This window comes from Microcebus murinus, chromosome 6, assembly GCF_040939455.1.
Source record: "Microcebus murinus isolate Inina chromosome 6, M.murinus_Inina_mat1.0, whole genome shotgun sequence".
Classification (NCBI taxonomy): Eukaryota; Metazoa; Chordata; class Mammalia; order Primates; family Cheirogaleidae; genus Microcebus; species Microcebus murinus.
In genome coordinates this window covers 9,519,418-9,663,453 of record NC_134109.1, presented here as the reverse complement: position 1 = coordinate 9,663,453, position 144,036 = coordinate 9,519,418, and the positions used below count along the sequence as shown (strand labels likewise).

General features: G+C 49.8%; 1 protein-coding gene and 1 long non-coding RNA gene across 2 annotated transcripts; one reads left to right on the top strand and one right to left on the bottom strand.

The window, feature by feature from the left end:
• Positions 1–78,386: 78,386 nt before the first annotated feature.
• Positions 78,387–87,289, bottom strand: LOC105885799 (uncharacterized). The gene is made up of 3 exons (XR_001160820.2): positions 87,072–87,289; positions 81,379–81,552; positions 78,387–78,631 (listed from the first exon to the last, which is right to left on the bottom strand). It is a non-coding gene; the product is annotated as an uncharacterized LOC105885799 (long non-coding RNA).
• A 120-nt stretch (positions 87,290–87,409) lies between these two features.
• On the top strand, positions 87,410–126,331 carry C6H14orf132 (chromosome 6 C14orf132 homolog). Its single transcript, XM_012791040.2, has 2 exons — positions 87,410–87,640; positions 124,284–126,331. The coding sequence occupies exons 1-2, from the start codon at positions 87,614–87,616 to the stop codon at positions 124,506–124,508; spliced, it is 252 nt and encodes an 83-aa protein (XP_012646494.1). The 5' UTR covers positions 87,410–87,613; the 3' UTR covers positions 124,509–126,331.
• Positions 126,332–144,036: the final 17,705 nt, after the last annotated feature.

Here is a 144,036-nt window from a genome sequence, read left to right as displayed (position 1 = left end):
AGGCTGCTGCCACGGTGCGGTGGCCTTCTGTGGTTGTCACAGCCCACTCCCTTCTCGCCATCCGAGCCCCTGTGCTCCCAGACTCTGGGCTCATTACCTGACCAGGGTTGGCCACATTCTTTCTTTGATAACTTTGATTTCACTTCTAAAGACTCTACTGTGGACCTTTGGGTTCTCAAGTTCTGAGACAGCCCCAGTATTGAAGAGTCGTGTGAACTCAGCTGCGAGGGGCTGTTCTGGTTTGATGTTGGCTTGGCCACCCACGCCGGCCACTAGTTTTTGCCTATCACATTTTCCTCCAGAAAAGTTGGAGGATAATTCCATTGCCTATGATATTTGAACACCAAATGCATGCAGAAATCCCACCCTCACTCCTTACCAAGAACCACTCCTCTCTTTTCTGAGGGCCAGGAAGTTATCCAGAAATGGAGACGAAATTCAGAGCCAAAAAACCTATGTGCAAGTCCCAGCACTGCCACTTATTGGTGATTGATCTTGGATCAGACCCTCAGTGTTTCTGAGACTTAATTTTCTTGTCATGAGTTTAACAATTCTGTTTGTCAGTGTTGTGTGGATTACATTTTTATATAATGTATGCTTCTATTAGCAAGAAATGTATGCTTCTATTAGCAATTAATTACAGCAACTATAAAGTACGTAGATATAGATATATAGACAGACTGAAAGTGTGCGTGTATATGTCATGTATGAAATTATGTTAGACACAGATATGTATAGATATATATAGATATGTGCATTTAATTTTTTTCCACTAAAGAATGATAAAGATACAAGATTCAGATCGCACGATGTTTCAAAATCCTTTTACTGTCAAAGTGTAGCTTCACCTGGGAGGGTGGCATAGGTCTATTTAATTGAAAAACGAAATATTGGGAACTTGGAAGTAGCCATATATTGAAATGTGAGCACAATGGGCTCTTCATCAGTGATTTGAGATTTGGGCTCTGTCTTCTACCCACAAAGAAAATGAGCAGAGAAATATTTACCAGGAAGGCAAAGGTGTGTGTGTTGTGCATAATATGGTAAGACAGGAAATTTTAAAAGTCCTCTGTGCAGACAGACCTGCCATGTGCTTTAACCCCTTTGTTCCAGGTGGTCCTCAGGAGAATCTCTGTGGAGTGGATGGAGCAGACCAGTCAGGAACTAGCCACAGTGTCCATGTAGCTTCTTCTGCTGCCCCATTTTTGCAGGAGAAGACAGAGGTACAGTCATGGCCACTGGGAGAACTGACCACAGGACTCTGGGTCTCTGCACAAGTAGATGGCATTTATGTTTCTGCAGTATAGCATTTCTCTGGGCCTCCGCTTGCTTGTCTATAAAATGGGATGCTACCTGGCACAGGCTTGGCCAGGATTTACAGATCATGAATGCCCAGTGCTCCGCATAGAGCTTGACACATGGAAGGTGCTTACTGAATGGAAGTTATTGTCGTTATTTCCCAAAGACCTAGGAGTAAAAGGCTTCAGTCATCTCCTTCAAGGTCAACCTTAGTAACCACCTTGTCCAACATGATGTTCTAGATTCCTCTTGTGAAGTGAGCCCTTGTTGGAAAGTGTATGGTGTTGAGTGATCTACTGCTTATTAGATGTATGAGTCTGAGACATGTGAATTATCTGAGCACTCTTTGCTTAGAGCAGGCAATGATAATCAGACAGAATCTCTAGGGATAGATAAACAGACACCAAATTAATTGTTCCTTCTTGAAGTAAAATTACTCCACATAATTCTAATTATGCCTCCAATAATTTGAATGAAAATTGACTTGAAAGCCTCATCCTCACCTGTAGTCCTAGCACTTTGGGAGGCTGAGGCAGGAGGATTGCTTGAGGCCAGGAGTTTGAGACCAGTGTGAGCAAGAGCAAGAGCCTGTCTTTACAAAAAATAAAAATATTAGCCGGGTGGGGTGGTGTATGCCTTTAGTTCCAGTTACTGGGGAGGCTGAAGCAGAAGGATTGCTCGAGCCCAGGAGTTTGAGGCTGTAGTGAGCTATGATGAGGCCACTGCACTCCAGCCTGGGTGTCAGAATGAGAGTCTCTCTCAAAAAAAAAAAAAAAAAAAAATTCCCATCCTAGATCCCCCCTCCTGTTTCCTCTCCTCCTTCCAGAGCTTGTCTTCAACTGGTAGGAGCCAATGTAAATACATTAGGTCATTAAATATGAAATGTCCACTTTTTAATCAGAAGTATAGTTTATTATATCTCAAACAAGAAGCAGTACAATTAATCAAAGTATGCACCTAAATTATTGACACAGTTTTGCCATCTTAATGGTAGCTTGTTTATGTCAGCAGTGAAGAAGCCCGGAGAGCGAGTGGTGATGAAATTGCAAAAGGCATTTTCCACAGCTTGTTAAGAATTGAATATATTTCCTTGCAAGAAGTGGTCCAAAGCCTGGAAGAAGTGGTAGTCAGTTGGTGCAAGGTCTGGTGAATATGGTGGATGACAGAGAGTTTCCAAGTCCTTCTGTAGTTTGAGCAGTGTTGCTTTTATGACACGTGGTCTTGCAAGAGGATTGGCCTGTCTCTATTGATCAATCTCAGCTGCTGTGTCACAAGCACCCTCATCATTTTGTCCAGGTGGTCACAGTAGACATCCTCTGTCAGGGATTGACCAGGTTTCATGAGACTGTAGTGGATAATACTGGCACTGGGCCACCAAACAGAAACCATTAGCTTTTTTGATGAATATTCAGTTTTGGACTGTGTTTTGGCACTTCACCTTTATGCAACCATTGTGCTGAATGCTTGCAATTGTCAGAAAGACTCCATTTTTCATCACACATAACAATACAGTGTAGAAATGATTCACCTTTGTGTTGTGACAGCAAAGAAAGGCAAGCTTTGAGACACGATTACTTATGATGCTCGTTTAATTCATGCAGAACACATCTATCCAGCTTTTTTACCATGCCGGTTTGTTTCCAATGGTCCAATATTGTTGGAATAGTAACATCAAACCTTGCTGATAATTCACGCGTAAGTTGAGATGGATTCGCTTCCACTACAGCTTTCAGCTCAGTATTACCCACTTTGGTCTCAGGTCACACCCACTTGGCTCATTTTCAAGAGTAAAATCATCAGAACAGAACTTCTCAAACCATCAACGTACTGTGCGTTCATTAGCCTCATCTTTCCCAAACTCTTAATTGATATTTCGAGCTGTCTGCACTGCATTGGTTCCACAATGGAACTCATTATTTGAAAATAACACGAATTTTTGACTTATCCACGGTTGCATAAAAATGGCTCTTAAAAAAAAAATTTGAAAGATAGTCGTACTCCAAAACATGAGTTTGAAAGGCTGAGGATATACCTCCACAATAAGAATAAAACAAGAAGTGTCAAAGTGTCACAGATATCAACTGTCAAACTTAATACTTAAGGGAATCGGACATTTCATACTTAATATGCTAGTACTCTGTGTTGTGGGTGACACCTGTTCTGATTGGCTAGTAGCCCATTCTCATTAGCCGTGCCCATGCCATACAGGTGGGTAGAGAGTTTAAATGCCACTTTGCCCCCAACTGTCATCTTATCCCCAGGCTTCCCAGAAGTGGCCAGTACACCCCTTCTTTTGCTGTATCCTGCTCTGCCATTACCCTAACCTCTGCCAGCCCCCACTACTCTGAATGCCTCATGCCAGGTGGCAGAATCTTTGAGACAAACACTGCTGCAGAGGTGCAGTGATTTACCCAGTATTGCTCCCTATCCCGAGATATGCCATGCACGATGCCATCCTTGCCCAGCTCCCCCTTCTAGCTTAGGCTGCCTCCCCAGTGGCAAGTACTCTGCAGGATGTACCAGGCTGATCTTTGCTCAGAGATAGCCACAGTTTGGTCCAGGGATGGATGGTTGACCCAAGGGCAACCTTTCCATTAACAGTGCAAGGACCCTCGAGGTATGTAGCTTGCCTTAAAAAGATGGGCTGAGCCAATCCAATTTCTGAGAGATATAAATAGGAGTTTCCATCAAGGATCTAGGTCAGAAGGACGAATAGGTGGAGCTAATCCATGACATACAGAGGGATGAAGAATCTTAAGGACTAGGCACAGCCTGAAGGCTTGAGTACAGTGGCCCCAGGGGGTGAATGAAGCATATGGACAGTGTGGCAGATTGAATTCCTGGTTCTAAATCTTCACTTCCTTATAGTAGTATCATATATTCTCCCTTTCCTCACCTCCTGTGCCCTAAGAATAGGCAAAGTTTAATTTCCCAGCCTTTGACTTTGGGTTTGGCTGCATAACTTGTTTTGGCTAAAGGTGTGTTTGTGGACACGATGCAAGTAGGTCTTGGAGTGTGCTTTTGCAGCTGGATTTTCCCTCTTGAGTTTCTGACATCATCAGGAGAGAATATATTCTGGGTATCTGCTGCTGCAGCAGCCTAAGTCAGAAAATGAGACACTAGGATCAGAGTTTCTCCAGGCAACCTACACACCTGCAGCCTGAGCCACCCTTGTCAACCTGAAGACATGTGGATGAAAAATAAATAGCTATTGCTGTATACCACTGAGACTCGTTGGTTGTTTTTAGCAACAGCTGACTTGCACAGAGAGAGGTGGATACGTCATGATATGTAGAGGCTTCTATTTCTGACACTTCTGAGTTTGACTCGTCCTGAACCCAGCAGTGCCTCATTCCTCCTCTTGGGTTTCCATGGAGATTCTTCTTACGTTTGTGCAGTAAACTCTCAGTTTCATTCAAGAAAATGATCTTATAACAGATCGATTTGGTTTTGTGGAGTCTACAGTTTCTACAGTTTGGGGGCCCTCCTTAAGAAAAAGTTATAAATGCAAAAATAGGTATTACAGGGAACTTTTTTTAAATAGTGAAAAAGAATCACAACAAATTACCTATTTTAAAAATCTGAAGGGGCCTCTTCTTTGGGCCATGATGGAGTAACTGATACCAGACCAGCCTTCTTGCCATAACCAACAAAAAATTGACAAAATATGTAAGGCAACTTTTTCAACATCATTAGGCAATGGGCAACACAGGATTTTGATGCCTGAGAGAAGAGAAACACGTGAAATGAGCCCTGAGATCTCCCCGGTTTTCTTCCTGGAGGCAAGAGCTGGATCACGGTGCAGGGAGGAAGAGCCCACGCAGAGTGTAGCTGTTTCACCGAGCTGGTAGGGCAGAAACCAGAGCTTGGAACTGCTCAGGTACCTGGAATCTGCAGCGCAGGGTGTGGAGGAGGAATGATCCCAGGGAAAGATCTCCAGAAATCTGAATAGGGGTCCCCTCAAGTCTATTGCCATATCATATGCTGTGCATAAGAAGGGTGAGGCTCCCCGATGTTTGTGAGACAGTAGCCACCAGGAACCTGAGAGCTGAACAGAGACCCTGAATGCCCAACAGTGTGAGAACATACAGGAGCTCCAATAAACCAGAGTGCAGAGACTTTACTAAATGCACCAGGCACTCAGTTGAGACCCCCTACAATTCATGCCACAGAATTAGGGCTACTCTAACTCCCAAACAAGGCTTACAGCAGCTTACATAAACAAACCATGCTGGTCTGCCAGTAAAGCAGCTGCCAGGTAAAACAAAACACAATACTCTATAAATGAAGACAATAAAATCCATGCTCTCAACAATGTGACATTCACAGTTTTAAATATACAATAAAAGAAAATATGAACCAAATAAGAAGAAAAACAGACCCAGCGATATAAGAGATTTTGGAATTAGCAGGAAAAAATTTCAAAGCAGCTGTTATAAATACATTTAAGAATTTAAAGGAAAAGGTGGACATAATGAATAAACAGATGTGGACATTCTCATAGAGAAGCGGAAGTTATATAAAAGAACCAAGCAGAAATTTTAAAACTAAAAGAATACAATATCTTAAAAATGACCAATAATCATATGAAAACATCATTCTTCATGGAGAAATGCAAATATAAAATGCCAACTACACACTTAGCTCTTGAATAAAGTTTTGTGTCTTAGTTGTATCTTCCGAGTCCCCCCAAATCTTTGCTAGGGTCTTAAAAGATGTCTCCCATGGTGCAGGGTTTAAACAGCTGTATAATGTGCAGGTCTTCTCATGCTTAGTCTTTTTATAGAGAAACCCAAGTTGTTTTGTGTGTTTAAAATCATGTAATTCTGAGACTTCGGAAGCTTGAAAGAATCAGAAATGTTCCAGACAAGCTTCTTCCTTGTGTATTTGAAACCTTGTTTCTCCTCCATTGACCATGCACTTCTCCTGGTGTTGGGGGCCACAGATGATGTCCGTGTCGAGAATCCACCTCTGGCCTTGCACTTTTGGTCATGATGCCAGCTGCGACAGTTAACTGAGTGGCAATTTTCCTGGAGGCTCTTCCTGCTAGCAATAGCTTAACAATATATGGAAGTCACTATGAATGAAGCAGATCGATTTCACAAAACTCAAAATAAATGTGTTCCTAACTTGATATCCCTTTACCCAGACACCAAAAATGCTCCCAGGCACTCCAGTATCACCTGACACAAAGGAATGTGTGATGGAGGAGAAATCAGACTGGAAAGTGACAGCAACATTAACCAGCAGTGGTTAAAGTATTTTAGTTGTATAAAATGTGTAACCATGCAAACACATTGCCAGAGCCCTGCCTAGTGCCTTTTTTTTTTTTTTTTTTTTTTTTTAGATAGAGTCTCACTCTGTTCCCCAGGGTAGAGTGCCATGTCGTCAGCCTAGCTCACAGCAGCCTCAAACTCCTGGGCTCAAGCAATCCTTCTGCCTCAGCCTCTCGAGTAGCTGGGACTACAGGCATGTGCCACCATGCCCGGCTAATTTTATACATATATACTTAGTTGGCCAATTAATTTCTTTCTATTTTTATAGTAGAGACGGGGTCTCGCTCTTGCTCAGGCTGGTTTCGAACTCCTGACCTCAAGCGATCCACCCACCTCGGCCTCCCAGAGTGCTAGGATTACAGGCGTGAGCCACCTCGCCCGGCTCCCAGTGCCTTTCAAGACCTGTTCAGTGAGGGGTCCTGTCAGTCCTCAAGGTGAAGACTCATGCTACTGTATTGTTTAATGGACACGCACAATCTTGTTTGTGAAAACAGGACTCCCTTCTTCTGCATGGTGCTCTTCTCCTATTCAATGTGATTCTAGCAGGAGCTGCCATCTTCTTCCAGATCCCACCTCTCTGCTACCTTACTTTTGATTGGTTCATGGGTGAGTCAATCAGAGTAACCACTCACGTGGTCAGAGTTGAATGGCTCAGGGTTAGTCACCTGACCCCAGCTGGGACAATTAGAACTAAAGATTAGGAAGAGTACCAGTCCTTAGAATGGCAAAGCTGTGGGATGCAAGCAGACATCATCATCATCATGATCATCACCATCATCATCATCACCGTTAGAATTTACTGGATACTCAATGGTATTTGCAACACCTTATGAGATAGATTCTGATGCTATCCACATTTTACAGATGAGAATACTGAGGCTTAGAGAGTTTAACAGACCTGCTAATGGGACGGAGCTAGTAAGCAGGACTGCAATTTTCATCCAGGCAGATTGACATGCGGCACCTATGCCTACCCACTACCCTACACCGCATCATTTGATTGCTGGCTGTGAGCGGAAGCTCATCTGAGCGAGCAAAGCCTACATTCATTAAGATGCGCAGGAGTCCATGAAGCCCAGGTGCGTCACTTCCATCCTGGACTGTGGCCCTGGGAACTTGAGAAAAGAAGAATTTGCATTTTCTTTTAGTCAAAAGAACTCAACCTATGGCAACCACACAGAATCTCTCCTCACACTCTCTCGGGGTCTGTGTGCATGTAATAGGATAGGGGAAAAGAGAGATACGAACCTGTTCTGAGATCCTGAGAACCTGAACTCCACCTTCCTTCCCCAATCCTCCTTTATTTAACACATCTGATTACAAAATGCTGATTTCCATTTTACTTGGTGATCTGTGGACCGACCTCTGCATCTGAGTCCCTCATTGTCCCACACGCGTGGATCCGTGAATTAGCAAAGTGTTATAGCTGGGCGTCCACGGCTTGCATTTTAAATCCAAGCAAACAGCTCAGGCAGAGAGAGCGGCTGGCCCAAAGGCACAGCCAGACGAGAACCGCCTGCCTCGCTAACGACCCCGGGCCGAAGGCACAGGCCCCTGCGCAGCCCCTGATGCCCAGGCTGCTTTGGGCTGCAGTCTGGCTACCTCCGTAGAGAACGTGGTGGCAGCTGGTAGGAAGAAGACAGCCCCTTTTTCTGATGTCACGTGGGAGGATATATTTGTTTTTCTTTGTTAACAGCTGGCCTCTGGGTTTTTATTCCTGTCCAAGTGGAGAGTTTATATTGGCTTCGAAAGTCTGGCACACAGACTGTCAGGTATATAAAGAACCGGATTTGTGTCCCAATCTAGATCTGTACAAGCTCCTCCAAATATCCATCCGTGGGCTATAACTCCAGATTTTTGGCACAGTCTGCTGTGTGAGTTGTCGAGCGGCAGTGAGAAGGGAGCCGGGTGTGGACTCCGTGGCAGGGAGGACGGGGCTAAAGCCAGCTGAGGTGAATTCCAGGGGCGGGCGGAAGGATCCGTACTCACGTGGACACTATAGGGCAGCACAGTGATCACCAGCAAAGCCCCGGAGCTCAGCTCTGCAGGTTCAAATCCTACCTTTACTCCTTACTAACCGGAAGACCGCAGCCAGTTATCCAGCCTCTTTGTGATTTAATCGTCTTCCTTGTAAAATAGAGGTGGTAACAATAGACCCTGCTACCCAGGCTCGTTGTGAGAATTGAGTGAGTTTTCACGCACGCGAATAAGCAAGATCTTATCATCCAGGGCCCGCTATGGCGCTGTGCGATGCACCGCCTCACCGGACCCTCGCCGCTCCCCAGCAAGTGTTTTCGAAGTCGTATTGATCAGAACACAGAGACTCGGGGAAGAGGTGCCCTTGCCCTCAATCCCACGAGCAGACGCCCAAACCTCCGTCAATCTCTCTGGTCCCTTCTAAGCCACAGGCCCCCACTGCCAGCTTTCTCCTGTGGCTGCACAGAAAGTCTGGGATGGGGTGTTTAAAAGCTCTGAGGAGGCTCTGAGACACGGTAGACGCTGGGCATCAAAGCGGGTGCTGAGACGCCCCTCGCTCCCACGGAGGGTGCGTGGGGTCCAGCGTGGAGCCGGGGAGAGCGTTCACGGGGAGTGTCTCCTCAGAAAGACCCGGGTGTGTGTGGGATAAGTCCTTCCCCTCCTGGAGGGCAGGGAATGGCTCCCCCTTCACCTCTAAAGACGGTTTTCCAGGAGGTGACTCAGAGTGCAGTGATTTCCTGCAGGTTGGAAGAGCTAACCCAGAGGACTGGTGTCCCAGGGACAGGGTTGAGCTGACCGACAGTTGGCACAAGCCAAGGGAGGGGGCCGCACTCAGGGCGCGTCAGGACACAGGCGCCGTGTTTCCCAGGAGCTGCATGAGTGACCCCGGAGTGGGGGAGCCAGGGCGAGCCCGTGTCCAAGCCTGCCCAGGAGGACCCCCTGGAGAGGCAACGGGACCCCTACAAACACGACCTTGTGGAAGTCAGTGACTGCCGACTACAGAGGCTGGGACAGCCAGAGGAAAGATGCAAGTGCTCTGGTCTGGAGGATTGGCGGTAAGGGGCCCTCCACACTGGGCTGGGGTGGGTCTCTCAAGAACCCACAAAAGAGGACTCCGGGAGGAAGAAGCAGCTTTAGGCTCAGGGAGCACAAAGCCAGCGACCGCAGTGCTGGGAGGGAACAGAAGGAGCTATTTCAAAGGTCTGGCTGGGGAAGGGAAAGGGAGACAGAGCAGACGGTGCAGCACCCCAGGGCTGGTAACAGTGGGAGCTGTCACCCACCAGCCTGACAGGGCAGCGGGAGGAGAGGGCTGCTCCAGGGACACTAAGGGGATGCAGCCAAGCCACAGCATAGGGCGGGGAGGGAGCGAGGGATGTAGACAAAGCTGCATCCTCACTCCCCCCCCCCCACTGCCTGAACTCCCTCTGGAAACTCCCACTGGGAGGACCGGCTGGAAGCCCGAGGGTGAGGGCCCCTGTTGGTGGTCCTTGCAGGTCATCGAGGGAGATGGGTGGAGAGTGGGTCTTGGGGCCAGTGGGAGATCCTGGCACCCACAGCATCTTGGGTCTAGAGCTCCCTGGCCTGTCAAGCTGCCACCTCTAGCCCCTTCCGGTTTTCGAAGTCCCTGGGGGGGCTGGGACGTGGAGCGTCTCCTCCCACTGGCACCCAGCACCAGGGGAGTGTCTGGCGGGGAAGGCAGCAGTGGCCATTAGCTGAGTGAGTGAATGAATGTCCTCGCAGATGCATACATCTGTCACTTTATTGGAACCTCGAAACACCCCAACAGCCAGGTGGCTGTTCTCCCCATTTTATGATGGAAAATCCAAAGGTTCTGAGCGGCAGAGAGACTTGTCCAGGGTACATAGCCAGGGAGCCCAGGACGCAAACCTGGGCCTGCCCGGCCTCCTGCCCCAGGGCTCCCCAGCTGCCATTAGAATTTCCCTGGGAGCCACAAGGGTCAGCTGGTTCTTTTTGCCCACCCAGTATCCATTCCTTTTCCTTCTGGAAACAGAACTCAGCTCCCAATCCATGAGGTTAGTGGGGAACTATCCCCCTGCCCTGGCCCCAAGGTGCTGGGCACATGAACCAAACCTGGCCCATCAGGGTACTGCATTCTCCTCCTTCCCCTACTTACCTGCCGTGGTGTTTGACTCAGGACCTCTTAAATCTAACGCAGCAGGGGCTCCGTGTGGAGGAAGCCTGCCAGAGCTTGACTTCATGGGAGCCCCTTGATCCAGCCACTCCTGATGTCAGTATGCTTCTGATTTTCAGCTGCAAGAACCAACAAATTCCTTTCTCTGAGTAAACCAATTTTCAATATATTTCCGTGTTTGCTTTTAAAAAATAATCTAGATTCACAGATGCATTCCTAGAAATAATGCTATCTCCAACTCTGAGGTTGGACCTAGGAACTTTCCAAAATTCTCCAGGTTCCATTGCTGGGGGCAGGAATGAAGGGATGCAGAGAAATAAAGCAAGGCCCCCAGCAGGACATCTTCAGGGTCAGGACCACCCTGAACCAGGTCATTTACAAACATCAGTGTGAAGCTTCACTGTGAAGTACCTGAAATGGGATCCCAGGTTTCCTTGCATCTGACGCAATGCAGCAAGCTTTTATTTAGCACTGACTGTATGCAGGCCATTGTGCAGCACACTACAGGGTGTAGTGGAAGTCATAATAAGGAATAAATATAGCCTCTTACCCCCCAGTGGCTCTCTCTAGCATCGGGGACAGTTCTATGCAGATGTGGGCCACAGGAAGGAAAGGAAGTGAAGACCACAGGGCAGGTAACAGAGGGAAAAAAGACATTTGCAGGGTCGAGGGTGGGAGAAGTGATATGGATCCCACTCAGGGAGGAGGGCTGCCTGTGCTGGGCCTGACCCGCTCGCAGGTGCTGCTAGGCGCCATAGGCAGCCAGAACCTCTCATTCCCAGTCTTTATGGGGATGCCGAGAGTCACACTTCCTTGCTTCAATCTCAGCAGGATTTATTGCTGAGAAAGGTCAACAATGCTCATTCCGTCTGCAAAAGGCAAAGCACCTGGAAGGCTCAGCTCTGTGCATAACCTCTAACCACAAGGGGAGGCACCAGCCCTGGGCACAGGAGAGTCTGTCTGTAGATCCGCACCTCTGTGGGGCCAGGTCCTCCCCATCCTGGGGACCTTTGCACGTGCCCCTCCTTCAGTGACACACAATCATACCTCTCCTCCTTTCCCTGCACCCCTGCCCGCTAATCTCTATGTCTAGGATGCATTATTTTGCATGTCCCTAAGAAAGAAAAAATCCTGCCCATTACATATCTAGTAGCAGGCCATCGTATGTAGGATGCACCCCAAATTTCAGAGATGTTATAATGTAGGGAAATGAGCCGCTTAGAATGGATAAAATTTGTGCAAGTTAACATCCACTTAGCCCTCTGGCCCCAGCTTAGACAACATGTCCTCTGAGAAGCTTCCCTTGACCCCCAACTGTTTATGGGGGGCCTCTATGTACTATCAGTGCCCCCTGTGCTGATGTAGTATTTGGGCTCTGGAGCTGGAACAGCCCGGGCTTAAATCTGCTCCCACTTCTTACTAACCATATGACCTTGATCAAGTTGTTTAAGCCCTCTGTGCCTCAGTTTCCTCGTCTCTGACATGCAGATAAGTGGCAGTGCTGAGCTAAAGCATGCCAGGTGTTCCCAATAGTAAGTGATGAACCACCGGTGGGTGCTAGCCGGGCCAGGCTGTCTGTCCCAGGAGAGAGGCCAGTGACCAACTTTGTCTCTTCACGCTTTTATCCCGGTGCTCAGAACAGTGCCCGTCACATGAAAGACACCTAATGGGCGGTCATACCGAGAGCTACAGGTTGCCAGGTGAGCAGCTGTGCCAGGTGTCTTCAGGATCACGGCTCCATTTGGTCCTCACGACAACCTTATGAGAAGGGCGCCACTGCTGTCCCCACCTTATGGAGAGAGGCACTGGCGCACAGAGTGGTTAAGGAATTGCTGGAGGTTCCAGTGCTAATTCTTGGTGGAGCCCGGCTTTAACCTGGGCCATGTGATGCTGGAGCCCGCGCTCAAAAGCCACCTGCTTTCCGGCCGCAGGCTGACCTCTCTGCTTCCCGACCCCGCCCCCTCGCTACCCCGGCCTCGCCCAGGCTGTTCTCCTTCACGGCCAGCTCTGATCATGTGGTTTTTCTGCCTCAAAACCACCCGTGAGTCTAAAACCTTTGGCTTGGCATTCAAGGTCCTCTGTGATGTGATCTGGCCCGTCTTTCTGATTCTCTTCCGCCTCCCTAGAACGCCTTGGCGCTCTCTCCCTGCCTCCTGGGGACTGGAGGACTCACTCTGGGCCCCGTTGGCCTGTGAGGTCCCTGTGGGCACAACCACCCTTGACCCCCCTTCCCCTCTGATGCCCCCAATGCCCAGTGCAGAGCCTGTCACATAGTAGGTGCTCAGTAAATGTTTATTGGATGGAATTGATTTGACATGGTGCCTGAGGGAAATCCACTGCAATCACCAGGCTCCAATCGATTTATTTTCCCTGTTCATAAATTAGCCTTTCACAAAAGGAGAGCTCTTTCTGGGAGGCAGGAGCAGAAGCACCCGGCTCTGTTTGTGTCCAAGGCCATCTGAGATTCTCTGCTGAGGGCTCATGCAAAGATGCCACAATAGGATTGCATTAAGCAATTTCTTCCCTGTTGAATTTTCTTTCATTTAGGGAGCGTAGGCTCTTGCTCAAAGCACCTGAGACACAGTAATCAAGTCTGCAGCATGTTAAATCTGGGCACTTGCAAAGCTTCAGTAGGAAATATCAATAACTTGAGGACCCCCTTTTCCTCTGGAGGGAAGCTAGGGCTGTCTTCTCCACTGTCAGGGGTAACAGAATTTTACTATATCAGTCATGAAAAATAACACTGGGATGGGGGCTTGTGGCAGAAATTATAACCAGGGATTTGGGAAATACCTGGAACATGCCCCAAACTGAAGCCTCCCCACTCCATGAGGTTCCTAGAGGAGATATAACGCAAGCTACATTGCCAGATGGGAAGCAAAGTATCAACTTTTAGATCCCAAGCCCTATACAGAGGATAACACTAATCATCACTCACGATCATGCACTTCCTCTGCGCCAGGCACTGTGCTGAGTGCTTTACGTTTATTATCTCATTTGAAACTACAAGCGCCCTAGGAGGCGAATGCTTTCATTATCCCCATTTCAGAGAGGGGAAAAAAGAGAACTAGGTTATGCAACCTGGCCAAGGTCATATAACTTGCAAATAGCAGAGCTAGAATTCAAACTAAGCTCTCTTACCCAAACTCTGGTAGACTGCTGTGTTAGTCTGTTTTGCATTGCTGCGAAGGAATACCCGAGGCTGGGTAATCTATCTATCTATCTATATATATATATATATAAAGTTTTATTTGGCTCACAGTTCTGCAGGCTGCACAATCATGGCGCCAGCATCTGCTTCTGGGAAGTACTTCAGGGAGCTGCCAGTCAAGCTGGAAGGTGAATGGGGAGCAGGAGTGTCACATGACAAGAGAAGGAGCAAGAGAGGCAGGAGGGGGTGCCAGGCTCCTCTAAACAGCCGGCCTCGTGTTAACTAATGGAGAACTCACTCGTTACTGTGGGGAGGGCACCAAGCCATCCACGAGGCATCTGCACCCATGATCCAAACACCCCCTACCGGGCCCCACCTCCAACACTGGGGGTGAAATTTCCACATGAGATTTGGAGGGGACAAACATCCAAACCATATCAACCAGTCAGGGTGAGTATCTGCAGGAGAGTCAGATAAAACCTGAATTCTTGTTGGCTGAACACAGTAAATTTTATTTCTCACATCATCATTCAAAGCGGTTGCTCCGGGATGAGAGGTCTTCCATACGGTCATTCCAGGTCCCAGGCTCCTCCCATCTCGTGGCTTTGTCCTCTTCTCAGTCCCAGTGGCTCCCTTCATTCAGTGGCAGGAAGGGAAAGTGCAAGGGCTGTGGCGGGGAGGACTTGACAAGCCGCCCTGGAGGAGGCAGACGTGCCATGGTGTGCCTGGAAGTGGTCAACATCCAGCTTTGCTGAGAAAAATCTGATCTGTAGCATTTGCCAATTCTCCTGGTGTAAATGCTCCACCATGTTCCATCTCAAGCTAACAACAATTTCACAACCGGCTCACAAAATTCCTGAAAAGGTGACAATCAGATCCTGGAGCCAGCATGAGCCAGCTCTGCAGAATCACTGCATCACACCCATCCACGTGTCATTGGCTAAATGCACTTACAAGGTCACACCTAGCTGCAAGAGAGGCTGGGAAGAGTCACTTGAGGTGTGGCCAGGATGAAAAAGACATGGGTTAAGGTGACGTCTGGAAGAGTGGACTGGCCCTAATGCCTAAACTTGTCAGCCTCAGCAACTGCAAGTCAAAAGCCAACACTGCAGACCCGTGGGAGCTGAGTGACTAACCAGAGAGAGGACAATACATGAGAAAGAGTTCATTCATCCAAGCTGGCCCAGACACCCAGCTGAGTGGCCCAGCTCACCTGCACAATAGGAAGAAGAGAGAGATGCCAGAGAGGAGCAAGGGGGCACACAATGGGCCAGCTGACCATCCGGGGCCCCGTGGAAGCGAGGCCTTCTCCCATGGCCATGTCAGCCCAGGGAAGGGAGACGTGAGGAAGTCATACTCATGTGCTGATTTACCCACTCAGTGGCCCCAGCTAAAAACAGCCCAGTCAGTGTTATGGAAACTGAGCGATCCAAGTGGTGGAGGAGCCAGGACAGGGCATAGAAGGGAGAGAATGGGAGTGCTTCACTCACCTGGGGGCTTCCAGCCACCAGGACTGCCAAACCAGAGAGCTGTGTGCAGAGGTAAGAGCTACAGGACTCTCCTCTAGAATGGATCCAAAGCCACTGGGGGGCTAGGCAGGCATACTCAAACTACAGCCCGGGTGCCACATGCAGGTGTTTTTTGCCCATTTGTTTATTTACTTCAAATTAAGATATGTGCAGTATGCATAGGAATTTGTTCATAGTTTTTTTTTTTAAACTATAGTCAAGCCCTGCAACAGTCTGAGGGACAGTGAACTGGCCCCCTGTTTAAAAAGTTTGAGGGCCCCTGGGCTAGAGGCTCCAGAGATGATTGTGACATGGTCTCTGAGCACAGAGAGAAGCTAGTTCGTAGTCCAGTTGGGGAGACAGATGCGTGACTGTCCTATTACACAAGGTGCTTCACTCTGCCTGGCATACTGGGCAAGTCACGGGAGCCTTACCAGAAGAGATGACACTTGAAGAATGAGTAGGATTTGGTCATGGGTTTTTAAGTTGGAAGATGTTCTGGGCAGAGGAAACATCAACTGTGAAGGTACCAAAGGGGGAGAAAGAACGAGGCTGTCCCCAGCCCCAGAACAGACCATTGCCACATATGCCAGGACACACACTCTCTTCCCTTTCTGTCACTGTTGGAAAACACTGGATTGTCCCAGACCTGATGTTTTTGGCTTTTAAATTCCGGGCTCACATGATTTGTCCCAGAGTTGATATTTTGTGATATAAGTGAGCTGCCTTCAATTGGTTAGATGCCATCAATGTTCATAAACGCACCATCGCCTTGACAGCCAGCCTCAACTTCTAAAGTATTTATGAAGCGTGACATGGGCCCCTGTCTGCCCTCTAAAATATTTAACTGCCAAAAGTGAACCAGACTTGCGAAGAGTGAGTGGCAGCCCCAGGCTCAAATTGGCTCTATTCTGCACCAAAGCATCCTTAAAACCGGCTCTTTTGTTAGAAATCAAATATTGATATAAAAAGTAAATAATCGATGAGTCTGAGTGCCCAAGAAACTCTGTAGAAATCCCCGAGAGGAGAGTTTGGTGCAGCAGCGACTCTATAGACCCAGCTCTTTCCACCAAGTTCAAAATGAGAGGTGTGGACTCAGAGCCTGGGCTCTGAAACGAGGCTGCCTGGGTTTGCTCCCAGCTCCCTCACTTACTCTTGTGCCAAATGTCTTCCATTTGCACCTTCTAGATCACTCTCCACCCTCCCCCCTCTGCTTTTGCTCCAACAGGCCGAACGTTGGGCTGCAGCAACAGGCGCTAGACCTCTGGCTTCCAACTGGGTACAGTCAATGGGGAGCCCCAGCAGAGATTCAGGAATGGGGAAGAAGTAGGTGGAGCAATGTGCTCTCCCAGCTCCCTCCCTCCCTGCCGGGTCACCATGGGCTCCCCCAAAGGCCACACCGCCTCACAGGCAGCCTCCCCATGCGGTTCCCTCTCCAGCTTCTGCTGCTAACCACTCCTTCCTCCACCGCCCCGCACCTAGCAGTGGTCTCTGCTTCCTGAGTTACTTGCCCCAGGGCACTGCGCCATCACCCGTTCCTGGCCCTAAACCCTCTGCCCGCACATTTGTATTAAGTTTAAACTTGTAAAATTGCCATTTCTGAAAATAAAAAATGATCGGATATTGGCAATCCCATGTGTTTCAACCTAATAATGTATTGTTCTTTTATCAAACTTCCCTCAATTGTTTGTGTTATCTATTTCCTATCATACCCTTGACTGATACAGAAGATGTGTGACCTGGGGCTAACTATTTAACTGCTGTTTGCCTCAGTTTCCTCTTCTGTAAGATGGAGGTGACAATCATGGAACCTGCTTTAGAAAGTTGTTCTAAAGATCAAATACTCAAAGAGGGGATGTAAAAAAAGTAAATGGCAAGTAATATGTGCTCCGTAGATGTTGGGAGAGAGGATATTTGTTCATTTGAGATAGAAGAGTCAGGGGAATTAGTTCATGGCTTGAAGGTCAACTGTCTGGGTAGGAAGAAGGTAAGATTATCTGCAGTCCTCAATGAAGAGGAATGGAAACAATTCACATTTATGTGAATTTCTCTCCCACTTAGAAAGTTCATTCATACGTTCTATTTTAGTCACTTTATTGAAAATCTGTTAGGTGCCTACTGTATTGCTGCCAGTCGCCCTGGAAATACAGCAGGGTCCCCTGGGGACCCTCGTTCCCCTCATCCCCATCTCCTTCCGAGGACACAGACAAGGAGGCTGAAAACACATTGCAGAGTGAAAAGCAGTGCGGTGACGACAGAAGCCAAAGGTGATGCAGAGCCCCAGGGAGGACCCTCAGATCTGAGGAGCTACAGGATGAGTTCTCACAGAAGGAAACGTGTTCTCTCTGACTAGATAGAGGAGCTAGAACCATCCAGGCAAAGGGGCCAGGTGATCGAAGGAATAGTATTCCTGAGAGAGGGAAAAGCATGTCAGAAAGCCAAGAAGTGAGAGATATAGAATGTATGGGGGAGTGAAAAAAGTTGTGTGTGCCCTGGAGCATCTCCTTGGCACACAACAGGTGCTCAACAATTGACTGATGAAGGAACATGAGTTACAGCCACGTTTCTAATAGGCCCAGACAAGTGAGAGAATATTCTCCCGGTGGAGTGAGTACCTTGTCTCCCCACATATTTGTTGGACCTTGTTGCTTACCCCATGTAAAGGCAGCTTCCTGTACCCCCTGGGGTAGTGGCCCCTTTCCTACTCACCTACTCTTTCACCCTGCCTTTATCAGAATTCAGAAACAAAGATGCAGGATCTTTGGAGCTCAGGAGGCAATAGAAAAAGGATAGCAAAAAGTTGAAGGTCAAGTCTTTGAGGAAGATCCGTAGAAGGCAATTCACTCATTCATTCATTCACTCATTTGTTCATTCATTCATTCACCCATTCAACAGATACTCGTTGAGTGCCTGCTCTTTGTGCTCGTACCTGGCCAGTGCTACCCCAACAAACTGTATTGGCCCATTCTCACAGAGGGCTATGTCCATGATGATGAGCCCAGGTGAGTGGCAAGAATGCCCAGGTAGGGACAGCCAGAGGAAAACCAGTGCAGACTCCTGTCTTTGGCTCTGACAGCTAAGGGCAGGTTGCTGTGGGGTGGCTCTTGATAAGCGAGCCAGGGTAGAACCCACAACTGGCTTCCCAGGGAAATCTGAAGCATCATGATCTAGCGTAAGATGCAAGGAATTTGAAATCAAAAGACCTGATGTAACCCTAGCTTCCCTACTTACTAGCTGTGTGATTGAATATAGGTTGCCTCACCTTTAAGATTAAGTATTCTCATCTGTAAAATGAGATGGGGATAATCACACCCCCCTTGCTGGGGAGTTTTGAGAATTAAATAAGGTCAAGTATGCAAACTGTATGGCACATAGAAGAAATCAACACATAAATGGTAGTTTTTACCCTTTCACTCCCATTAACTACAACTCCTGTTCCATTTTGGTGGCTGGAGGGAGCTCTCCGTGGTGCTGATATGTGTTGTGCGAACTTGGGGCCTCTGTCCTTTTGTTAAGGAAAAAAGCCTTTGTCAAGAAGAAAAGCAGCATCTACAACTGGATGGAACACACATGTGTCCCCAAGAAGATACTCCATCAAGGGTAGGATTTTCCCCATTATTCACTGCTCACATGGTGGTAGTATACCCAAACTGCAGGAAGGAAACTGTGGGAAGACATCAGTTATAAGAATAGTATTCTTAAAAACCCGTCACTGTGATTAGAAACATCACACTGAGAATAATAATACAAAAGAATAATAGCAACAACATCACAACAGTAGGAGTAATATTAAACAGCAAGAGGCAAAATACTATGGTGGTTAAGAATGCAGTTTCCAGATGCAGGACACTTGACATTGAATCCTACCCATGTAGACTGTGGGCAAGTTACTCAAATTCTCTGGGCTTCCTGATCCATAAACAGAGTCAAAATAGTACCTGCTTCATAGAGTTGTTGCAATTATTAGGTCAATTAATACAGGGTAGATTTTCAGAGTGGTGTCTGGCATATGAAAAACACTCAATAAACCTTAGCTCTTAGGACAGTAGTAAGAACATTTGAGCACAATTTTTAAGCAGCACTTAGTGAGGCATTTTACATATGTTATTCATAAGCAACCTAACAACATGCAGTGACCATGTTGCACTTACTATGTGTCAGCTACTGTCATACTTTGTACATATATGATCCCAATTAATATTATGGAACATGTCCTTTTATATCCTCATTTCTGCCATATTTACATCACAAGATCCATAAATTTGAAGAAGAGGGCTTTATTTCTTCCAAAGGACTGCAGCCTGCAGCTGGCTTCCCCACAAGCTGGGGAGCATTGCATCTCACAGTGACCAGAAGAGGGAGGGTGAGACAGGAATTTATGCTGAATAGGTCGGCTAGGTATACATATTCAACAGGTTATGGGAGGAGCTATGAATATTCAGAAAGAGGGCATGCACATGGTAATAAGCAAACATGCAGGTTATATACATCTTATGTTCACTTTGGAGTAGAGACCTAACATTTAAATGCATTAAAATTAGGGTCTCTATGTCAAAAGATGAAATGGAGGACGTGGGGCATCCTGTGTGCATCTTCTATAAACTGGCCAGAACCGGACCATGGTCTGTGGTCTCTTATCAGAAAGGAATGCTGGTCAATTGGCGACCTGTGACCAGCTCTGTGAACACATTTCAATGACCCCTATGTTGTTGTTTTTTTTTTTTAATCTTCTCTCTTAACCAACTACTAGACCTTTTCGGTTATTTCCTAGAAACAGTGGGTTTTCTGCAAGACAAAGAAGCTGAGATTCTGAAGGCCCCTGGCCAGACTTCCCAATGCCAAGATTCACCATCCCCCACCACCTGCCCCCTTGCTCATAATCCCTTGTTGGTTGTACCATGACTTGCTCCATGGCATGTGGCCCCTCCTTTAAAAGCTTATGATCTCCATTAGCTATTCAGAGAGACAGAGCTGAGACCAGTTGCAATCCTCCTGGTCTCGATGATTGGATCTTTGTGCTGTGTGATGAGCGAGTGGACCTAGGCAACTCGTCCGAGCCCAGGCATTTGAGGTCGCAGTGAGCTATGATAACACCACTGCACTCTACCTTGGCCAATAGAGTAAGACCCTGTCTTAAAAAAATACTAACAAATAAATAAAAATCCATTTGTAACTGCTGCTGATGGGAGTGTCAATTCAGGGAAACTTGAATCTATGCTCCTGGGTTGCCATCCTCTAGCTTGGCCCAAATAAACTCTTTATTTATATTGATTTTGCCTCAGCTTCTTCCTTTAGGTCGAAACAAAAATGGTCAGATGCTTCTTGGTCCCTTCCTATTCCAGGTTCTGTTTGCTACGAGTTTGGGAGCCCCAGCCTTCAGCTGGAGTGGACTTCTGACCTCCTGTCTTTGGAGACAGCCCCATGGGCCTGAAAGGAAGTAGAGGTGCAACACTAGGTGGCCCCATCTTACAAACTGCTGGGTGTCCAAAAGGGAAGTGTTGAGAATTGCCCATACCTCTTCTGTTTCCTAGAATCAATCACCCAGCTTCCACCGGGCACCTAACACTTCCCATTCAAACCTCCTTTGTATTCCTGGAAGCCACCTGTCTTCCTGGTCCTGCTGCTTGGGCTGGCTGTACACTGGCTCACTTTGTGCACGCACTAAATCATTTCCCATCTTGAGCCTCATTTCCTCTTCTACGGGTAGGTGACAATGACCATTGCCCTGGCTCCCTCCGAAGGTGATAGTAAGAGGCAGAGGGGACTTTGGATGTGTTTGTCAAATTGTTCCATCCTCTTCTAGGTAACATATCATTGTCATTCTCTATAATAGCACCAAGGAGAAAGGACTGTCACAAGGTCCATTTCAGCATATGTTGGGATCCCAAAACAAAGAAAGATATTTTTTCCCCATCTCAGATGCCACTTGTCGAAAACCTTGTGCTCCCCGTGGTCAGTCTGCTCTAATCACACTCTGTTGTGGTTCAGATCCCTCCAAATAAGAGGCTATGTCAAGGGTGTGGTCTGCATAATTTAGATACCCAAATCAATCCATGCAGAGGTTGAAAGAAAGTGTAAATTCCTATCTTTTAAGATTACATTTTATGCACATTTACTGTACACATAAGTGTTGCTGTGACAGTAAACATATACCGTGTGTAGGCAACTTTTGCATGTGGAACACACGGGGAGGCAGTACAGGCCTCCTGAGTTCTCATCCCACCTCTGCCACGTGTTTACTTGGCTAATTGGCTATCTCTGTGCCTGTTGCTGCTCTTGTTGTTTTCATTTGTAAAATGGCAATAATAAGTGCCTACCTCATAGGGTTGCTGTGAGAATTAACTAAGCTTATAAATGCAAACCCTAGGGCAGATTTTGAGGTACCTCTGTTTGGTCTTTTGACTATTATATAGTTATAAAGTGTATGAATGGGGTCGGGGCAGGGCACTAATCTAGGCTTTGGGGATTTTTCCCATATTGTTCCCTCGCCCTGAAATACCCTTCCTTTGCTTGACTTGGCTCACTTCTTTCAGCAACCCTTCCTTACCTGCCCCTGTGCCTCCCCAAGTAAGCTCAGGGCCCCCTGTGACACCCCCAGCCCCAGACCACACTGGATCAGCATTTTCTCCTTTTGGACAGTGGAGCCCTTGGGACAGGCAAGACCCTCCAGCCACCCTGGTTTCCCCAGCTCCTGGCACAAGGCCTGGCACACCGTGGATGCTTCCAGGACACGAGAGTTAAAATAAACAGAATTTATCTGAATTAGGAACAAAACTGCCTTCAAATCCAAAGCAATTTGCCAGTATTGCCCACGTGCTTAGGGGGAAAAGAGCCACATAGCAAGAAAATCAGCAAAATTCGCACCCCCAATCCCCACCCACCCCCTTTGGCAGAGGCAGCTGAGATTTTTCCCACTAAAGAGAAATTAATTCTGCCAAGAAATAAATCCCTGATAAGCCTCCCAAGGAGATCATTAGCAAGCCACGGTTACACACTGGCAGGAGTGTCTTCCTGCGAAAGTCTCATTGAGTCACCGTTGAGTTCTTCCTTCCTGCCCAGCAGTTTGCCTGAGCCTGAGGGATGGCCACAGTCACAGGAGAGTAAATATTTCAGCAGCACAGACTCGGGCTTCTCAACAGCAACAGGAAACCGTTTCTCTTTCCTCTAAACTGTTTATTAAAGTACAAGGTTAAACCCAGCTAGGGAATACGTTTTTCTCCCTCCTCCTCCAATTAACCAGCTATTTTAATGCTGAAGCTTCTCTGGCTTTAGCAAAACCTCTGCATAAACTGTAGGTGGAGTGCCCTCCCCAAAGGGGACCTTGGGGGTTCTACACTTGAAATCAATCAGGATCAAAGCCCAACTCTCCCATGAATTAGCTGCGTCGATGGAAAAGAACCCAAACTCTGTAAAATAATTTAGAGCTGAATTTAGAGCTTATTCTGAGCTGAATATGTGTGACCATGGCCCAGAGTAACACGATCAAGAAGCCTTGGGCAAGTGGTCTCATGGTTGGGTTACATTTCCGGGAGACAGGAATTACAAGTAAAGTCATAAATCAATAGATGGAAGGTGTACATTGGTTTGGTCTGAGAAGGCAGAACATCTCAAAGCAAGGGATTACAGGTTATACGGAGTTTAAAGATTCTTTGACTTGTAATTGGTTAAGAAATGAAGCTTTGTCTAGAGGCTTGGATGTCTTAAGTTGAGATAAGTCTGTTAATCAGAGACAAGTCACCGGACGACATAGACTCATGTGACCTATTAAGTAAATTGATGGTCGGCAGCTGTGGTTTAAGCTTTGCCTTGCAAAGCCTTAGGCCCATCGATATAAAGGGCATCTCTAAGAAGGGAGGTAGGGGCATGATGAGGCATGTCTGACCTCCCTTCTCATGGCAGCAACTCAGCCCTAGGGTATTTCTGGGTCCCCTTGGCCAAGAGGGGGTCTATTCAGTAGGCTGAGGGTTGTTTAAGATTTTATTTTAGTTCACAGCTGTGTGGCCTTAGGCAAATCGCTTTTCAACTTTCTGATCTCAAGTTCAAGAAAATGGGGACGGCAATCTCCACCTGCCTGTTACAGGGAGGCGAGATGAAGAACGTGGGAGTGGCCAGGACACCATCAGCACAATTCCACTGCTACACCAAAGCCACACCTCCTTCTCTGGAGCAAAGCCCCCCCTTAGGCTCTGGATGGTCAAGGATGAAAGGAGATACTGCCTTCCCAGCCGCAGGGCATGAATCCTTAATGACACGTGTCACCATGATAAACATATTCTTCTTCCAGAATGGGTTTAGGAGAGGATATAGGGCACAATTTATTGGCCAGTGACACATGAGGGAAAATGTTCTGGGGAGCTTCTGGAAAGGGTATTACCACATCCAAAAGGAGTCACCTCGAGAGGAATGATGTAAATGTAGTAGATGTTTTGTGTTACTAGAGGTTGATGATTACCTGTGATGGCTGGAAGTGCTGCAGCCATCTTGTGACTATGAGGGGACAAGCCTGAGAAATAAAGCAGCTACCACACATAGATGACGCAGCAGAAAAATGAAAAGGACCAGAGAACCTAATGGCACCATTGAGCCTCTAAGTTAAGCAATACTAGCTCCACCCTACTTTTGGATCCACTCTAATTTCTGGTTATGTGAAATGATTAGTGTCCTTTGTTGTTTAAGCAACTTTTAATGGAGTCATCTCCATGCAGCTGAAATCATCGTAATAGGAGCACCCAGTGGGAATGAAAGTCAGACATGTCACCATGGAAATTTCACCTATCCTTCTACGCAGCTAGCCCGCAGCCAGCAAATCATCAACGAACGCCTACTATACATGCAGGGTGCACTGTCTCAAGAGTCCACCGTGGCATATCAAGTAAAAAAAAGAAAAGAAAATACCAAGACGCTTTCCTTCTCAAGCCATTTTAAATCCAAGATACAAACTGCAACCATGACAATGTTGATGACATCTGTGCCCATCAGGATTTTTAGTTGCAGGCAACAGGCTCTACTCGACACAGTTTACGTGGCAGAGGAATGTATTAAAGATTAAACATTTATTAAAGACCGTTAGGAGCTCACAGCATCTCCAAGAAGGCCAGAAGTAGGGGTTTGGAGGTCACACACGCAGGAGCAACCTCCCAGTCACCCCGTGCCCGGCTTGCAGCTCTCTTGGCCCCCACGGCTGCTGGGTCAGGACGTAGCTGCTGGCTCCGCAGTGTGGACACCGCCTCCGGCCCGTTCTCTGCCACCCTCGCCAGGAAAGGATTCCGCACAGGCTCAGCTTCCTGACGCTTCTTTCTTCCAAACCACAGGCCTGCATGGATGCCTCCCATGGCCTGAGTCCGGGCAACTTTCACAGCTTCAGAAACAGCTGGGAGGTCGACTTCTGGCTTTTCCTTGGAGAGGAGAGACTCAAAATATTTGAAGGGATTTCCTCAAATATAGGAAAAGTGTTCAAAAATGTTGAGTGACATGACAAAAGTCCATTATACTATCTGTTCAGAACTGACTTAGCTGGAAAACTCCTTTTAGAGAAGCTGGCAGTTGACAGGTTGGGGGCGCTTCTGTGCCGCCTTTGGGGGTGCTAAGTAGTCAGGTCACAAAGCTAGAAATCTGAAGATGCAGGTTCATGTCTGAGTGTCACCATTAACCCACCGGGACCAGGGAACTTCCTGGACCATTAATGGTGAGCTGCTGCGCTCCCCTGAGACCAAAAGGAGTCAGCCTTCTGCATGTGGAACCACAAACACTCAGAGGCAGGGAAACTGAGTCTCAGTCCTGCTCAGGAGGCTGACTGGCTGGATGACCTTGAAAAAGTCATGGAGCCTTCCTGGGCCTCAGTCTATTGATTTTTAAAGAGTAGGTTGGACCGGATGGTGTCCAGGGGTCCTTCCTGCCGCATTCCTTGTCCTGCTCCATGTTATCACATGCGAGGACTCTCCAGAGTGCCTCTGGTTTCTATGACAATAATTAATTCCCCATGAAGCGTTGGTCCCTTTCGCAGGAATCACCAAAAAGCGGCTTCCCCAAGGGAACTGGAAGCTCAGGCATCGGTAAACTTGCACCAAATATTTCCCAAATTAAAAGTGACCGAGAAGTGTTTTGCAAACAAAGCACCACGTCAACACATTCCAATAATACAACAAGCTCTCCCCAAAGACGCGCCCCCCACCTGTGGCAGGCGGCTGCCCGCTGACTCATCTGCCCTCGGAAGACAGGCGGCTTGGCCTTGAGCTGCCAGCCTCTGCCAGCTCCTGCACGACATCCCGCTTGCTTCTTGCGTGCCCAACGATGCTGTCCACGCTGGCTCCAAGCAAGGAGGGGTAACTGCTTTATCTCTTACCCGGGGAAAACCACGTGCTATAGACATATCAGTCTGTGTCTCTAGAGAACCCAGTCTCTGGCCTTTGAAGGACATGTCATAAAGACTAACACTTCCATTCCTGTTGAGGAGCGAACACAGTCTGTACAACCCCACCCACCACGTGCCCGGAGCGTGGGTGTTGGCACCGACATACCTATTTGACCAAGAACGCTTCCATTCTAAGCCTCAGTTTTCCCATCCTGCAAAATAGGAATAAAAATACCCACCACAAAGAATTAGCAAGTGAATGCATGTAGAATCCCCTAGCTTGGTGCTGGGCACTTAGTAGATGCTCAGTAAACATAGCTTGCCTTTATTCTTTCAACCTAGTCTTATTACCTGAGTCCCCCTCTCTTTCCAGGGTGCTCCTAGGTGAGTCCCTGCCCTTCATCCCGTGCGGTTCTCTGGGGGACAACCACAAGCTCCACACCACCCAGGGAGAAACACTAGGTTAACCGGGAGTGCTCAACGTTGTTACGGAATAGACTAAGCCAGCACCAAAGATAACTACAAGGTACAAGAGATGTGCCTAAGCACTTTCTCACGGCAACCAGCTTAAACCAGCCCTGACTGCTTTAGAACTGCGTTAGCTGTGCTATAATGCCCTTTAGCTAACTGTCATGCTCAAATCCCCGCCACTGGAGAATCCGTAATAATATCATCAGCGCAACGTGCATTGTACGAGGGCACATGACGATCGCACTGTGCAAGCTTAACCTGCTTCAGCGTGAACGTGCACCGACACAGTGAGAGAACCCTGGTCGCTCGCTGGGAAGGGGTTTGAGGCAGCAGCACGGGTAGGTGGTGTGGACATTACCCTCCGGAGAACTCCTGTGCCGCCCAGGGGTGAGCGCTCTGTGTGAGTAACCAGCCTCTGATAAACTCCTCTCACTCACCAAGCTGGACTTGTCTGCGTCATTCTTTGGCCCTACCAGCTCCATCTGTTTGGAGGGCGGTTGTCCTGTACCGCCCTGGGGTTTTCCAGAAACATCTTCTCTTTTGACCTGTCTCCTGGAAGCTCCCGGGAGCTCCTTCCAGGACCAGCATTCCAGAACTTCTGCTCTCCCCTTGCACTTGTCTTTTGTGCTGACTCCCGAGGGCCCTCTCCTGCCTGTGATCAGACCCGAGGCCGGTTTCGATGGGCTGAGTGGACAGTCCAGGCCAGCAACTGAGTCAGGGCAGCAGGAACGGTGTGAACAGTGAATTACGGTAACGGCCAGTTATGAAGCATTAACTCAGGGGGGGCGGTGTTGGTCCCACGGAGCCCATGATTCCAATTAATCGCCTCTGCATACGCGTGCCTGGGAGCTCCCAGAGAGCTGGCATGGTGTCCTTGCGTCCTTGTGCTGTCTGTGACCCAAAGCTGGGCTCACTGAGGGCGAGGGTCTGGTCCAGCGCAGTGGAGTCGAGTGGCAGTGGCCGCCCTGCGCAGTGAACAGCACACACGCCCCGAGGGCCAGGAGGCTGAGTCCAGGTCACGGTCCTGCCTCAACTTGCTGTGAAATTTTGGGGAATCACCCCCCACCTCCTCAGCTTCTCTTTCTTCTCAGAAAAATGGCGAATGTCGGTGGAGTGTGTGCCACGTGTCAGACACGTCACTGGGTCCCACGTGCATGAGCACATTCAGTCATTGCAACGGCCCCGTGGAAAGGGGTCACACAACTGCTAAGAGGTGACTTCGGAGCCTGCGTATTAACCACTCCCTGCTCCAGCCTCTCCCGCCCGCCCCAGGCAATCAGAGAGAGAACATTCCGTTCACTCCAGTCAAGCCAAGCAAATGCCTTTATGCGGCACAGGCGTAGGGATCCCGCCCTTAACCCCGCAGTACTAGAGAGGAAAACTGAAGAGCAGTCGTCAGACCCACCCATGCCAAGTGTTGCCAGGGCTGCCGGGCAGAAGGTTTCAGTGCCGGGGCTTTGGAGCCAGACAGACCCAGGGGGTGATCACAGCTGTTGCTTGCAGCCCTGGGATGCAGGTACTTTCCCCACCTGAAGCTCAGTTTCCCCATCTGTGAAATGGGCCTGATCCTCTATCTCAACGGCAACCGTGGTAAGGGCTAAACCCACCTGGTGTGGAGCGGGCTGGGCAGGGGCCAACCGCACAGAAGCCACTGGGCAGCTACTGCAGTTTGGGGATCCTCTGCCATCTCCACGCACAAAGCAGGCTCAGCCAGTGAGCTGACAAAGGGACAGCTCTGCTCACAGGTTTAAAGGTGGGTTTTCTCCCCAAGTCTCCCTTCTGCTTGGCCTTTCTTTCCCCACTACCTCTCTCCCTTGCAGAAAGAAAGCCAGTTGTTCAGAAAGAGAAGGGAAAAAAATGCCACTCTTGGCATCCTCCAGGTCCCTTTCTTACCAGCAGTTGTTGCCATGGTAACCCAAAGCCATTTGCCTGCCTCTCCCAGCTGTGCCTTCCCCCTGCATGTTGGGTGCACGGCTGGCCTTTTCCCTGTACCCAGAAAGCCACCTTTAGGGTTCCCCGTTTATTTTTAGATTCCCCACCCAGCTCTGCATCCTTCCTGCTTCCTCTGTCTCCTGTACTTGAGAGGGGGAGGGGACCGTGACAAGCAGCTGCCCCACTGCATTCATTCATTCATTCACTCACTCAGCCCCCAGGTGTTTATGGCCGGTCTCCCGTGTGTGGGGACTGGGCCAAACAGAAGTTTGCCAGCGCCCGCATGGATGAAGAGGACCCGTCATCTTACAGATATGGAAACTGAGGCCAGGAAAGGGGAGAGAGCTGCCCAGGTCCTACAGAAGGCAGTAGAGCCTGTCTCAGAAACCCATGTCCTGGTGCCAGGTGAATAACGTGCTTTTATTGTCATTAGACTCTGCCAACGCCTGGCTACGCTATGTGCAGACCCGCGCTTTGCATCTGCAAATGTGAAGGAAGCGTGGAGCCCCTGGTAAAGGGGAGGGCGGGGCGGCTTTCCCAAGATTCCCCCTCGCGCTGGTGCAGCTGGAAGGGTCAGGGCCCAGACCTCCTTGGGAATGTCCTTTTGGAGCAGCTAAGGCAAGACTCCCCCCACGGCTGTCCCCTCCCCTGCAGCAGACGTCCAGGTGTGCGCGGAAGCGCCCGCTCCCACCCTGCCTGGCGCCTGTCAGGGCACAGCTGGAGCGGGTGCGGCTGCAGCCAGCTTGGCTCCACTCACCCGCCAGCTGCGTCCGCGGGCTGACGTCACCTGAGCCGCTGCGGTTCCCCCCAGAGTGTTCCGCTTATTAAAACGCACATGGCATCCTCGCCGCTCAGAGGTTTGCTCAGCAGCACGGGCTGAGCCTGCTGGGGGGAAGGAGGGACTCCAGCACTGCAGAAACGACTGTGGAATGAAACCTCAGCTCGAGCTCCCCACAGGCGCTGTGTGACAGGCAGATGGGTACCGAAAGGCTCTGCTCATTTAATAAGGAATCCTTTAAATGAGCACCCACTGCGTATGGCTCGCCCTTAAAGGAGGGACTGGGACAGAAACCAGGCGAAGACCAAGCCCGGGTCAGGCACTGGTGCCCGGCACACCGTGGCCAGCCCCATCATGAACACCAGTACTCGGCACTTACCAGGCACTGGACCAGACTTACTGAACCTAGTGTTTATTTATATTCATTATGTTAATACTTTCTGCCATCCCCACCCTCTGCTCCTTCTGTCCCTCTCCTGCTCCTCAGGGGCAATCACTTTCAATTCTTTCTGTCGCTTCTTTTCAGACTCACCTCTGTATCTACACGTAATATGTTTATTAAGATGCCCGACTTGGGCGGGCGTTATTTGTGACTTCCTGCTAGGAAGTTTAACCCTCTTTCCCCAGATCCTATACCCACCATGTAGACAACTCCTGCCTTCATCCTCCCCACAGGGTTGTGTGGTCCTTTTGTCTAGCCTGGCACAATTGTGACTGCGCAAATGCTACACCAAGACGAGCCACATGGTGTGTGCGTCACGTTCTCATTGCTGTGGTGGCCACAAAACCCCAACCACTCAGACGTCTTCCCGCGGGGACTGCAATGACTGACAGCCCCAGCTGCTCCCCTGGGGTCCATCTCCAGGTTCACACCAAGGCCACATCCCTGTGGCCCAGTGACTGAGCACAGGGCCGTTCCTGCAGGATGCAGAACTTCTTTCTCCAATGGGCACCTTGGCTAGAAGCTCCCCGTGGTCCCGCACCGTAAGCCAGGCTCTCCCACCGCGTGCTCCCTGCTTCCCTCGCTGCCCCACGGCGCTCAGCCCGCGCTGTGGTCCTGAGGCTCTGCTGCCTTGTGTCGGCCCCCTTAATCCGTGTTTCTCCTCGTCAGTCTCCTGAGCAACTAATCCCATTTTGTGTCCGTCCCATTAAACCTGAACTAGCACATCTGGAGTTAAACATTGTCTCTCCTCCATACACTGTTTAGTTTTTTTATTTGTTTCTTTGTTTGTACCAGTTTTATTTACAATAGCTAAACACTGGAAGTAACCCAAATGTTCATAAGCAGATGGATGAAAAAACTCATAATAGTATATCCAAAGATCAGAATATTACTCAGCAAAATAAAAGGATGGACTGCTCTTATAATATTTATTGATGAATCTCAAAATAATTATGCAAAATAAATGAAGCCAGAAAATGAAATGAGTAAACACTTTGTGATTCCAATCATATAAAATTGCAGAAATTGCAAACGTATCTATTGTAAAGTAAATATTAATAAACGGTTACCTGGAGAGCTGGAAATATCAGGAAGATGATTTACAAAAGGGCATGGTTTTATAGCTTCATCTGTATGTCAGAATTTATCTAATTGTACATGTTAAATATGTGCAGTTTATTACATGTAAACTATACCTTAATAAAGCCTTAAAAATTGGTTCAAAATAAAAAAAACCTCTGTGTCCCACTCTCAGACTTGTTTGTTTGCTTAGTTTTTTGTGTGCTTACTAGTAATTCAGCTCTGAACTGTCCTGACACGTAAATCCCCTCCAAGGTGTGCAAACACGCTAGGTGATCTCTCAATTGCATCTTAAAGAAACCTCTCCTTGCTGCTTCTGACCTGCTCCTACCTGGGCCAGCCTCTCTCTACATGATGTGCAGTTGACCTCCTGGGATCTTCCTCACCTTATTCTGGGGCTCTTCTATTATATCTCCCAGTTTTCCATTTTACGTGCCTTGATCTACCTCAACTCACACATCCTCTGGTACCTTCCCCAGGGAGGGTGCAAGGGATGTGTAAAGAGAAAACCACAGCCCCCTCGGGCGCCTGTGAAGAGCTGGCCCCACAGATCAGTCCTTAAGGAAATTTCTTGCTGCCCCCCAGCAGCAAGGACATGCAAACGGAACCTACGTCTAGCACCTAAAACTAAAGCCGTCCAATCCCACACTAAAAACGAATTATACGTTTATCTTGCAGGTAGCAAAACAGGAGACAGGACAGACTCAGGCATCCTTCCACCCACCCAGGGACATCTGCACAACTGATGCTGCCTCCGCGCCCTCATTTTACATAAAATGTAGATTTCTTGGGCTTCACAAGAAGTAGCCACTACCTCATCGTCCCCCACCCCTCTTTTCCTTCTTTCTGTATTTCCTTTAAAATGCTGAAAGTTCCAACCTCCCCTATGGAAAAAACAGCCACAGCTTGTCTATGGTTTGTGTTTTCCCGGGCATGTCCTTAAATTTTTGGCTTAATAAACCTCCATTGATTAAGATTTTTGCCTCAGTCATTTATTCGGGTTGACAGCTATAAATTCTAAACCTGTCTTTAGTCTATCCTCGCACTTTCACACTGTTCTGGCTGGACATGGAATTCCGGGCAGAAATCATTTTCCTGCGGAATTTGGAGGGCTTTGCTCCACTGTCTACTGTACGTCTTCTCCAGCGCCGTGTTGGTGCTCAGAGGCCCGAAGCATTTCCAATTTTCAACCCTTTGTTGCCACCCAACCGGGTTCATCTGCCCACTGCCCAAGAAGCAGCCATTATGCTGGGACAGCAGGTTTTACAGCAGAGAAAGAGATTATTCTGCATAGCGCTACACAGGGAGACGGGGGAAATTTCTCAAATCCGCCTCCCCGAGAATTTGGGAGACAGGGTTTTTAAAGACAGTTTGGCATAGGCAATTGAGTCTGCTAGTTGTCTGGATTCAGGGCGGAACCACAGGGTTGTAGAAATTGTCTTCTTTGCTGACCAGGTATCTTGGGTGGGGGTCACAAGACCAGTTGAGTCAGTTCCTGGGTGTGGGCCGCTGGTCTGGGTGGGTCGGCCATTCCACTGGAATGCAGGACCTGGAAGATAACGCAGGAACTATCTCTAGGTTTCAAAAAGGTGATGTTATCCACGAAGAAAGCTAAGAATTGTATGACCACCAGCCGTGTGGCTCTGGATTGGCAATTACAGAGAAGCAAACTGAGGACAGTGACTAATTATTATTACTTTTAGCTAGGCCTGTGCCTTATTTTAGCTAGGCCCTTACGACAATTCTCACCTTGCACCCCTTTTTATTAATTTGTAAGGACGGTTTCACTTCCTGGAAAACTTTCCTCCACACCCTCCCCCACCAAAAGCATACGGGATTGCTCCCTGGCCCGCACTCTGAAGGCCATGGCCATGTGCCTTAGCGTGTGGGGTCTACTATCCCCCTGTGTGCTGTGCCTTGGTGGGCCTTTTCCAACCAGAAACTCAGCTCCTCCAGTTCTATGAACAGGATAGGAGCTTAAATTCTTCGCAGATAAATTCCCCCTCTCTATTCCTTCTCCTTTGTTGCAGCTGCTTTTATTTACACATTCCCCATCCTGAACCAGTCCTCGTGCCTTAGCACTGAGCTTCCATTTTCCCATCTCTTTGTTTCTCACTCTAATTTCCATGAGACTTTTTAACTATATCTTACTACTCTTCAATTGAATTTTTATGTCTGCTTTTATTTTTTTTTTTAATTTCCAACAATTCTCTTTTGGTCCCAGAGTGGTCCTTTCTATAGCATGTTCCTCTTTTTAAAGCATTCTCCTCTACAAGAGAAAATATTAACTAACACTAGCAAGAATAATTTATTTGAAGTTTACTCCTCTCTGCATAGCTTCTGTTTCTTTTGCAAACAAAAAGTAAATCATCACCCAAACCCCCACTGACTAAACAAACCCCCTCTTGGCCAAGGAGACCCCAGAAAAACCTTAAAATTGAGTTCCTGGCCATGATGAGAAGGGAGATTGGACCTGTTCCCCCACCTTTTTGGAGTTCAGACACAACAATTGACCAGCATTAATGATAAAATAGAGCTCATAATACTGACAAACTTTTTGTGGCAATAAGATACCAAATTATAAACAAGACCTAAGGCCATGCAGGGCAAAGGTTAAGTCACGCCTTACAATCCATAAAATCTAGTCTGTTTTTGCTGGCATGGTGTCACATGACAGATAACAGACACCTTCCCTTATCTTAAGCATTTACTTAGCTTTCTACTGACTCCAAGTTTTAGAGAGAGCCTTACTCCAACCCATTGTTAAAGAAGAATCTCTAAACCCATCTACGATTTGCAAGTCCCCACTTCCAGATATCCCACCTTTTCAGGCTGAACCAAGGTATCCCATCCATGTATTGATTTATGTCTTTACCTGTAACTCCTGCCTCCCTGAAATGTATAAAATGAAACTGTAATCTGACCTCCTCAGAACCACTTACTCAAGGCCTCTTGGGTTTGTGTTTTCCTAGGCTGTGGTCACTCATATTCAGCTCACAATAAACCTCTTTCGGTGTTTTTTTTTTTCCCACTCACACTTCCATGTGGCTTTTTGCTTACTTTGATATCAGCTTTCACGTTGAGTGCGTTCTCCACATTTCTTGGATGATTAATAGTATTTACAGGTAATAATTCAAAAGCTTACTGGAAATCTGGGCCAGGTGGCTTGGGGAAGCTTGTTGACTATGGTTATGTTGGGTGACCTGGCTGGGCAATTTCGTTGGGAAATTCCAGATTTTAACGTCTTTGGTTCTTTTCTCTTGAGCTAAAATTTCCAGAAAAGACTCCTAATCTCTTTCTTGTTGTCAATGGATTGTACAGAATTCATTGTTGATGATCAGTGTTTTCAACTTCTACCAGAGCCATACCCAGCCCACTGCCAGAGCAGATCATATTTAGATCCTATTTAGAACCCCATCCTCTATATGAAAAAATTATTTTCAGTAATAATCATATACGTATCTGCATTAATAACTCTTTAAATTTCTTCTTTAGTTTTAAAACAAACTATTAACTGTTAGAACAGATGAATGAATTTTCATTTTAAATAAATTATGCAAATCCAGTAAAATGGTTCACTTATCAAAATCGGCACTTGCCAAACAAGTACTGCACTCAGTTCACAAATCTGATTTTACTGTTTAAAATTTTAAGCATTCATAAATTCCAAGTGGTCCCATAGAATGACAAGCATGAAACAATTCAAATTCCCTACTTTATGTTTGGTCTCTCACGGTCGATTTGGAGTCTCCTGTACAAATGCAGGAATGTGCAGCACTACTGGGGTGGGGACGCAGGTCACGCTCAGAGAAGTTGGAACAGATCTAAATGTTAGCAACCTCCTCTCAAATGGATGCACCTTGCTGGGTTCACATGTGCTGGGGGTTCCTCCAATTAAATTTCTTGTAGAACAAAATGCTTATTAAAGGGTGAATGAGCTCTAGAAATTTCACCCCCAAATATGACTCCTTCCTATAAAAAAATTTTTTTTGAATTAAAGGCTCTTAGAGATTAACAGGCCCTTAGAAGAGGCTTTTCCTCTATCTACATAAACTGTCCCGATCAAAAGATCAAAGGGGACAATGGACTTCCCTTCCTCTCCCAGTTATCTTAATGTATTGCCTGAAGAAACATCAAGAATGCAAACGTACCTGGCCCACATTATTTTCAACACAGTACCTGTCTTTCCCATTAATTTAATTTGCAAAGAGAATCATTTGCAAGTCAATCTTTCCCCCTCAACCATTCATCCTCCCTAGCAACCATTTATAGCCCCTAAACAGAATTACCTATACTCCACATTTCCCCCTCCCCTCTAAAAGGCGTGTATAAAGACATCTGAACTTCATTGAGACGTTGGGTAATCATTATTTCACTTAAATGTTGCTATAATAGATGAAATTAAAGATGAGGCTCTGAGCTGTTGATGGACATGAAGGGGGCATGTGGAAGTCCAAGGAGAACCACCCAATGTAGCAAAGAGTGTCACTAAAAGCTCCTCAAGGAGGTGACTTGGGAACTGAGTTGTGCGGGAGAAGCAAGAGTGATTCATTTCACACCTGTTCTGCGCTGACAGCAGAGGCATAAAGCTTTAATTCATGTATTGTTCCTCCATCCAAATGGACACTTAGTAGCTGCCACCACATGCCAGATCCCCTGTAAGTCCTTGTGAGTCCCCAGCACATCAAACCAGCCCAGGGGTCTCCCCTTGAGCCTTGTCTGTCTGAAACTACCCCACTCAGAGGCCATCTGCCTTCTGCAGTCTGGTGTCACCCACCCTGCTTCCAATTGCTGGTGAATCTCCCAGACACCCCTGACTGTCCAAGTGGCCTGTGTGTAACAAAAGCATCGCAGCCTGACATCTGTAAAATTGCTGGAAAGTCCCTCCCTCCTCTCTCAAGTATGGAAGGTTACGTAAAGGCCACTCAGAAGATCTTTGACGAAATAGTGTGATCGTGCAGAATTCATTGCCAATGACAGCCAAACCCGGGACAGTTCATCCTGGAGGAGGCATCAGGACTGACTTGAATCTCCGCCCACAGAGAGGGGATCCAGAATGCAGGCTGTGACCTTGAGCAAGATTTCAGTCCACTCCCAGGCTGAGCACCAACAGCACATAATTAATTAGAGACGAGGTCCTTATGACTGACAGGTTGGCAGTGATTAATTATCTTCATATTTGCTCTGGGTTCTGAGGATATGAGAAGTGATTAAAGAGGGGTTTTGGAAACAGTGACTTGTTTGTTCTCTGTCCCCTAATTGTTTGCTAAATGATTCACCATAATTATGTGTAACATCTCCATGCTCCCCTAGGTAATACTTGCATAATATCGAAACAAAACTGAAATTCCTAAATTACAAACACAGCAGGGGTTGGGGGTGGGCTGAGAAATTCCAGAAGGCAGCACATATATCATGCGCCAATCCAAGGCTCTGATCTTGTGTGTTGCCCTGATGCGTAGACTAAGTGGAACAGGGGCTCACACGGAGCTTTGGAGCAGTGTTGTTTCGCAGTAGGATATCCACGGAGTGGTTAAGAGGCAGGCATGTGACAGCAGGTGACAGCAGGGTGAGAAAGGGAGTGACGCCAGGAGATCAGTGTTCCAAACCTGGCATTGCCACTTTGAGTGGAGGAAAAGAATTGGAGGCACAGAAACCCAGACAGAGCCACCAGCGGTCTTCCTAAGCCAAGGGCTCTGATCCACACCTGCCTCTCAGCTGCGGGACCCCAGGCTTCCTTGCACAAAAAGCACCAAGTCCTAAGCCCACCCTCCTCTTCTGATGTGCAAGAGGAGCCGCAGCCCCTCTCACCCTCCAGCCTCCACTGCTTGCCCACCCCAGACACTGCTGGGCTCAGAAGGGGTCAGTTGATTGGCGTGAGGAGTGATGGGAAGCATTGAGACAGATATTGGGGCTGTTAAGTTCCTACAGGAACCCCCATCCTGATTTCAGCACACCTTCACCTGTCAGTACCAAGGACAGCGACAGTTACGTCTGGTTCCTGAAAACAGAACTCGAATACTCAAAGACACTAGATCAGGGAGTGTCTAAGAGGTCATGAAGTCCAGACTGTCCCCTTACAGATGAGGACTCAGACCTAGGGATCAGTGGGCATCTGCCAGCTTCAAGCTGAGCCTCCCAGGCTCTTGGGAGAAGCGGGATGTAGCTGTTCATGGTGTGTGCTGCACCTGGGATGCTGCCATTCTGCCTGGCCTCTGGCTTCCTTGAAGGCAGTGGCTGGACCTACCTCACCTGTGTCTCCAGAACCCAGCGCAGGGCCAGGAACAGAGGAGATGCTCAGTGTGCACAGTTTTAACTTCTCCGTCCATCCAAATCCTCCCAGGAGCACCCCCGTAGTTCCCTCCCAAGGAACCCCTCCCCCCTGCGGAGACTGCCCCTTGCGGAGGAGAAGGTTTCTGCAGCTTAGAGCTGGCATCGCCATTTCACACTGGCAAACCTGTGTGCTATTGCTGCTTTTTATTCGACTATGTAAACTGTCTTCTCGATTGAGAACTGTCAATTCATATTCTCTGGATCTTTACAAATGCCTGGCACAGACATTTGTAAGGTATCCCTATGAAGTATTGTCTCAACAGGGAGAAAGAGAGAGAGAGAGAGAGGAGGAGGAAACAGAAGGACAGAGACTTAAAGAAGCAGAGACACTAAAAAGACAATGAGAAGAACACTATGCACCACTGAGTCACTACTATTGTCCAGTGGCCCACAAAGAAAAAAAAGGACCCCTTTGAGCAGGCAGGCAGGTAGGGATTGCTGGGCAGAATTAAGACTGTGCTTCATGTAGTCTGACCCAGAGGAGAAAGGAAACAGCATGACTCACTGCTCGTATAAAATCAGCTCCCCCACCCCCAGACCCAAAGCACAGGACAAGCATTGATTCTATTAATCTTCTCTCCAGTATTCACTCTGGGCAGCACCTTTGCATTGACACATTCGTCACTGACTGTCACTTCTGTCACTTCCCAGTGGTGCAGGAACACGCCACTCAGTAAAGCTTCACAACAGGGAGCTTCACATCAGATCTGCAGAAGCAGCTGGCCGCGTGAGTCGCAGATCAGACCTGGGCATCTCCTGCAGACGGGCTGCTTGGTGGACACACACAAGAGTTGGCAAACTGAAGGACAACCAAGTCAGGAGAAATGAGCCTCCTGCCACCCTTAGGAGACTCTGCCTAGATGGTCAAATAAGGATCTCCAGGCACCCGAGAGGAAGTGTGGGTTTGTACCTACACTGATCTGATCGTCTTTGCTTACTGCTGGAGGCCACGTGGCTCTGCTTTGCTCACCAGGTCAAGGCCAGGATGCTTAACCTGAATGGCAGAGCACAAAGTTCTGGGTCACCTGTGACTTTGGACTTGCCTTCCTCTACCTTCCACCCTCCTTTTGCTCCAGCCCAGGCGAACCACTCAGCTGGGCACCTCTAACATGGCCTCTGAAACCTCTGTGCCTTGCCGCTGCTCTCCTCTCCTGGGCACGCCTTCCTACCCTGCCTGCACCCTCCAGCTCCCCGATCAGCTGGGGACTCCGGGTGTCTTTGAGGACCCCAAGCTGAGTCGGCCATCACTCCTCCATGGCTCACAGGCAGGCCTCGTAGAGCTCCCTATCAGCTCCTGCACTAGAGTGACATTTTTTTAGCTCCCTTCATTAAGCTGTGGATCCTTGGGGACTGAGAGTCTGCGTGGTGGACACTGTCCAGCTGCCGACGACCCCCGCCAGCCCCAAGCCCCTCCCTGTATAGCAGAAGGAACTCTGAGGGTCGGACTCCAGGCCCAGGGCATGTGTTTGCTCAGGCTACCGTGGTAACCTCATCCCCTTGAGCGGTGACTGGTCACGAACCCAGGGCTAAGCCAATAGTGCAGGGCATTGCCCTGGAGGCGGCAGTTGGTCAGGAGCCCCTGTGGCATGAGAGCTGGTCCAGTAGGGAAGACAAGGGCTTTGCCAGTGGAGTCGGTGGGGAAGAACTCTCTTTTTCTCCACTGGCCATGGATGAGGAAGCATGCTGGCCCAACGGCTCCTGGGCTGCGAGGGGAGCCATCCTGGGTGTGCGAGCGGCACTGTGGGGGCCAGAAGACAAGGGTGGAGGACCGTGGGGCCTCTGGGCTTCCCAGCCACCTTCTGGTCTCTGATTCTGTCATTCTGTCAGCAGTGCATGGCCAGTGTGAGCCCGTAGGGACTGGGGATCTGTCACTCGACGCTGAAACTCCAGAATTGATATAGCTGGTCTCAGTCACCTCTGCATCCCAGTGCCCAAAAGCACGCGGGGACAGTAGACGCTCCAACAAGAGAGTGTCAGCACCGGGTGCTCAATTCCTGCTGCTGGTTGGGGAAGGAGTGAATGAAGAGGAGAGGAGGTGGCCAAGGGCGGTGAGACCATCACTCGGTCCTAGGATGGACTGAGAGCAGGTAATAACAACCATCTGAGCAGATTCCACAGGGGGAGCCGGCACCCACAGGGTCCCCCCGGGCCCTAGCACCTGACTTCTGTCTCCCATCCGTCCTGCCTGGTGGCCCAGACCCCAAGGATTATACTACTGGGTGCATTGTGTATTCCGTAGCCAAGGTATTTCATCAGGAAATGTTTTAAAGGTGTATTTTAATACTGTCTCAAGTAATACTATCTTATTTTCTTCTTTGTGCTTCAGCATCACATAAAAATACAATACAAAACTCCTTTAACCTAACACAACAACCAGTCATAGCCCTCCAAGTCCTCTGCCGCTCATTATCAACCCATCAACATTGTTTTTCTGTCTTTGTAATCAATATGTATTTCTTCTTCCTAAGTTTTTTCACTTAACTGTTTCATTGACAGGTAGCAAAGTAGGAAAGGACCTTGTCTGTATAATTGTCACATTTATCATTGGACCCCGTTCCACCAGGGTAATAGCTTGATCTGCAGCCTCTGATGGTTGGGCATGAGGGCTGTCCCTGGTTTTCATGGGAATGATCCATCTGCATGCATAGGCCAGCAACCCCCCTGGAGATGCTAACTGTCTGTGGGCAGAATGAGAAGTGGGATCCCAGGTCCCTGCACTCATCTGTGTCAATCAGGGTGCCTTTGTGTGCAAGGGACTGCAACTCACTCAAGCTGCCATGAGCAAAGAGGAGCTCAGTGTAGGGACAGAGCAGAATATTTGGGGACCAAGAGACAGCCAGGCCTCAGGGCACCTGCTAGGAACCATCTCTACGGTTTTTCTCTTCACCCCATCTCTGTCTCTCTGTCTCTGTGTCTCTCTCTAGATGCGTCTCCATGACAACCAGTCCCCAAATCCACACTGCCCTGCTGGCCCAGTGCCTGTCACCAATGAACCCTGGGCTGAAATTCCCAAAGGGCTGTGGTCATCTGTGGCCAATGGGGTGTCACATGCTATAAACCTACCGGCTGACTTCGTCTCCTCAACCAGGACTGGGCAGGGCAGTTCCCAGAGAAGGGAGCTCTAGGCAAGGAAAGCCACCTTCAGCCACTCTGCCACCTGCTGCTCTCTGATCTTGGGTACATGGTGCCTCAGGAGTGAGCCCCCTGTCACTAGATATATTCAAGCTAACAAACATCAACTGTGCTTAGCTGACATTAATTGAGCACTTACTGTATGTCAAGCACAGTATAAACACTTCAGATGGATTAACTCGGTGAATCTTCTGAGATGAGAAAAGAGAGGCACAAAAAGGCGAGGCAAGTAGTTCTGGATCAAACAGCTAGTTCAGCATGCAAAGATGCAAATCAAAATAAGACACCCTTTGCACTCACCAGGTTGGCCAAATGAGAACGCTGCAGGCATGGGTGTGAGCAAGGTGGAGCCCTCGTACGATGCTGATGCCCGTGGAACTCGGAACAGCGGTTTCCGGAGAGGCCTGGCCGCGTGTGCACTGGGTGTGTCTATACTCAGTGACCCAGCAGTTCCACTTTCATGCTCAAATCCCAGAGACACTCCCTGCGGCTACCCAAGGGCACATATTCAAAGATGTTCATTATGTGATTGTCTAGCAAAGGACCAAAGTCACCCAGGCTTCTGTCACTGTTCAAAATGGAAAATAAAATGTACCATACACATCTACGTAGCCCTCAGCTTGATTTCAAAACCAGAATGTGGCGTGAACACTGTGAAGAAAACAGAACTTAACTTAGTATCCGTATTGTAACCAATACGCATATATCCCCCGAACAATTGTATATATATATATATCAGATATACATGTGCACATACATTCCCCCAAATTATACCATTTTCTTGCGACATATGATTAAATGAATGTCTGGCAGGACACGGTACGTGAGGATGGATGTGTATGGGAGGAGATGACACTTGGATCATGACTAGAGGGTAAAGGAGAAGAAATAAAAATAAAATAAAGCCACATGGGGATTCACCCTGGGAACTCGGCTCCCGGGGCTTCAGAGCATCACCTGGCAGGGGCAGGGAGCTGCCGCAGACGCCAGATCCATCCTCCTGACCTGGGGGACGGGGAGTCTGTCCAAGGTCAGTGTCTCAGGGCCCATCCTCCTCATCCGTCCTCTGAAGGAGGCATTTCTCAGTCTGCTTTTCATGCTATTCTAAGTCCTTTTTGCCCATGTTTTGGAATATTTGACAATTTAACAAACACTTGCAAATCGACTTTCTATTTAGAAAAGAATGCAAGCTGCTCATTCTTCACATTGTATGTCTCCTCCAGGGGGTCTGGCTGGAATGGAGACCTAAGGGGAAAGTGAGACCACTTGAAAAAGACGCTCTGGGGGAGCTTTGTGCGGTTCCGGCCCCGGGGGGCCGTGTTGCCACGGGAGCACTCTTTTCAGAGTCTATCCTGTTCTAGGCAAAGCGTGGCCCTGCCCTCCAGCACTGCAGCATCGAGTCAATGGGGACAGCGCTGCTCCAGCCCCACGTCCCAGCTGGTGGAAGCAGAGCCTGGGGAGGGGGCGCGGTTGCAGAGGGTTGAACGTGCCCCTAAAGGGGAATGTCTACTTGGAAGCTGTGCATGCGGCTTCATTGGGAAAAAGAGTCTTTGAAGATTTAATGAAGTTAAGGATATTGAGATGAGATTACTCTGGACTAGGGTGGGGCCTCAATCCAGTGATAAGCATCCAGGGAAGGGAGGGAAGAGAAAGGAAGACAGGGACACCGAGGAGAAGGTCACGTGAAGGCAGAGATTGGAGTCCACGAGCCGAGGAGGGCCGAGGAGCCGGAGCCGGAGGAGACGGGGGCTTGTTTGCTCCCTCAGAACTGCCAGGAGGAACCCACCCTGCGACTCTTTGACTTTGCATTTCCAGCCCCCGAACTGTGAGAGAGCGCACTGCTGCTGTCTTAAGCCCTCTGGTGTGGGAACCAGGAGGCCAGTACAGGGGTCCACCCAGCAAACGGTCTGACCAGCTCTCGTCCTTCGAGCCGGGGGCTGGCGTTTCTCACTGATGGGCACGAAGGACTGACCACAAGGAGTGCTGGATACAGGGGATGAGTGAGACGCAGGAGGGACAGAGCGAGAGCCCCTGGGCTTGGCCCAACCCAGAGGGCTCAGGGGGCTTCTCAGAGGAGGCGATGCCTGGACAGGAAGAGAATTCAAGGCAGAGACCATGAGAGCCAGAGAAGGGCGTCTGAGAGAACTGCGGGCCATGTGGTACGGCTGGAAAATAAAGCCCATCACGTCAGGCAGCCATGGGAGGAATTATGAGGCGTGAAGCAGCCCCTTCCTCAGCACAGCTCACGGTGGTTCAGGACGAGACGCGGGCAGCCGTCCTGGGCAGACTCACCCAGAGCCCTGCAGGGCAGAGGTCCTTGCTGCCAGCTTCCTTTCTGCGACACAGGTGTTAGAAGGTGTGGCCGTCATGCCACCAGACCAACACCCCACCCACAAGCCATCGTCCCTTGCCCACGCCCCACCTGCTGCTGGAGGGCAGTGACCCCGGGCTCCCGGCAGTCATGCACTTCTTGCTCGTTCAGTGTTTGTCAAGTGGATGAAAAATCTCTGAGGATTACATGAGACATTGTTTCAAACACTTCTGAATGCCAGTGTGTCTCTGTGAATTGTTTATGCACTATTACTAATAACAAGCACCTGGTGAGAACTCTGCATGTAGCCTGACAGCACAGCACCGTCTGGAACGAGAGGCCTCTGCACGTCCTCCTAGACGCTGGCAGCGTTTCCCAAAGCCTGGTCCGTAGCCCCTCTGCACCAGAGCCCCCGGTGCTGGCTAAAGCGCACGTGCCCAGGCACCTCCCCTGGCCTTCTGCCTCCCGGAGGGTGGGTGTCTGGCATGCTGAACAGCCCCCAGGAGACCCCGTGCGTGCCGAAGTTTGAGGACCTGGCGGGAGAATCCCCCAGAGCTTAGGTGGGATGTGGCCACCGTAGCAGGGCAGGCAAGCCCCACACCAGGGAACGGGACCTTGACCATCGGCCAGAGTGACCGCCATTGAGAGAGGGCAGAAGAGAGGACCTGAAGAGCAGGCGGCCGCCCATCCCAGTCTGCCAGACACAAGAGTGTCAGTGCCCGAACCAGGAAGTCTCGGGCAAGCCCAGGAGGGGTCCCACCTGCACCTCATTTACCTGTAGCCCAGGCCCTGGGGAGACACCTGGAGCCTCCTACTTCTGCTAGAGCTTCGCGTCCCCTGCACCTCGGGAGGCTGACGGGGTTGAGATAGCAGCTCTAGGACAAGAGCTATGAGAAGTAAAGGAATTGTGATGATTTTTACCCTGGAAGCTTCTGAAGTACTCCCCTTACACACACCTTCCTCTGTTAAAGTGCGGGGCCCCCAGCACTCAAGGGGGCTTTAGAGCAGGGGAGAGCGTTTGGAAGCACAGTCAGTTGTCACAAAAATATTTTCCTTCCCCTACGGGCGCAGGGCACGCGTGTGCGCACACGTGTGCACACGCTCACACACTGATCAACTTCTGCACTGGAGCTCCTCATTCTGGCTGCTTGGATTGCAACATTTTCTTCCAAGAAATGACTTTCTGATGCTAATAATAATAATTACAGCCACTATTACAGCATTACGGAGTGCTCCCTGCGTTTCTCATGCATTGCTGCATTGCGTTCAACTCTCGAAGCCATCTCCATTTTTCAGGTGTGTAGCCCAAGGTTCAGAAAGGTTGAATACTCTCTCCAGCTAACACAGCTGGCAGACGACGGTGAGGCCAGGATTCAAAGCCTGCATCCTTAAGGACTGCATTAGGGGTTCTCTGCAGGGGGCCTCAGAATGCCCCTTAGGTCTGGCGGAAACATGTTAATAGATTGTTGGGTCCACACCCAGGACTTCTGACTCAGTAGTCTGGGTGGGGTCAGGGAATTTGCCTTTCTAACAAGTTTCCAGGTGACTGGGATGCTGCTGGTCCTGGGACCACACTTGGAGAACCAGAGCACGATACCGTATTGGCTCCATCGAGCCAGGAAGGCTGTTACATAACAACAATAATAAAAAGCAGATGGTTACCTAGCACTTACTATATTCCAGCCACTATTCTAAGCACTTTAAATATATTAGCTCATCTAATCCTCGCAACCACTGCATGATGCTTATATGGTCATTATCCTCATTTTTCATATGAGGACACTGAGACCAGAGAGGGTTAGGAACTTGCCCAAGGCCACACAGTCCAGAAATAGTAGACAGGATGCCATCTATCTGGTTCCATATTAAATTGATCAATGATTACCTGCTGTGGACTGAGACTTCCTCCTGACTAGACCTGACCGGCCTCCACTCTGTCTTCCAACCTGTTCTCTATCTTTTCACCTGGTCTTGTGGCCTGATGGACCCAACACATATCCGTGAATCAGAAAGGTCTGTTTAAACAGTGCAGGCTAGGGCATTAACCCATGAGTGTGGATTAATTCATCAGAAAGAAAAGTCACCTTAGAGGTGATCTGGAGGTACAGACTCTTCTGAGACCCTGGTGAAAACAGTAACCCTCTCCCCAGGAAAAGGCAAATGCTCATGTGCACCCCAAATGCTGCATATAATGTAAAAACAGTGGTGGGTCTTCTAAATTCCATTCAAGATCTGTATGCCCCAGTTAAGACTCTGCCTTGGAAATCAAAGAACCAAAGCTGAGGCAAATGGTTTTCCCAAGGTCGGTTCCTCCTTCCCTGAGTGCAGTTCCAACCACATGGATCATGTGGCCTTAAGGTCCCCCCTGCCTACAAAACAGTGTCCAACCCTCAGCCCGAGGGTACAAAGCCCTCCTGACCCGAGAATCACCCACCTCCCTGCAGCTTCACCCCAGAAGGACCTCAGGCTACCCTCTGACCCCAAAGACAAGTCTAATTTCCACTGGTCTTCGGAGCATCTTGTTAAAAATGCAAATGCCCCAGGAAGGGAGCGTTGAGCACAGCTGGCCCTCATACAGATACAGAGCGTTATGAAATTTTATGAGCTTTAGGAGCTTGAAGCTGATTTCCAGGAGAAAGGAGGCATCTGCTTAATTCCAGTCATCTCGGGCCTCTGTGAATGAAGCTGCAACGGATGTCTTTGCCCATACGAGCTTACACGCGCGTGGTTTCATATCTGTGGAACACATCCTCGAGGATGGGATTGCCAGGTCAAAGTTCACATGAATTTTTAATTTTAGCAGATGTTGTCAGATTATTTTCCTGAAAGGTTCTAACCACACATTTCCACCTACAATGTAGGAGAGAGCCTTTTGGCTTCCATGGCCTGTGGCAGTATTTATCATTCTTTTAGGTTTTTGCCAGGCTTTGAGGTAGAAATGATATGTCATTGCAACTTTAATGTCTATGTTGTACTTAAGCATTTTTCTTAACTGCTGGAGATTTTTCATATAATTCATGGCCACTTGGATTTGCTGCTGTACACATCGTGTATTCATATAGCTTGCCCTTGTGTTGCCCTTGTGTTGCTCTTGTGTTGTTTGTTCTTATCAAATTTTAAAGCACCAGATATATCTTGTGTGTGTATATACATAGACTGTTGCTCGTGCTGCAAATATTCCTTCCAAACCAGCCATTTGTCTATTTACTTTGTTCTCTATGTCTACTTTCCCGTTTTTAGCATCCAGGTTTCTGGTCTTGGTTCAGAAGTTTCCTTCCACCCATCGATGGATTATATTAATGCATACCGTTTGTCATGCACATTTTTAATTTTGTCTTTTTTAACATGAGTCTGTAATCCATCTACATTTTTTGGTTGATTTATTCAATTTGCTTTCCTTCCAAATGGCGAACCAGCTGTTCCAGCGCCATTTGTTCAAGTATCCATTTTTCTTGCCATGTTGAGCCACCATGTTTATTATATAATAAAGTCTCATATTACGTGGGACCAATACATGCTCTCTTCTCTTCCACTGATCTACTTATCTAGTCATAAACCAGCACCAGACTGATTTGGTTATCATGGCTTTTTAAGGAATTCTGATGCCAGGTAAGCTAAGCTATTCATTCTCCATTTGCACCTTTGACGTGGTCAGGGGCTGGCCCACGTACGGCCAGGCCCACACACACCTGGTATCTGTGTGGAGATAGTTATCAGGCATTTATTTTTCCATATAAATGTACACATTGTTTTATTCAATAACCTACTTCAGAATAAAAAAAAAACAGCCTTTGAAATTCTAATCAAAATTTTATTTCATTTATAAATTTATTTTAGATGAACCATAACATCATTTCATAATTCACCATGTCCTTTCATTTGATCAGATCTTGGTTTTATATCCCTTGGGAAGATTTTTTTAATGTTCTTTGTATATGTCCTGTACTTTTTTCCTATATTCATTTCTAAATATTTTAGAGTTCTTTACCATTGGTGAAAATTAAATATTTCTCCTCATTTCCATTCCTAGATGCTTATTACTGGAAGAGAGAAAGACTATTGGTTTTTATATTTTTATCTTATAACCATTCCACGTTACTAAACTCTCTTTTCCATCTCCTTTGCTTTAAACATTTATTACTGTCTTAAGCACTTTTTGAACACAGCATGCGGTTGGATTTTCATGGGCAAAATCAGCCGTTCGCATTTAGTGTGATTTGCCTTATTATGTGTAACTTGTTTTATGTCTAGTATGAATATTGCTTCGTTATTGTTTGTGTATTTTAGGTTGAATGATTAAGCAGTTCTTATTCACATTATTTCTTCCCACTGTTAATTTGGAAGCTGCCTGCCTGCTTCCATCCCAGTATTGCAGACTTTCTCTTTGTCTACTCTATTCACTGGGTATACATTTTTGGAAGTAAGATGTTAACTATTCTCCACCAAAGGTGCATCTCCACCAAGATGTTCTGTGTTACCTACAGTCGCTCCTCAGCCAGGAAAGAGGCTCCTTCAGCTTGACCCTCCTCTCTGCACCCTCCTCTCCATCTCCCCCCATCTTTAGGTCTCTCTTGGGGTTCATTGATCATGTTATGAACATTATTATCAAGTCCTTTTTCCAATGGATCATGTGAGCATAGACTTCTGCTGAAGGACACCTTCACTGAGTCTGGGCTTTGCTGTCTCCGTCCCTTTCACCTGCTGAGGCTCCTGGGGACAGAGTCCTCCCCGCTCTTGAGGCCTCCTGTGCCACCCAGCACCAAGGGCAGGCAGGACTTTGCCCACTGCCGCATCAACTTCTTCAGCACTCGATGCCCATGAGGACCAGGCCCATCATGTGAGTGAATGTCGGCCCTTCCGTTCATCCCTACCCCAGACCCCTGGAAGTTCTCAGATCTCTAAGGCTCACGTTCTTTCCGCTGGGTGTTTCCAAATGCCTACCTCTCATCCTGGAACTCCAAGAAGGTGATCCCTGGTGCCTTACTCAACTCCACAGGGGATAAGGCTTCGGACACACAGTCACACAATGCCCAGGGCCCCAGAGGTGTGCAGCTGCCTCTGGACCTCACAGGCATGCCACATAGAGTGGGGAAGGGAGACACAGCATGGGCACGCCCAGGTCACGTATGTCCAGGTTCTCCCTCTTTATCATTATTAGTATTAACTATTAGAAGGAGGAAGGTTGTTAAAGGGAGAAGAGCAGGACCAAGAAGCATTTTGCAATTCACGACGCTTGGGAATGTAGAACTAATATCTATTAAGCATCTACTATGTGCCAGCCTGGCATCAATGCGTTTGTACATTACCTCATTTCATCCTCCCATTAACCCTAGAATTAATACATTTATCCCCAGTTATAGATGGGATAATAGTTATAGAAGAGACTCAGGTAGATTAAATATCTTGCCCAAAGTCCAACAGCTAGAAGTGGCAGAGATGGGATTGAAACCCAGGCCTCCTGTATGATCTTTGTACTAAACCACGCTGAGCACAGGTACTTTTCAAATGTTTTTCTTAAAAACAAAACAAACCAAGCCACTCTGTCCAGGAGTGCCTGGTTATTTTATAATGCTGTATAGCACTCACCTCTCCCTGTGGTGATACTACTTGGAATGAACTTGCTGTTTCTGAGCAGGGACAGAGTTCATCCTCCTTTTTTAAGAATCTGCTAGAACTAAGAATAGGCCAGGGATGACGTGTGTGTTTAACAATGCTCCAGGTCTGGAATGCCAGCCTGGTGAAGCACCACCTTGGGCAATGGGAGGGAGGGGAGGACAGAGAAGGGCGGCAGAGAGAAGGCTGTGGTCTCCACGTTGAGGCAGGGCTGGGACCACCTGGACTTGCCTCTCAGGGGTGCTAATACATGCTCACAAATGCATGCACACACAAGCTGCTATAAGGTCAACAGCATGGGGCCCCCATGGCAGGTCTGATGACGTTATACGAAGAGGATGAGAGACCTGAACTGGCACCCATGCTCTGTCTGTCCATGTGATGCTTCTCGCCATGTCGTGATGCAGCAAGAAGGTCCTCATCATACGCTGGCACCATGCTCTTGGACTTCCAGCCTCCAGAACCATGAGCTAAATAAAACTCTATTCTTAGAAATGACTCCAGTCTATGGTATTCAGTTATAGCAACAGAAAATGAGTAAAGACACATGCATGTGCACACACCACACATACACACACCACACACACACCATACATGCATGCATATGCACAGTACACACATACACATGCAACATATATCACACATACACACAAACAAACACCATACACATACACCACACACACAAACAAAACACACACACCATACCCATCACACACATGTGCATACAACATACACATACCACACACATACACATACCATACACAGTCACACTGTACATATACATACACACATACCATTCACACACTGCACACACATACACATGCACCACATATACACACCACACATTCACACTGCACATATACATATACACACATACATGTGCACATATATACATCATGCAAACATATATACACACACACACACAAATATACATGATGTACAGTTTAATATTCTCTTCAATTTGAATGTACACTGAACTCTAGTGAAACAGCTTTGGCATGGGAGCAAAGAATAAGGACTTTCCCATTAAAAGGCTTGGTATTTAAAACAAAAACTAGTCTTTTTTTACTCCCAGTTTTTATATATTGCACAAGCAGCTTTGTGCTGGCAATAAAGAGAATGAGAAAGACGGGAAAACGTTCACCCAGAATCCCTCTAGTCCAGTCTGGGGCCTTAATTCTTCCACGTCCCTCTGCGTCCCTCGTCAGATGAAGACATATATTTGCAAAGCTCAGATCGTGTCTCATTTAGTCTTTTCCTGTGTTGCAGAATTACTTTTCGAATTATTGTTGTTATCGGCCAAAATTTATTCCATCAAGTGGAGATATCTTAGTTTGCTTTGTTGTGTAAACATGTCTACTGGTGTAGCTTCTTAGTTGTTTGCTAATTTTGTCACCACACATAACAGTACAAAGAATGTTTCCATGGAGAGGGCGTCTACATTTGGGCATATTTGGCAAGGCTGGCTGGCCGGATCTGTGGGTAGGGGCTGGAGAGGTTGGACGTAAGCTGTATTTTACCGACTTCATCATGGGGGGACCCTCAGAGAAACCCAGAGAGGGTGTGAGCCGCTCACAGAGTGGGGGGCTGAGCTGGGAAGGCGCGGCGCACCCCCTCCACTCCAGTCAGAGCCTTGCTTGTGTCTCTGAGATCTTAGACTTCTGCATACAATTTTGATTCAAAAAGACTGGCCTTGCTAAACACATTTGAGACTCAGAGGTTGGGATTATCCCTAAGAACATTCCCATCCAGCTCCCATTTGTTCATTAATGCGGATTTTCATTCATTAATGGGTATTTTCATTTAATTAATCATTCATCCAGCACTTTCTGAAGATCCATTCTGTGCCAATTTAGACGCCAAAGGTAAAAACATGAACAGGGAGTTCTTGCTTTACTGGGCTACCATTTAGTAGGGGAGAGAGAGAGAAAGACTCTAATAATGATCACTATGATAAAAGCTCACATTTGTTGAGCTTTTACTAGTCACTAGTACATTATCTTGCTTAATTTGCACAAGAGCCTTTACAGGTGTTATCTGTGATATGCCCATTTTACAGATAAGGAGATTAAGGCTTAGTAAGGAATCAAAGGTCCCATGGCTAAGAAGTGCCATGCTGAGAGCTCTCTAATGCCATACAGCCCTGCGTCTCCTACAGAGGAGACTTGTCAAGCCACATGACAGCTGCAGCACTATGCAGTATAAACCACGGGCCATGAGAGTCCCAGAAGGAAGGCAAGAGAGCTGGGGAGACGCAGAGGGAAGTGACTGCAGTAAAGTCTCCTTCCTAGGAGGGAGGAGCTGAAGCTGGGCTCCAGAGCTCCAGCTGCATCAGCAGAAGGAGAGGCCCAGGCTCCTGTGCCCTCAGGCAGAGTTGGGGCGGGTGCCCAGTGCACAGTGGGGGTCCCTGAGACACGGTGCTTTCCAGGGCAAAAACAGCAGAAGTGACCAGGAGGAGACATTTCCCTGACAAAGGACGATAGAAATGCAAGATTTTAAGCACAGCAAATCCTCCTGGGTTCTTTGGAAACTGGGTCAGCTCCCGGAACACCGGCTTTGCCTGGAGTTTTCTACCTGGAACCACATTCACACACCGCAGACGTCACTACTGCCCCCGGGGGACTGAGTGGCCTGCCCAAAGCTAATGGTCAAAATTATGTGAAATCCCAAGGAAATGAGCGTCAGGGAAATTGTCCCTCCCTCTTTGCCACCCTCCTCCCCTCTGGCGCTGAAGTTCTGAGACATGAAAACCAATCCACTTTAACACAAACCCCATGGAAGCTTCTGGAAAAGATGAAAAAGGCTGCACTTGAAAGGAGATGAAAGAGGGCAAGGCGGGCCGTCTTTGGCTCAGTGTTCTCCCTGCGACAGACTTCCGAAAAGGCACCATTTGGGGAACAGGAAAGAGCCCAGGATCCACTTACCGACTCGCAGTGTGACCTTGGGCATGTCACTTCCCCTCCCGTCACTCGGTCTCTCCTGAGAAGTGCCGGGTGCAGCAGTCATGGCTGCTCAGAGAAAGCCGGCCGGCAGGAGCGCATGTGTGCCTTACCTTTAGGTGTGTGTCTCTAAACCGTGTATGTGCACACACACACACACACACACACACCTCTTAGAGATATTTACCTCATGTCTATCTTTGTATGACTATAGTCCATCTGTAACCGCATCTATACAGAGACATAGATATCTTTATATATGTGTATGTTACACATTTTACATATGCATATGTAATATTTATTTTATTTAAATATACTCGTATGCATACATATTTGCATATATATTTTATATACTATGTATTCATAATTTTTTTATTTATGTGTATATGTGCACGTGTGTGTGTGTGCACACATACATAAAGGAATTTACTTGGAGGAATTGGCGTGCACGGTGGTCGTAGGGGCGCCGTCCTGAAACCTGCAGGCCAGGCCAACAGGCCGAACACTGAGGCAGGGTCTATGCGGCCGTCTTGAGGCCGAATCTCTTCTTCTCCAGGGAACTTCAGTGTTTACTCTCAGGCCCTCAGCACATTGGAGGAAGCCAACCCATATGACGGAGGGTAATCTCTTTTGCTCGAAGTCACCTGATTGTGGATGTGAACCATAACTACAAAATATCTTCACAGCCACCCGCGCTCGGATTGTGTTTGATTAAATGACGGAGTATGAGCGCCCAGCCACGCTGACACACAGGGCTGACACCAGGGCCGGCGGGGATCAGGTGACGGCTAAGGTCCCTTCCAGCTGAGAGATGTCAGGGCCTTGCTGGTGCCCTGGGCCCAGCAGTACACGGGGAAGCAAGGGGCCGCCGGGGGTGGCTGCATTTAAGCCTCTTCCTTTCTCATGTTTCCAGATACACCGAGCCCAGCGCAGGCTCCACGGCAGACAGCCCGGCCCCAGCCCGGCTCTGCCGCACTCCAGCCAGGACCTGCTCACCTGTCAACAGGGCCATAAAGGGTACCTGCCCCAGTGGCCCTCGAGGGTTAAAGGAAATGGCACTTAGCAGAGTGGCAGGCACACCGAAAGTGCTCGAGGAGTCTGAGTTCAATAACCCAATGCTCACGGCCTCCAATTCCTCTGCTCTTGCTCTCTCCCCATCCCCTGCGATCGGGCTCGCACCCCCGTCCCCTGAAGCTGCTGTGGTCAGGCCATCAGCAGCATCTCCCCCATCCCTCGCCGCTCCCGGAAACACTCCCTGCTTTGGTGTCCTGGGTCCCACAGGTGGACTCATCCTCCTGCTTCCCCTGCTGCTCCCTGCCCCTTTCCTTTGCCGGTTCTCCTTCATCGTCCCCACCCTGCACCCCCAACGCCACTCCCCTGCGTGGTTTTTTTCCACCGTTATATACAACTTGTTTATTTTGCCGGACTCTCCCAAACGTGAGTCCATGAAGGCAGGTTGTTGGACTGTTTGTTGGTTGCTTTATCCCGGTACCTAGAAGAGCACCTGCCACATAGAGACTCATCTGTGGATGAGCCGATAAGTGTGAGTGACGATGACAATGACGACGGCAGTCATGACACGACTAAGCGTGCACGTATCCATAGACGCAGCTCGAACTAGGCCCAATTCGGACAGGACCAAGATGTGCAGTGGGAAGGACATAAACACAATGTGATCGCATCTCAGTTCCCATCCCGGGCCCGTCACTCAATAGCAAGTAGCTTAACCCACCTGACCCTGATTCGTTCCAGAGACTTAGAAGATACCCAGCCCAAGGACCAAGAGAATAGTCACGCTCTGCCTTGGACTGGCTGCCGCACCCCATGAGGGAAATTTCAGCTCAGAAAAACTGGCAGGCAAAGGGGCTTTCGTGACAAGCTGAGACCCTGGCTTAAAACCTGCTGAAGAAGGTGATGCACCCACCATCCCCAGAGAATTCCTTCTGTGAGCTAAGCTGGCTGGACAGCCCTTGAGCCCAGGTGGCCTGCTCCGTGCCCACACCCCGCCAGCTGACAGCGAGTCACCTCTCTGTCTCCCTGCCATGCGGCCCGCCCCCTCCTCTGCTTCCCCAGCCCCTCGGCTTCCAGGGACATTGCTCCCAGCCCTTTCCTTCCCATCCCATTTCTCTCCCTGCTTTGTCTCACCTGCACGTCTGCTGTACTTATTTCAATTATGGAGCTTGAGATTTTGAATCCTGCTTTCACTCTTAACGTCATGGCCTCCACATTGTACTTAGTCGCAGCATGTCCTCATTTTCATGCCCCAGTAAGTGGCTGATTGGATTGTTCGTAACGTGCTAAGTGCTGCAGTTGGGCACGGGGCTAGGTCCATCTCAGCTTGCAGGGAGCTCGCAGCCTGGGCTTACGACTTTGCACCCACACTTACTCAAATATTCCTCGTTATTGGGTGTTCGGGGTTTGTTCGGATTTCCCCTTCTGTGAATGATTCTAGGATTAATATCTTTGGGCATAAGAGTCTTCCCAGTTTGGGGATCAGTCACTTCTTCAACCTTCTGTGGACACTGTCAGGTGCTCTGCTGTCAACTGGGCAGCCTCCCTGCTCCCTCCCCGGTACCCTCTCTCCTGCATCATACCCAAGTTTCCCAGAATCTTCCTCCAGTATGGTTTCTGTTTTGTCTCTACAGATGAGAGGCCCTTGCATGAGGCATGGAAGAGAAGGGAGAAGAAGCCACTAATATTCAAAGGAACCTGGGAGCAGATGGCTGGGATCCTGACACCAAATGCCCTTTGCTTCTGGGCGTCCCCTGGAGTCTTCCTGCTCCGGGGTGTGGACAGCTGGAACCGCTGGCGGTGCCCTTGCTGTGAATCACTCATACCGCTCACCGGGAACTGCCCTCCCGCAGGGTGTGGCCTGGCCACGGGGATGGCCGACAGCCAGTGATGGCCAATGCTGGGCACAGAGGCCCGGCCCTTTCCTCCAGCCAGCGCCGAAGGGCGATCCCAGCTCCGGAGCGCCCCACAATTGGCTGAGACATCACAGCAACCACACCCGAGTCAGCTTCTCCCTCTGCCCGATCCTTCCTTCCTCGTTTCTTTGTTGATCTGTCCCCAAGAGCACCCTCCAATAAACCTTCCGTACCCACCTGTCCTGCTCAGAGCTGTCTCCTGGGAAGCCATCTACATCACTGCTCTCTGCTGCCCGAGCCCGCGCAACGATTGCACGGCCGTGTGATTTTAGAGCGCATTTGCTGTGGCGACCCCGCTGATTATCTTGACTGAAACAGAAGCTGGGACCAGAAGTGGAGTTCTGCCATCGCAAGGAACCTAAAATACGTGACACTTGCTTCATTGGGGGGACGGGGGGAAGGGTGACGGGCAATGAGGAAAATTACAACGTAGGATGGATATATGTCGATTCGCGTTGTCATAGAATATGACACTGTGCACGGTGAAACCTGCCTACGGTTATTCGGGAGGCAGGCCACATGCTCACTGGATTGGCAGCTCTAGGGCAGGGCTTGGAAGACTATCTGTAGGGGTGTGTGCTGGTTGCTACTGGCTGCGTTTGATAAGGTATTGTAAGAAGAGATGAGCTCAGAGCACAAAAAGCAGGGAGATAGAGTCCAGAAATGTGGAGATTGCAGGGATGAAAACACAGCTGCTTCTAGATGCCAAACAGGAAGACACAGCATCAAAGAGACTTTAAGGTACAAAAGCCCATAAAGATTAAATTCACAGCAAAGCTCACAGTGAGGGTGTGGGTTTCCTGCCTGCTGCTCCAGGTCACCCCTGTGGAGCCTCCATTTAATTGCCTAGGGCATAGGGCAAGGGAGTGAAGAGATAATGCAGATTGGAAGCTTGTTTCAAAACAAATTTTGGATGCAGTTATTTGGCTGGCAGCGAATAAATCGGAAGTGACAGGCACACCTCACAGATATTGTGGGTTCGGTTCCAGAACATGCAATAAGGTGAATATCACAATAAAGTGGGTCACGTGAATTTTTTTGTTTCCCAGCGCATATAAAGCTTATGTTTACATATACTGTAGTCTATTAAATGTGCAACAGCATTTTGTCTAAAAAATATACATAGCATAATCTAAAAATAATTTATTACTAGAAATGCTAATGACCATCTGAGCTTTCAGTGAGTCATAATTGTTTTTCTGGTGACAGTCTTGCCTTGATGTTGACAGCTATCGACTGATCAAGGTGGTGGCTTGATCAGTTGGGGTGGCTGCGGCAATTTCATAAAATAAGACAAAAAATGACGTCTGCCACATTGATTAAACTCTTCCTTTCATGAAATATTTCTCTGTAGTAGTCAATGCTGTTTGATAGCATTTTACCTCCAGTAGAACTTGTTTCAGAATTGGAGTCGACTCTCTCAAACCTTGCCACTGCTTTAACAAGTTTACGGAATATTCTAAATCCTTTATTGTCATTTCGATAATGTTCATAGCATCTTCACCAGGAGTCGATCCCATCTCAAGAATTATAGCAATTCAGTCACACCTTCAGGCTCTTCACTTCTCTTGCTAGTTCCACCACCTCTGCAGTTACCTCCTCCACTGAAAGTCTTGGACCCCTCAAACTCATCCACGAGGGTTGGAATCAACTGCTTTCAAACTACTGTGAATGTTGATAGTTCAAGCTCCTCCCATGAATCGTGAATGTTCTTAATAACATCTAGAATGGTGAATTCTTTTCATAAGGTTCTCAGTTTACTTCATCCAGATCCATCAGAGGAATCATTATCCATGGCAACTATAACCTTACAAAATTTACTAAATAATAAGGCTGGATAGTCGATCCACAGGCTGCACAGTGGATGTTGTGTCAGCAGGCATGCAAACAACATTAATCTCTTTGTACATCTCCATCAGACCTCTTAGGTGACCAGGTGCATTGCCAATACTTTGAAAAAAATATTTTTTTTTTCTGAGCAGTAGGTCTCAATAGTAGGATTAAAATATTTAGTAAACCATGCTATAAACAGATACATTGCAATCCAGGCTTTGTCGTTTCATTTATGGAGCACAGGCAGAGTGATAGAGCATGATTTTTGAGGGCCCTAAGGATTTTCATAATGGTAAATGAACTTTGGCTTCATCTTAAAGTCACCAGCTGCATTAGCCCCTATCAATGGAGTCAGCCTGTCCTTTGAAACTTTGAAGCCATTGACTTCACCTCTCTAGCTATGAAAGTCCTAGATGGCATCTTCTTCAACAGAAGGCTGTTTCATCTACACTGAAAATGTACTGTTGCGTGTAGCCACCTTCATCGATGATCTTAGCTAGGTCTTCTGGATAACATGCTGCAGCTTCTCCATCAGCACTTGCTGCTCCACCTTGCACTTTGATGTTACGGAGACGGCTTCTTTCCTTTAACCTCATGAACCAACCTCTCCTGGCTCCAAACTTTTCTTCTGCAGCTTCTTCACCTCTCTCAGCCTTCACAGAAGCAAAGAGAATTGGGGCCTTGCTCTGAGTCGAGCTTTGGCTTAAGGGAATGCTGTGGCTGGCTCCATCCTCTACTCGAACCATGAAAACTCTCCCCATATCAGCAATGAGCCTGCTTTGCTTTCTTATGCTTCATGTGTTCACTGGAGTAGCGCTTTTTAAGGTTTCTTTCAAGAACTTCTCCTCTAGAGTCACAACTTGGCTCACTGTTTGGCCCAAGAGGCCTGATTTTGGCCAACCTTGGCTCCTGACATGCCTTCCTCACGAAGCTTAATCGTTTCTAAGCTTTAGATTTAGAGTGAGAGACATGTGACTCACCTGTTCCCTTAACACGCAGAGGCCATTCTAGGGCTGTCAACGGGCCTGATTGCAATAGTGCTGTGTCTCAGGGAATAGGGAGGCCTGAGGAGAGGCAGAGAGAGGAGGAGATGGCTGGTCAGCCGAGTAGTCAGAACACGTACATCTGTCAAGTTCTCCCTCTTATGTGGGTGCTGCTCATGGCACCCCCAAACAATTGCAACAGTAACATCAAAGATCATTGACCACAGATCACCACAACAGATACGATACGATGAAAAGTTTGAAAGATGGTGAGATTGCCAAAATGTGACACAGAGACACAGTGAGCACAGGCTGATAGAAAAATGACACTCACAGACTTACTCAATACAGGGGTTGCCACAAACCTTGAATCTATTAAAAAAATGCAGTGTCTGTGAAGTACGATAAAGTGAAGTGAAATAAAATGAGGCATGCCTGTGCTAAGTTTTCAGTGGTAATTTTACCAAAGAAACCACACAGCCAGACTGAATAACCCCTTCACAGTTCAAGTCTTTTCTTTATTTTTGATAAAGTTATTTCTTTTTTTTAAATTTCAGAATGTTACAAGGGTACAAATGTTTTGGTTACATGAATTACTTATGTACAGTTTGATTCAAAGTTATAAGTGTGTGTCCATCACCCAGATGGTGTGCATTGTACCCGTTAGGTGTGAATTTACCCATCCCCTCCTCCCTCCTCCCACCCGCTTGATTTCCCTTGAATTTAACTACCATATGTATACCATGGAGAATTACTCAGCCATAAAAAATGGTGAACTAATATCTTTGGTAACAACCTGGATGGAACTGGAGACCACCCTCCTAAGTGAAGTATCACAAGAATGAAAGAACAAATACCGCATGTACTCACTACTAACTTGGAACTAAATGGTCAACACCTTTCAAGTCTTAACACAGCCTTGCACCAAATTTCTAGAACAGTGTGTGGGCCAAAGAGCCAAGCGGTCCCCAAGAAAGGCCTATTTCTCAAGGCCCAGTTCACAAGGAGGCTCGTAAACAAGGAAGAACGTCCCAGTGGGTGGAACCAGGGCCCATGGAGAGCAATGAACAAAGAAGCATCTCTCAGAGAGCAGAGTCAGGACTTACCCATGGACACCTGTGATAGAGGCTTTCACTATGTCTGCCCATTGGGTATCAGAACCACCATGGACAGTGACTCTGTGTACCCCCCCCCACCTTTCCAAATGGGAGTGGCTACAGGATTCATATTATCTCATTTCCATCTTTATATATTAACGTGGGTTGGTAGGAGACTTTCTTTTTCAGCTCAAAGATCCTTGGACCAAGAGGAGCCACTTGTGGATTTGGTGGGAAGAGGCTAGACATCACTTAGAGATCTATGTGTGGCCTGGATGCAGAGACTGGGGGAGAGTTCAGAGGAGGGATTGAGTGAATTCTGTGTGGGGAGAAAGAAACGAGGGATAGTGATGAGAAGAGCACACTTGGCAGGGATGGTGCTCGCCGAGTATTTTGTGTGCTCCCCTCCTCTTCCCAGCCTCCCTTGCAGTTGGGTTGGGGCCATGTGACTCGTTATGGCCAAAGGCCTGTGAATGCAAGTGACCTGTGTCTTTCTCTCTCACAGAGACAGTCTGCACCAAGTGACATACTACAGGGTGGAAGAGGCTCCTATGAGCACATTGAACTTTATGTAACAAATAAAATAAACCTTTATTGTCTTAAATTGTAGAACCCCCTGGGTTGGTTTGTTTCTGCAGCAGACCCTAGCCTGTCCTGACTAATGTTCTGACTCTGTGCTAATTTTCCTCAAGTCACTGAGTAGAAACAGGTATTGAATAGCAAAGCAACACATTTAAGTAGTTATAAAGTTTTCAAAATTTGCAAAATTTTGATGATGCTGGTTCCTGAACTTCTAGAACCTCTTCTGAACCAGTCTTCAAGTTTGGACAGATTTATTTTTTCTGTTTTTATTTCCAAGTGTGAGGGAGGGGCTGGGGGAACCCACTGATATCCCCCTCCCCTTCCTGACTCCGGCCCTTCAGTAAACTGTGGGGGCCAGATTTTATTTTATTGCTTTGATTTATATTTTTTAATTTACTAAAACACTGTGTATAAAGTGTCCTGTCATTTTAGAGGACAAACTCACCTGAGTTTTCCCTGCACTCCTCACTCCCACACTGGGCCACATTCAGGCTCGAGGGTCCCCGAGGGACCAGGTTGTTTCAACCCTCCCTGCTGTGGCTACACTGCTTCTCTCCTTGGACACGCCCCTCCCCTTCCCCCTTGCCCCAAACTCACCTGCTGTTCATATGTCCATCTTTCCAAATTTTGGAAAGGCAAACAGGGACTAATCATTATCATTATGTTTAGCTAGGCCTTTACCATAGTTCTCGCCTTGTGCCCCGTTATTGAAGGGTGGTTTCAGAGGCAGCACCTGTAGACAGCACCCTGACCCAACCCCACCTTGGCCAACAAAGTGAAAAGCCATCCATACTTGGTGGAGTCTATTCTATCATCTCCTAAAGTAAAGCTTCAGGACCCTGTGAAAATCAGGGCCCGGCTCATGGTGTGCTCTGACTCAGAGACGAGGCTCCGACAGGGGAGCCTGCCAGCTGTCACCGCCCACGTCCGCACAGGCAGAGCTGGGATCGGAAGCCCCGCTCTTTCCCTGCACCACACGCCCATGGCCACAGCCACCAACCACTGTTGCAGAAAAGTCCTCACTCAGGACAGGCCAGCTGATGGAGCCTCTGCCGTTTTTCCTGCAGGGCTTTGTAACTGAATAAAACACTCTGGGAACCCTGAAATGAATCTGCAGGTACTGGGACCAGAGAGAGTTGGGGGCAGATAAATTCCTTCCCCCAAGGGAAGAATCAAAGCACAAAAGAGTCAGTCATTGCTGAGCAAATTTCAACAAAGAATGTCATTAAGTAGCTTGCATTTTTAAAAGGGTCTTTAAGTAAGATCTCATATATGGAGCCGCCCAGGAATGGCATTAATGGTCAGACCTTGGCTCCTCCCAAAGGCTGGGAGCCTCTGTCTGAGCCCTTCCAGCAACAGGAAGCTCACTGTTCCTGAAGATGCGAGATGCTCCAGAGGGGAATTCAAATTCCTTTTCCCCAAGCCCTTTCGACACAGTCTCTAGACCGTCCACAGCAGGAAAAGGCTTCTCCCACTGTGGACCTCAGTCGGGAGCTTGGGAGAGCCACTGTGTTCACAGAAAGCGACCAGATATTGGGGGGAAAACTGACAATTTGCTAATTGAGCCCATTTCTTGTGCACCAGAGCCCTCTGCTGGCTAAATATAATATCAATCTTGACAGTCCTGCAGAAGGACCTTCTAACATTGTTTTAATTTGCTAAAGCACTTTTTGCTCGTGTGTTTACTGATTCTTCCCCCAAATTTTGTGACTTGCCTAGTCGAATTCTTTGATCCTCTTCCTACTAACTTTGATTTCCCTTTAACCACTTTGGTACGAGCGTCGACTATAGTCGACAGCCACAGATGAATGCGCACAGCCCAGCGTTGACTTTAGCGTTAATAACAAAAATTCTACAACAGTACACCAAATGTAGGCAACACAACCCTTGTACTGCATCAGAAAATCTCATGCGTTTTACAGAAAGACATTTTCCAGCACCTTACAATAGTGATAAAACAAAAAGGAAAAATCCATTAAGATGTATTGTATGCTCAAAAAATAATAAAAGGCGTAGTACTAGATACTATTGTAAACAATGTAATGTTGGCCTATGTGTAGCCCCATGCTTTGAAATTTATCATACCAAAGAATAAAATTTATCGTAATATTTTAAAAAGTGCCTTATTTCTTTATGATATGATGAAATAAAACTATAATTTTGAATTGACTTTTCTAATTTTTCACTTATCAAAATAAAATTGTGAACATTTAAATATAACATAATGAAAACATGTATGTATATGTTACCTATTCTGGTTTACATGACAAGTAAAGCTGCCTGTAAAGTGAAACAAGCTTTCAGTGCTTCAAAGCTTTCCTCATCACACAAGAGCAAAACGGATTCGTCATCAATGCACAGCACACACTACCATGTGAACTGTGAGTGCCGGCTGTGGGCAAGGTTTCGCGGCCGGTGGGCGCCGTACCTAAGTGGTTAAAGTGGGAGTTTAGACGACAACCAATCTACAAAGGTTACTTGGGAGCAAGACATAAGTAGAAGGCTTGGTTTTCTTCCATAATCATCATTATAGACCTAAGTATATTCTTAAGAATTTTAAAAGTTTACATTCTAATTTATTATTACCGTCCATTCTAACTGGTTATATTTCATTTTTATTTCATTTTCTTCCTTTTTCTTGAAAGCCTGAAGGTAACATCTTTGATAAATGCTGGCTGTCAACTGCTGGAATGATGATAGTCAAGTCCTTTGGAGAGAAATTTATCTTTTAGCAAAAAACATTTAGTTCCACTTTTCAATGTTCCAAAATCTAGATATGATTTCTGAATATTTTGTATCCCTAAAAGTGTGCATGAGCAAGCCTCAAAAAAAAAAAGCCATATAGTTTTAAAGATTACTTCCTTGGGAAAAAATCATCATGTTATCAAGACGTGAGACTTTTCTTTATAATGAACATAAATTTCACATGCTGGTGTAGTGAAAGTGTTGGTGAAATACTGTTTCTGAAACAGTCTCAAATAGGCTGAAACTGTGAAAATCGCCTCCCTCTAAGTAAAAGACAATAGACGATTCGAGATACAAATAATGAAGTTCTCTATTTTCCACATCCATCTAATTCAAGTCACAGGTAACTGTTGAATGTCTACCCTCTGGAAGGCTGAGCTTGGGGGATTCGTGTCCATCTTTCTCAACACACATTCAAGGCCCTCATGTTCTCGCTCAATCTATGGTTCTAGATTCTTCTCCAGCCACATCCACCGTGCCCCTTACCTTGCAGCCACACAGGACCCTGGGATGGCCCCTGAATGTGTCCCCTGCCTCCCACACTCTGCGTTAGCAGATGCGAGTCCCTCCCTCCACCCTCCCCCTTCTCTACTCCGGAGCCGCTGCTGAGAGCCCAAGCTGCAGCTCAGACCTTCTTTTCTGGGTTGCCGTCCACTTGCCCTCTGTCCCCAGCAAAAGCTGCCCCGCCTTCTCTAGGTGTCTGCGGTACTTTGTCCGGCGCCAACCGTGGCCTTTCTGCAGCTTTTGACGAGTGTTCTCTCCCACACCTATGAGGCCACGCAAAAGGGAGTTGTGCCTTTCAATAGTGCAATGTGCAACCTGCAGACACTGCGATGAGCATGCGTGAAAGGACAAATGGATAGGTCTGGAAAGCACTTCGTAGTGTACAAAATGTTTTCACACTTGAGTCACTTTAATCATCACAACAGCTCTGCAGGCTTGATACTGTTGTATCTCATATACCCCATTTTATGTTGGAAATGAAAGAGAGAGAGAGAGAGAGACTATTAAATAGGTCCCAGCCCTTAGGAGGTTTATAAGCTAGTGAGGGAGACAGAGATATAGTAAGCACCGGACAGTAATAAAAACCTAAATAAGATACTGCACAATCAGATGTGAGGTCAAGAGGTAAAAGAGATGACTTCCAATTTAAGGGGCAAATAAATAAATAATATCCACTTTGGTTTTTTTCTGAGAAAAATCCCAGCAATAACTTGAACACACCACACGGGGGCAGAAGAAGCCCATTATGATCAGGATTTAATAGTCCTCACCGAGCATGTGCCTGCTCATAATTCTACACTGGGTGGAGACACAGAAGGAAATAAGGGTCCTCACGTTTATTGAGTGCCTTCTGTATACCAGGAAGTTCACACAGGGTGAGTCACTTGATCCTCTGGCACAATTAATCCTGTAAAGGATTTTTTTTTTTTTTTTGAGACAGTCTTACCCTGTTGCCTGGGCTAGAGGCATCAGCTTAGCTCACAGCAACCTCAAACTCCTGGGCTTAAGCAATCCTCCTGCCTCAGCCTCCTGAGTAGCTGGGACTACAGGCATGCACCACCATGCCCAACTAATTTTTTCTATATATTTTTAGTTGGCCGATTAATTTCTTTCTATTTTTTTTTTTAGTAGAGATGGGGTCTCCTCTTGTTCAGGCTGGTTTCAAACTCCTGACCTTGAGCAATCCACCTGCCACAGCCTCCCAGAGTGCTAGGATTACAGGCATGAGCCACCGTGCCTGGCCCCTATTCTTACCTGTCTTCTTCCATCTCCTCCTCCCAACTTCTCCCCACTTCCCCTCTCCCTGCTGTGATTTGACATGTCCAAGATCACACACATGGCCAGCAGTGGAGCTTATTACCTGTGGCAAATGTCACCAGACACTGGTAAGAAAAGGTCAGCTAAAATGTTTAACAAATTGCTAAAGGACAAATATGGGCAGGTGAAGGACGTGGAACGACTGAGGATCCCAGGCACACGGGGATGTGCACCTGCTAGCAAGCCGTTCTGCAAGGAACCCATTGTGTGAAGAGAGACGGAAGCAGAGCATGAACCCTGGGGGGCGTCGCTGCTGGTGCAGACCCAGGAGAAAGGCACGGCACCCACAGTGAGAAAGGCGTGAAACCCCACGCGGACTCTTCCCTTTATGTCTCCCATAGAACGAATGCGTTAGACCACTCAGGAAGGGCAATATACACTCTGTCACTCTTAGGACACTCGTGAAAACCCATCCCAGCCGGGAGAAGGGGACAGAAAAATACCCTTTACCTTTGCGGAAGGGGCAAGACCTCTGTCCACTGACCAGACCCACAGTCGGAGGTGGGCAGGATCGCTGAGAAGGGCCCATCTCCAAGACACATGGACGCAGCTCTTGCCTAAAACTGAGGCTTAGGTAGGACAGGAGAGAATGCCCCGCCCTGCCCCTCACCAGAGGCTGGATGACTTCACGGGCAATCACACAGAGCCCACGCCCAGAGGGACCTGCACTTGGTTTGATACTCTGCTGTTGCCATCTTAAATTTTTTTTTTTTTTGTGATTTTTGAGAAGGGGCCCTGTAGTCTCATTTTTCACCTGCAAATTGTGTAGTGCATCTTGCCGGTGGGCTACACCAGAGCTGAGTGGCAGGTAACAGCAGTCTACAGCGGGGAGAGAGGCGAGGGCATGGAGACTCTCTCTCTTCCCTGCCCCGCCCCCGGCGTGGCACAACAGAAAAACCTGAGGTCAAGGCCGGAGCAGATATTGATTACAAACTCCCTGCAAAAGCAGCCCCTACACTAAATATGACTTCACTGGTGAACTCTACCAAATGTTCAAAGAAGAAATAATATCAATTATACACAAACTCTTCCAGAATATAGAAGGGGTGGAAATATTTCTCAGCTCATTTTCTGAGGCCAGCATCACCCAGATATCAAAACTAAAGAAATAAATTGAAATAAAACAAAAAGAAAAAACCCAGAGATAAATATAATTCATGAATAGAGACACAAATAAAAAGGATTAAGGATTATAAGAGAATACCATGAACAATTATATGCCAGTGAATTCAATAACCTAGATAAAGTGAACATAGGTCTAAATCTTTCTGACCTTAGACTATGCAATGGTCTTTTAGATATGACACCAAAAGCACAAGCAACAAAAGAAAAAATAAATAAATTTCGATACACCAAAATTAAGAACATTTGTGCTGCAAATGTTCATCAAGAAAGTAAAATGACAACCCACAGAATGGGAGAATATATTTGCAAATCATAGATTCATAGATCTGATAGGGTACTTGTATCTAGAATACATAAAGAACTCTTATCATTCACCAATAAAATGACCAAAAGAGCTGTATATAAAAAATGGTCAATGGATTTGAATGGACATTTCTCCTACTAAGATATACAAATGGCCAATAAACGCCTGAAAAAATGCTTAACATCATTAGCCATTAATTAAGTTCAAATCATGAAACAACATTTCACATCCACTAGGATGGCTAGTGTGAAAGTTAATTATACTAACAATTGGGTCATTCTTGTCAAACCCAACTAAATCAGAGTCAAGGGGCCAAGGAGAAAAAGTATTTGGGGCACGTAGGCACCTGCTCCAAGTATAAAGGTTTCCACAAGCCCAGCTGCCGAAACAGCCTGCTGTAACTCTAAGATCAGTTTTACCTAGTAGCTGCTGAAATGACCAGCCATGACTCTAGGACTGCTTTTACCTACCGTCACTCACCAATCAGAGCTTGCCAGCTCCCAAAGCCTTCTCTATTGCCAGTGAACTTTCTTTCAAAACATTTTAAATATAGAGATTCATCCCTATATTTTGCTCTAATTCAACACTAGAATCAACAAAACAGATAACACAAGTGTTGCCTAGGATGTGAAGGAACTGAAACCCTCATATCTTGCTGGTTGGGAATATAGTTTGGTGCAGCCACATTGGAAAAATAAGTTCGACAGTTCCAAAAGGTTGAGTTGCCATAAGAGCTAGCAATTCTACTCAAAGAGAATTGAACCCATATTACTATACCCATACAAAAATTGTACATGAATGTTCACAGCAGAATTATTCACAAAAGCTGTAAGTGAAAACATCCCTAATATCCATGAACCGATGGATGAATAAACAAACTGTGGTGTGCCTGCACAGTGTAATATTTTCAGCCACAAAAAGAAATAGTGACACCCTCTACAACACGGATGAACCTTGAAAAGAAGCTAAGTGAAAGAAGTCAGACACGGTTGACATATTTCGAGTCCATTTATATGAAATATCCTAAATAGGAAAATCAATAGAGACAGAAAGTAGATTAGCAGTTGCCACCGGCTGGGGGGAGGAGGAAATCAGGTGTAAGTGCTAATGGATATGGGGCTTCTTACGGGTGTGACAAAATTGTCTGGGGATTAGATAGTGGTCATGGTTGCACAATTCTCTGGATAAAGTAAAAACCACTGAATTGTACAGTTTAAAATGATGCATGTTAATGTGAGTTATAGCTCGATTTTTTAAAAATCTGTGTATGAATGTTTATAGTGGTTTATTTGTAACTCAAAGACGGAAGAGGAGGGGGAAGGGGAGGGAGAGACAGAGAGAGAGAGAGAAGGGGGAGAGAACAACCTCAAGTTCCTCAAGTGGGAAATGGATAAACAAACCAGAAGCCAGGACATTCGTGCAATGGAATATTCCTCAGCAGTATAAAAAAAGAATGAACTATTGAAACACACAGTGACACGATTGTATCTCAGATTGATTGTATTAATACTAAGTGAAAGTAGCGAGACTCCAAAGGCTACATACTGTGTAATTCCGTTTCCATGACATTCCTGCGAAGACCAGATCATGGAGATAGACTACCCACCAGTGGCTGCTTGTGGCTGGGCTTGACCACAAAGGGACGCGGGGGAGGTGCTTCTGAGGGGGCGACGGATCTCTTTTATATCTTCATAGTGTGGTAGCAATTACACAACTGCCTGCATTTTTCAAAACTCACAGAATTGCACACTAAAAAGGGTAAATTTTGCTTTGTGTGCATTATACATTGAAAAAACATGGGTAATTTTTCTGTAACGTCTTAGATTTCTTCCACGGCAGTACATGGAGTACTACCTCCTTTCTAGAGTGCTGCTAGGTGCCACACTATAGGTATACCCTAGTTTATTTCTCTAGTTTTTAATTGATGGTCACCGACGTTATTTCTTTTGGTTCTTTTTCTTTCGTTTTCTCGCCGTTGTGGCATGGCTTCAGTAGATATCCCTGCACTTGCCTCCTTATGCCATATGTTTTCCTTACTCCAGGACACACATCTACAAATGGAGCTCCTAGGTCAAGTCTTACCCTTAGTGTCCCGCTGAACCCGGACAACCCTCAGGGACTCTTCTCCCCAGTGGCAGCCCGGGACCTTTCCGCTGCAGCCCGATGAGGGGCTGAACACTGGGTACCCCTGCTCCCCGTTTCATCTGCTAAGAGCTGGGTACTTTCTGACTCAGAGACTTGTCCCCAGCACCTTTGCCCTGTTTGGCGGATTGAATTGGCTGACATATGTCCCTTCTGTGGCTCATTTATCTCGTTTTCCAACAATCCTCCCTTTCAGAGGCGGCTGATAGATTTGATTCTAATGCTACACAGTATTTCTTTGGCAGAAATATTGATAATTTTTTGAAGCAATGCTGAGCAACCTTACGATTTATGCCATAATCAATGTCTGTCTCTGTACGGAGGACTCACGTGCTGCCTGAGTGTGACTGTCCGTGTGTCTGATTGGAAAGAGGGAAACCGATGGTTTCCCACGGTAATGTAAACACTGTATCTATTTTTGTATATTGTTACCCATGGAGTCTTGAACCTAGGAGGTATATACCAGACCCAAAGGGTAGGAAGCTTGGTTAAAGCATTCACCGGGGAACACTCAGTGTCTAGCAGTCCCAGGCATGCAGTGGGCAGGAGGTAAGTGTTGAATAAACAATGCCTCCAGGTCATTCCGTCTGATCCAGCCAGTCCATTTGAGTATTTACACCCACGGGCTTGGGAAGCAGACAACTGTCTGCTGGGGCCTGACAACTCCCGCATCTCTTTCTCCACCCTTGGATTCTCTTCTGAGCCCTGGAACGGCAGGGCTGCCTACCTACCAGGACCTCCACCGGGCTGGCCCAGCTATACCTCAATGGCCACATGCACAAAACTGGACTTGGTTTCCCCTGTCTGCTCCTGTTCCAGCATCCTCACCTCAGGAAATGGGCAAACCAGAAACCTGGGCATCGTCCTCCTAGGTCACCCCACACCCAGCCAGTTCTCAGTCCTCCGGAAACCACAGACTCCCGTCTCTACATCCTATCATCACAGCCACTTCCAAGCTGTGTCCCAGAATAACTATAACCTCTTGTCAGCTGATCTCTTAATTGACGTCTTCCTTTTTGCCATTCTCCAATGAGCAAGGGTGTTATCGTTTGACAGGAGCCTGATTAGCACCTGTCAGCACCATCCTTAGAATAAAGTCCCAACTCCCTCATGTGCCCTCCCAGTCTGCTGTGATCTGTCCCTTGTCTGCCTCTCCGGCCTCAGTCCACACCCATCTGCCTTCCTCCCTCCTCTCTGCCTTCATCTTCGTCTTCACCCTGTCAGTTTTCAGGTCTCAGTTAGATACTTCCGTATCCAAGAGGCCTTTGCTGTCCCCTAATTTTGGGTTATTTGCTGGCCCTCTGTGCTCCTGTAACCCCTGGCACATTCTAGCTCTTTTTGCACCATATCGTAATTGCTTATTTCATTATTTGGTTCTTCCACTTGACTATGTATGAGCTAGTGAGGGCAGACGGCAGAGTGTGTCCTTTTGTGTCATTTTGTCTCTGTAAGTTACCACAATTCCTCTCAGAGTAAGTAATAATAGTGTAGTAATTGGAAGAGGAGGATAAGGAAAAAGAAGAGGGGAGAGAGGCAGCAAAAGAGGAGGAGGAGGAGGAAGAGATGAAGGAGCGGTAGGAAAAGGAGAAGAGGGAGATAAAAGTACTCAAAAATATTCATTGGATGGATGGATAGATAGGTGGATGGATAGATAGGTGGATGGATGGATGGGGTAGATGGGTAGATGGATGGATGGATAAATGAGTAGATAGATGGGTAGATGGGGGATGGGTGGATGGATGGATGGATGGATGGAGTAGATGGGTAGATGGATAGATGGGTAGATGGATGAATGGATGGATAAATGGGTAGATGGATGGATGGATAAATGAGTAGATAGATTGGTAGATGGGTGGATGGATGGATGGATGGATAAATGGGTAGATGGATGGGTAGATGAGAGGATGGGTAGATGGATGGGTGTATAGATGGGTGGATGGGTGAATGGATGGCTGTATGGATGGATTGGTGGATGGTGAATGAATGAATAGATGATTGACAGATCTGCATTTTGAAGTCATGCTTGGCCACTTACTAATCATTGGAACATGATGGTCAGTGGTGCTATGCCACTCATGGATGCCCAGCTTTCTCCTTCCTCTGGCTATCTGGTAGACCACATTCCCTGGCTTCCTTGACTCTAGATGGGGCCATGTAGCTACTTCTTGTCAATGAGTTGTGAGAAGGGATCTACATCACTTTTGTTCCAGAGCAGTGTGAAATCTAATGTCCCCTTCCATCTGGCATGGCAACTGGCAACATTCAAGACAGTGGTTGCTCCGTCAACCTGGATCTCTGGGTTCTACTTCCCTTCCTCCTCTTTGATAAGCAGAACTTCCCTGATGATTTCCTACGAGTATGTAGTATGAATGAGAAATGTCATTTGTTGTTTTAAGCCACTGAGACTTTGCAGTTGTTTGCAGCACACCCTACCCTGCCCTGGTAGATACACAGCCTGAGTGAGGCAGCTAACCTTTGTGAATCACAACTTCCTGTTCTGTAAATGGGAATAATAATACAGCCATAAGGACTGAATAATGCAATTCTATATGGTGCATAACCCAGTGCCTTTGCTGCTCCACCCTCCGGGGCCTTCTCTCTTCTCTTCAAGGGTGTCATCTGCCTGGGTTACTCGTCGGAAGCCAGTCACAGGTTCACAGGTTCTGGGATCCCCCCCAAAACCTCTCAAAGATCTCAAAACTCTACTGCCCCAGCCCTAGCCAACACGTCATTAAGTCCCTCCTGACTCCTCTTTTTCTCGCCAGTCGATTTTATTTGCTTTTGTCTAGAAACTAGGTCTCCTATCACGGTGCATTCTTCCAATTTCCACTGTTTATGAGATGGCTCTGTGTACCGAGTCTTTCAGGTTTTGGTTCTTAACGTTCAAAGACAAACTTTAAGAACCTCAATCAAAACACAATGGATTGAAGCCTTGGCTTCCAAGACTGTTTTGTCAGCTATGAGTGTAAGAATGATGAACTTAGAAACCCAATTGACAGCTTTTTCCTCCCAGAGATCGGTCATTCCCTTGAGGCTGTAAGCCTTAGCTGCCTAGTCTACTTTTAGTTTTGGAAGATTGTGGGCAACGAGGAATTAGATGGAATAAAACATGTACATGTCGATATTTCAAAATGCTAGCCTGCCATCCGATTTGGCAGTAGACGGATAAATAGCATCAGCTCCACATCCACGTAACGGACAGGACGACCCGGATGCCTGAGCTGAGACACTCAGCTCCGATGAGCGTCTTCACCATGGCAGGTCCACTTCCGATTCTGTTTTCAATTATGGAAGAAAAACTTAATTTGATAAAGTCTGATCCATTGACATTTTTCCCCCTAAGAATTAGGATATGCTGGAGACATACTGATTTCAGGGAATAGAAACTTACTCAGATGACTCAAACACAAATGGACTTACCAGAGTGGCCAAGGGCAGCTCACAGATACCAAGCATAGGGAGCATCTAGAAATTGAAAGGCACCAGCCTCCTGCTTCCCACCGGCCGGTGCACAGGCCTAGTGGGGATGCCGCTTGCACTGAGTGGCTGAGGGCAACACCAATGAGTGACAAATGGAGAAGGCCAGGACCCCAGTGACTTAGCAGAGTAGAGCCCAGCAAGCCAAGTCCTCCCCAGTGTGGAATGGCCAGATGTGCTGCCCGGGTTGGCAAGTGTGGCAAGGTATTCATGATGACCACACGGGCTCCTTTGGATTGAACACAGCAGTAGATAATCAGAGTGATAATTTTCAGCCTGGGAAACGATGAGCTAATTAGCATAATTATCCATCACTGGAAATCAAGGTCATTTCCCTGGGATTCTCTTCTCCTGCTGCCAGTCCTCCCGAGGTGTATGGTTCTGAGAGAAGGCAGGGTGCCCATGCAACCTGCCTGTGCCCTACCAGAGAGGGGGCTGCTCCCAAAACCACGCAAGGTGGGGCCTCTCTGGCAACGTCAGTGGTGCAAACACTCGCACCCAAGCCCACCCCTCTCGACCAGGTGGTGCCAAGCTTGGTTTACTCCCAGTGTGAGACAAAGAGCTCCCTAAGGACAGTAATGATCTGCGGTGGCCTGGGCATTCACTAGGGGCATCTGGCCATCGACTGCTCTGAGCCAAAGACCACAAAGTGGGCCCAGCAGGCTGTATGCTTTAAGGACACACTGAAAAGAACAAAGGCCTGGAGCCCCACAAATGAATCAAAAATTCAGTCAATGAACTACTAAACTATGAATGGTAATAGCCTATTTTACTGGATGTGAGCTGTGCACAGGTACCACGACTGGCACTTTCCATTTAATTTTCATGACAACTCTGTGATGTGCTGTCCTTGTTCCCACTGTATGAATGAGAAAAACTCTCTGGGTTCCGAGTCTTGAGATGTTTCCACTTCTACACCCAGGGCTAGGCATGGTGATGCCACATGTCCAATGTCAGCATAGCATGTTTATAAATATGGAAAAGTCCATATTCCCTTGGACATCCCTCTTCAACAAGAGAACTCTTTAAAAAAAAAAAAATCTATATGCCAGGTATAAATAGGCCCCCAGCACACACATGACCACAAAATGTCATACTTAGAAAATCAAACTTTAGAAAATCAAATCAGATCCCGCTCTGGGCTCCTCTCATAAAAGTTTCCAGGAAGTCCAATGTCCAACCCTGGGGGATTCCCTCTCCCTCCCTGCAGTTATAGTGGAACCCCCAACGCCTACTCAGGCCGTAAGGCTGGGGAGACCTGCTCTCTCCTTCGTGGTACCCGTGTCACTATGCCCACGGTGGCTGTTTGTGGGAGCAGAGCCCAGCCACCTTCCTCTCCAGGAACACCCCAAATCAGCCCCTGCCTAAGCTCAGGGCTACTCCACACCCTTCCCCAAAGCTCAGAAATAAACAACTCCCCCCTGTATGAGAAGAACCAGCTTAATCATGAAACACAAAAGTTATTAACTTCTCTTTGAGGCAGGAGAGCTCCCCACTTGGGACCAAGAGCCTGGCCGCCACGCCACCAGGGCAGGGCAGGAGACAAATCCCTTTACACTTTCGTGGCTGAGTCTTCAGCAGCCAGGAAGCCAAACACCAATTAATTTTTCAAACGCTCTCTCTGTCACACCTGTCTTGTCCACGGGGTTTCTTTGAACGAAGTGTACCATAGGTAAAAATGAAATGGTTGAAACAACTGGGCCCATGGTTTGCACCTTGCATGACGGGAGACCGAGTTACCCTGAGACCTCTGAGCTGCCAGAGAAGCTCATCAGATCTAAATGTTACCCAACGTCAGAGCAGCAGTTACTAGATCTTGGCTTTTGAATACCAATCCCACTAAAGGAAACCAAGGCTCCTCGGAAAAATGATAGTCTGCAGGCCAGGCCAGGAAAAGTACCATATGGGCCTGTAACACCTAATTGTGTCTGAAGAGCAAATGCTAAAAAAAAAAAAAAAAAAAAAAAAAAAAATGGGAACATTTAAGGAGGACACAGAAGCCAACTTGAATCCATTTGAAGGGGTTCACAATGTGAGCATGAAAACAATGATAGTTGCTATGGACTGAATTTTGCCCTCTCTCAAAGTTCTTTTGTAGGAGCCCTAATATCCAGTGTGATGGTATTTGGAGATGGGGCCTTTGGGAGGTGATTAGGTTTACATGAGGTCATGAGGATGGAGCCCTCATGATGGGAGTAGTGCCCTTATAAGAAGAGACACAGCAGGGAGTTTGCTGTCTCTCTCTGCCCTGTGAGGACATGTTAGGACATGTCCATCTGCAACCCAACCATGCTGGCACCTGGATCTTGAACTTCTAGTTTCAGAACTGTGAGAAAATAAATTTCTGATGTTTGAGCCACCCAGTCTGTGTTATTTGGTTGTGGCAGCCCTAGCTGAGTAAGACTGTGATCCATTGGATAAAATGAGAATCCAAGAGTCCATATAGATATGAAAGCAAACCAGCCAGGAATTCCAAAGAAAGTGTCGCTTGACTCCTATTGCAAAAACATGTCTTTCCCTGCTAGATCGTGGATATAATCACAGATAGCCCACGTCTGGGTTATGAAGTGACACCTAAGACTGAGAAGTTGGGAGGTAGAGGAGTTGTCAACCTGGTCGACCTCTCTGTGTGACCGTTGGGAAGATCTGCCCCCCAAGAGAAAAGCAAGGATTTTAAAGCAGAAAAGGCCAGGGTGGGGTGTTAGGCAGACAAAAACAACAGACGTCAACTACGTCCTGCCCTCTGACTGCCCAACTTCCACATACCGCCATCTTCCTATACCTTCAAAAATGCCTGCACCTAACAGCATATAACAAATCGTGTACAATCAAACACAGCCCACTCTCCCATCCCAAAATATAGACAACCTAAAGTCATGTCCATATCCATGTCCAAACCCATGATCTCTGCGAGAATGTCCTTAATCACAGTTAGATCCGAATGCAGTTTCTGCAGGGCCAGCAACCTACAGCTGAATGGTAAACTAACTCTTCCACTTAACACATTTCTTGTACAACAGTGAAGAGAAAAAACATTGGAACAGAAATCCCTTTGGGAAAAAGGTAGAGGAGGAAACAACACAGGACTGTCATTTTGCATTATCTGGCTCAGGCATAAGGGCGAGGACTCCCTCCTGGCGTTGGGCAAGTCCCTTGGTTAGCCACTTGGGGCTCTTCCTGCTCCCGCCACCTCCCTCATCTGCTGAACTTGAAGGATGTTCCCTGGACAGCTACCCGTCTTTGGCTATGCGATTCCCCCTGGTGTAGGTTCAAGGCTTCCTGATTGCTATGATGGCTTCAGGGGTTGAGGAACTCAAGCTTTTAGTGTCCCAGGATTGGGGTTTCTCCAGAAGTCCATTGACCTGTGAGCTCATTACGATTCTGGTCTATTTGGTTTAGGATAACTCCTTGCACGGATACCCAAAGCTAGAACTCTATTTGAGGTATAGTCCTTGCACCCAAGCTATGGCTTGGGAAATTCTACAGATTAGAGCCAGGTGACCCTCTGTTCTCTGTCTACCCCAACTCCCTCCATCCGAGATGTGGCTTCCACCTTGGCCAGGTAACCTAGCAAACAAAGCAGGGAGGAGAGTGTGCTCAGCTGCCGTGTGCCCAGGCTAAGTCCCAGTGATGGCTCTTTTCCTGTGGCAACTCCCACCCTTGTCAGCGGCCCATGTGGGACATGAAGGTGCTATTTGCGAGGGATGGGGCGGTGGGGGCGAGGCAGATGTTACATTTTTCAGGGATATCTACATGTCTTGCTCTGTTTCCTTCTCCCAAATTAACTTGAGTATGAGACAGAGCAGGTTTTTCTAATTCTGTAAGGAGGAAGATTATCTACCTCTCGGTCGACTTGGATTATGGACCACAAGCAGAAAAAGCCTTTTTTAAGAAAGCAAACTTCATTGTCTCTCATCCCTTGGATGTGCCAGCTTCCACCAAAGCTCATCTCTTTCTTGTAAGAGTTTACCAACGTCCACAATATGCAGCCAGCATATTCTAAGATCCTCCTGCCATGTCTTTTAAGGTCCAACAGCAGCAGGCACATGGCCCCAGTCTCAGCAGAAGCCAGCAGCTCTCGGCCTGCCGGTTTGCTCCTGTACGACCGGGACTGCCGACTTCCAGCTGCGGATGGGGAAATTGTCACTGCTGTACACCGCTCTCCACCCGGCTGACCCCTCATTTCAGGTTCTGTCGCTTGCAACACCCCACTTCTGCTACCAACTTTAATATCGAGTCAGATCTTTCAGTTGCAGGAGATAAAAGTCGGATTTATTTTCTCTGGTAACTGAAAAGTCCAGGGTTAGCTATGCCTTCAGGCACCATAGGATCCAGGTGCTCAAAAGATGCTACTGAGAACTTTCTTCAGCTCTTGGCTCTGCTTCCCTACGTCTTTGGTAGAAATATGGCTACCAGCAGCTCCCAATGTAAATCCTACCAGGTTAGCAACTTCACAGAGAGACAGCTTCTCTTTCCAGTCAGAACTGCAAGGCCAACTCTCATCCGGGGTTACGTGTCCACCCCTAAATCTAACTCCCGTGGTGGGGGGCAGGGGATCAGCCTCAGCAGAGCCCCATGGACAAAGAGCTGGGCACGGGGAAACGAATGCTTGACAGGCACAAACAACACACGTCCGCTCTAAGTGTCCAGATTAAAACGTCCGCTCTAAGTGTCCAGATTAAACGGCAGCTGTACCTGGAGAGCACAAAGAAGGAGGGAGTGAGCAATTCTGGAACATCTGCTATGTGTCTTTCATCTGCTGATTTTTTCAACATAAATTATAGAGCACCGGTTATTACAAATAACAATAGAAGCTAAATCTTATATAGCATTTATTGTTTACTGGGCTTCACGCTATTATTGATAACTCATTTAATCCTCACACCGCTACAAGGTTAGCATCGCAATCATCATCCTAATTCGACAGAACGCACGCCGATCACTGCAGGTTACACAGAATCCGCTGCAGAGCTGGGCATCAGTATTCACGTCCCAGGGCCACTGTAAACAAATATGGTGAACTGGATGGCTTACAACAGCAGATATTCGTTCCCCACATTTCTGGAGGTTGGAAGTCCCCGGTGAAGGTGTCAGCAGAGCCACACTCCCCCTGCCACCCTGGGTGGAATCCTTCCTGCCTCTTCCTCGCCCTTGGTGGTGACTGGCACTCCTCGGCCTTCCTGAGCTTGCAGCCGGCCGGTCCCGCCTCTGCTGTCCTGATCACGTGGGCTTCTCCCTGTGTGTCTGCTTTTCCTCTTCTTACAAGGACGCCAGTCATATTGCATTAGGACCCACACTAATGATCTCATTTCAGCTTTATTACATCCGCACGATCCTATTTCCAAGTTGGGTCACGTTCACAGGTACTGGGGGTTTGAACTTCAGCATGTCTCTGTGGGTCACACATCACAGCATCCAGGCCAGGCCTGGTCCCAGAGTCTTTGCTCACCTCTAGCCCCAGGTCAGCGAGACAGCTACTGGGGTCCCCAGGGTGAGGAAGCCAGAGTGTCCCTTCCAGGGACTTTCACAGTGCGGGGAGACGTACTTGGCATGGTAAGCAAAGAGGCCTCCACGCAGGGCAGGCACAGAGACCAGGCACCCACCCAGCCCTGGGCAGGCTCTAGGGGAGGTGAGGAGGAGGCAGCAGGCAGGGTGGGGAAGGGAGGAGTGGGCTCCAGGGGGCACGGACATCATGGGCAAAGGCCAGGGGGCAAAAGGGATTCAGGCAAATCAGTTCAAAGGGAGGTCAAAGAGGGCAATGGGAGAGAGGACCTTGAAGAGGTGGCAGGGCAGAGCCCCCAGGGTGGGGGCCCTGTGCTGAGGAGCTTGGATGTCAAGACGTGAGGATGGCATGTCCGGGACATCGTGAGGAGCCATCCCATCTGGGGCAAGCGAGGGGCTCGAGCAGAGGGGCTCAAGCCGATGTCTTGATCAGATCCTCACTGCGCTGTGAGGTCGGAGGTGCTGGCCCCTGTTTATGCAACGTAGAAGGAAATTGAGGCTGCCAGAGATTAAGCCAGGTAGGTCTAGAGACAGAGGCAGAATCCAGCCCAGACTCTCGTCCTGCAAGGTCTCCACGGGACTCCTCATACTCCAGGGAGTTGTGGGACAGGTGGCAACGGGCCGGTCACCAGGGCGGATGCTGAGTTCAAGTCCTGCCCTTCCACTCATAGGGTGTGGCTTAAGGAGAGGTGCTTTCCCTTTGTGAGTGCAGACACCTCGGCCTGGCCTGGGCTGCTCTGGGAGTGCCCAAGAGGTGAGAGTGAGAAGGGGCTTGGGGAGTGCCATGCAGGACACCAGGAGCAGCCTGGGGACGGAAGCATTCCTACAGTCGTTGTTGTCGTTCTGTGGGATGATGGGAAGTGTGGCTGCCCCGGGCAGGCAGAGCTGGAGAAAGAAGGACCTTCCAGTTAGCTTCCTGCGTCACCACCCGCCACCCCCAGCAGAACTGCATGTCCTCCCTTCGTCTCCTCCCAGTGCAATCAGCGCTTTAATTAAAATGAGCTCATCAGACTCTTCAGAGGCGCAGCCAACAAAGGAAACAAAACCGGCAATTACCTTCTGGGGACAGCGCCTGGGGATTTGGAAGTCTCCAAGGAAGAAAAGCAAGTGTGGTGGCGCAGAAGGACTTAGAGAGACAGGGAGACACTTTCCTCTCTGTGTGAGATGCCGGCAGACACGCAGATGGATTTCTGAGGGGGACGGGGGATTTCTAGGGTGGGCGTCCCACATTCCAGCTCCCGGTGGGGGTCCGGGACTGGGCCGGGGATGCCGGGGAGGAGCAGGCTGCTATCTGCCCCACCAGCGAGATAGGTGGCTGGGTTTGAAGTGACTCTCTGTTTTGTCTACTTGGGAAACGGGGGCCCTATCTGGTTAGAACGGCCCGTGCCTGGCCCCCTTGCTGGAGTATCTGTCTGCCCTCTGCTCACCTGCTCCCAAACAGTCATCCCTGAGGGCCACGGAGCCTGCCAGGACCCCTCCAGCCCCCTGCACCCCAGCCTCAAACGCCAACGCCAACCCTCAAACGCCAACGCCCCAGCCTCAAACTCAAACACCAGCCTGTGAGGAAGCCCACGCAGCTGCATGGAAAGGCCCAGGAGGAAGGTAAAAGAGGCTCCCAGCCAGCCCGCCAGCCAGCAGTCCCCACTGAGCTTCCTAACTCGGAAGGGAACCTTCCAGCCCGGCCAAATTATCCCAGCTGATGCCGGATGGAGCTGACAGATGATCTCGCCGAGCCCACAAAATTGCAATATTGTGAGCAAAGGAATGATCTTTGTTTTAAGCCACTAAATTTGGGGGTGGTTTGTTATGCAGCTATAGATGAGCAGAAGACAGCTTGGCACGTGGAGGTAGGATGCTGCAGAAACAAAACATACATGCTTCGAGGACCAGACAACAGGAAGGGCTTCAAAGAAACTGTGAGTGAAAGCTTAGAGAACAGTGAGGAAATTACTACTGGGTGCTGAAGAAAATCGCAGCCGAGCAAATGTTTGCTCTGGGCAGACTGTGCCAGGGCTTGTCTATGGGAAACAGGGCGTAAGACATGCACACAATTCCAAATGTTCTAGTAAGCATGTTAAAAAAAAGTAAAAACAAACCGATTAAATTGATTTTTATAGTATTCCATTTAGCCTAGTATATCCAAAGGATTGTTATTCAACAAGTAATCAATATTGAAAATCATTACGTTTTTTATACTAAGTCTTCCAAGCCCTGCGTGTACCTTACACTTACCTCTCAATTCGGATGAGCCACACTGCAAGGGCCGATGTGCACAGTGGACACACTGCGTTCAAACATTGTCTGCATTGTGTGTTAGTGGCGGGTGGTGGCCTCCGTTCCATCTGTCAGCTTGGCGCATTGCCCTCCTGTGGAACTGTGGCCCAGGAGGGTGTATTCACCCCCATGGAGCATGGCACAGGGCCTGGTTCTTGGTAGGAGCTTTGAAACCGTTTTGGAGTGAACGAAAGATTATGGTGAGAGTCCCCCTGCTCTCAAAGTAAGAAATGACTGTGGGAGATGTGAGCCTCTCATTCTCCGGGCTTCCTGCTCCACGTGCCCTTTTCTCTCCTGAGCTGCGGGAAGGGAACCCAGTGCCGGTGAGGAAACCGTGGGACCGACAGGCGAGCTTCTGTCCATCTGACGGCCGCTCATTTCAAATACCAGCCCGGACGGGTGTGCAAAGGGGTCAAAGGAAAGCAGATGAGGCCATCTCGGGGGACATAGGGAGACGTTTTACTTTCTACATCCTTCTACTTACTTTTGTCCCCTCACTTACTCAACCATACATGCTTATTAGCCCGTGAGCTTGTTCATTCAGGAAACATTCCCAGAGCCCTCCATTTGAGCCCGGCCGTCTGCTAGATGCCCGCGTGTCTGGTGGGTAAACTAGAAACCATCCCACCTCGTACTCTGTGATCCTCGGATGCAGTTCTTCCAGCAGAACATTTGTTAAAACTAGAGCACACGTAAGCACGTGAGCAATCCCTGCACACCACGACACCCTCCCCGCCCCCCGCACTCTAACGAACCTCCCTTCTCCCCTCCCCCGCTCAGAGTGCCACTCAATGCCAAGGGCAGCACTCGGCACTCCTGCCATCCTCTCTCCAACACTCCACTCTTACAGATGAAAAAGCTCTGGCTCAGAAAGCCCAAGTAGCTCACCTGGTGCCATCAGCTACCAGGGGCAGAGCCCAGATGCAAACCCGAATCTTCAGTCTCCCAACACGAGCAGCTTTTGGCCACGCTTCAGGTCCTCGTCATCGCTGTTGAAACCCCTCGCAGCTCCGGCCGCCCCTTCCAGGCACACGGTACCCGCACAGCACATAGTAGGTGCTCAGAAAACATGTACTGAGTAGCCGGATTAAAGAACGAAATGGATGAATGAATTAAATAATTCTCCCTCCCTTTGTAATTATTTGTGTTTTTGCATCAGTCTGATTAAAATGTAGGAACCATGGCATGAAAGGCAGGTGGGCTTGGAATCACCTGGGTCTGGATTCACATCCTGGCTTTGCCCATGTTTGCTGAGTGACCTGAACAAGGTCAACCTCTCTGAGCCTGGTTTTTTTTTTTTTTTTTTGAGACAGAGTCTCACTCTGTTGCCCAGGCTAGAGTGAGTGCCGTGGCATCAGCCTAGCTCACAGCAACCTCAAACTCCTGGGCTCAAGCGATCCTTCTGCCTCAGCCTCCCGAGTAGCTGGGACTACAGGCATGCGCCACCATGCCCGGCTAATTTTTTCTATTTTCAGTTGTTTGGCTAATTTCTTTCTATTTATAGTAGTGACGGGGTCTCACTCTTGCTCAGGCTGGTCTCAAACTCCTGAGCTCAAACAAACCTCCTGCCTCGGCCGCCCAAAGTGCTAGGATTACAGGCGTGAGCCACCGCGCCCGGCCTCTGAGCCTGTGTTGTGTGGTTTAGAGGCGACATAACTCAGATGCGATGCTTGTGTGTGGCACAGCGTGAGGAGCTCAGGAAATTGAGTGCCAGCCGAGTTGAACCGAATTGAACTGCAGTTTCACAGCAGAGTGCTAGGCAGCCCCAGAGAAGGGGAGGTTTAATTTGGGTTGGGAGAAAGAGGCCAGGGCATTAAACTCACCCGGGGAACGTGTGGAATCCAGATTGCACAGCCCCGTTCCAGAGAATCTGGTTCGGGAAGAATCTGCATTTTAACGAGGTCCCCTGTGATCCAGTTACTAGCAGTCCCGGGTCACTTAGTGAATGGTCAGAAAAAATGTGCTTTATCGAGTGAGTGGGCAGAGGAGGGAGCACTGGGGCCAGGCCTCAAAGGACAGCAAGGTTTTCTGTTGTTTTGCTGCCCCTGCAGGCTCAAATTTTCCAGCCTGCTAAAGAGGGGTGGGTCCCGGCCGTGTCCAGCCCCGTGATGTGCCTGGAATAATTGATCAAGACTCTCAGCGAGACGCTCATGAAATCTTAACCCTTTCTAGACTCCCAGGAAGGGCAGGCAGTCACCTGAGGTCTCTCTAGCCCCCCTTCTCCATGTGGGTCCCAGATGAGGCGAGGTGACAAGGTCATGCCCCCTGCTGTGGCCTTCAGGCCAAGAGCCTTTAAGGAACAGAATGTTCCTTCTCGCTGGGTCTCAAGTTCTCCGCATGCATGAATTATGTATCTAGTGCTTGGCAAAACAACAGCCTGGAGACTGTTCCCGGAACCCAAAGTCACGTCCCCTCCCTCCATCCCCACGCCACACTGCCAGGACCGAGACCATGCAGGTGGCCGCCACCTGCGTCCCGGCTCCAGGGCACTTTCCTCTTGCCTCCAGCCCTCACCAGCTGCGTGGCCCGGTGAGGTCACCTCTCGGCTCCTGGCCTCAGGCGGGGACAGTCAGACCTCCCTCCTGACCGCTGGGAGCACGGCGGGAGAGAAAACGGAGGAGGCAGCCAGTGCAGGGCCTCGTGCACATCAAGGACTGTTACTCCTGACAGTGCTCCCTGCGCCCCTGTGTCCCCAGGGAGGTGACACTGGGCCCATAACGGTGTCACACGAGCAGTGCGCAACATGGAGCCTCAAGATTCACGGCGTTGACAGTGAGCAGCGAGCGAGTCTGCTCCGTGTCCGCGAGGAGACATGACCTGGCTCTCTCTAGGTCACTCCCTAAAACCACAATCCTGAATAACAGCCCCGGGAATAGAGCCACCAGAGCCTTGCGTTCTTGCCGTCCCCCGTAAGAATGTGCAGGGATGCTCAGGCCCCATGGCGGAGTGCCTCTCCCAGCAAGTAAATGGTTTTAAAATGAAGAAATGCTATGGAGAAAATAAAGTAAGGTGATGTGATAGAGAATGCGGGGGGGGGGGGGTACTTTAGCTGGAGTAATCAGGGAGGGCCTGCTGGAGGAGGCAGCTTTGGAAATGAAACCAGAACCATCAGAAGGAAGACCTAGAGAAAGAGCGTTCCGAGCAGAAGGAATAGCAGAGACTAATCCCCTGAGGGGAAACACACTTCACTTGGTGGGCCCCGTGGCACAGCAAGAAGCCCCGTAAGGCCATGGCACAGTGAATGGGAGGGTTGGCAGGCTGAGAATGGGTGTAAGGGAGACAGAAGGCTGAGGAGGACTCCTGGATCTTTGCCAATTTCCCCAAAGACCCTTAGCAAAGGCATCCTCTCTTCTGGGCAGACACAGCCCTTCGCCTGGGCACAGGGTTCGATGAGGGGGGCACGGCTGATCTGAAGCCCTTCCCACCTCTCTGCCAGGCACCCTTGTGCGGTGCGCAACCTCCGGAACTGTACACGGAGGACCTGGGTTGCACTACTTTCTTCCTGTGATGGAGCCAAGTGGAAGGGAGAAATCATAGCTCAGTGCTGGCCAGGTTAAATTTGAGATGCCATTAGCCGCCCAGGACGGGCTGCTGAGTAGACAGCTGTACAGAATGTGCCCCTATGAAGCTCAGGACAGGGGTCTGGGTGTCCTCCACGGATCATGTTACATGCCTGGATGAGGTCACTCATGCAGGGCATATAGAGAGGAGGAGGATCTTTCTAACATGCGCATCTGCCTGTGCAGGGCCTACCAGTCAGTGGGTGACACCAGCAAGGTACTTAGGAATCAAAATTTAAGGAGGCACTGAGTGTCACTAACCAGAAAATGCAGGGCTAGCACCTGAGAGTGAGTACCACCTTAAATCGTGTGTCTCCTTAAGTCTAGTCCCAGTCCTGGGTAATTGGGTGGAGACAGGAAGGTCATCACAACCAATGGTGCTGGTCCAATCAGGAAGGTCATTACAACCAATGGCGCTGGTCCAATCGGACATATCTGTGGGGCAGGGGAAAAAAAGAGCTTCAACCTTTAGTCCACACCATATATAAGAACAAAAATAGATCATAACCCTAAGCATAAAAGCTAAAACTATAAAACTTCCATGGAGAAAAAGGAGAAAATCATCATGACTTTGAGGCAGGCAAAGATTTCTTAGATAGGACACAAAAAACATGAATCATAAAAGAAAAAAAAAAAAGATCCATTGGATTTTACCCAAACTAAGAACTTATGTATACATGATAGAATACTAGTCACCTATTTGCAATAGCACGGATGAACCCGGAGGACGTTGTGCTAAGTGAATTACCCAGACTCAGAAAGAAAAATTCTGTATGATATCCCTTATACATGGAAACTGAAAAAAAAGAAAAGAAAATTTCTCATAGATTTTGCAATTAATAAAAAAAAGAAAAAGGAAATAAAAGAAAAATTGAGTACATAGAAACAGAGAGTAGAACAATTGTTACCAGGGGGAGAAGGGGGAGATGGGAAGAGGTAGGTGAAGAGTATAAAGTCACAGCTAAGCAGAATGAGTGAGTCCAGAGATCTAATGCACAACATGAGGATGGCAGTGAATAATATTGTAGGGTATACTGGTAATTTGCCAAAAGAGTAGATCGTAGGTACTCTTAACACAAAAAAAGGAAGGAAGGAAGGAAGGAAACTATATGAGATGATGAATATGTTAATTTGCTCGATTATAGCAATCATTTCACTATGTATATGTATAGTGAGATAAATATATCAAAACATCATGTTGTAGACCTTAAATATATACAGTAAAAAAGCCAGAAACAAACCAAATAAATCAATGAAAACTTAAAACATTTTTTTAAAAAATGTAAAATGTCACAGAGAAAATATTGCAGTGTATACGACTGATGTAGGACTTGTATTCAAAATGCATAAAGAACTCAATACTAAAACTTAATGCTAAGCCAATACTCAATACTAAAAAGACAAAAAATTCAAGTTTTTTAAAAGAGGCAAAAGATTTGAACAGACCATTCACAGAAGAAAATAAACAAATGGCCACTAAGCACAAGAATAGGTGCTGAACATCACCGGTTATCAGGGAAATGCAAATTTAAACCAGAATGAAATGTCACTTTACACCCACTAGGATGGTTTAAAAATAAAAAAAATTTAAAAATCAGCAGTGAAAATATCAAGTGCTGGCGAGAATGTGAGGCAACTGGAATTCTCATACACTGTTGGTGGGAGCATGACACGTACAAACACTTTGTAAAACAGACTCGCAGTTTCTTATAGGCATATAACTAGGCAAACAAAATATCTATACAAGACGTACACACAAATGTTCACGAACATTTAGTCGTAATAGCCAAAGATGCAGAAACAACCCCAAAGTCCATTCACTGGAGGATGCATAAACAAACTGTGGTCTACCCACACATCAGAACACGACACAGCAGTAAAAATGGAACCACCCATATAGACAACAATATAGATGAGCCTCAAAGACATCATGCTGAAAAAAAAAAAAAAAAGACATCATGCTGAACAAAAGGAGTTATCCAGAGAAAGTACATTCTGTGTGATCAATTTATAGACATCTTACCAAAAAGTGTATACAGACCACAAGTAAGCACTTGAAAAGGTGTTCAACACCATTAGCCACTAGGGAAATACAAACTAAAAACCACCATGAGATAGCATGACACACTTATCCGATTGGCTAAAGTAAATGACAATGCCCATATTTGTCAAAGTTGTCCAGAGAAACAGAACCAGTAGGATGTGTACAGATATAGAAGAGGAGATTTATTATGAAGAATCGGCTCGTGTAATTACGGGGAGCCTGAGAAGTGCCACAGGGCTGGAGACCCAGGAAAGCCAGCGCTATAATTCAGTGCAAGTCCCCTGACAACCAGGGGAGCACATGTTATATACAAATCCCAGTCCGAGAGCAGGACTAGTTGAGACGAGATGTCCCAGCTCAGGCAGGAAGGCATTAAAACAAGGCAAATTCCTTCTTCTGCTGCCTTTTTGTTCCATTCAAGCCCTCACTAGTTTCATGATGTCTTCCTACTTCGGAGAGGACAAACTGCTTTCCCAACTCCACTAATTCAAATGTTATCCTTGTCCAGAAACACCAACTGATACACACCCATAAATAATGCTTAATCTGGGCACTCCATAACAGGTGACAAATAAAATTAACCCTTACAACACAAAATGCTGGCAAGGATGTGAAGAAACCACTCCTACATTGCATGTGGAATGCAAAATGGTACAGCCACCGTGGAAAACAGCTTGGCAGTTTCTTCCAAAAGAAAAATGTAACTACCACATGACCCAGCGATTGAATTCCTGGACATTTATCCCAGAGAACTAAAGACATGCTTATGCAAAAACCTGTACATGAATATTTATAGCAGCTTGGTGCATGAGAGCTAGAGACGACCCAGACATCCCCAACAGGCGCATGGTTAAACAGACGATGGTATATCCATAAATGGAATACTACCTGGCAATGAAAAGGAACAAACTACTGATACAGGCAACAAACTGGATGGATCTCCAGAGAACTATGCTAAGTGAAAATCACCAATCCCAAAAGGGTATAAACTGCATGACTCTATTTTTGCAACATTCTGGAAATGACAAAATTATAGAAATGGAGAACAGGTTAGTGGCTGTCGTGGCTAAAGAGTGGCTGGGGCAGGAGGGAAGCAGGTCTGACTATAAAAAAGCAAACTGAGGGCTCCTCGGGGTGATGAATTTAAATGTCCTGTATCTTTGCCATGTCAATGCCAACATCCTGGTGCTGATATTATGTAATTTTGCAAGATGTAACCACTGGGGGAAACTGGGTAAAGGGTACATGAGATACATGAAATCCCTGTATTATTTCTTACAACTGCAATCTTCAATCATCTCAAAATGAAAATTTTAATTGGAAAGCACCATGAAATATTTCAGCCAAAGATTTGCAAGACCTTAGTATTCAAATATTAAAGAACAGCTAAATATGTAAAGAAATATACCTTGTTCTAGAAGAGAAATATTTTTTATCTTTAAGACATCAATTTTCTACAAAAAGAGTTAATATAATTGCGATCAAGTCCAGGTTATTTCGTGGAGCTGGCAAGGTAATTCTAAAATGTATCCAGGAGAGCAAAGAGGCAAGAGTAAGTAGCAAGGAAATTTCTAAAAAGGAACAGTGAGGAAACTTGCCCTACCATATGTCAATTAGTATGAAGCTATAGTATCTAAATCAGGATAGCATTAGTGTTGGAAATGAACAACTAATGGAACAGAGCAACCTAGAAACAGACCCTTACCTAGATGGACCTCTGATAAATTTGGTGTTTCAGATCAACAGCAAAGAGCTAGTCTGCCCAATAAAGGCCTGGGATAATGGAATATTCATATGGGAGAAATAAAATCGCTTCCTTACCCCACACTAAAAAAGAAAATCAGTTATAAAAGAGCTGAAATATGAAAAGAAACAATGTTTTAATTTGTACTAAAAAACTATAGGAAAGTATCCTTATGTTCTTAAATTGGGAAATGATTTCTTAAACAAGGACTAACTGCAAAGGAAAATGTTAATACATTTTGGCCAAATTAAAATTAAGAACCCCTGTTCATCAAAATATATAACAGAGTGAAATAAAATGTAGCAAGGAAAGAAGATATTTAAACACCTATAACCAACAAGATTAGTATCTAAAATATATAGGTACTTTTACAAAAAGTCAGTAAGAAAAAAAATCAATAACTGCATTTTTAAAAAGAGCACAAAAGACCTCGTGATAGGCATTTCTCATCAAAGGACATGGGACTGATCAACAGATGTATAGAAGATGCTTAATGTCATTAGTAATTATAGAAATAAGGATTAAATTCAAATGAAACACATTTTATTGTATTTGCAAAAATTTTAAAATCTAACAGCACAAAGTGTTGTGAAAATGTGGAGCCCTGCATGCTATAGGTAGGACAGTAAAATGGATAAAACCTCTGGGAAACAGGAAATTGGAAAGCAATGAGCATCATTTAGTGAAAACGCAGATGAGCTGACCACACATGGCCCTACAGGTCCATCCCTAGCATATTTCCTGAGAGCCCCTTGTACCTGTGGATTGGGAGACACGTTTGAGAACATTCATAGCAACAGTGTTTGCTGCAGCAGAAAACCTGGAAATGACCAAAATATCCATCAAAGACCTAATGCATCGATACACTATGATATAGACATGCACATGGGACATTGTATAGCAGGGAAAAACAGCACACTTCAGCTACACAAAGAACGCTGAACAAAAAAGGGTAGGGGAAGTTACCAAAGTGCAATTTTATTTTATAAAGATTTGAAACAGGTAACCTATAAAGGCAAAATTCTAAAGAAAAAGCAAGAGAACAATGAACATGACAACTTAGGACGGAGGTGACCCTGGAGAGGGAGCAGGAAAGAGATGCCTTTAGAGAGACACACACCAGGATTTGAAGATCACTGCTCGTTGTTCTAGTTCTTAAACTGCAAGGGGTTTTATTATTCTTTAAATTGTACATACACAACATACATGCCCTTTTGTACAGATGAGACTTCCAGATAAAAGTATGTCATATTTTTACAGCCAACAAGGAGCCATGGAAGGTCCCAAGCAGGCTGATTGGCCACTGGACACAGGAAGGATGGGACGGAGGGAGGCAGCTCTTGCCAAGGGCGGTGTGGGCAGGCTGGGCTAGGCTGTGGGCGGCAGGGTGATGGGTGTGGAGGCACAGGAGTGGCTGAGGCCAGGGAGGGGAGGGAGGGCCAAGGGACTGGAAGGTTTCAAGACTCAGGAAGGAAGGGAGGCAAGCAAGATGAGAAAGGAGAAAGGTGAGAAGAAAGAAGCAAGGAAGAAAAAGGAGCAAAAGACAGAAAGAAAGAAGGGGACAGAGAGGAGGAAAGAGAAAGAAAGGGAGAAGAAAAAAATCCAGGGAAGATAGACATCTTGAAAACCCTCTGTGAGCCAGGGAGGTCCTGGTCCCGTTCCCACAGCCCCTGCTGGGACCCCAGCTGCTGGGTGACCTTGAATAAACCCATCCATATCTCTGTGCCACACCTTCCTTGCCTGTGACAAAGCCTGGGAGTCCTGGGCTACAATAGGCCCCTTTGGGCACCTCTGCTGTTCTCATTTTAGCTATGGCATCTGCATGGTTTGGGATACTTGTTTGAGGTAAGAGAAAGTCATAACAGAGCCACAGAGTACCAGTCGTGCACGTCGCGCACTGTGCAATCATAGAAGAGGACTTTCACAGGCTGGTCTCCATTACACCATTAGCGATGTTAGTGCTCACATTTATTGAGGACACCCACATGTTATCTCATTTAATTCCTGGGTTTTGTTACCCTTATTTTACATAATAAGAAATCTCGGCTCAAAGAGACACTAACTTGCACAGCAAAGTAGAGCTAGGATTTAAACCCCGTTCTGCCAGTTCCAGAGGCGGGAGCACCCTCACTCTGGGAGTACAGTTGGCATGGAGAGCCCGCTCACCCTGATCCTGGTCCCCAGCCGCCCGGGCAAGGCATGGAGCCTCAGGAAAGCGCTGCCCACGGCCCCCGGCGCGCTCAGCTCAGCGGCATGCGTCGGACGCCAACAGAGCTGCACCTGGGTTCCAGGCTGCTTCTGTCACCAACCAGCTGAGCGACCTCGGGCCTCAGTTTCCCCCGGCAGGCAGCCCACACAGGGAGATGACTGTGAGCGCTCAGCGGTTCTCGCTGGCCCCGCCCCGGGGGCGGGACTGGGAGTGGTCACGTGGAGGGGCGCCCCGTCCCCCGAGCCCCGCCCCGCCCCGCCCCGCGCTCGGGGCCCTCCGCCCAGTCTGTGTCTGGAGCCCCGGGCCCCGAGCAGCCGCAGGGCGCCGTGCAGGCTCGGGACGCACTGCCACGCCAGGGCTGGTGAGGTGGCCGCCACCGCCACAGGGGCCCGGGCGCGCCTGCTCACTGCTCGGCCCGCTCCCGGGCAGCCGTGCAGGTGGCTGGACCAGCAGCAGCAGCAGCAGCGAGGACTCGAGCGCGGGCGGCGGCAGCGACACCATGGATCTCTCCTTTATGGCTGCGCAGGTAACGGGCACTTTCGCCACGCGCCCTGGGCCGCCAAGTTTGGGGAGATTCGGGGCCGCGGTCTTTCCCTCCCCGCGGACTGCGCGCACCCGGAGGGCTCCGGCTGGGCAGCGGCGCCCGCCCGGGATCCTGTCCTGGTCCTTTGTCCCAAGCCGGGCACCCCCACCTGGTGCGCGCGTCGGGGGCACCAGGGTGGGGCCGGCGGTGCACCCTTCGCGCCCGCAGCTTGAGCTCTTCCCACCCGGGGTGCAGGGAGGCTGCGAGGAGCCTGGGCGCCCGAGTCGCCCCCTCCCGGCCCATCCCCCACCGGACATCCCCCTTCCTGTGTCCCGGGGCCCTCCGAGGCCGGGGCAGCCCAGACCCGCGTGGACACGGCGGGGTGGACATCCCAGCTCTTCTACGCTGTTTCCCTCAGGCGCCGGTAATTTGTCACTTGCAACCTGGGACGCCCCCGACCACTTTTCTGCCCTGTGGGTGGGGACCATAGCCCCTGCCGCCGGAGGAAAGCGGGAAGCCCCGCGTTGTGTGACAGGCCGAGCATCGAAGTGCAGTGGCCGTTTTATCCCTGTTCGCTTTGTGCCGAGGCTAACTAGCCAGCAGTTCCCTGCGCGGCCACAACCCTTCCCTCCACGCGAACAGGCTCCATGGCAGGAAAAGCAAATGACCTCTCACCGCTTGGTTTTTGTTCCACAACAATCCCCTGGAGTTCTGGGCTTGCATGGTCGTTGTGTTCCTGTGCCTTGACTCTCTTGAGCCAGAACGAAGACGAGCACCCAATTTCTCATGCTTTGGTGGCCCTTGGGAAGACCCAGTGCTCACACAGCCTGGCTCTAGGCAAGAGCTGCGTTTGGTTTGGGAGAATAAGTCCCAGGGCACCAAATTCAGACCTTGCACCTTCTCTGGTTATGTGGGTCGCTTATGTTGGGGGCGGAGAGGTAAGGGGGGCCACCCAGGCTCCCTTCTGTCTCCTGGGTGTATAGCAGGGACCCCACTTGCTGCTGTTTTCTTTCACATGGAATGAAGTTTGAGGGGACATTTTCCTCTTCCCCAGACTTCACCAGTGGTGGAAGCCTGTTTAAAAAGTAACAGCAAAATCCAGACTGTGTGTGGGCATCGAGTCCCCAACCAGAGGCATAAAAGGATGCAGAACCCTCAGGTTGGCTCCAAGGAACCCAGATCCCAGCTCTTTGGCGGCCTCCCAACAAGTTGTCAACAATGCTAATTGCTCGCTGAGTGTTTCGGGCCCTTTTTTTGCCTGATTTTCCATCGCCTGTTTCTAGACCCACGCTTATAAATTTTGCCGTGCAGACACCATTTTCAGTGGCCGCATGATAACTGCGGAGGCTTTCCAGAATTTGTTTCTAGAGGGGAGAAGAGTGCACACAATGTCTGTCTCTGCCTCCCCCCTCTGGATCCCGCTGAAATACTGGAGTTTCCATGGTTACAAGATAAATTGATCATTGCTAACCCTGGGGCTGTCTGGAGCGTCAGGAGTTGCTATGGTAACTCAACAAAATAAACAGGGCTTTGGCAGAGCCTGCACAGAGACTGGGTTCCTATTTTTCTCTTTTGTTTACAATCCAAATTCCACCTGGTCAGTATATTCCCCTTGACAGATGTTTGGCATTGGCTACATGCTCAGTGCTGTGCTAACTGCAAGGAACAGACACATGAAGTACCACACGAGGGGAGCAGGTGCTGAGGTCTGCTGAGCACCTAGTACACCTCCTGTGTGTGCTAGACGCTGGGCACTTGGCGCTTTGTTACAGGAAACCCTTACAAGTCTATGACATAGGTCCAGTTTTGGATACTAAACTTCAGCGAGATTAAATAACATGCCCAAGGACATGCCATTAGTAAGGAGAACTGGGTTTTTCCGATCCGGGCCTGAGTATTTTTCCACCTTACTGTTTCATCCTGAGAAAGACACAGTACAAGGGACAGGACAGACATGGTTTGAAATGGTCCATCTCCCTCTGACCCCCGGCTCCCCCGGGGAGGCGGTCCTGCTGTTGTGCCTCTCGCCCAGTGCGTTGCTTTCTGGGGTTGGGTCTGTCCCACTCCCCCCGCCCCCATGATGGTGGGAACTGTCACTCCTTTATCTGCAGCACTTAGCAGTGCTTGGCCAGAGTGAGTGCTAAGCGCCTGCTCTGGGTGTGCACAGGGACCACCAGGTGTGTGTGGCAGTCACTGCCCCCCACCACAGTCTTTCTCTCAGCAGGGGGCAGCTCCCAGAGAAGTGTTAGTGGCTCCACCACTCGTTCAGCAAGTGTTGAGTACCTGCCCGTGCCAAGCTCCGTGCGTGGCCCGCACTGGGACAGGGATGCAGGGGGACAAAGGTGAAAGGGATGTAGATTTTTCCTCTGGGTGCTTTAGAGAATTGGAGAAATGATGGCCCAGGCCAAGGCCAGTGAGGGGAATGGCTCAAGTGCTGGGCTGGGCAAGGTACTTGGCACTTGGTAGGTCCTCAACAAGTACTTTTTGGGTGATTGGATGAGGACGAGGCAAGATGTATATTCACGGGAAAGACAGTGGATGCGAGGTGTCAGGTGCCCTCCCCATCAACACCTGTCAGTGTCGGGACTTTGAGAACGAGGGCTCTAGATGGATTGGAACTACAGCAGATTCCCCCTGTTGGCTCTGGGAGTAAGGGTGTTCTAGGCGGATCGGCATGGAGGTGGGCAGCCCAGAGTCCTTCAGAGAGCTGGAGGGTCGGGGACACAGGAGGGCTGAGAGGGAGAGGCCAGGGCCAGGTTGGAGAAGGTGCTGACTGCTGGGTGAGAAGCTCCCATGTCATCAGTAGGCAGTGGGAGCCATTGCAGGTTATTGAGCAGGGGAGTGGCACGTATATTAGCAGTTGAAACGGTGGCTTGGGAAGGCCTGGCCCCGTAGAGGGTAGAAGCTGGAGGACAGGAGGGGCCGGGAGAGCACTCCAGCGTGATTAACTGACTGGGTGAATGAAACCAGATCCACAGGATTCCAAAGCCCAAGCTGCTTCTCCCTCCCCACGTCCTTAAATGTGATTCCTGTTTTAGTCTTAAGACCCATACAGCGCATAAACCGTTCTAGAAAGGTTTCCTCTCAGAAGCCAAGCATTAGAAAGGCACCCCTCGTGGATGTACGTAGCGGACACCAGTTATTGGCGAGCCCTCCTGCACAGAGGTGCCCTCCCTGGCACTGCACACGAGGCTGCTTGCACAGCGTGGGACAGGGTGTACCCTCCTGGTGTGAAGATGCAGCTGGCGGACCCCTCCTCGCCCCAGAGCCTGGAGGCTCCCAGCTGCCCTTCCCCCACCCGGGAGGCACCCTCCCTCCCCCCCCCATGGAGACCCTTGAGGCTGTGAACAGTGAATGGGGCATTGTTTCTCTATGGCCAGAAGTGGGGGGTGGGGGGGAAGGGCCACCCAGACCCCCTGGGAGGCTGGAGAGAGGGGGAGGATCACAGATGTAAAACTGAACCCCAAATCCTTGTGTCACTGTTGGGGTAGCTCCAAAGACAGCCACCTCCCCTCCCTCCTGCACTCTCGTACTGCGCTCCCCACCAGCAAGAGCTGTGGTGGGAGTCCCCTCCCCTAATGACCTCATCTTAACTTGATCACATCTTCGGAGACTTTATTTCCAAATAAGGACACATTTAAAGGTACCAAGGGTTAGAACTTCATCGCATCTTTCGAGGGGACACAATTCAACCCATAACGGGGTCCGAAGACCCATAAAGGATGGGGATCGCGGCCCCTGCGCTAGCGGCCGCTGGGCTTAGAGAGGCGGTGATCCGATCACTTCCGGAAACCTTGGTTTCGTCATCTGTGGGATGGGGACAAAACTGCCTTCGTCGTGGAACTGTTGGTTTGGTCATTAGTCAAACCTTTCCTGTGTGCCGGGCCCTCGCTGCGTGGCGTGCTGGGGGAAGGGGGTGTGCCACAGGCCCTGCGGGCGACACGTGAGAGAGAGGGTGGGAAGGCTTCTGGAGGTTTGTCCGGAGCTGGGTTTGAAGGGTGCGTGGCTGCCGTGCAGACGTAAGAGTAAGGGAACCGCGTGCACAGAGGCGAGGGGCTTGAAACAGCGTCTGCTGTTGGGGTGGGAGATGCAAGTCGCCATTTGGCTGGAGCAGAGGAGGCAGGTGGCGAGGCAGAGGGGGATGAGGCCAGGGAGCCTGAGGCCGGCGGGTGACCTCAAAAAGTGGAGCAGGATGTGGTGGGGTCTAGGGGGCCCTGGAGAGCCGGGACTGGCCTGGAGGGTCCCCTGAACTCCAGTCCCTTTCTTGTGCCCTGCAGACATGCCGGCCTAGGGCTGCAGGTGCTTCTGGGTTTTCAGAAAAGCTGAGATTCTGATTTTCACACACAGTCTGGATTTTTTTTTCATGTTAGAAACTAATTAGAAATGTTTAACAAACCATCCGACCATGATGTGGACTGTCGCAGTTACTTACTGCTTATTATTTCAGTTACTTAGTGGCTTAAAGCAATAATTGATTTTGCTCGTGATTTTGTGGGACCAGAATTCAGGAAGGAATCGGCTAGACGGCTTGTTTTTGCTCCAGTGGCATCAGCTGGTGCAGCCAGGGCTGGAGTTTAGGCTTCCAGTGTGAGGCTTCCTCACACTCTCCAATTGGGATTTCATCCTGCAAGGGTTTCTTCGGGCGTCTTGGGCTTCCTCCCAGTATGGCGGTCTCAGGGGCACTGCACTTCCTGTATGACACTAGCTTCCCCCAGAGCCAACGGTCCCAGGTGCAAGCTGCAGGCTTCTTAGGACCTAGCCCCGGATGTCCCAGAATGTCACCAACAGTACATTCTCTCTGTCAAGAAACTCCTAAGGCCAGCCCAGATAAGGGAGGGGAGTCAGATTCCAGCTCTTGGTGTGGGGGGCAGCGTGCACCTCCAGGAGGGAGGGCTGGTGTGGACAGTGGCCATGTTTGGAGACTGGCTGCTATCTGGACCAATCAGAACAGGTGTGTGGGCTGGGTTCATGCTGGGGCTGCTGGTGTGCTATCTCTAGACTGGGCAGATGTGGTGTAAAGGTTGGAAAAACCTTGTATCCTGTAACCTCTCCTGTAGCCCAGGAGAGAAGGAGGTAGGCCATGACTTCATTAGGCTGAACTATATGAAATTGCTGATATTTGACCAATTTTGACCTGCAAAATGGCAGTTTCCTTTGGTTCAACATCATATCAAGATCTGAGAAGTATTTCTGGGCTTGAAGAGCTGGGAATAGCTCCCCTTCTCCCCTCAGCCCACCTCTCAGAACCTTGGCCTTGCTAGGTGGGAGGACACAGTCACACCTGGAACACCGTGTTAACACTGGGACTGTCCTTCTGGAAGGTGCTGTGTATGAGTGTGCTCACAGCTGAGCAACCAATAAATCCCCCGCCAGCCCTTCCCATCTCCCAACTCCCAGACCTGAGAGACTCACAGTTAATTTGCATTTTTTTTTAATTTCAGCATATTATGGGGGTACAGATTATAAGGTTTCAATAAATGCCCATTTCCCCCCCTCCCCCCAAAAGTCTGAGTCTCCATCATGACCATCCCCCAGATGGTGCACATCTCACTCATTATGTATGTATATACCTGCCCCCCTCCCCCCTCCCACCTGCCCAATACCCTATTACTGTAGTACCTATGTGTCCATTTAGGTGCTACTCAGTTAATACCAGTATCATCATTAAAATACAAATTGCCTATTATCTCAAATGTTTTCAACCAAAGGGCCTGTGTCATTGTGCTTCCAATTCCCATTGCAGATATTTAAATATTTTATCATTCTAATTAGATTTGCTTCAGCAGAGGGTATAAGGCTACATTTTTGCAGGGGTGTAATGAGCAATTAAGGAAGAAGTAAAAATCCTGGTGATTTTTGTAGACCACATTTCTAGATAGTGTTTTAAGGTGCCAGACTTGAAACAATGGAATCTCACAGAGCTAAGAGTACCCAGGCGTCTGGAGGTGGATTGTAAGTCTCCAATTAACTGCTCAAGGGATTATGGAGGCCCTGCTATGCACTCTGTCCTCCTCTGAGACCCCTGCCGTTTAACAAATGCGTTTGGGGTACCAAGCAAGCCCCTTATTTAACAATACACAACATCTCACCACATCCTTGCAATGGCCCCATGGAATCGGCACTTTCAGGTCCATTTTACAGGTGAGTAAACTGAGGCTTAGGCTGGCAAAGTCCTTTGCACAGCTCTCTGTGCCACTTGAGGCTATTCTTTAAAGACTTTTTGTTTTTGCTTTCTTTTAGACAATTTTTAGGTTCACAGAAAAATGGAGAGGAGATTTCCCGTAGACCCTCCATCCCCACACATACACAGCTCTCCCACCGCCAGCATCCCCACCAGAGTGGCACGTTTGCTGTGACTGATGAACCCACATGGACACGTCATTGTCACCCGAAGTCGGTAGTTTACATTAGGGTTCACTCTGGGTGTCGGACATTCTGTGGGCTTAGACAAACGTCTAATGATGTGTCCACCATAGGGTATTGTCACTGCCCCCAAAGTCCCCTGTGCACCGTCTGTTTATCTTTTCCTGCCCTCCACCCCTGGCAATTACTGATCTTCTTACTGTCTCCATAGTTTTGCCTCTTCCAGAGTGTCATGTAATTAGTATCATACAATATGTATAGCCTTTCCAGATTGGCTTCTTTCACTTAGTAATATGCACTGAAGTTTCCTCCAAGTTTTTTCAGGGTTTGATGGCTCATTTCTTTTTACTGCTGAATAATGTTCCATTATTTAGCTGTACCACAGTTTATTAATCCATTCACTTACTGTAGGACATCCTGGTTGCTTCCAAGTTTTGACAGTTATGAATAAAGCTGCTATAAACATCTGTTTTGCAGGTTTTTATGGGGATGTAAGTTTCCAAGAGCCTATTTTAAAATCCAGTCTGACAACCACTGCTTTTTAATTGGAGTGTTTAAACCATTTACATTTAATGTGATTATTAATATGATTGGATTTAAATCTACTACCTTCTATATTTGTTTTCTGTTTTTCCCGCCTGTTCTTTGTTCTCTTTTTTCCTCTTTTCTGCCACATTTTGGGTTAATTGAGAAATTTTTACTTTTCCATGTTATCTCCACTGCTGGCTTATTAAACACAACTCTTTTGTTGTTTTAGTGGCAGCTTTAGTATTTAAAGGTTAGATCTTTAACTTATCACATCCTGTCTGCTAGTGATATTATACCACCGCACATAGAGTAAGAACTTTACAACAGTATACTTCTATGTCTCCCCTCTCAGTTTTTGTGCTATTGTTGTTACCTGTTTTACCTGTACGTATGTTATAGACCTCACACTACATTGTTATTATTTTTGTTTAAAGTCAGTTTTCTTGTAAATGATTTAAATAGTAAGAAAAAAATCTCTTGTATTTTCTCATGCAGTTATTATTTCCAGCGCCCTTCAATCCATTGTGTAGATCCGTATTTCTATACGGTATCATTTTCCTTCTGCCTGAAAGACTTCAACATTTCTAGTAATAATACAGAAGTGCCAGTGATGTATTCTTTCATCTTTTGTATGTTTGGGGGAAAAAAGGCTTTTTTTCTTTCGCTTTCATTTTTGAACAGTATTTTTTTACGGGGCATAGAATTCTAAGTTGACAGTTTGTTTAAAGATATCTTCTGGCTTCCAGTGAGAAGTCTACTGCCATCCTTATTTTGTTCTCTGAACATAATGTGTCCTTTTGCCCTCTGGCTGCTTTTAAGATTTTCTCTTTATCACTGGCTTTGAGCAGTTTGATTATGTTGTACCTTGGTGTCATTTCTTCAAGCTTCTTGTGCTTGGAGTTTGGAGAGCATTTTGCGTTCATGAGTTTATTCTTTGTATCACATTTGGAAATTTTTCTGCTATTATTTCTTTACATTGTTTTTCTGTTCCCCTTTCTTTCTCCTCTCCTTTTGAGATTCCATATATATATATATATATTAGGAGGCTTGAAGTTGTTTCACTGTTCATTTTTTTGGCATTTTCTGTTTATGTTTCATTTAAATAATTAGTATTATCATGTTATCAAGTTCACTAGGTTTTCTTCTGCAATATCTAATCTAGTAATCCCATCCATTGTATTTTTAACCTTAGACATTATAGTTTTCATCTCTAGAAGCTAATTTGGGTCTTTTAGAAAAATATTTCTGTTCCATTCTCTCTTTAATATGTTCTGTCTTTCCTCTAGCTTTTTGAACATATGGAGTATAGTTATAACAACCGTTTTAATGTCTTCATCTACTAATTCTAAATCCACGTGTATTCTGGGCTGGTCTTGATTGATTGCCTTTTCTGCTCATATGGCTTATATTTTCTTGCTGCTTTACATGCATAATAATTCTTCACTGGATGCCAAACGTGATGAATTTTACCTTGCTGGATGCTAGATATTTTTGTGTTCCTATAAACATTCTTGAGCTTTGTTCTGGAATGTAGTTATTTAGGAACCATTTGATTTTTTTTGGGGGGGGGGAGCGAGTATTTCTTTTAGTATTTAAGCAGGACCAAGCCGTATTTAACCTAATTATTCCCCACTACTGCGGCAAAGCTGTTCTGACTATTCAACTCAGTGCCCCGTGAATTATGAGATTTTCAAAATGGCTGGTGGAAACAGGCCCAATTTCTGGCCCTGTTTGTGTGTCAGGCACACCCTGTAATCCTTTTGGGGGATTCTCTCCCTTCTTGGATAGTTCCAGCACATGCGTGCACTCGGCACTTCTCTGTTAAATGTGCGAGTGGCCCTCTGCAGGCCCCCGGGCTTTCTCTCTGCGCGGCTGTCTTCTCTCCGTCCGCTGACCTGCAGCGTCTGGCTGCCTTGAGCTCCCCAAACCCTCGGTTCCATTTCTCCAAGTCAGGGAGTCCACTGAGCTCTGCCTGAGTTCCCTGCTCCCTGGCCTGGAAACCTCCCAAAGGCAGTAAACTGGAGCAGACGTATGGCTCACTTGGCTTCATTTCCATCTCTCAAGGGCCATTGTCCTTCACTGCCTGATCTCCAACGTCTGGAAAACCATTTTCATATATTATGTCCAAGTTTTCAGTGGTTTCGGTTGAGAAGCTACATCCAGTCCCTATTACTTCATCTTGGCTAGAAGTGGGATTTTTTTTAAGCCTGTGTTTTTAACAACTATATTTCCACCCTTTCTCCTTTCCGTCTGTTGTGGAAAAAGGAATGCGACACTCGAGCCTAAATCTGGACCACTGTCCCCACCTCCCAGCTCTGGGACCTTGGTCCGGCCCGTCCCTCTCTCTTCTGAATGCCGCGGAATGTGCGTAACACACGCACGTACCTTGCAGGTACCTTGCACGTGAGCCTGGCGAGCACCGTGCACGGACTGGCCAAATCCTTTTCTGGCCCGCCCTTGCCACCTGGGGCTCCTTCATGTGTCCTGTGACAGGAGGGTCCCTGAGACACTGAGGGAGCCGGTCTGTGTGCCGGCAGCCAGAAGTCAGGCAGCTTGTGAGCAGAGCTGGGTCTCTTTAGGCCTCTGTCCCCGCACCTGGACCCGAGGAAGCCTCGTTCCCCACAAGGATGAAAGCGAGGGCTGGGGTGGGGCAGCAGGCGGTCCCGGCCCGAGGCCGCCCAGGTGCAGCCCCTGTTCAGCCCGCAGCCCTGCTCATTCCCACCGGACTCCTCGTCCATCTCCTGTGCACAAAGTTTTGGAAGCCGATCAGAAATGCAGTGGCTTCCAGTGGCTTCGAGGGAGACCTGAGAGAGGGCTTGAGGAATGTGCTCTTTTGGGGGCCCCGCGCCCCGCCTCTCTCAGTCAGCAGAGTCGCAGTGCCTGCGCCTCCTGCCTCCTCTCTGACTTCCTGCCAATCCTCTTCCCTCCCGTGGAAGCCCCACCTGGGCCCCGTGCGCATTCAAACAACCACATCAATCAGGCCAGCCCGGCCAGCCGTGCAGGCAGGCTGTGCTGGGGAGTGTGGGGAAGCCAGAAAGAAGCTGCTGCCAGCCTTCGTCATCTTCGTCATCCTCCCCCGACGCCATGAGAGCAGGCCTGACACACAGAGCTTCATTCTCAGGCTTGAGACTAGTGGGGCAGGAGCCCCAGCCTCAGGTGGAGGGAGAAGGGGACAGCGGGTGTAGATGGATTTGAGCACCTGCTGAGCCCCAGGCTGTGTGCTGCCCAACCATGCTATGAGGGTGGTACTGTCTGCACGCCCTTGTCAGAGAAGAGGATACCGAGGTTCAGAGAGCCCTAGGGTCTTGCCCAAAGCCATCCAGGTGGGAAGAGGCTAAACTGGGGTCAAGGTTAGGTCTGAGCCCAGAGCCAGGTGCCAGCTGAGTCACGGCTGATGGATCTCAGTGTTTGGGGTGCAGGTGGAGGGAGATTGGAGCCCCAGATGGTGTGGCACAGCCCTCTCCAGCCCACCCTCTCTGGAGCCTGTGTGGGCAGAGTGGATTGTGGCTCAGACAGGCTGGTGCTGGAGGTGGGAGGGAGCCCACAGGAGGCTGAGAGACCCGGCAGGGGTGCGGGTGGAAGGGAAGCTTGCTCCCCACCGGAGGCTCCTCTCTGCCTAGCTCTGTCCAGCTCTCCTCAGAGCATCCCTCCTGTCTGACGTTCCCTGAGGGCAAAGGTTCTGGTTCTCATCTCATTTATGTGGGAATTGCTGCTGCCCAGCCTGGGGCTAGACCCAGTAAATATTTAACAGATGAACGCAGGGAGAGCAGAGTCAGTGAAAGCACTAGAGAAACTGGGTAGAAAACCACAGCTCGCACCAGCTCGCTGGGCACCTCCTCTTTGGAAGTGGATTATAGCTGTCCCCAAGGCCACTGTTTCCGGACAGCACCGGGGCCCCACCCCCACCCACATCCTGTCCTTCAAACACCCGTCCCTCGTCCCCTGCAGGGTGTGCCAGGCACCAGGCCTGGCACTACGAGCTTTGCCAGCAGCATTTGTTTCACCCTCTGGACAGTCCTGGGCCCACCTGGGATCAGTCCCAGTTCACTGACAGGAGCATGGAGCCCAGAGAGGTTAAGACACCTGCCCAAGGTCTCACAGCAGATAGACTTGGGGCTTGTATTCGAAACCTCTGGGCTTCACTGTCAAAATGGTGACTCGGAGGTAAGGTGACCAACCACCCTGGTTTGCCGAGACCTTCGGGGCCTCCCAGGCTGGGGACTCTCAGCGCCGAGACTGAGACAGCCCCAGGAAGACCTGGACGGTGGGTCACTCTGCTCAGAGGCATCTGGGATTCAGAAGGGCTTTTTACGATCCCCCCGGGGGAGACAGAAATGCTGTTGCAGAGTCTGTGCACACACTTTTTGTTTTGCTAGTATTTTTCTTGCTCTTTAAAAATGAGCAGGGACGGTTGAAACGGTTTCCAGAATCAGCCCCTCCCCCACGCCAGTCATTCTCAGATGTTGACTGGCACCATGTGCGGGTCAGGTGGTATTCTGGGCCCAGGGGACTCTGAGGAACAGGCACTAATGTCCCCGCTCTCCTGAGGGTGCCTCATCCTGACGCCTGGTCACCTCCCATGAGAGGGAGCTGAGGATGGGGGACACCGTACAGCCCTGCTGTCCACTCTCTCTGTGTCTCTGCAGCCACCCAGAGGGGTGCCGGGACATGTTGACTCTGATGAATCCGTCGGGAAGGCGGCAGAGGGTGAGCAGGAGCTGGGCACACACGCAACCCTGGAAGTGGACGGCCCTGGCCAGCCAGGCCCAGCGTGGCTCAGCAGGCACCCCCCTCTTCCGGGTACCTAGAAATCCCAGACTGAGCCCCGACAGCAGGTGGTGGTCTCCTGGGGGGAGCAGAGCCCCACTCCATGGTGGCCCCTGGCCCCTTCCGTCTCCTCCTGGCCACCTGCCACCCGCAAGCCTCCCAGTGCTGTGGAGCACTGTTATGGGAGCACGCCCAGCCAGTTCACCTTGTGGGTCCCCAGCAGCCCGTCAGAGGAGGAAGTGCCAATACAAGCAGGGATGTCCTCCCGGTCGCCAGGCCGTGTGGGAGAGCACCCCGGGCGGGTGGCACACGCCTGCACCGTGCCACTCAAGCCTGTGTGTCGCTTCTGTCTTTACAAGTGCGTCTGCCTCCCCTGTGTCCAGGAGACCCTCAGAGGCTAATGGAGGAAGCTGTGCTCTCCTTAGAGCCCCGGGGCCTGGCCCGTGGTGGGTGCCAGATAAATGCCCCTGCCGTGGGCGTAATGAGCCCGACCTGGTAGCCGGGTGTGAGTTCTGCCGCCTGTCTGCTCTGCTCTAGGACCCTGGGGAGCCACCCATGTAGAACCACGGGCTGTCACGTGCCCGGTCCCTCCCCACACTCCTTGTGAAGGGCGAGTCACCCACTGTGTCGTATCTTCGGCGCTGGGGACCCACCACCTCCCCAAACAGCGACTTCCATCGGAGTCGGGTCGCCCTGGGCTCACACGTGGCCTTGCCGCTGCCCGGGAAGTCAGTAGTTCACCGCTCCCAGCCCCGGCACACTCAGCTGTGCGTGCGGGGGTGGTAGTTGGGACGAGTTGCAAGAGCCTTGGGATTTGGAGGCTTAAATGTGGTCACGTGGCACCTCGTGAATGGGCGATAAGTTGGAATTGTTCAGTACAACCTTCCCTTCTTCAGTCAACAGTCTTCTTCTCTGTAACTCTGTCCATGGTCCTAGAAACAGGTCTGACCCTGCTGGCACGTGTCCCGGGGCTGCCCGGGGCTGTGGGGAGCCCCCTAGGTGGGAAAGCAGGAGGCCCCAGCTCCGGGCCGGGCTCTGCCACGCATGCCTCGGAGCAAGGTGCTTACTTTCTTGGGGCCTCAGTTTTTTGGTTGTTAAATGGGAACAGTAATAACTAGCTATAGGGTGGGTGAGAATCATGTGAGATGATAGATATAAAGGCACAAACTCTGCAGAACCACATAAATGCCAGTAGTTACCATAAATACCCTCCCTCTGCATCTTCCTGTTTTTGGAAAAAATGTGGCCACTCCCTTCAACTATATTCCCAAGTGCATGTTCTGTCGGGAATCTTCACCAGGTCAGGTTCCGGTCTGTCAATATTCTTATGAAACAGTTTTCTCAGAACAGAATGTGATACTCGAGGAAGCTCTATCACCTCCTTGGATCTAGTCCTGATACACTCATTGATGTGGCCAGTGAGAGACGAATCTTGCCTTGCATAAAGCTGAGCCTTACTTAGACTCCTTCTGATGGGAGGGCTCCCCTTCCGGAGAGCTGCTGCTCAGCCACGTCTCTTCCCCAGAGCTCGTGCAGCTGATATTTTTGAACCTTGGCACAGATGTGTCAGGAGCCATGAAGGGTCTGGAATTTTAGCCGGCTTTCAAGTGAGCGTGCTGCGATTTCAAAGATGCCGACGGAACACAGGAGACTCCCGCATTGGAGTCAGAGGGCTTTGTTCCTCACGCCGCAGCAGGCAGCTTGAGTTCCGTGCTCACATCGGTGCCCCTGCTCTGCGAGTCCCACGAGGGGGCCGGGCAGCTTCAGGGCACGCGGCGCGATTGTGCTGCAGCTGAGGAAGCTCTGCCTCGGAGCCCCGGTCTTGTAGAGGACGCTGCAGTTACGCCTGCCCAGCCTTTGCCTCCGAGGGAGAGCTGTCACCTTTATTGTCCCGCTCTGGAGACCCGCGTGCCCTCTGCCCCAGCGGGGGCGCCGTCTCATCCGTCGGGGCTGTCCACCGTACAGACGTCTTTGGAAGGACAATAGTCCAGAGCGAAAGCTATCCGCGCCTTCCCCCAAAAGGCACGCAGGGCAGGAGAGACCCCTTGTCTTCCAGCGGTGTGTTTACACTTACCCCTCGCGACGCAGCGGCACAGACCTGGGCGTGCAGCCCCGCCCGGCCACTCCTGAGCTGTCTCTCCTTGGGCAAACCCCTTAACCTCTCTGGTCCTCAGTTTCCACAGCCGGCAGAGGAGGTATATTTCCTCTTTCAGAAGTGCTCGTGAAGTATGTTCATGAGGACTCCTCCCTGTGCCTGGTACGGCCTGGCCCGTGGAGGGAAGGCAGCGGGACAGAGGTCACTGTGATTTGGAGCCCGTCCCTCTGACCGCCTAATTCCCTACCCTTCGCTGTCGCTCCCTTGCGTAGTTCTTGGGGCTCCTGCCCCTTCCCTGTCGAAGGGGGCAGAATCTCCCGGAGGCCCTAGGCCACTGGGGGGTTAGTGTTGGAAGGCCGGCAGCGGAGAGCCCAGAGCCTAGGTCACACCTGGGCTCCAGGACCGGTTTCTGAGCCTCAGTTTCCTCATCTGTAACACAGATCCCACTCCTGGGATTTCAGGAGGAATTAAAGGAGATAACAAACATGGAAGGTTTGGAATGTGACGAGAGCTCAGGGAAGCCATTCTGATGCCACGTGGGTAGTCTGCGCCTCAGGGAACGCGTGTGGGGCTGCCCCAGCAGCTCCCTGGAGAGGCCTCCTTAGGAAAAGCAAAGCAATTCGCCAGCCTCTGGCGGGTGGCCCAGCCTGCTGATGGCTTCCTGCTTGGGGACCGCAGAGTCACCCGAGGGCCCTTCATGGGGAGAGGAGACAGGAGAGGAGGGGACCTGGACCTCTTTGTTTTTGACAGTGCTGCTTACACGTTGTGTGACCCTCAGGGAGGGGTGAGTGGTGGCCAGTGTCCTCCCTCTGAGCTCTGCTTTGGGGTTCAGCACAGCACGGCGATTAGGGGCTTGAGATGCAGAGTCAGACAGACCTCGGTCTGAATCCCGAGTTTGAAACCGGCTGGGTGACTCAAGCACATCAGTGTCTTCCTGAAGCTCAGTTTCCTCATCTGTAAACTGGGAACAGTGACCTTTCCTGCCTGGAGCTGGGAGAATTAGACAGGCCCTGCGTGTGCGGAGCCTGGCCGGGTAGACGGCGCCTGCTATGATGTTGCATTATTTCCTGTCTCTTGGCCTACAGAATTCCGGTTGAGTGGGTAGGAACATAGGCACCCTTACTGCACGGAGAGATGGGAAAAATCCTGGAATCGCAGTCAGAAAATCCTGCTCCACGTTCTCTTTAGCCTCTCTCTGGTCGTGTGTGACTTGGGAAGTCACATGATTTCACTGCTCCTCACCTGTCAGTGGCACTGGCTAATCATGTCTCCTTCTGTGATGGATGGCAAAAACACTGGTCACAGGTCCCTCTCTGCTCCAAGGTTGTCAGTCACCAGGGCTGCTGGCCTCAGAGAATGCCCCGTCTAATCAGGGCTGCAGGCAGCGTGAAGGTCATTCAACACCAGAAGGCAGGAGGCGCCTGGGCACGGGGTCCTCCTATGGTTTGAATGTCTGTGCTTCCTGCAACATTGATGCTGGAACTCAACCCCCAAAGCAACAGTGTGAAGGGGAGGGGGGGGCTTTAGGTGGTGATTGGGCAGTGAGGGCTCCAATGGGTTAGTGCCTTGTGAAAGAAAGGGCTTGAGGGGGTGGGCCGCCGCTTCTGTCCCCTCCCACCTTGTGGGGACACAGCGTTCGCCCCCTCGGGAGGATGCAGCCTCACCGCACAGGAGCAGAGAGCAGAGGCCGCCCTCACCAGACCCCAGACCTGCTGGAGCCTTGACCTTGGACTTCCCAGCCTCCAGGACCGTGAGAAATAGATTTCTGTTGTTTGTCGGTTACCCAGACTGTGATATTTTGTTATAGTAGCTCAAATGGACTAAGAGTGGCTGGAGCCGCCCGTTGATGTGTCCCGGTGCCCGGGATTCGGCCCTGGGATGTCCACCGGCGTTGCTCAGGCTGACAGAGCTCACCGCACCCCAGCACACGCAGGGTGGGCCGGGCCATCGGCAGACTGCCTCCTGCCAGACGCTGCAGGAGGTGCAATGTCTTCTGCAGAAGGGGAGTCTGTTCGGCCTCTTATTGAGGACTGATGTCTGTTGGCCCTCGGAGGCGGAGTTCACTTTTGTTAATTTTGATCAGGAAAAGTAAGTGGTGCTCATGGCCATTCTAGGGAGGAGCGTGCAGGCTGCTACGCTTCGCTGCAGAAGCTGCCTCCGCTCCCTGGATCCCTTGTGGAGAGCAGCGTGAAGCCACAGGGAGGTTAGAGGGAGGTTGGAGGTGTTAACCTTCCCTCGGGTCTCCATAACAGTGCTGGCCACCATAGTGCCGGGCTCCCTGCCGAGCTCTTTCCCAGCTCTTTCCCAACATAGCTAAGCCTCATCTCCACGCTCAGGAGAAGAAACTACAAGTAAGCCCCTTTTTCAGATGAAGCAAGGGAGGCCTGGGGAGGCGAAGTAACATTAAGTGGCAGAGCTGGGGTTTGAACGGGCTACCCGGCTCCCACCTGCTCTTCCTTGGGGCTCACTCCCTCGGGCCAGGGCCTCAGCTCTCCACTCTGCTCCCCTCCCTGCCAGCAGTGTTTGGGGGCGCATCCTCCTCGCTCAGTCACCCAACTCCTCTGCATGCAGCTTACTCGCAGACACGTTTGTGGGTCCTGGAAACAGCTGCCTGCTGGCCTACTGCTCTTTTATTCCATGGCAGGCAGTTCCTCAGTGACACCATTTCTACCTCCCCTCTTCCCTGACTCCCACTCCCAACTCCCCCTTCTTTCTTTTAAGAATCCTGTGGACATTGGTTTATTTAAATTTAGGCACCTTATCAGGCCTCCCGAAGGGTTCTTGCTGGAGACTTCTTAAAAGGCTGCAATCCCTCACCTGCTCAGAGAACATTTCAAGCAAAGCAGGGTGCATCTCAGTGTTAATTAAAGTTAACACTGTAGTTTTGCCCGCCCAGCCAGACGCTCCAGTGTGTTGGAGAGATTAACAAGTGATGTTGGAAAAGGCTTCCCTGAGTCTGTGCTCTCGAGCAGCAAGCAGCGGCCCCCGGCTCACAATCAGACAGGATGGATGTCAAACGGGGAGTCGGGAGGACCGGCCCTCCCAGGTGCCTCTGCACCGCAGCTGCAGGGCTGAGAGCAGCTGGCAGGCTCTTCATCTGCCGCAGGGGTGGCCATGGGTTGCCCAGCGGGCTCTGACTTCCAGTCCTATCTCTTCTAGGTCCTGCCTGGATGTCCCAGGAAAGCCGTGACTCTGAGTCTATTTGTATATCTGAAGTCTATTGCATATTGCTCCATAATTCCTGCCCCGCTGGTTTATTTTGAACATTGGATGGGCTAATGTGGGCAAACAGCTTTGCAGACATGACAAATAGTAATCATTGTGTAACTTGACATTTATTGGGCACTCATGAAGGACCAGGCACTGCTCCCAGCACTTTATGTGTGTTATATGTATACTAATGTGACAAGTACAGCTATCATCATTGTCATTCTACAGGTGAGGGAACTGAGGGCCCAGGGCCAGGCCACTTGCCCAAGTCACACAGGGCACAAGTGGCAGGGGACATTTGAAGCTCTGTGGTTGGGCATGCTTGCTTTCAGCCACCATGCTGTGCCTGCTCACCTGTCACGTAGCAGTGTAGCTCATGGGATTTTCCTTAATCTGGGGGTAGTTTCCACTCGGAGACCCTAGTTGGGTGGGGTATTTCTTGACATGGAAATGTCCATCTCCAAATTCCCACGCCACTGCGGCAGCCCTTGGCCAAGCCAGCTTTCCTCCCTGGACCACTGCAGGTGCTTCTCACCTGGGGGGCTGTGTTGTTGTGCTTCCTGGTCCATTTTCCTTTCCTCATCCTTGCCAGAGGGAGCTTCCTCCTGCTGAGGGTCTTCAGTACCTCCCATCTGTTGGATAAGGTGCCACGTCCTTGGGCTGACTTTGTTCCCATGAGCAGACCCGGGTCTCTAAGCCTGGCCCCAAATGCACCTCCCAGGCCCCCACCCCAGCCAGGCTGAGACACACGTACAGCTCCCCACGGTGGCACCCTGAGCCTTGTCCTTGGGGTGCCCCCCTCTCCCCTTCAAAGCCAGGTTCAGAACCCCTCTCCCACGAAGCCAGGTGCCCTAGATCCCACACTCTAAGACCTTTTTTCCAAGTCACCAGCCCTCTTCTGTGGCTTTCTCCTGGCCTTCTCCCTTCCTACCTGCTAGGTGGTCATTTGTGCAGATGCCTTTGCTGGTTTCTGTGTGTCTCCTCCTGGCAGGGGTCATGGGGCTGGTAGGAAGTCGATTATGCACAGAAGGTACAGCAGGTGAGATTGGGGTTGCGGGCCAGGTCTGCGCTGGCCCCCACACTTGCCATGGGGACTTTGGCAAGAGCCACCATCTCCTCAGTGCTGAGACTGGAATGATGGCCATCCCCGTTGATACAGCCAGCTCTGGACAAGCCAGGCAGGCGAGACATGCTCTGTGAAGTGGAGAGTTCTGGTGCTGTCCGTGCTTGTTGGTTGAGTGGCTAAACAGAATGCTGAATTTATCCAAGCCGGTTGTTTCCATTCTCTGCACCCTCATTCTCATGCTACTGGCTGGGGATTCAGGGCTTAGCACCCCCGCTGAACGTGTCCTTCACTCTGTCTCGTGTTCCTCCCGCCCCACACACCCACCAGATTTTCTCCCCGGCCACCCCCAGTCTGCTGCCTGCAAGGAAGAGGCAGGAGCTCCACCTCCATCCCTTGTGCCAGTGGCGTCTTCCCTCCCACCCGCGCCCGGCACCAGGGACTCTGCCCTCCACCAGCAAATTCAGCCAACACACCTGTCGAAGAGGAACGAGCCCCATTCCCCTTGCTCCAAACCTCTGAGGAGCCGAGATGGGAAGGGCCTGGGCAAAGGGTTCTGCGATCCCCAGACACACGCCCCGCCCATTTCCCTAGCCCATTGCATCTTTGTAGACTCTTGAGTTGGAAGGAAAACATTAAGCTCATAATCCCTGAGTTTGAAAGTTCTTTCCAGAACATGCATCATCTTAAAGCAGTGAAAATAAAGGTATCACCACCAACAACTACTTGTTTCCCTGGAAATAAGACCTACCCATAAAATAAGCCCTAGCAGGATTTCTAAGCATTTGTGCAATAGAAGCCCTACCCCGAAAATAAAACCTAGTGATGGGCGTGGCTACGCAGCGCATCTGCACAACCCATGCATTTCGTCACCAAGCGGTAAAGAAGACGAGCAGCCCTTCTCATCTGCCCCATGAGAGCTCTATTGCTCGACGTGAGAGATTGGGGCCAATGGTTCTAGGAAATAGAGTCACAAGAAATTCAGGATGGAATTCGGGGTTTGGTGATGTTCCAGAAGAAGACGACTTAACTATATTTGAATAAATGTAGATTGTTGTACCGTACTTAAAAAAAAAATAACACAAACCCTGAAAATAAGGCCTAGGGTGTCTTATTGAGGAAAAATAAATATAAGACCTTGTTTTATTTTCAGGGAAACATGGTACTAACACCACTAACACTAAGATAGACAGTAGCTTATTAAACTATTATTTAGCCAGTGCTAGGCTCCAAACTATGTGCTAGGCCTTGTGCTCCGGTCTTTATGTCTGGTAGCTCAAGAAGTTCTCCCAGCACCGCAAGGAGAGAAATATTCTCATTAGCCTCATTTACAGATAAGAAGAAGAAGGCACAGAGAGGGTGAGGGGTTAGCCCACAGTCACACAGCTCCTTGGTAGCCAAGTCAGACTTGGAGTATGATGGCAGCCTCCCTGTCCCTGCACTTTCTCTCCGTTGGAGTAGTAGGGGCAGATATTCCCTGTTGCCACTGGGCATGTGTATCAGCACCCCTCATTTTAGTTCATAAGTTCACTTAAGGAACTGACGGTGTGTTTGACAAACAGCAAAAGTGGCTGCCTGAAGAGCCCCCTGCCGTTGCTAGAGCTGTGTGTGTGAAGGTCTGGCCTGCAGGAGTAGCTGTGACTCCCTGGGGCTCCAGCTGGGGTGTGTGTGTGTGTGTGTGTGTGTGTGTGTGTATGTGTAACTCACTGTATTTTAAGCAGCACTTGTTAGCCACCAAGTAAGCAGCACGTAACAGATGATGCATGCCCTTGGGTGAGCAAGACGTAAAGAAATAAACATCTCAGCATAATCCCGACGCTTTCTCATTAATCCTCAACGGAACAATTTTTCTAACACAGCACCTTCTGACTCGGTCGGGACACTCCTCCTTAACGAGGACTTGCTCAGACTTCCCAAGGGCAGAGCCTAGCCATCTCCAGCTGGCCTGGCCCTACAGCACAATTTGAAAGTCAGAGCCCTCACAGGCAGTTTTTCTTGTCTGTTCCAGGCTTTTCTCCAGCAAGTCTCTGCATGGATTGAGTGCCTGCTGTATGCACATGTCATCTCTGAACCTTCTGCAGGCTGCCAGTCAGGGTGTTTAACCACAGGCCGGGCAAAGAAATAGGGAGCGTGTCTGTGGCTACACCACCTGTGGGGGACAGAGCCCCGAATTTGCCACCTGGCCGGAACCCCCAGTTCTCTTTCCACCTTAACCGTGGGATGAGCTTCAAACTCTCTAAAAGCTGCCAGTTAATCAAGAGGGAACGAAAGCAGGACCCGGGGATCTTTGTGTTTTCCTTTCGTTCATCTACTCTTGTTTCTTCCCGGCCTGCTGCAAAAGCTGACACAGAGCTGACAGCCATCCACATGTGACCTTATGCTCACAAGCCGGAACACCAGCCCTGTCTTCTCCCACTGGGAAGGAGGCACTTTCTAGCCCGGCTGAGGGAGAGGCCTCCTGCCCGGCTGCCTGCCAGCTGCCGCCAGCGCTCCCGTGCTCCTCGACACCACTTCCCTGAGCGGCACCCTTGTCAGACCCCTCTGGGACAGGCCCAGATCCCTTCCCCAAACATTTCTCTGAAGCTGGACCAGGCTTTTTCAACAGAGGATTAGAGCGCGGTCTGCCCCCCAGGCTGGCAAGCAGATCCTTTCTTGGGGGGTCCTGAGCTCTTGCAGTGCCCTCAAGGACCCTCGGGATGAATCCAATCTTGTTTCTGAGTCAATTTCGTCTCCAACAGACAGGTCACCTGTGGAGCATAATATGGCTTAATTTTGCCCAAACAAACCAGGGTGCACTTATTGAATGCCTGCTGTGTGCAAAAAACACTCAGGATCAAAAAGACAGCACAGACTTGTGCTGGCTTGAATCACAAAAGGCGTGGGTGTCAGTAGCCTTATTATATAACAGGAAAATCTTTCCATCTGATGCTTGCAAAGCATCTGGAGGTGGATGGGCAGGGATCATGGGGTCTGTTCCAAAGCTTGGTAAGTGGAGGCAGGGAAAGTTGGTTTGCAGCCGTGAGGCAGCCGTCAGCTCTCCTGGTCCCTGGCTCCATGTGCTTTGCTCCTGGCCACCACCCCAACCCCAGACCCTGCCCCCCAAGCCCCGCCCACAGTGGTGGATGGTTGCTTTCAGGAACAGAGGGTGAAAAGGATTAAGGTTCCTTGTAAGAAATGACCTCTTAAAAAGTGCTCTCCACCCAAGGAACGAGACCAGGGCATCCTAGTCTTTATTTGCTTTCCTGGCACGGGTTCATTCAGGCCAACTCTGTGGAACAGCCTTGCTGGTCAGTGGGATCATGTGTGCACGTGCGCGCACACACACACACACATACACACACAAGGATCTCACATGCACACACACGCGCACACACACATGCATGCATGGCTCCAGCTTCCCTCCTCTTCTCTGGCCCTGTTTTCTTCCTAACCCCGTGCACTTCTCCTCCTCCCATGCACAGGCTGGGGGCTTTGACATGGCTTCCTGAGTCTCTGCATCTTCTGACCCAGTTGGGTGTCCCAAAATAACTGTGAGTGAGGCCACACATGTCCTGGCTTGTGTCCGCAAGGGACAGCCACCTCTGTGCCTTCCTTTCTGCTCATGCAGGTGTCTCTTTGGAGGGGGTGCAGTGACAGCCTCCTCCGTGCCTCCCTCTCTGCTCATGCAGGTGGCCCTGTGGAGGAGGGTGCAGTGACAGCCGCCTCTGTGCCTCCCTCTCTGCTCATGCAGGTGGCCCTGTGGAGGAGGGTACAGTGACAGCCGCCTCTGTGCCTCCCTGTCTGCTTGTGCAGGTGGCCCTGTGGAGGAGGGTGCAGTGACAGCCGCCTCTGTGCCTCCCTCTCTGCTCATGCAGGTGGCCCTGTGGAGGAGGGTACAGTGACAGCCGCCTCTGTGCCTCCCTGTCTGCTTGTGCAGGTGGCCCTGTGGAGGAGGGTGCAGTGACAGCCGCCTCTGTGCCTCCCTCTCTGCTCATGCAGGTGGCCCTGTGGAGGAGGGTACAGTGACAGCCACCTGTGTGCCTCCCTCTCTGCTCATGCAGGTGGCCCTGTGGAGGAGGGTACAGTGACAGCCGCCTCTGTGCCTCCCTCTCTGCTCATGCAGGTGGCCCTGTGGAGGAGGGTGCAGTGACAGCCGCCTCTGTGCCTCCCTCTCTGCTCATGCAGGTGGCCCTGTGGAGGAGGGTACAGTGACAGCCACCTGTGTGCCTCCCTCTCTGCTCATGCAGGTGGCCCTGTGGAGGAGGGTACAGTGACAGCCGCCTCTGTGCCTCCCTGTCTGCTTGTGCATGTGCCGGTGTGCAGGAGGGTGCAGTGGTCACCTAGGAGCCACGTTGGTTGGAGGAGGTGCTGGCATTTTGTGTAATTCCTCCTGTGGGTTCTCGCTGCACCTCCAGTGGAGAATGTAGCCTTTTGTTGTTTGTTTCATGCTATGAACATCACTGAAAACAGTTTTGCAGTAAAGAGGAGGGGAAGTTTAATAATAATCCAAAAAGACCCCCTTGGGGAGGTAAACACAGTGGGCACGCCATTGCCCCAGCCTCCGTCTGCTTTGGGATGCAGAGTGATGCTCTAATTCGACCTTATTTGTTTTGATCTCTCCCCGTACCCCTCTCCTTCCCTCCTTCTCTCTTTCCCTTTCTATCTCTTCTTCCAATATAGGGATTACATAGTTCTTCCCTTTGTACCTCTGGCTTCCAGCCTTAACCCCTGGCATGCAGTAGACACCCAGTAAATGCCCATTTAGTCAATGAATGAGTGAACAGTTGAACAAACTAATCTCTACCCATCCCCCAAAGGCCCGGAGACTTCTCTCTGCCCAGTGAAAAGGAATGTGATATGACTAGGGGGCCACTGGCCCACACAGGGGACACCCATTTGGTTCCAACGATGCTGTTTAATCGCACCAAAGATGATATCAAATTAATTGGGGTAGAATAAGTACTGATTTATGACAACCTTTGCCCGACATGCCCCAAGGGAAAACCTAAAAGCTCCCCGTCGTCTTGCACGCACTCCACTCTGGCATCTAGCGAGAGGGGCCCAACTTCTCATAGCTGACTCCCCACCCACAGCCTCGGACAGGTGGTCGCCAGGTGCAGCCCGGGGCATGGGTCATCCCAGCTGGTGCTGGCTACTTCTCATTGAGCTCTCGGCCAGGCTCCTCTAAAAGCAAGCCGTGGCTCTGGGGAGTGCTCGGGGCCCCCTGAGTTCTCACTGCGGACTGCGGGATGCAGCGTGGAGGCCGGAGACCCTGCACCTCACCATCTGAGCATTTCTGTCCCCCCAGGGCAAACGTCCCCTCCATTAATGGTAATCAGAGATGATGTGCTCTGAGGAGACAGCGTTTTCTCCTGCTGCGTTGTGCTGAGTTACTATGGCAACGGTCTCAAAAGGGGCGAATTTGCTTTTCCCTCTTAATTCCGTAATGCTCTCAGGCTTTCCAAAAATGTTCTTATTTTCCTGAGTTCTACTGTGGATCTAGGCCTGCCGGGCACCCAGCAAATAGAGCCACGTCCTCTACCATGTGTGTACTGCATCAAATAGCTCAATTCTTAGCAATTAACCGAGCAAGGTTTTTTTAAAAACAATAAAGCATGTAAGTAAATGTGCTAGGCAACGGTATTCAAAGAGAAATTAGATTCAGCTCATATCCTTAAAAAGCTCAAATTCCTAAGAAAGATTGACAAAGTACACAGCTGACTATGATATACTGTAACACAGTATAATACAATGTAATATTATAAATGTAACGTAATACCTATAGTATAATGTAATGCAATATAATAAATGTTTTGTCAGTTGTGGGAATAAATTAGCGTGGGACCCCAGGGAAGAACGCTATTAATTCAGCCTGGAGTGTCAAGGGTTGTGAATCAGCAGACCTCGTGGTTGGTTCCTGATCGGTTACACGGGAGTACCTCTCTGAGCTTCAGTCCTCCACCTCTTGCTGGGCCGTTGTGAAAGTGAGAGGAGGAGGCCCCACGAAGCTATAGCACCCAGGCCTGGAGCTCTTAGGGGTTACTGCTCCTCCCCACCCCTGGGCGCCTCCCCCCCAGGAGATAGATGGAAGACCCACAGGCAGCACCTCGGGCAAAGGCAGCAGCAAAGTGGCCCTATGAACACACCCTGAACATTCAGTGCAGGGGCAGATTGGAAAGCCAGGGTGGCCAGTGTAGGGGGTTGGGTCCGAACCCATCGCCATCACTGGGATCCGAGTGGGACCCCCTTTGAGAGCCTCAGCTGAGCAAGGCCAATTTCATGGTGGTTAAGTGCTACAAGGGAGGCGCGTAAACACACACAAACATTGCTCCGGAAGTTCTCAAGGTACAGTCAGTGCAGGCCCCAGTGCCATTGTGCCTCATCACATTTGGGGTGCTGCAGGCGTGGCCTCTACCTGCCCCACTGGCTTAGGTGCTCTTGAGGGAAGGACACGTTCTCTTTGTCCAGTGCAATGCTGGCACAGGGAGGTGGCCACTTACAGTGGTTCTGGAGAGGGCTGGGGGGTGATGCCTCACCAGTCTTCCTTTCCACGTGTGCCTCAGTTTCCTCGCCTATAAAACAAGGGTGATGATGGCATCTCCTTCATAGGAGTGTTGATAAAATCCAAGCATGCCATAAAGTGCCCAGCACATGCCTGGCATAGAGCAGGCTCTCGGTAAATATCAGCTTTTATTTGGTACACCCTGTTTTTAATTGAAAACTCTTGGACAAACATCAGCCAACAAGGGCGGCAGGTACCGACATAAGGCGGCAAATCTTGCCATTAACCGCAGCCTACATGGAAGAGTAAGGGTCGGTGGCTCTCTGTGTGTTGGAGAGTTTAATGAAAGGGCAGAATTCTTTTCTGAACTGCATCCTCTCAGCAAAATAGCCAAGTTCGGAGGCCAGTTCTCTGCAGGACATCACCCCAAAGTATTACAGGGCTGGATGACTTAACGAGAAAGCCTTTGGGGCTTGGGGATCTGGAGGAGGCCCACGTGTATATACCGGGTGGTCGTGGGCGAGGCGCTCAGTGCCTGGCCCAGCGGGGACTCGGCACAGACCAGCTGGCTCTGATTCTAGCCTTTGGCTTCTCCATCTGCAGAAGAAGGCAGAACCCACCCACTGACACCCTCGCAGGGAGTAGAAAGGGATTCTTCACTTCCAGATTAGATCAAAGCAGGGTCTCTGTGGGGCTCTTTCTTTCCCCTCCATCAGGACGAGCACGTGGCGGTGCAGGGAACATCAGTGCCTCTGGTGGGGGTGGCACAGTCACACTCGTCAGCTAAGGCCCGTGCACCAGTCTTCCGGAGAAAGTTCTGTCTGTTGGCACTTGTAGCACATGATGTGCTCAGGCACTAGCAGACTGTGATGGCTAATTTTAATGTGCCGGCTTGATTGAGCTATGGGCTGCCCAGAGTGAACATTACTTTTGGGGGTGTCCGGAACAGTGAGGGCATTTCTGGAGGAGGCTAGCTTCTGAATAGGTGAGCCCAGGAGAGAAGTGGCCCTCCCCAGTGTGGGCAGCACCAGCCAATCTGGGGAGGGCCTGAATGGAACAAGAGGGTGAAGGAAGAAGGAATCTGTCTCCTGCCTTTCTGCTTCACTGCCTGAGCTGGTTCATGTCTTCTTGTCTTCTCCTGCTCTTGGACCAGGATTTATACCGTGGGCCCCTCTGGTTCTCAGGCCCTCAGCCTTAGACTGAATGGCACCACTGGCTTTTCTGGGTCTCCAGCCTGCAGGTGGCAGATTATGGGGTTTCTCAGCCACTGTAGTCGAATATGGACTGAGTCAGCAGATCTGCTGCAGTGCGCCACCCCACCCTGCCACCTGTCGCTGGGCCTAGGCCAAGGGCTTACGTGGCATGGACCTTTAGGCAAGGGAGGGTTTTCTACTGCGGCGAGTACTCAGGTTGTGCCCCAGGCGACTTGTCCATTTTCCTTGGCGATTAAGTCTAAACACCTAGAGCCCTACACTCTTTACCCAGTTGGTTACTTTTTAAGTAAGCGATTGCCCATTCTAGTGGGCCCCAGCACTCCAGTGCCTGGAGCCGGTTATGGGTCACCTCCTCTTTCTCTTCCTTCTGAACTCCATCCCCTCTCTCCCCTGGGGAAGGCCGTGGCAGATGAAACTCAGTGCACGTTTGTGGAAATGCGAGTCCTCAGGGGGGAGGAGACACTGGAGATGTGTCACTAGTAGACCCAGATTCTGAGTTTGGACTGATGTGTGGATTCGCTCACCTGCGCACAGGAATAATGCGCTCATTCTTCTTCCTCCCCTCCCTCCTTCTCTCTCTCTCTGTCTGTCTCACACACACACACACACACAGACACACACACACACACACACATGCATCTTCTGACTCTGCTCGAGGGACTGACCATGGGCAAAACACCTACCCTTTCTAGAGACAGTTTCTGCAGGCAGCCTTTTGGGAGGTTTTGTGTTTGTTTTGTTTTTAATTTCAGAATATTATGGGGGTATAAATACTTTGGTCACATAAATTGCCTTTGCACCACCTGAGTCAGAGCTAGGAGCGTGCCTGCCCCCCCCCCCGTGCTGCCAGTTTTGTGAGTGGCGTTAGTAAGAGTTATGCTACCTGCGTCTCAGGCAGCTCTGAAGATCCAAACGGGGAAGTGGCTGCATCGTCTCAGTTTCTCCATCCTTAGGGGTGTAGGGTCCCCGGAACGCAGCTAAATGACTGTGGGTAATGACTGCCGTACTGTGACAATCGATCCAGAGCTTGCAGGGACAGCTGAGCTCACTCTGAGCCTTCTCTGATGTGCTGAGGGTTGAATGGTCTGAACTCTCAAAAGTCATTTGGATCAAATTCGAGATACCTGTGCCAGTGTGGCTGTTCCCTCCGTCTTCCTGAAGGACATATTTGAAGTATAAGATACAGCGTGCAGCTTGATGCATTTCCTCAACGTGGACACACCCACGTACCCAGCACCCAGATCAGAACGTAGCCAGCCCCCTGCCCCGAAACTCCCTTACGCCTTCTCCCAGACTTTACCCCTCCAGGAGCAACTAACAGCCTGACCCTGACACCGGATACTACTTCTGCCTGGCTTTGACCTTTACAAACATCAGAATTTCTTAACCTGCGTGCTGTTGGCTTTGGGGACTGGGCAGTTCTGGGCTGCTAGCCGCTCTCCTGTGCATCCTGGGAGGTAGCAACACCCCTGCCCTCAGCTCACTAGAGGCCAGTCGTGTCTCGTTACCGAGCAGTCGGAACAGTCAGAAATGTCCCCAGACGTTGCCCAGAGTCTTCCCGGGGGCCAATTGAGAACTACTGATATATTAATGGACTCACGTGGTATATTCTTTTTTCGTGTCGGGGTTTTTTGGTCATCATTTCGTTTGTGGGATCTGCCCACTTTGTTGCGTGTAATTGCGGTTCACAACTCCCATTGCTGTCAGCGATTCCACGGTGACTGTGAGTCAGTCATGTGTCCATTCTACTGTTTATGGCAGTTGTTTCTAGCTTGGGGCTATTGTGGACAGCGTTGCTGTGGATATCCGTGTACTGGTATTTTGTAACTACATGCACACGTTTCTGGTGAGTGTGCAGTATGTTCTGTGAAGTCTTTTGGCTTCCTCACGCTCCAGTGCCCATGTGGCCCCCACAGCCTTCATCACAAGGGGGCTTCTTTCTATTTTTAGTAGAGACAGGGTCTCACTCTTGCTCAGGCTGGTCTCAAACTCCTGACCTCAAGTGATCCTCCCACCGCAGCCTCCCAGAGTGCTAGGATTACAGGCGTGAGCCACCGTGCCCGGCCATCATGCACACTGTATGTTAAGGGTGCAGTACACGGTGCTCATTGGGGGAATGGGTAGGAGGACCACAAATTATGAGTAAAGTGATTAAAGATATTTGCACACAGATTTTTGAGTGCACATAAGTTTTCCTTCCTCTTGAGTAAATATATACCCATGAAGGGTGGGATTTCTGAATCATATAAGCGCATGGATTACATTATAGGAAACTGCTAAATATTTTCCAAAAAGGCTGTATCATTGCTTCCCACAAGCAATGTGTGCAGGTTCCAGTTGCTCCACATTTTTACTAGAACCTATTAACCATTTTTTTTAAAAGACACTTAGCCATCTTACTAGTGTGCAGTTATCTTGTGATAGCTTTAACCATTTAATTCTCAAATGATTAATGTTAAACATTATGTGCTCATCTGCCCTCTATATATCTTTGTTCAGTGATATCTCTCCTGTTCAGATTTTTGCCTATTTTTTATAAAGTAGGTTGTTATTGTTGAGTTTTTTCAGAGTTTTTTATATATTCTACTTACAAGTCCTTTGTCAGATGATTTGTAAATATTTTCTTCCAGTACGTGGCTTGTCTTTTCATTCTCTTAACAGTGTCGTTCACAGGGAAAAAGCTTTTAATTTTTATAAAATGTAGTTTGCCAATATTTTCTTGTATGCATTGTGCTTTTGGTGTGGATCCAAAAACTATGCCTAACTCAAGGTCATGGACATTTTTCTGCAATGTATTTTTTTAAGGTATTATAGTTTTTTGTTTAATTTAGGTCTATGTTCCATTTTTAGTTAATTTTTATATAAGCATGAGTTTTGGGTTTTCATTGTTGTTTGTAATTTTTGTATAAGAGATTGGGTTCCAAGTTCATATATCTACATGTGAAATATATATATGTTTATATATATATATACATAGCAAATTGATGTCCACTTGTTTAGGATCATTGTTGAATGACTATCCTTTCTCTATTGAATTGCCTTTGCAATCTTTTCACAAATCAATTGGCCATATTATACAATATCAGTCTATTTTGTGGACCCTGTACTGTCTTCCATGAATGTGTGTATCTCAACTTGTGCTCGCACTGCACTGTCTTAACTGTGGCTTTATAGTCAGTCTTGAAATAAGATAGCCTGCGTTCACCAAATTTGTTCTTTTTCAAAATTATTCTGGCTTTGCTCTGTCCTTTGTCTTTGCAAATTAATGTTGGAATCAGCTTGTGAACATCTACAGACATCCCTGCTGGGATTTTCACCGGGATGGCATTGAATCTCTACATCAACTTGGGGAGAATTCACGTCTTAACGATATTGAGTCTTCAAGTTCGTGACACCAGTCTCCGTTTATTTAGATCTTTGCTTTATTTCAGCAGGGTTATGTTGTTTCCGGCATTCAGATCATGCACGTATTTTGTTAGATTTATACTAAGTATTTTATTTTTTGGTGATGCAAAAACGGAAAATGGAGAAAATAAAAAAAAAAGCTCCACTGCGGCAGGACCTTGAGACGGCAGGTGTCCAGCTCCCTGCCCTGGAGCCTTGGGTCCACGCAGCGATGAGACACTCACAGGGACGACTCACAGGAATCCAGGAGTGCCTGTCACCCCACGGCACCCACGGAGGTGGCTCCTGCTCTGATCCTCATTTACAGGCACGGAGACTGAAGCGTGGGGACTGTCGGTCACCTGTCCCCGTCGTACAGCTGGGAAGGAACCGAGCTGGGGCTCAGTGTCATGCCTGAGTCCCCAGCCCACGTAATGTCCCCAGCCTGTCCCAATTCCATCCAGCTTAAACGTCTCCTCACACCACTGCTGTCCCATGCCTTGTTTCTATCTCTGTTAAAGTGCGTCTGACACCATACTGTAACTGTGTATTTAAGTCCATATTCTTTTTAAATGCTGACCCCTTCAAATTCAGAGGTCTGGGTAACCCCTTGCCATCCCTGATGCCTGTCCAACGCCCCTGGTGCAGAGTGGGCCTCTAGCGCTTATTGAATGAATGTTGAATGGACGATGGCTCTCCGAATCTGGAATCTGTCCAGCCTTTTATATTTAGACCGAGGAGACCCTGCAAGAATTTAGTGATGAGTAAAATTACCTATGTGATGTTTGTGTGCTGACTGGTGGCTTCTCTGGAATTGTCTTATGAACTTTGTCACCCAGAAAGCCTGAGCCCGCAGGTTATGTGCCCAGAAGAGACAAAACTGAGGGTGTGGTCCCTTGTACAAATCCCGAAACTGCATCGATTTCTCAGATTGGCTGTGACAACAGAGTTGTCAGTTGTAGCAAACAAAAATACAGGACACCCAGTTAAATTTCACTATCAGATAAATAACGAATAATCATTTAGGATAAATATATCCCGGTCAAGTTGTGGCATGCATTTAAATGCTAAAAAAAAAAAAAAAAATTGTTATTGTTGTTGTTTATCTGAAATTCACATTGAACTGGGTATCCTGTATTTTATCTGAGGATTTTACTGAAAGGTTTATCTGACTTCCTTGCAGCACAGGCTCTCATTGTAAGCCCCTCTATAACTGTTTCCGGCCTTCTCAGCATTTGGCAAGGACTTCTGAGCTGTGGGCAGGGCCTTAGATGGGGTAGGTCCCCATCCCTGCAGCTCCCCAGTAAGGCCCAGAGAGGGGCAGGGCTGGAGCAGGGCCCAGGGCAGCGGGGGAGCACAGCTCTGAGCCTGCGCCAGCCCTGGACGTGGGACAGTTGGAACGTTTTTACTCACATTCAAATCCAGTTTTAAAACCCACAGCCCAGGTGCATCCGATTGCAGTTCTTCCCGGGCCAGGACTCTGCAGGGCAGGCCAGGCCGAGCTGGGCCCTGAAAATGGCCTTGCAGTGGAGGAGGGTCTGGTGGTCTCCAGGGGAGGCCAGGACAAGCCCTGCGCCTGCAGGCCTGCACACAAACATGCTCCATTCGCTCTGCTTCCCCTCCTCTGCGTGAGTCACCTCTGGTGGGCACGCTCCGAAGGTCTCCTTTGCAAACATTTTCTGTGCCTTTCTCCGGAGAGGCCCGGCTTAGGGGAGGTTTATGTAACCACCACCGCCTCAGCAGCAGCAGATGGGGACCTGGAGGCCACCCACTCCTCAGAGCAGCTCTGCTCGGGGGGCAGGGAGGACACTGCTGGGCCAGACAGGGCCCTCTGTGGCCCCCGGGGACGCTGCCCCAGTGTCCACAGTGGCCCTGCCCACCTGGACCACTCCATACCACACTCGGCCACCATGTCCCACATGGTGGCCCCAATACTGTGGGATGGGGACCCCAAGGTTGGGTTCAGAGAGTGCTTAGTCCCATAGCCATGCTCGTAACCTTCGTGTGAGTGGTGCACTCCTGTCTTCAAAGCATTGCTCTCGATTTTATGAAGTTCAAATCCACCAAAAGGTATCCGAGACCCACCTACCCACTGACCAGAACAGGCCGTTTTTACTATTGCCTCATGCTCGCCTCATCGTCTGCTATAATAAACTATTACAGATGAACTCAGTCTCCCTGGCCCCATCTCCCCATTTCTCAGAGGCAGCAGCTGTTGTGAACCTGGCTTCTTGACCCGTGTTGACACTTTTCCTTACGTACACGTGCATCTGTACATGAAATATGATATTATTATGCATGCGTGTTTTTAATTTCAGGAATGCTCCCTGAGTTTAATTTGTGACTTGTCTTTTTCCCCAAAGAGCATTTTTCACCCAGTGTCAGAACCTCCCAGCTGGTTCTATAACAAGGCAGCCTCTACTATTGTCCCCGTTTTTAAATGGGAAACTTGAGCCTCAGAGAGGTTAAGAAGTGGGTCCAGATCACACAGAGAATTGTTGGCCTCAGAGCCACATGTCATCAGGCCTGCAGGATTCATGGCTGACGGTCCTGGAATTCATTCATTCACCAAATACTTTTGGAGTGTCTGCTCTGGTCCAGACACTGGGGACACGGTAGCACACAGGGAGGAACCCACCTTCTGGAAGGTATGGCCAGGAAGCACAGCCTCTTTAGACAACATTGACCTTGAAGTTGTCTGTCCACTCTGTTCTGGTGTCCCCTCTTCAACGAGCCAACAAGTGTTTTCTGATCTTGACATGAACATCTCCAATGGGGAAACAAGGCCCCCAGCCCCCACACTGCACACCACCCTGTGTCGTCCCGATTACTAGTGTCTGACTCCGCAAGAGGAAGGTTGTCTTCTTGTTCTGCCTCCTTGGGTCACACTCTTCGGCACGACAGCCCTTCTAGTGTCGGAAGTTAGGGGTCGTACCCCCTAATCTGCTCTGAGCCAAACCCTCATCCAGGGATCCCATTCTCGGGGCCAGGGCTACACCTGCCCACTGGTATGAGAAAGCCCGGTTGCTCATTTCAACAGTGGCATGCCACCACAAGGCCGTCTCCAAAAATGGCTAACAGTTGACCAGAGCTGGCTGGGCCACCTTTGAGAGTGACCTTCTCTCACCACCTGCTTCCCAGGTGGCTTTAGCTCATGTCCCCTCACTCTAACCACAAGCCAGTCCTTGATCAAATCTGCCTAACTTCCAAATGCTGGAACTGACCTTTCTTTGAGACTGATCTTTTTTTTTTTATTTTCCAGTCATGGGATTTTGCTGTTGAAAGCTATTTTCATGTTTAACCCAGCACTTCCAATTTAGACTCTATTTTACAAAGGAAAAAACATCAAACAAAACCAACAAACCTGAGACAGATGGATTGAGCAACGGCGCTGGCCAGATTTGGAGCATCTCTCAGCAGCCTGCCTTAGCATAAGTTGGGGGCGTGGGCAGCCGTCTGCTAACAATTGCTGCCGAATATCTGATTAATTGATCACACAAAAAGCACATGACTAGAAATGCCTGCTTCCTGGTATCCCCACTGTAGCTTAAGCAGTTGGATACAAGGTGCTTATAATAAACACTGTTGGTTTTTAATTACTCCGAGAACAATAGAAGGAAAGAATTCTAGTAATTATTGATCACTAAACACTATTGATTATTAGTAATGATCTTGGACCATGTTTTATCATATATGATCGTATTCACTCCTTGCAACAGTCCCGCTGGGTGGACTGTATTCTCTGTTACTTACGGGAAGGAAATTGAGGCGAGTGGGAACGTGGCTCACCCAAGGCTCCACTACTCGTGGTGAAGCAGGATTCACCCTCGAGTTTTTCTGGCACCGGAATCCACGCTCCGAGGCGGCAGGACCAGCAGAAGCAGCCCCAGACTGACCGCCCCCCCCCCCGGCAGTTCTGCAGGTGCAGGGCAGAGGGACTCGCCCTGGGGACTGTCCCGCCCCTGGGAGCTCTGGGGTTGGGGTTTGTGAAGTACAGCCTGGGGGGAGCCCTGCTGCCGACTTCAGATTCGGGAATTCCACGTGGTTTTACCTGTCACCTTTCCGTGTGTGCTGGGGCGTCGGTGGTGAGCTGGTGTACCCTGCCCGCGAAGGCGCTCTCTGTCTGTGGGCGATGGACGTCCAGGCACGCGGGTCGTCCTGAGTCCTCTCTGGGATGAGTCCAGGGGGTGGCAGGGGCAGAATAGGGCCCCTGCCTTCAAGGGTGTCCACATCCCCATCCCCAAATATCTGTATGTGGGTTGCTTTCCTGGCAAGGGCGCTCTGCAGATGGGATTACGTTAAGCACCTTGAGGAGGAGCCAGCAGTCTGGAGGATCCGGGGGCTCAGTGTGCTCACCGGGCCCCTGTGACGGAGACAGGAGGGTGAGAGGTTGAAGGTGCCACACTGCTGGCTCTGGAGGTGGAGAAAGGGGCTGCAAGCCAAGGAATGCGGGGGCCTCCAGAACGCTGGGAAAGGCAGGCGTCAGAACCCCCCGGAGCCCCCACAGGAGCGCAGCTCTGCAGACACCTGGATTTTAGTGCAGTGACACCCCCAGACTGTCAGATAATAAATTGCCGTGATTTTAAGCCACTAAGTGTGTGGTGATTTGTCACAGCAGCCATAAGAAACTAACCTATGGAGTCAATAAACACCCGCAGGGAAGCAGAGAACAGTGAGGGGGATGGAGGTGAAGGGAACCCCAAACAGGCTGTCCGGAGGGCCCGTGTCGGCCCCACAAGGGGGCTGTCCAGACCTCCGTTTTGTTCCGTGGTGATTTGGATGAAAATACTTGTCAAACTCGCATATGCCCTGAAGAGAGGGGAGAGAGACGAGGAACGTGCCCAGAGAGCCCCTCGGGGCGGGAGGGCGGATCGGCCCCCACAGGTGGAGGCCGGGGGCACCTGTCTGAACACCGGCAGCACGGCCCTGGGGAGGGGGGTGACGGAGACACAGCGAGTGGGAAGGGGACAGGAATGCCCGTTAGTTCCGGGGAGTCCAGCAGGGACAAGCTCTGCAGCCCAGGCACGCTCAAGAAGGAGAAAGGGCAGCGTCAGCCCCGGCCGAGCCACTTCCTAAGGGGCCCCCAGCAGAGAGTTGGCGGCCTCCCCTTAGCCGCGGGTCAGGAGAGGCCCCGTTAGGCCGGCATGTGCCCGACTCATCCGCACCCCATCTGACCTGAGTCACCAGCCTGGGGACAAAGTGAGGTCGCAGTTCTTTTATTCCCGCTTTTAATTGTATTTTTTAATATAATACATGCAAACTGTTGTTACACTCCCATTTGTATTTGTCATTATATTTATTTGCATATACTATCATATTCAATATTAATATATTAATAATCAGGTGTTAACCTGATTATTAATGTAGATTAATAAATAATTAAATTAATATAATAATAATATAAATTAATGGATAACTAGTAAATCAAAATGTTAATTTAGCTCACTCCTGTAGTCCCAGCACTTTGGGAGGCTAAGGTGGGAGGATCGCTTGAGGCACGGAGTTGGAGGCTGCAGTGAGCTCCAATCATGCCACTGTACTCCAGCCTGGGGGACAGAGCAAGACCCTGTCTCTAAAAAATAAAAGGACCCAGATTCCTCATGGCCTCCTGCTCTGCCATCCTTATCTTGAAGCTTGAAAAACATATTAATTTAAATATTTTGACAGAATATGTGATAGATATAATGAGATGATAACATCTTGAAAAAAATGTCAATTTAAATGTATTAAGAGAATACATTATACATATAAGAAGCACACATATCTAAACGTGCTGCTCGAGAGGCAAGCACCGTCCTATAACTGCAACCCCCACCAAGAAGCAATGCCTGGCCTGCCCTGACCCCCCTCCAGGGGTCCCTTCCATTCTCTGCATCCCCAGGATCAACTGCCCTGTCTCCACCTAAAGAACAGCGCTGTGTTACGAATACAAATGTCGAGCACCTCCCAGCATGAGCCCATCACCTGTTGCTCTTCTCAGCCGAAGCAGGTGTCAGGAGCCACTTGTTGTCCGAGTAGTGACCATACCTTTAGAAAAGGCCATTGACATTCAAGGTGGGTCAAGCGTGGTGCTACGGAATGGCAGCTGCCCAGGCACCCTAAATCCTCCCTGTGTCCCCGGGCCCAGCACAGAGTCTGACCCAGAGTCTGCGAGGCTGGGCGTAGAGCAGGAGCTCCAGGCTCACAGTCAGAGACACCCCTGGCTCTCAACCCTGACTCCACCTTGGCCTCTGCTTATCTATCTGAAAAATGGGAATGCAGTACCCTCCACCAGGATAGTTCAGCGATTAAATGAGAGTATTTTAACACCTCTGGCACATTCCCTGACCATAGCAGGGGCTCCACATGGGTAGTAACAGTGCTCAGTAGATAGGTTTCCAATGATGATGTCACTGTTTAGTGTTCGTTCATTCGGTCCCGCTCAAAAGAAGCATTTATTATAGGCCGGATAGATATCGGAGCCAACCTTGGGGCTGAATGCATCCATGTTCTGCCTCTGGAGAGGGTCTGGAAGGGCCTGGGACAGCCTGGACATTGCTCTTCTGGGCTGGAGAAGGGAGGGGCCTCTTCACTGCTGTGTCTGGGGTCACCCCGTGCCCTGGAGCAACCCGCTCCCCCACCTCCAACCTGAGTCTGAGCAGCAGAGAGCCTTTACAAACGGAAGTAGGGAGTTCCGATCCCTAGATGCAAGCATTCTGGCACCCTTACGTGCTGGGATGCCTGGTGCAGGCGGTAGGAATTAGGATCTGGGGGAGTTTGTCCCTGTGCCACTAGAAGCTATATTCATACCTGCCGACTCGAAAATTGTGTGTCTGTGAAATTGTGTGTCTAGTAAATAAAAGTGTGTGTGCGACGATGCACAAGGATGTTCACCAGTGCATTATTCTTAACAGGAAAAATGGAACTTCCTAAACCTCCAGCTGTAGGGAAGTGGTTTAATTATGGCTTGGATTTATGGCAGAATATTATACAACCGTCAAAATGGCATTTGGAATTTTGATGGACTTTTTACTACAGGAATAAAAAATACATGTTTAAGTGTGTTCTCTCTCTCTCTCTCTCTCTCGCACACACATGCACAGAACAAAAGATTGGAAAGGAAAAATGATCAAAATGGTAACAGTAAGTACGTGGTGAGATCATGATTCTCAGTTTTTTTCTTTATCCTCTTTTGTATTTCCTGAGTGCTCTATGCTGAGCACAGATTATTTTTAAAATTGGAAGAGGAGTAAAGGCATCCTACAACCCGTGCTGTCGTGGAAGGGCCTGATAACGGGGCCTGTGAGAGTCGCCAGCTAGCGGCCGGGCAGGTTCCTCGGCGCCTTCTCCTGCAGAGTGGTGTGACAGTGCCTGCCCCAGAAAGTCGCCGTGAACACTAATTCGTGTGGGCGAATTAAAATATGCGTCGCCCGTTACAAAAGCACAAACGCAGAGCCCTGCGTTGCAGCCCCAGAAGGAGTTGTGGTCTCCTGTGGGCTGGCTCGGTCGGGCCAGCGGCCTTCCCGAGGCCCCCGGTTAACGTTCCCTGTCCTTCCTTGCAGCTGCCCATGATGGGAGGAGCCTTCATGGACTCGCCCAACGAGGACTTCAGCACCGAGTACTCGCTGTTCAACTCCTCCTCCAACGTCCACGCGGCTGCCAACGGCCAGGGCCCGCCGGAGGAGCCGGCCCGGTCCTCCAACGACGCCGTCTTGCTGTGGATCGCCATCATCGCGACGCTGGGCAACATCGTGGTGGTCGGGGTGGTGTACGCCTTCACCTTCTGAGTGGGGGGATGGCGGGCAGCCCCGGGACGGCCCACCCTGCGTCGGGCATGCCACGGGGTGAGGCTGTGCCCCCGGCGCCGTCCAGCCGCTGGTCTCCAGCTGCAAAACCAGGAACTTTGACCACTTGAATGGCCTCTCCAAGGGCAGCTCCCACGCGTCCGGAATTTCAAACATGCCTCGAAGCCCAGATTTCAGCTATGCCGTGCCGTGGTCAGGCTGACTCAGAAAGCAGGGACGTGTGGGCTGCCGGCTCCGGGAAGCGCGGCGGGCGAGGGTTTCAGAGAGCCGACTGGGGAATTCCGGAGGCTGCGTTCCTGGAACACGAGGCCGGATGCAGCGGCCAGTTAGGTGTGAACTATAGATGTGGTTGGGTGATAAGCACTTGTGTGTCTTGCGTTTATGCAAAGTCGTTTGAGGCTGCTGGGGCTAGAGCAGCCCTCAGAACTTCGGCGTTTCTAGCCCAGTCTCGGTCCCATATTTAACCCCTTGGTATATTGGCGGCCACAGGACGGTCCTGATTTGACTTTGCAGTGGCACCTTCGTCACCAGACACCCGGCCCAATCACATCAGGACACTCGGGAATGAGGGACGGGGAGGTGAGCAGTAACATGCTGGGGTTTCTGGGGGTGTTGGTGGTGGTTTTTATATGCTGGATGGATTTTTCTCTTCTTTTTAAGGAGGGGGTAGGATGTCTTTAAAAACTAGGTCTGCCAGGCAGTGAACGCTTCGGGCCACCCACATGAAGATGCTCTTTCTTCTTTGAGGGATCCTAGAATTTTAGAGATGAATAAGCTCGTGTCCCCTGAATTTTGGGGTGGGAAGGTTGGAGAGGGGCGTGACTTGCCAGCGGTCACAGGGCAGGTGAACATGGGAGTCAGAACAGGAAGATGTTTCCTAACCCTCGGCTCAGTGCTCTCTCTGCCCCAGTGACGCACTCCCCTGAGCAGGTCCCTTGCCTTTAAGGCCATGAGGCAGAGACGCCGCCCTCGGGACATGGTCCAGGGAGTGTTGAAGCAGGCGCAAGATCGCAGGCCATTTGCGTACCTGTATTTGACACTCTTTGGGCACTGTGCACTCTCCTGCAGTTGTGAATGTGCTTCTGCCCCAGCCAGTTTCCTTAAATTCTTAAAAATCAGTGTTTGGGGGTAGGGGGCAGGGCAAACAAGGAAGCTCCCAAGCTAAGTCCAGAGCATCAGGGCAGGGGCCTTGCTGGGAAGCAGGACTTGGGAAAGGGCGTGCACGGCAGCCCCGCCCCCACCCTGCCTTCCCAGGCAGCCTCCCCTGCAGATGGGAGCGGGAAGGATCTCAGACCGGCTCACTCGCCTACAGCCCTGGGCGGCTTTTTTCCTACACTGCGAAAAAGAAGATAAATGGCAGAAATTCCCCTTCTGGGGTGGAGAAACAAAAAAGGCTGGTTAAGAAGCCTTTGTGTGTGTTTGGGGACAACTGCAAAAAGGCTGAACTTGCCACTGCCATCTCGGGAGTAATGAGTGCTCTTGGTGATGGGCAAAAGGACACTTAATTATCCAGAGGCAGATTGGACTCTGGGAGCTGCCGTGGTAACGGGATTAGCAGCCTGGCGTCCAGACAGTGCCTGCTCACGGCCGGCCGCCAGCTCTTACCGGCCACATCTGTCACCATGGCCACGCGTCCATCAGCCAATGCTTCAGCTCAGATGGAAGTCCCGAGTGCAGAGAGCAGCCTGACCTTGGCTGTGAGGGAGAAGGGACATGGATCGGATGCCTGGGACTCTTTGAATCGTCGGCAGGTGGAGGCTGGGCCGGGCTATGAGCTGTTGTGTGCACGGGGGGTTCGGGGATGTTCGCCCCGGCTGCTTCTCCAGCAACCTGCAGGTGTGCCCCGTGGGCAGGGTCTTTAGTAAACAGGTGTCCTCATGGGAGAACCCAAGGAGAGGCCCGCCCTGGCCTGGCGCATAGCGGGATCGGCCCCCGGAGACCAGAGAGGCCCAGCCACCTCTGTGTGCCGTCAAACTGGCCCCTGACTCCTTTGAGACAAACGGGGCCTTCCCTCCGCAGGAGCACCCCCTTCCTTCGTTATTATTATTAGCCGTAGCATCACTGATTATTGTCCTGACTGCTGCACACCTCCCCTGTGTTGTGTGCTCATTTACTTCTCAAATGACCCCCAAGGGGGCAGGAGTGAGGGTGCAGAGAGGTGCTTATTGATTATTGTGCCGTTTTTCTGATTAGAAAAGTGAGGCCAGGCCATGCCCATGATTGCTCTAAGCTAAGGAGCTGAGACTCAGACCCAGTTCTGGCGCTCTAGAGGCTGGGTCCGTGCCCCCATCACCCTGCGCCCGTGCCCTGCAGAGAGCCCTCTGGAATGGACCAGGCTGGGGCCGAGGTCTGGCCCTGGAGAGCTGCGGTCAGACGGCCACGTCCCAGCGTAGGTCCTGGGTCAGGGTAGGGAGCAGCAGTGCACATGTAATTATCGGTGTCAGAACCTCACAGTGACGAGAGGTTTCAGAGTGCATCTATTCAGGACCTTTCATTTTTGGAGAGAGCAGAGGAGGCCACGCGGAAAATTAGCAGAGAGCTGACAGTCTCCGGGCGCCTGGCCCGGGGCTCCGTCCTCTGGGCCGTGAGCGTCTGCCAGGAAGCAAAGGGATTTCCCTGGATTACCAGCTCAGCCCCGAGATGGATCGCGTGCTCTGCCAGCTGCCACCTGGGCCCCTCCGCTGCGTCCTGGCAGATGCCCAGTGATCCGCCCTGAGCAAATCCCTGGGGGTGCTGAGTGCTGCGGGGGTGGTGGGGCCCACAGAGCTCTGCTCAGGGGCCCAAAGGGAGCAGTCGTGCCTGAGTGACCCACATTCCCCTGTCCCCACCCCTCCCACTCCGGCCCACTCCACGCACCTCTGACCAGGGTCACTCTGAGAGGGACGGAGGAGAGGGTGGGTGAACTGCATGCTGAGAACCCAGAGGGACAGAGCCCCCGACCTCCCAGCAGGAAAAGGGGCCTCTCTGCAAAGCCCAGATAACCAGAACTGCAATGGCACCAAATATTCCCAATGCACCCTTCTGAGCTTGGGGCTTGAGCACTGACAGAGGGTTGTTTTATTTGGGGGGGGGGAGTGTCGGTGGGGGTTGGGAGGGACAGTGACAAGAGATGAAACAAAGATACAAACCCTAGTGACTGAAGAAGGTAAAAGATCCCCCCAGAGTGAGAAAACGATAACATCTGAAGCATAATGAATGGTCAAAAGTACACAAAATAGGCTACACAAATTTTGAAACGTAGGTCTTCATTGATAAAAGCAGAGATGACGTGGGCATCACGTCACGTCTTGGAGGGGCTGCACAGGTGGCAGAGTACGGGGGTCCCGTACAACGATCTTTTGCCCACAGTGGTCATGTTGCGCCTGCCAGACAGCTCTGCCTGTGCACTTGGTAAGGCTCCTCACCTGCTCCTGGGCCCTTGTTCAAGCTGGGCTTCCTGCCTCCCCTACAGGAGGTTTGAGCCCCATTCTGCCTTGGGAATAAGTCCTGACATGCACAGCACGTTTGCAGGGAACTGCAGGCCTTGGTTATTGGGGAGCCAGAGCCCAGTGCACCCCGCCCCTGTCCTCGTGGCTGAGCCGGCCCTGGCAGCCCCCAATCTGTCTCACCTTTTGCTGATGTCTTAATAAACTGCCGCATTTACAGTTCAAAGTGTTGTCCAGCAATCCAGATGGCTGGGGCTCTGTAAGCTGGCAGGAAGGGAGCTTCCAACCTTTTAACTTGAGGAAACTGAGTCTCTGAGGGGCTGGGGAGAGTTGCCAGGTGGAGCTGGTCACCAGGAGAGCAGGGTCTTGAGCCCAGGACACCTGACTACAAAGTTGGCTCCAGGAAGCTTAGTGGTCAGTGCCATTGGGCCAGTGGTTCTCAACTGGGGGCCAGGGGGCGTTGGCAATGTCTGGAGACATTTTTGGCTCTTGCATTTTGGCGGGGAGGGGCTGGCATCTAGGGAGTCAAAGCCAGGGATGCTGCTGAACATCCTATGATGCATATGCAGGCCAGCCCCCCACGACAAAGAGTTATCCAGCCCCCAAATGCCAGTAGCGCCGAGGTTGGGGATCCCTGCACTAGGCTGTACCACCTCTGATCCCCAAACTATGCATGTTTTCAAAGCTCCACTGTTCCCCACTTGTGAGTCACTGGCTAAATGAAAGCTCTTCTGAGCAACAGCAGTGATCATGGTCACTGCCCCGAGCTCAAGTAATTCCAGCTGAGGGCAACGGTCTGGAACTCCCAGCACATTAGGTTAGCCTGTTGGAAATCCACGTAGCTCTATTTCCACTGTCCTGGGCTTTCATGGGGACGCCCACCCTTCAGAGTAGATGGGACGGTGGGGCTGACCTTGTCTCCACCAGTAACTTTGTGTCTCTGGGACCCGCAGCAGCCCTGGCCCCTCACCAACTGCACTTGCGAGGAACGGCTGGTGACGGAGCTTAGGAATGGGGTGGGGGGGGGTAACAGCCTCTGAGCAGATCTGCATCTTCTGTTATCTCTGCCCCGTTCCCCAGATGAAGGCATCCTAATATTCTTTGTACTATTGGAACTTTTACAGAAACCTTATTCTTGTTACTTGCAACTCTCTAGATACCAATTCTTCATGCCAAGAGAAATGGAAGTGTTTCTGTGTCTTACTGATGTTTTCATAATCAACTTGTAAATGCAGGCTGTTTACTTCATAAAAGGGTATTTTAACTATTCTTGTAGTCCCTTTGCTACTCAAGCACCTGGTTTCACCATGAGATCACCGACTTTTGCTACACTAAAAAAGACTCTTTCTTATTGTAGGATTTGAGTGTGCTCTTTTGATTAAACATATATCTAACCTTAACGGATGTAAAAACGTGGTTGTGAAATCTTTGTTAGCATTGTTGCTGTTGTCATTTTCTATTATGGTGATTTCAAAAAAGAAAACTTGAACTCCTCAGTGTCTGGTTCCAATCTGTGCTTTATGTAAAGGGTGCGACCTGCTGGTCTTCGAGAGACTCACCTTGGGTGTCACCTCCGGTCACACGCCTCCTGCCCCACTGAGGCAGGACAGGTCCCCTCCTCCCCGTGCCCCTCCCGAGCCAGCTCTGCCATCGCACCTGTCTCAAATCGCCACAGGTGCATTTGCTCATACATCAGTGTCCCCAACTGAGACACCTGACAGCAAAGTTCATCTTATTCAATTTTTATACCCAGCACTGAGTACAGCCAGCGGAGATTCAGTGAACGAGGGAATGATACCTGCAGGGCCAGCACAGCACGTTTCAACTCCGCAAGGAACATGGACTATGCAGTTTTACTCATTAATTCACTAATGCTAGCAAATGTTCGTATAGCACTTTCCAGGTGTTTGGTGCAGTCCCGAGCTCTTCACATACGTATTAACTCACTCGATTCCCACAGTGATTGTGTAAAGTAGGTACTATTATTATCCTCATTTTACATATGAGGAAACTGAGGCACAGAGAGGTTTCTTGCCTACGGAAACTGGTGAGCCAGGCCTGGAAACCCCATTCTGGGTCTATCCTGGGCTTAGGTCTCAAGGCTTGCAGCCTTGCTGCCTTTGGAAGCCCGAGGGGCCAGGGCCAGCCTGCTGGCTGGAGAGGAGAGCAGGGCCTGGCCGCTCCCCGACTGCCCACCGCCTGGTAGGTAAGTGAGCCAAGGGAGAGGCTAGATCAAGGAAGCGAAGATGTCCTTGTCACAGTGTCAAATGCGGCACACTAATGGATCACTGAGGACTGCCTGGAGGCGGCAAGACTCATCCTTGCAGAGAATCTGGAGGAGCAGGTGCACAGCGGGGGGTTGGAGTTGGGTGGGAAGGCCAGGCGGGAGCCCGAGGTCAAGGCAGTGGTGGGTGGGGCTGGTGAGGGGACAAAGCCAGCTGGAAGGAGCCTCGAGCAAGCATCAGAGTGGGGGGCCGTGGTGGGCAACAGGCCGCCACCAGCCGTACGGACGCAGGGCTGTGCTCAGGGTAGAGAGGGTAGGTACGGCGTCTGGGCAGGGAGGCAGCAAGGGAACTGGGAAGTGACTCCTGATTTTGCCTCTCGAACCCGCCCCTCCAGCCGTCTCCCCTGCCTGGGAGGACGGGCGCCTCCACCTGGCCCCAGCCTGCCGGTGACCTCGGGTCCTCCTCCCCATCACACCCCCTGTGAGGATGGCTAAGGCCACACGGCCGGCAGACCATGTCCCCAAGACAGAGGAACATCATTTTGAGATAAAATGAAAAGAAAAGGAAAGGAGGCGGCTTCCACAGTCCAGTGCTGCTGAATTTGTACTCAAGAAGCCGCAGCCAGTCCGGCCTGCATCGAAACACGTCCTCCGCCCCCACCCCAGGCTCCGTGCGGGAATTTGCACTAGGATTTTGGTTTTACAAATTTGGCTTCTATTTGCCTGTCCCGTCAGCCTTGGTATCGTGACGGTGTGGCATGGCTTTCCTGGAGCACAATGTCAGCATGTGACGTGGGGACTGGAGAGAAATAGAGGTTGGTCTGGCACAGCCTCCCTCTGGTGCCCGGTGGAGTGGCTGTCCCCTGCATCCGCTCCTTAGAGCTGCCTGGGCCTTTAGGGGTGGAGGAGGAGGGGACAGTGGGGGAGGGACAGAGTCCTAGGACCAGGGCGGGACCCCTGGTGATTCTGGCACGGCTGGCCTGTTTATACAGCTGCCACTACCCGTGGTCTCCAAAACCGGCCGTCGCTAGGGATTTTCCATTTGGCTTCTAATTGCTCCAGCTCCTGCAGAGCCCTGGCCTTCCCAGGGCAGCAGAGATGGCCCCACGATTAATGTTTACACGGACCAGGCTGCTGAGGCCTTTTCTGCAAACAGCACGAATAACATTAAGCACCAGGGCAACGGGTACTGGCACTGTGCTGCCCTTAGGGTTTGCAAGCGCTTTCCAATCCAGCTGCCCCTCTGTGGGCCCCTCCCAACCCCTAGCACAACCAGGCAGGGCCCCTGTTCTCAGTCTCCTGGGGAGGGGACAAATGATCAGTTGAAGACAGCAGGGTGGCCAGGTGTGACAGAGAGAAATCTGGGCTGGGCCCCAAGTTGGGGTGGGGAGAGAGGAAGCAGAGGGGGGCCTGCTAGCCAGGCGAGCACCCCAGGCCAGAGAGCTGAGTCTCCAGTTTTTATAAAAGAAAACTGAAATTCATTTACTTGATCGCTCAATAAAGAATGACCGAGCACCTGCTCCAAGCCAGGCGCTGTTCCCGACACTGGGGGTGTAGCATGAACAAAACAAAGTCCCCGCCCTTCCGATGGTGGGGGAAGACAAGCAAATAAAGACATAGTTAAAGATCAAGTCTGACTTTCTGAAAGCAAAAGGTAAAGAATAAAATATTGAGTAGTGACAAGTGTTGGGGGAAACAAAGTGAGTGCAGGGCACAGGGGGAGGGGCTTGCTGTTGGGGAGAGGCTGGCCCAGAAACTCCTACCCCTAGGAGAGGTGGGGGCGCTGGCTCAGGACAGGGTGACAGTTCAGAGAGGTGACCCGATGTGCCCCAGCCACCTTGAGGCACAACGTGGAGAGAGTTTTGTGCCCAGTTCTTACAAAGTATTGTCTTGCCCCAGAAGTGCCTTTGGATTAGCACCATTTATTCATTCATTCGTTCATCCACTGAGCCTCCACTCTGAGCTGGACAGACAGGAACCTGCCCTGGTTCCTGCCCCCAAGGAGCTCCCGGTCCCGTCTCGACGCCATGGTTGGCGTTGCGCGGCCCAGCCCTCCACTCAGATTAAGCCTCTGAAGGCAGCTGGCCGCCAGCCAAGGTCTACACGTGGGCGGCGCAGGTGAGGCACTGCCGCCCTTGGCGAATGCCTGGCTGGCACCCTCTACCTCGCTGGACCCTTCCTCTAGGTGGAAGGGGCACCTCCTCTGCGGTTCCTGCAGGTGCCCCTGGAGCCTCCCCTCGGGCAGTCAGGCTTGGCTGCCGGATCCTGGGATGGATCTTGGACTGTCCAGCATCCACTGCCATTCGTTTTGGCATAGCCCCCATCTTCTTTGGGGAGCCACAGCCCTCAGCTACGTACTTGGTCCATCCCAGGCTCAGTGGCCTGAATACCCATGACCCCGTGATGTGTCCAGGGCAGGCACACGGCTCTAGCCTGGACAGCAGTGGCTGGGGTGGGCGTGACGACCTGACCAGGCAGGTGCGTGCGGCACAGATGCCCTAACGGGGCACCTGGGCGTGGTACGTTCCTTTTCTTGCTTTGGAAGCCAACACTGTGGACCCTGGGGCCATCACCTGCCCATCCCAAATAGCCCTGAACAGGAGCCTTACGGAGCAGGAAACTGTAGCCCCAATGCTGCAGGGTCTGAGCACAACGGTGACTGCTTCCCGCCCAGAGAAAAAGATGCTTGTCACAAAGCCACTTACAAAGGTTTTCTTATACCCACTTAAGGCTTCACCTTCCTTCCAGTGAGCTCAGGGTTACTTTTGTTTTTGGGGGGGGGCATCGCTGGGTGAATGTGAAAATGAAAGTGCAGTGTGTGAAAATGCAAGTGCAGAATGTGAAAATGAAAGTGCAGTGTGACAGGGACAGGCAGCACGGGCACACGATTATGCGATGACCCCTTGGGGACCCTGCCGGCACCAAGTGCTGCCAGAAGCCAGCTCGGAGAGGAATCCCTGGTGTGCACTTGGAGCTGTGACCTCCCGGGCTCCCGTACACCCCGGGCCTGAAGGATCACGGGTCGTGCTAGTTGGGGTCGTGGGAGATGGGGCTGCCTTCAGAGGAGCATTTGGCAAAGGCCACGACTCCCGGTCCCCCTTCCTACCTGCGGTGGCAAGTGGGGGGTGTGTCTGTGCCCTGCACCTGTGCCGACACTCAGTTTTCAACTCTCTAGAAGCCCATTCACAACCCTGCCTTGCCCAGGGGTTCCCAGGGCACTTCCTTCATCCCCCAAAATTGTCCCCAGACGGCAGCAGTGAGTTGCGGGCACCAGAAAAACCACGGGATGGATGGAAACACGGCGAGCCCGCACCAGCAGGGGGCAGCGTGGTGCCAGGAACCAGGTGGACCCAGGGTCTGTCCGGCCGGGTGGGTTTCGGGCTCAGCTCTGCTTGGGGACTGCGTGAGCCCCTCACCAGCTGGCCGCTCACCAGCTCCCCCTGCTGGTGGCTGCAGGAAACACCTGCAGAAGCTCTGAGATGCACCCCATCCCCGCATACCTTTCAGGAGATGGTGTTCCCACACAAGGCGTCGCCCCTAAACCACGGGGTCCCAGGCGGAAATCAGCTGACAGTCCTTGCGAGCACCCTGCCCCGCCCGCCTGAGCAAAGGCCTTCAGAGCCGGTGTCCAAACTGCTGGTCCAGAGGCCGCATCCCGGCCTCCAAAATCTTCCGATGGGCCTGGGCATGGCCCTGCTTTGTTCTAATAAGGCCTTTTATTGAAGTGTGACACCCAGACAGGAAAATACGTGTACAGTTCAATGAATTTTTACAAAGCCATCATGCCCGTAAACCTAGAAATTGGGTCAACAAGCTGAACATTCTCAGTCCATCCAGAAACCCCTGAGCCCGCACAATGCTCTAAAATTCACTTTGGTCAGTTGCCAACAATGACAGCAACAGAGGATCTGGGTGTCTGGGTTTTCCTGATAAAATGGAAAGGTCCACATGGCGGCTGCCTGCCGAGGGGGTGGGGGTACGTGGGCTGGGGCTGAGGGTGGCTGCCCTGCCAGGCAAGCACGAGCCCAGCCTGGGCCTGGGCCCCGGGTTTTCACGGGTCCATCCCTGCCTCCTCTACATGGCTTTCCCTGTGAGGCCAGGGCTCCGGGGGCCAAAGGCTGTGCCCACCCGGGGCCATCAGCCCCCTTCTGGGCCACACGTCAGCGCTTGGGACCCTGGAATTCTGTGCCCTCCTGGCTTTGTATCTGTGAGAGCTGCCTGTCGTGGGTGTCTGCACCCTGGGGTCCAGGGCAGTGCCAAGGAGCAGCCGTTTGTGAGTCGGGAAGCGGGGCATAGAGTGTGGCTCAGATGTGCAGGCTGTGGGTGAGAAGGCAACGGGGCAGACCGGGGCCAGACCCACTGCGCCTGGGCACACACTCCTGCCCAGAACCCCACAGAATCACTGCTAGTCAAGGTTCACCAAGTAGACAGACCAACAGGGTGTGTATGGATATGGGGGAGGCAGAGTTATTTTAAGCAATTCGCTTATGCCATTGTGGGATCCAGCAAGTCTGAAGTTTGCAATTTGTAGGGCAGGCCAGTAGGCCACAGGCTAGAAACTCAGGTAAGAGTTGATGTTGCTGTCCTAAGTCCAAATTCCGCAGGACGATAGACTGGAGACTCAGGTACGGTTTCCGAGTTTCAGTCTTGAGAATTCCTTCCTCCTATGGGAAGCGTCTCCCTCAGTCTTTTCTCTTAAAGCCTTCAACAGGTTGGATGAGGCCCACCCACATACAGAGGGTCATCTGTTTACTCAAAGTCTACTGATTCAAGCAGGGTGCAGTGGCTCACACCTGCAATCCTAGCACTCTGGGAGGCCAAGATAGGAGGACCACTTGAGGTCAGGAGTTCAAGACCAACCTGAGGAAGAGTGAGACCAGTCTACAAAAAATAGAAAAGTTAGCCATGTGTGGTGGTACATGCCTGTAGTCCCAGCTACTGGGGAGACTGAGGCAGGAGGATCACTTGAGCCCAAGAGTGTGAGGCTGCGGTGAGCTAGGCTGACAACACTGCACTCTACCCTGGGCTACATAGCGACACTCTGTCTCAAAACAAGTCTACTGATTTATGTGTTAATCCGATCTAAACAATACCTTCACAGCACCACCTAGACTGTGACCAAATAACTGGGCTGCCATAGCGCAGCCAAAGGTGACATATAAAAGTAGCCACTGGCGCCCTCTAGGGGCCGGAAAAGGCAAGGGTGCGGATTCTCCCCTGAAGCCTCCAGAAGGAACCAGCCCGGAACAACACGTTGACCTTCGCCCAGCGACACTAGTTTTGGACATCTAGTTCCGGAACTGTAAAGTAATAAATTTTTTATTAAAATTTATTAAATTTCTAAAATAAATTTATTAATAAAAATTTATTAATAAATTTTTTATTAATACATTGGTGTTGTTTTAAGTGATGAAATGCGTGGCAGTCTGTTTTGGCGGCTCTAGGAGACTGCAGCACAGGCACCTCCGTCAGGAGGCGTGTAGGGGTGAACCGAGACCACGCCGGCCACCCTCCAGGCCCTGGGGTGCAGGAGCTGCTGCCACCGCAGCCAGCGCCGAGGCTAGCTAACCACGTCGCCCCTCCTGCCTCTGTCTCTGGCCCCCAGGAAGCCCCTGGGGACGCCGGGGTGGCCTCCGTGTGGCAGGGAGCAGCAGAGAGAGCCACATGGTGCAGATCACTGTCATTGCGCCCCCCCCCCTTCCAGAGCGGGCCGGGTGGCGGTGAAGTCATTATTTACATGCCTTGGCTTGCGTCACCGGGTCGAGCGCCCCAAGCCAGTGAAAGCAGAAGTTGACCCCGGCTGGGCGCGGGTGGCTGGCAGGCCGGGCCGTCCCCTGCAGTGACCCACCACGTGGCGGTGAGTCGCCCCTGGACGCACTTTCCCCCGGCTCTTTCACCCCCGCACATCCACCCCCCACGCTGGGCCCAGCTGCAGCCCGTGACCCGGCCCCAGGGGAGAGACCTCGGAATCTTCTTCCTTCTGGCTGGCCATGGCTGGCCCTGTCCCGGGGCCCTGACCACCCCATCTTCTCGGGGTCACTGCTCCTGTGTCCTCTCTGTCACGAGCCTTCACCCACCTTCTCGCTGCATGTTCGTCCGTCCCCCGCTGGACTGCAAGCCCGGGAGGGCGGAGACCTTCCGCTTTAGTCGAGCGCCCGCGTCCCCAGCGCCCGCCGCGGACGTGCCGCTGACACGCAATGGTATTTTCCAAGGGAAGGAGGAGGCGGGGAGGAAGGAGAGAAAGAGGCAGGAAGCAGGGCAGGGGGAGAACCCTCCAGGTGTCCGGGGCCTTCAGCCCCACAGCCCTCAGTGCGACCGATGTCACGGGAATCACGCTGCAGGCAGAGGATGGGTTGCTTGGCGTTTAGCCGCTGCAGGTGGAGAACGGCCTGGTCCAGCCTGCGAGTGATGTGCGAGGCCCCCACATCACTGAAGCTTGTCCTTTCCCTGCCCCAGTCTGTGCAAGGACATTAATCCCAGTGTCCATGGCAATGACTGTGGGCTTCAAAGTCCCTCTTCCCACCCTCCTGTGAGACTGGACCGTGAGACTGGTCGTGCACGTGGGGTAGGGTCCTCTCTGGAGCTGCAGGTGGGGCTGCAGGGGCTCGCCTGGCAGTGGCAGGCCGTGGGGCAGCTGCGCCCAAGCAGGCTGCAGGCCAGGCCTGGATGACAACGTCTCCAGTGGTGCCCTTGGTGTCCGTGGCCCACCTGGGCCCTGCGTGCATCTCTGGCCTCATCTCAGGCTACTCCACACTCGCACTGGGCAGCCTGGCTCTGGACAGTGTGTGTTTCTCCCAATGTGCTCTTTCTGTCCTTGGGACCTGGCCAGGCACATGGGCAGCCCTCTGTGGATACTGGCTTTGTTGTGTCTCGTGGGAGGTGGCATGGGGGGAAGGACATAGCTCTGGGAGCCTGCGTGGATTCCAGCTCTGCCACTTGCCCCGACATGAGCTTGGGCAGTTTTCCCATCTGTGAAGTGGGGACAATCTCTAGGACTGTGGCGCAGATCAAGTTTGGTTCTGTTGGTTAAATGTTTGGCGTGGAGTAAATGCTTAGCAAAGGCCAGTGTCCTCTCCCCGGACCGGATCTAGTAGGTGGGGGAAGAGGCCGGAAGTCCCAGCGCCTCTGGCTGCCCCGGGCCCCATGGTCACAACTCCCTGGCTCTCTCCCAGGAACCCGGGTGCTGGCGTGGGGATCGGTCAGCAGGAAATCCTCCAGGGACTCGCTGGCAAACATCTTAATCTGCTCTGGCAAGAGCAGGTGCCAAGTCAAAGGAGGGGAAGTCAACATTTTGGAAGCAAGTGTGTCAACAGAGTGTCTCAGATATTTGAAAGCCTCTTTATCCAGCCTGGATGCAGCCTTTTCCAGAGGTCAAAATGCTTCTCGCTTCCCCGTGTTCCTGAAAAATCGTTTGCTTGTCCTTCCATGGAATAAGCTGCATTGAGCACCCACTGGGTGCCACGCCCAGCACTAAACACTCAAGAGACGAGAGTACCTGCTCTCTCTCTTGGTCACTTGTCCAAAGCACAGTTCCTGAGTGCCTGCCATGCGCCGGGCACAGAAGCACAGCATGAGACACAAAGATGGCACACCTGGTCCCTGCCCCAAAGGACTCCATTGTCTCCAAGTGCAGACAGCAAGAAACACTGCAAGCACAGAAAACCATGCCTGTCTCCCACCTGTCCCCCAGAGCCTTTCATGCTGAGTATTGACGACATTTGAAAAGGAGCAAAATATTAAGCCACAAGCAATCAAGGAGGAATTCAGACATTCCAGGAAAGGCAATGGAAAATTTGGGAGGGGGAGTGGATCTTCTACAATTCTCTGAACATCATACCATACAGGTGACACCTAAATGCCGATTCATCCATCTCTTCGACAAATACCTGCTGAGCACCTGCTGTGCTCTAGGCACGGTGTCAAGAGCTCACTGCACAAGTCTTACTTTTTGTTTGTTTTTTCTTCATTTCAGACGGAGCAGCAGCTGCAGTGCTGGGTGTCTGCAGGCACGTCCCCCGCTCCGTGGGCATCCGCTCCTTGCGTGGGTGCCAGGGAAGCATGCTGGAGACCCTTGGAAGAAAACAGCCCAAGAGAATCATTGCCATTATTAATTCAAGAGCATCTTGGAGAAATAGCTCCCTGTCTGGGATGTCGGCTCACGGAGAGTCCCTCCCTCGCTTGTGCTGTGCGATCACCTGCTTATCTTTGCAGCTTTGGATGAAGAAGCTCCAAACTGGCTCGGCCTCCGTTTCTGTAACTACTGGGGTGGGTTCTGGCTGGAATCGCACAGATGTGGCTTCCCCGCTGCCGAGAGGTTAAATGGTGGACATGTGGCCTCAGTGTGGACAGGAGCCGAAAATGTAAATTATGGAGACGTACTATGAATGACTCTTTGCTCAAAATTTTTAGAAAAGAAAAGAGTGGGCGGGGTGGGAGGAAGAAATGCCAATCACTTTAGAGTTTGCAGGTGGTTCCCAGGAATAGCTCCGTCAGACACCTGTCGTGAAGCCCCGAGAGGGCAGGTTGCTGATAGGAGCTGAGGACGGGAGCTGAGGGTAACCATGGTAACCGTGGTGCGGTGTGTGTCGCCTCCTGTTGCTCCCAGAGAAGTCACCAGCCAAAAATCTGAGGTCCTGATGTCTTGACACAGGAAGGGAAGAGGGGAGGGAGCTCCTGAAACAGGAGAGGAGAAGACAGCCCCAGAGAGCAGGAGCACGAGGGATCCTGGGCTCCCTGAGAAGAAACAGAGGCCAGTTGAAAGGGTCAGTGGTGGAGTGGCCCATTCATGGACAGTAGAAAGCCCTTGACTTCTAGAAGGAGAACCCTATGCCCTCCACCTGCCCCAGCTTCCTGGCCATTGGTTTGTAGTTTAAGTAAGACACTGAGAATAGGGCTTTGGTGGGACCTCTAGGTCTCAAATGCCACCCCGTGTTATGTTAATTAATCTTCTCTATCCTGCTTTGACTCATGATGATCGCAAGGGGCCAAGGAAGGTTCCAGAACATTCACCAGTAGAATAGCAGATACCCACATACTGAGGGGGCATGTATCCAAGACCCACATGCAGGGCCAGGATTAGGAGATGGGAGTGAGGGGTGCCCAAAAAAGTGGTGGTAACCAAATACTATTTTAATGCAATGTTTTTAAAAAATCCAAATGAATGCAAAAAAAAAAAACCCATGACAAATAAAATATCAAATTTTTCAATTATGAAGATAAATGTTTAGCACCGTGCCTGGCACGCTAGTAAATGGCAATGTTCTTCTGGAGCAATGTGGAGTTCGCAAGAATCTGCCTTCCAGGGGCTCCCTCCGTAGCTGGGAGGACCCCACAGTCAGGCCCCAAGGACTCAGGGAAATAAGAAAGCTTGTTTCAAGAACATTAGGAGGGAGAATATTCCTTTGTGCAAATGACATCCTTTTTATTTATTTATTTTTTTACTCCAGCATCTCACCCAGCCCTACCACATAGTAGGTGCTTTTTACACCCAGCCCTACCACATAGTAGGTGCTTTTTACACCCAGCCCTACCACATAGTAGGTGCTCTTTACACCCAGCCCTACCACATAGTAGGTGCTTTTTACACCCAGCCCTACCACATAGTAGGTGCTTCATCGCCTACTTCATCAGTGGTTGCTGAAAGAAAGAATAAAAAGACAGAATAAAGCAGTTCCCCGCTGATGTCGCACAGCGTGTCCCAGCGTAGTTCTGCGCAGAGAGGAGGCCGTGGGGGCGGGCACTGTGCCCAGGGCGTCCCCGCGTCTCTGTGAGGGCCACCTGCTCAACCTGGGCTTTATGCTGCTTTTCCCCCCTTTTTATTGTAAAATTCTAAAAATATACAAAAAAAGTAGAGAGAATAGTACAGTGATGCTGTCTCTCGTAGCCATCATAATCATCAATAATTAACACATTTTGCCAATCTTATTTCATCTGTGTTGTCTCTTTCCCCTTTAACTTTCCCCAGAATATGTTAAAGCCAATCCATTGCACCCATAAATACTTCGGTTTGTATCTCCAACAGATCAGGACTTTAAAACTATAGAGCTGCAAGACTGTTATCACGTGTAACAAAATTAAAAGAAATTCCTAAATGTGCATGAATGCATAGCCAAAGTCCAAATGTCCCCAACTGTCTCAAAAGTGGTTTTCTTAAAAACAATTATTTAAATCGGGACCCACATAGGTCCATCTAGGCATTGCATTCGGTTGGGATGTGTCTTAAATCCCTTTTAATCTATTAACAGTCCCTCTGTCCCTCCTAGCCCCTGAAAAACCCAGGCTGTTTGTCCTGTAGAATTTCCTACGTTCTGGGTATGATTGAGTGCATCCATGCAATTAATGTCCGTTAGCGCGCTCCTCTAACCTTTGAATTTCCTGTAAGCCGGAAATCTGGTCTAGAGGCTTGATTCGATTCAGGTTGAGAGGTTTGGGCAAAACAGTTCACAGATGGCACTGGGCACTTCCTATTGCCGCAGACCAGGAGCACATAATGTCTGCTGCCCCACAATTAGTGGGTTCATGTCCCTCCATACGAAATCCCTCTTTGACCTTCCATCTGATGGCGTAAGCATCCAGTCGTGTTCGTTAACTAGTTCATGAGAGGTCGAAAAACCCCAGCGGCCATTTAGGCAGGACCCTGAGTTCAGGATCCCTCTGAGCTCTGTCTCATGTTCAAACCCTGTCCTCACACTTCCCAACGCCTCCTCTCATCTCACCTGATGTCTAGGGTCAGGAATTGGTGGCTCAGCCCCTACACACGGTCTGAAGATGTGTTCCATTTGAACTTCACAGTGTTTTTTACATAGTTGAGACACTATTCTAAAGTGGGGATAATGTACAGTAAAAAAGTGCATTTTCAGCTTCCTTTGAAATGCCAGAAATCCAGCAGCAGCAGGTCAGCCCTACTGCGTGGTGGCAGTCTGCGAGGACATCACGGGTGACAGGCCCCTGTGCACATGCGCACTCGTGGCCGGCCGAGCACGGCCGCTACTGCCGCCCCGGGCCCCCAGAGTGGGGTTGTGTGTCAGTTGCATCCACCAGGCATTTGCAGTGTTGTTTTTCTTTCCATAGAGAAATAGTTCTAAGTGCTAAGGCTGCCATCAAAAGTCCGAAACCAAAAGATATATAAGAAGGGAAGCTTGTTTCAAGAAAATTATGAAAAAAAAAAAACCACTTTGTTTTGACTTTTTTTAAAAAAATGAGAATAATAGTCAAATAAAGTGTATCTGTGTTAAAAGAATATGGCCGGAGATGCTCTTGTGTTGCCACCAGCCCACTCTGCGCATCGATTTCCGTGTCACGGGGTTTTTGACCCCTGCTTCACCCTCTCTCTCAGATCATCCATTCCTACAATTTCAGGTACTGCCTTGTTATGACCTGAATTGTGTCCCCCTCAAAAAATTTATGTTGAAAAAGTCCTAACCCCCAGGACCTCAAAATGTAACTGCATTTAGACACTTTTAGGACTTTTAAAGAGGTGATCAAGCCGGGCGCGGTGGCTCACGCCTGTAATCCTAGCTCTCTGGGAGGCCGAGGCGGGTGGATTACTCAAGGTCAGGAGTTTAAAACCAGCCTGAGCAAAAGCGAGACCCCGTCTCTATTATAAATAGAAAGAAATTAATTGGCCAACTAATATGTATATAAAAAAAAAAAATTAGCCGGGCATGGTGGCGCATGCCTGTAGTCCCAGCTACTCGGGAGGCTGAGGCAGTAGGATCTCTCGAGCCCAGGAGTTTGAGGTTGCTGTGAGCTAGGCTGACGTCATGGCACTCACTCTAGCCTGGACAACAAAGCGAGACTCTGTCTCAAAAAAAAAAAAATAAATAAAAAAAAAAAATAATAAAGAGGTGATCAAGTTAAAAGGAAGCCTTTAGGGTGGACTCTAAGCCCATCTGACCGATGTCCTTGTAAGAATTGGAAACGTGGACACAGAGCGACACCAGGTGCACACGCGCACAGGGACAGCCACGTGAAGAGGCAGCAAGAAGGCGGCCGTCCGCAAGCCCAGGAGGAGCCTTCAGTGACACCAGCCCTGCGGGCACCCTGCTCGTGGGCCTCCAGCCTCCAGAACTGTGGCCAAATAACTGGCTCTTGCCTATGCCACCCAGTCTGTGGGATGTTAGCATGGCAGCCCTAGCAAATCAAGGCCCATCTCTATGCTGAAGATCCCAAATCCAAGTCCCCAGCCCACACCGCTGCTCTAAGCCCCAGACCCGAATAGCCAGCAGCCTGCACCACAGCTACGAGCAAAAACGTCGCAGGGCTGGGCAGAGCCGCAGAGGCGGGAATGGACTATGGTGGGAGGAAGCAGAGGTGGCCCCTTATCTGCAGGGGATACGTTTCAAGACCCCCAGTGGATGCCTGAAACTGGGGATAGCACAGATTTTTCCCTGTACATACATGCCTACGATAACGGCTTAATTTATAAGATGCACATAGAAAAAGATCAATGACAATACCGAATAATAAAATAGGACAATTACAACAATATGCCAGCATCGCTAGGCTTGTGCTTTGGGGCCATTATTAAGTAAATAAGGGCGACTCAAACACAAGCCCCGAGAAACGGCAGCCACCGACCTGGTCACCGAGATGGCTGCCAAGTGCCTGAGGCGCAGGGCGCAACGGTGGCCTGGCGCGGATGCCTGGACAAAGGGACGAGTCACGTCCTGGGCGGGACGGTGCGAGATTTCGTCACGCTGCTCAGAACAGCGCACAATTTAAAACCCATGAATTGTTTATTTCTGGAATTTCCCATTTAACATTTTCCAACCACAGTTAACCCCAGGTAACTGAAACCATGAAGGCAACCCCAGAAGAAGGGGGGACGGCTCTAAAAGGAAAGAAATCTGAACAGGCAGGCTGCGGCGAGATTGTAAAGCGCTAAGAAGCAGTAGGTTTCCGGAAGGCCGCTAACGATTTTCAAAATGCCACTTTGGAAAGATTGATGATGCAACTGTTACCTTCCCTTATTAGGAACGATTAACATGCCTCAAGGAGGCTTTGTCGTTATGTTTTCGTTCTCGATCCCGCCAACCAAACAGTGCGATGACCACAATAAACATTGCTGACTTGAGTCATTCCACCTCGGAGCGAAGGGGCAGCACAAGCCAAGGGTGGCACTTGGCCAGGTTGTGCAAAAAACCTCACTTAGTTTCCTCAGGGGGGAGAAAGGCCTGGGTTTTGGTGCTAGTCGGGGTGGGATGTAGCACACAACTCGCAGAGAGGGGACGGGGAAACGCTGACCCCAGCAGGGAAGCACTGTCCCCTAGACCCTTCGGTGGGATCCCGGCTCTGCCGACACCTTGACTTCGGGCTTCTGGCCCAAATCAAGATCACGGAGAGAGTAAGTGTGTGTGTGTTCAGCCACTGGGTGTGTGGCCATCTGTCGCAGGAAACTAATTCCATAGAGAACCAGAATGAAACTAGGCACGTAGAGTCAACCGATTTTCAACAAAGGTGTAGTGTGTAACTCAGTGGCGAAAGAAAAATCTTTTCAAGAAACAGCACTGGAACAGTCAGTACCCAAGCGAAAAACAAAACTACAACAGAAACCTCCACATCTGCCTCACAGTACACATGAAATTTATTTTATGAATTATAGGCCTAAAAGCTAAAACTGTAGAAATTCCAGAAGGAAACAGAAGAGGAAGGTTTTATGGCTGTGTAGCAGGCAAAGACTTAAGACATAAACAGCACTAAACATAAGAGAAAAACACTGATGGATTGGACTTTGTAAAAATTCAAAACTGCTTTTCAAAAGATACCTTAAGAACATAAGCTACAGGCAAGAAGAAAATATTCACGGTACATATATCTGACTAAAGATTTGTAATAGAAATATAGAAAGGAGTCTCAACAC

Excerpts from the sequence above, each read along its gene's own strand:
- C6H14orf132 (XM_012791040.2), top strand. The coding sequence starts at position 87,614 with ATGGATCTCTCCTTTATGGCTGCGCAG. Across the intron at positions 87,641-124,283 it reads TCTCCTTTATGGCTGCGCAG|CTGCCCATGATGGGAGGAGC; the intron begins GTAACGGGCACT and ends CCTTCCTTGCAG.